Source organism: Pleurodeles waltl, chromosome 5 (assembly GCF_031143425.1).
Source record: "Pleurodeles waltl isolate 20211129_DDA chromosome 5, aPleWal1.hap1.20221129, whole genome shotgun sequence".
NCBI lineage: Eukaryota > Metazoa > Chordata > Amphibia > Caudata > Salamandridae > Pleurodeles > Pleurodeles waltl.
In genome coordinates, this window is record NC_090444.1 from 32,386,999 (window position 1) to 32,531,177 (window position 144,179).

Consider the following 144,179-nt stretch of genomic DNA (forward strand, 5'->3'; position numbering starts at 1 on the left):
AGGTATGGGGTCCATTCGTGATTCGCATTCCACTTTTGGAGTATATGGTTTGTGCTGCCCCTAGACCTCTGTTTGTCTATTGCATCCTATTGTAATTCTACACTGTTTGCATTACTTTTTTTACTATTACTTACCTGTTTTAGGTTTGTGTACATACAACTTTTGCATATTACTTACCTTCTTACTGAGGGTACTCACTGAGATACTTGTGGCATAGTGTCATAAAAATAAAGTACCTTTATTTTTAGCAACTCTGAGTATTGTGTTTTGTTATGATATTGTGCATATGAGATAAGTGGTGTATTAGGAGCTTTGCATGTCTCCTAGTTCAGCTTAAGCTGCTCTGCTATAGCTACCTTCTATCAGCCTAAGCTGCTAGAAACACCTCCATTCTACTAATAAGGGATAACTGGACCTGGCACTGGGTGTAAGTACCACATGGTACCCGCTATAAGCCAGGCCAGCCTCCTACATCGTTTGATACCACACTTGAAATATTTAGCTCCTTTTGAGACTAATAATCATAAATAAAGTCTCCCCATGTTAGCCTATGGAGCCCATTGACTACAATGAGGGAAAAACTAATGTGGCTGTTTTTCCATCACCAGGGGATATAAAACATCTTTTATGAAGTCCCTGCTTATAGTTACCTAGCACCCAGCCTTAGGGGTGACATATATGTGAAACTAAGGTAGTTTAAGAATTTGGATGTACTTTTAATTCCAAAGTTGAATTTGATGGTAACTTTAATTTAAAATCAGTCAGCAAGGCATGCCTGCTTTTAAAATTACACTGGGCACCTCAGCAGTGCACCCATTGGGCTACTATCTATGCTGAGGTCCCTAAACCTACGTGCCCTACCATATACTAGGGACTTGTAGGTAGATTGATGCAGCCAATTATAATAGCCTAATTTGTATATCCACCGACACAGAGCACGGGCCATGGGACTGGTTAGCAGTATCCGGGGCACAGCCAAGAGTCAGTAACCACCAGTATCTGTCCAAAACGTTTGGGGGTGTCCAGGCCAAAAGGAGGACTTTCCTACATATGGGCAACTGTAACAGAATTTAAATAGTGAACAGATGTCTCTTAGAACAAAACTCTTCTGTTGGGACATTAAATGGTTAACATTGTCAGCGTTAAAATGATCAAACAATGCACATGTATACAAAGCTATATGCGTTAGGCATTTAAACACAGTTTCTTCCTTTCAAAGCAATGCATTCTTACTGTAAATATGTGATAGAATTGAGTTCCCTTCCTCTGGTTTCCGCGTTTGTATCCACATTAGTAGAAACAGAGCTCTGAATGAGTCTGGGCATTGCCAGAAAGAGCGGTCTAAATAAATGGGGTCATTAGGATGAGCATAGCTCTGAAGGATTCAAGGCCCTGTCATAGCAGAGCCCTGAGTGAGCGGTCAGCTACCAGCAGAGCTCAGTGTGAGTCTGTATTTTGAGTACCAGGGCTCTCAGTGACTCTGCTGTGTAAGAAATAGAGCTCATACTTCATCTTCTTTGCAGGCAATTTATCAAATTTAATATCTTAATTTGTACATTCCTTCCAGGTCTTGGTTATCAGAAGTGTCTTTGTTGTAAAATCAGAGAAATGTAAAGCCAGACTTACCCCTCCACCACCACCGCCCTAGGAGGATGAAAAAGAGAACAGTATTGGGTTAAGTCTTTTCTATGGGATAAAAGCACAAAATGAACACAGGTGTCAGCTGGGCCTGCCGCAGAGACACAAGGACACTTGTATGACATACACGGTCTCTCATGCAGCTCCCACTCTGACCTGAGCCATTCAACCCTTGCAGTAGAAACAGTGAAATAGGAACATTTTGCATTTAATAAGATTAATTACTTTGCTGTTAGTACTTTTCATACAGAAGCGTGCTGTGCTGGTGTTTTGCGACAGGGGGCATCCACAGGGGGTATTGTGCGGCTTCTGATTTACCTTAGTGCCCTCCTCTGTTCCACCTGGAACTCACCCCACAGTGAGTGGTGGGAACTGCAGGGTGGTAGGATTGGAACTGTTGTGAGTTGAGTGTGTATTTGGGTGTCAGTGGTTTATCTTTGGGTGCTTGTTGGACCTGGCCCTTTTTGAGGGTTCCTCATTAGACTTTTTGCCTCCTCTCTCCTATTTTTTCTGACCTCTGCTGTTGGCTCTAGGACTCTGAGCACTGTATCACTGCTGATCAGTGCAGGTGCTCTCCCTTCTAAAGTTGGTATGATTGGCTTATACCTAATTGGCACATTTAATTTACCTGTAAGTCCCTAGTACAGTGGTATCTCTATACCCAGGGCCTGTAAATTAAATTCTACTAGTGGGCCTGCAGCACTGCTTGCGCCATCCACAGAAGTAGCTTTTCAAACCTATCTCATGCCTGCTAGCGCAGGGCCTGCGTGCCCAGTTTTCTGCCACAGGGTCCTGACATCTAAATGTACTTGCCAGGCCCAGAGCTCCCCTTTTACTACATGTAACTCACCCCTAAGGTAGGCCCTAGCTGGCCCCATGGGCAGGGTGCTGTGTATGTAGAAGGCAGGACATGTGCCTGGTTGCGTGGCCTGTCCTGGTAGTGACAAACAGCCTATTTGGTTTCTCACTGCTGTGAGTGCTGCCGTCTCATAGGATTGCATTGGAAATGCCCTGCCTTATGTCTAGGGGGTATTGTCTGATTTATGAGGGGTAGCATAGACATGTTTGGTATGGTTGTGATGATAGTGAGAAATGCTGCTTACTGGTGCAGGTGGATTTTTTATTACCATTATAGAAATGCCACTTCTAGAAAGTCAGCATTTCTCTGTGCTTATGACTCTGGTGTTTTGCACCTTGACTCCAATCCACGTCTGGGCAGGGTGACAGCTTGGCTTTGTGCATACTTTTCAGACGGCCTGTACACTGGGAGGGTGGAGGTGTTACTGAGGTGCATCTGCATATTGAATGGTCTTCCTGGGTAGAGAGAAGGGGAGGCGGTGCATACTTCCATCTGTAAAGGCTGTGCCCTGGCCTCACACAAAGGGCTCGTTTACCCCCAACTGATGTCTGGACCCTGTGCTGGAGGAGAGAGGGGACACTCCCGGAACCAGTTGGAACTGGTTGGAACCGCCTCTCTACCTCTTAGTTAAACCTTTGTAAAACTGAGTATAAGTACAGGGGATTTTCCCCATGAAAAAGAGACACTGAAGAGGCACTTTTATCATGCTTGTAACCGGACTGAATGCTGCTGGATGGACTCAGCAGGAACTGCCTTGGACTGCTGCTGCTGTGCTGACATATGACCTGCTTGGTCTCTTGGAGGAACTGCCACTGTCTGCATCCCCTTTGCCCTGGCCTGTTGCTGGGCCCTGCCATCCTGTGCTCCACTCTGGTGTCCCCTAGTGCTGGGTGCTGTGGCCCCTGACCTCTCTAGTTGTCTGTTTGAAGCCCATGAGGAGCGCTTCATTTTTTTTTACATAGCACCTTGAGAGCGCCTTCTTGCCATCTGCTGAAGCACCTGGAGAACGCTTTCCTTCTGTGAAATCTAGCGCCGTAAGAGTGCCTGTTGTTTCATCCTTTAAGCGCTTTGAATGAGCTTCCTCTACTCCACCGAGTGAGGAAATCACTCCCGCGACTTGGGCGTTCAGAAATCGACCAGCACGTCGGAAGGGCGCTGTCCAATGTGCCCCTGGGGCACGAGAAAAAGGAAGGTGGGAGCAGGAAGACTCCAGGTGATGTCCCCGGGCCTGGGAGCCCATCAAGAGGTGCCCCCAGGGCACAAGCAGGCATCCACTCCTGGTGCCTTTGGTTAATGCGGCCGGACTGTGAGAAAGGAGGCTTCCCGGGCTTGGGTGCCCTAGGTGAGGGAAGGAGCATCCAGGACACGCTTCTCAGGCAGATCGCAGCATGCCCGGAGGCCGCCTGCCAGTGAGACCTGGGCAGCTGCCACTGGAGTGCCCGCGTGTGGGCACCAGCCCAGGTCTCCCGCACTAGGACGGCAACGCCTCCTGGTGTCTGAGGAGGGCCCGAACTGCCCCCGGTGAACTCGTCTACGTAGGATGGGGGGGGACTCTTGGCAGCAAGACGTCCGAGTGGCATAGGGGCAGGATTGTGAGGTTGGCAGGATGGGGGGACCCTAGCCGAGGGTCCCATGCCTGCCCGACCTGTCTGGAACCTTCCACCTCCACTATAGGAAACTCGCTGAGGAGCTATAACCCTTTCTGCAGAAGGAGGTGCTTCGGGGGACTCCTACCCTCCCGGCATTAGTTTCTTTTGATCCCCATTTGTATCACCAGGAACCGTCAGGATACATGCTCCCAGGCTCTCGCATGGATATATGTGCTAATCTGTTGTGCGACATACACATACTGGGAAGGGTCATGATTCCTATGACTTGCCATGTATTTTATAATGTTCTCTATGGACATTTTTGTTGCTTTCATGACATTATGGTACGACCTTGCTGTTGCCCCTTATATTTTCTGATTTTTTTTATGGGCAGTTAGGATGATTTTATGATATGGGCATTATGTTTGATGTTTCCTGACTTGCCATATGTTTTCTAATGTTCCTGGTATGGGCATTTATGATTATGTCATGACAAGTGCATTATTGTAGTAATGTTTTTCCTAACTACTGCTTATCTTGCAGAATAATGAGTAACCTGTGTGTTATATGTGACTACTGCTGGTTTTTGCAGAGTAACAGTACTGTGTAATGTTCTGACTAATGCTTGGATAGCAGGCTATTAATGGCATGCTGTGTTTGGTCTAATAATGTTGTGTACAATACAGCTTATTTTTATATAACTTGGTGTTGTGTTTCCTTTGTCGTATGGATAGTGCATCACATGTGTTGTGTGTGTTGTACAAACACTTTACACTTTTCCTCTGGGGTAGGCCTGACTGCTCATGCCAAGCTACCAAGGGGGTGAACAGGGGTTATCTTGGGTGTGTAACTCCCTCACCCAGACTACAGTGGGTGAGTTCTGCCTGGCTTAGGTGCATACCATGGCCAACCAGAAACCCCATTTCTAACAGTGCTCAATTCATGTGACCCTGCCAGGGGGAGGTGCTCTTCCGACTGCGGCTCTGAAAGCTGACCAGGCCCATGTGATAAGTTTGCATTGTGGGTTTCAGCTGTGTGATGTGTTGTGAGTTGTAATGTGGAATGATATGCTATGGTGGGATGAGTTTGAAGAGAGGTTGAGTGCGCCCAGGTGGCACTGTCCTACCTGGGTGGGGCTAGGTGGTCATATGATGAAGGATGACATTAATTAGTGTGTGAGACCACCTAGTCCGTAAAGGAAATTCCCCTCCCAGACCCCACACAACACCACAGTCCACCCACATCTCGCCTCTAGCTGAGGATCACGAGGGGTTCAGTGTTACAATTGATACACCATTGACCCACCCCCGTTACAAGAACCCCGTACTCCCAGTTGTGATTTTGTATTGGGATGAGTTTGAAGTCATGTGTAGGGTGGTTCGTGAAGATTGTTGTGTACAATTGGGGATGTGTTGAGTAGGACAGCAGTTTATGTGGGTAGCTTGTGATGTAGGGGTGTTTGAGCCATGTTAGATGGTGTTGTGAGTCAAGTCTGGTGCTGTGGAAGGGAGCATAGATGAGATCAAGAGAGCTATATGGAGGAGCATGAGAAGTGGTGTGAATGGGAGAAAGAGATTGTGTATGAAAGGGAAATTGTCAGTAAGAACCTCAATAGACAGTGTTTGTAGATGTTACACAGTGTTAGTGTTAAATGGTTAGATGTTGCGTCAACTATTTGTGATGTGCTGAAGCAAGGAGGTGGGGGGTAGGGTGCCACCCCCTGGGAGTATCAAGAAAGAAACTAATTACTCTGTGCCCCTCCCAAAATGCATCCACTAACCACTCAAGGTGACTAGCCCTCCGTTGAGTCATTCAATGCACACCGTTGGGTCATTCAATGCACATCCCTGAGTCACTCAATGAACACTGTAGCATTCACTCAATGCACACTATCGTAGACACTCAATGCACACTGTCGCTGTCATACAATGCACACTGCAACAGTCACTCAATACACAGTGTTGTAGTCACTCAATGCACACTTCTACAGCCAACCAAGGCACACTGCAGCAGTCACTCAGTGCACAATGCAGCAGTCACGTAATGCACACTGCAGCAGCCACTCAAAACACACTGCTGCAGTCACTCAATGCACACTGCTGCAGTAACTCAGTGCACACTGTTGAGTTACTCAATGCACACTGTTGAGTCACTCAATACACTCTGCTGCAGTAGTCACTCAATGCACACTGTTGAGTCACTAAATGCACACTGTTGTAGTCACTAAATACACACTGCTGCAGTAACTCAATGCACATTGCTGCAGTCATTCCATGCACAACTTTGAGTCACTCAGTGCACACTGCTGCAGTCACTCAATGCACAACTTTGAGTCACTCAATGTGCACTAATAGTAAGGAAGGATAACTTCTGCCATAATGCAAAAAGTGACAGCTGTCCCGCCCCCAGAGGTGGCGTCACTTCAGTTTCTGGGACTTCCGGGCCGCTGGGGGTCCTCCCCCGGCAGAGATGTCATTTTTGGGAGGGTGGGAGGGGACATGACCGTATTGGGTCACTTGTTTTGTGAAATCACCCTGGTCACGTGCTAGTTACGTGCTCATGGTCCTAAAACATGGGTAGGATGTTGTCATAACACATAGGGGCCCCATTGCCCTGGGTCTAGGGTTTTGTCACAGGGATTATTATAACACTCTCTGCGGTGCACAACATATAAGTCTTTAACAAAGCAAGCCCGGGCATGTTCAGACAACCAGAGTCATGAAATATTGACGAGACAACAGGAGGGCTCCCCAATGGGAAGCTCGGGCAAATACACAGACAGAATCCCTCAGGGTCCCACTGCCTCCCTAAGCCCACCTGTCTTATTTTGGACGGTGCATCTTTGACTTTAAAAGGTCTTTTGTAAGAAATGTCCAGACAAATGCATAACAGAATAAAAAATACTATGAAATGCAAACCATACACAGAATGGCTGCTGTTAGAAATTAGGTCTCTGTAGGAAAGTACCATCTTGCCTGGCATGTTACCCCCATATTTCACTGTATATATGTTGTTTTAGTGTATGTGTCACTGGGACCCTGACAGCCAGGGCCCCAGTGGTCATAAGTGTGCCCTGTATGTGTTCCCTGTGTGATGACTAACTGTCTCACTGAGGCTCTGCTAACCAGAACCTCAGTGGTTATTGTAGGAAAGTACCATCTTGCCTGGCATGTTACCCCCATTTTTCAATGTATATATGTTGTTTTAGTGGTATGTGTCACTGGGACCCTGCCAGCCAGGGCCCCAGTGCTCACAAGTGTGCCCTGAATGTGTTACCTGTGTTATGACTAACTGTCTCACTGAGGCTCTGCTATCCAGAACCTCAGTGGTTATGCTCTCTCATTTCTTTCAAATTGTCACTAACAGGCTAGTGACCAATTTTACCAATTTACATTGGCTTACTGGAACACCCTTATAATTCCCTAGTATATGGTACTGAGGTACCCAGGGTATTGGGGTTCCAGGAGATCCCTATGGGCTGCAGCATTTCTTTTGCCACCCATAGGGAACTCTGACAATTCTTACACAGGCCTGCCACTGCAGCCTGAGTGAAATAACATCCACGTTATTTCACAGCCATTTACCACTGCACTTAAGTAACTTATAAGTCACCTATATGTCTAACCTTTACCTGGTAAAGGTTAGGTGCAAAGTTACTTAGTGTGAGGGCACCCTGGCACTAGCCACGGTGCCCCCACATTTTTAGGGCAAATTCCCCGGACTTTGTGAGTGCGGGGACACCATTACACGCGTGCACTACACATAGGTCACTACCTATGTGTAGCTTCATAATGGTAACTCCGAATATGGCCATGTAACATGTCTATGATCATGGAATTGCCCCCTCTATGCCATCCTGGCATAGTTGGCACAATCCCATGATCCCAGTGGTCTGTAGCACAGACCCTGGTACTGCCAAACTGACTTTTCAGGGGTTTCACTGCAGCTGCTGCTGCTGCCAACCCCTCAGACAGGTTTCTACCCTCCTGGGGTCCAGCCAGGCTTGGCCCAGGATGGCAGAACAAAGGAATTCCTCTGAGAGAGGGTGTTACACCCTCTCCCTTTGGAAAATGGTGTGAAGGCAGGGGAGGAGTAGCCTCCCCCAGCCTCTGGAAATGCTTTCATGGGCACAGATGGTGCCATTTCTGCATAAGCCAGTCTACACCGGTTCAGGGACCCCTCAGCCCTGCTCTGGCGCGAAACTGGACAAAGGAAAGGGGAGTGACCACTCCCCTGACCTGCACCTCCCCTGGGAGGTGCCCAGAGCTCCTCCAGTGTGCTCCAGACCTCTGCCATCTTGGAAACAGAGGTGCTGCTGGCACACTGGACTGCTCTGAGTGGCCAGGGCCAGCAGGTGACGTCAGAGACTCCTTCTGATAGGCTCCTTAAGGTGTTGCTAGCCTATCTTCTCTCCTAAGTAGCCAAACCCTCTTTTCTGGCTATTTAGGGTCTCTGCTTTGGGGATTTCCTTAGATAACGAATGCAAGAGCTCATCAGAGTTCCTCTGCATCTCTCTCTTCACCTTCTGCCAAGGAATCGACTGCTGACCGCGCTGGAAGCCTGCAAAACTGCAACAAAGTAGCGAAGACGACTACTACAACTCTGTAACGCTGATCCTGCCGCCTTCTCGACTGTTTTCCTGGTGGTGCATGCTGTGGGGGTAGTCTGCCTCCTCTCTGCACTAGAAGCTCAGAAGAAATCTCCCGTGGGCCAACGGAATCGTCCCCCTGCAACCGCAGGCACCAAAGAACTGCATTACCGGTACCCTGGGTCTCCTCTCAGCACAACGAGCGAGGTCCCTTGAATCCAGCAACTCTGTCCAAGTGACTCCCACAGTCCAGTGACTCTTCAGTCCAAGTTTGGTGGAGGTAAGTCCTTGCCTCACCACGCCAGACTGCATTGCTGGGAACGGTGACTTTTGCAGCTACCCCGGCCTCTGTGCACTTCCGGCGGAAATCCTTTGTGCACAGCCAAGCCTGGGTCCACGGCACTCTAACCTGCATTGCACGACTTCCTAAGTTGTCCTCCGGCGACGTTGGGACTCCTTTGTGCGACTTCGGGTGAGCACCGTTTCACTCCTCTTTGTAGTGCCTGTTCCGGCGCTTCTGCGGGTGCTGCCTGCTTCTGAGAGGGCTCCTTGACTTGCTCGACACCCCCTCTGTCCCCAGACGCAATTGGCGACATCCTGGTCCATCCTGGGCCTCAGCAGCATCCAAAAACCCTAACCACACGATTTGCCGCTAGCATGGCTTGTTGGCGGTTTTTCGGTGGGAAAAACTTCTGCACAACTGTCCACGGCATGGGGGATCCATCCTCCAAAGGGAAAGTCTCTAACCCTTGTCGTTCCTGCAGAATCCTCAGCTTCTACTGTCCAGTAGCAGCTTCTTTGCACCCACAGCTGGCATTTCCTGGGCATCTGCCCATCTCCGACTTGCTTGTGACTTTTGTACTTGGTCCCCTTGTTCCACAGGTACCCTCGACTGGAAATCCATAGTTGTTGCATTGCTGGTTTGTGTCTTTCCTGCAGAAATCCCCTATCACGACTCTTTGTCCTTTGGGGAACTTTAGTGCACTTTGCACTCACTTTTCAGGGTCTTGGGGTGGGCTATTTTTCTAACACTTACTATTTTCTAATAGTCCCAGCGACCCTCTACAAGGTCACATAGGTTTGGGGTCCATTCGTGGTTCGCATTCCACTTTTGGAGTATATGGTTTGTGTTGCCCCTATCCCTATGTGTCCCCATTGCATCCTATTGTAACTATACATTGTTTGCACTGTTTTCTAAGACTATACTGCATATTTTTGGTATTGTGTACATATATCTTGTGTATATTTGCCATCCTCATACTGAGGGTACACTCTGAGATACTTTGGCATATTATCATAAAAATAAAGTACCTTTATTTTTAGTATATCTGTGTATTGTGTTTTCTTATGATATTGTGCATATGACACTTGTGGTACTGTAGGAGCTTTACTCGTCTCCTAGTTCAGCCTAAGCTGCTCTGCTAAGCTACCATTATCTATCAGCCTAAGCTGCTAGACACCCTATACACTAATAAGGGATACCTGGGCCTGGTGCAAGGTGTAAGTACCCCTTGGTACTCACTACAAGCCAGTCCAGCCTCCTACATTGGTTGTGCAGTGGTGGGATAAGTGCTTTGAGACTACTTACCACTTTTCTCATTGTACTTTTCATAAGAGAAAAATATACAAAGCAAGTTCAGTGTATGTACACCTAACCAAAAAGTTTTGCATTTCCTCTTTTCACTCTTTTTTAAGTGCTGAAAAGTACCTCTAAACTTTCTAAAAAGTTCTTAAAAAGTTTTAAAAGTTTTTTTTTCTGTCTTTCCAAAAAGTTCTGAAAAACTTTTTCTCTCTTTTTCTCTCACTTAAACTCTTTCTAAAATGTCTGGCACAGGCCAAACTGTTGATCTGTCCAAACTTGCATATGATCACCTTAGCTGGAAAGGAGCAAGGAGTCTCTGCATAGAGAGAGGTTTGAGTGTAGGGAAGAATCCTTCTTTGGAATTATTGGTTAACATGCTTAAAGAACAAGATAAGGCCAGAAGGGCCCCATCTGTTGAAAAAGTAGCTAATGGTTCCCAATCTGATCCAGGGACTCCCCTAGAAAAAGATTCAGGAAAGAAACTTCCTAGCCTGCCCATTACTAGACAGCCTAGCATAGTTGGTACTGATGTAGAGTCACACCATACAGATAGTGTTGTCTCACATCATAGCAAGAGTATTCCTTCTCACCACAGTAGAAGTGATGTTTCTGTTAACCAAGCTGTTAGGATGCCTTCTGTAAGGGATAGGTCTCCTTCTGTTAATTCTCACCATACCTCTGTTTCAAGGCATGTCCCTCCCACCAACCCTGATGACAGATTGTTAGAAAGGGAGCTCAATAAATTGAGAGTGGAACAAACCAGACTGAAGCTCAAAAAGCAACAGCTGGATTTGGATAGACAGTCCCTAGAACTAGAGAAAGAAAGACAGAAGTTGGGTTTAGAAACCCATGGTGGCAGCAGCAGTATTCCCCATAGTCATCCTGCAAAAGAGCATGATTCCAGGAATCTGCACAAGATAGTTCCCCCTTATAAGGAGGGGGATGACATTAACAAGTGGTTTGCTGCACTTGAGAGGGCCTGTGTTGTACAGGATGTCCCTCAAAGGCAGTGGGCTGCTATCCTATGGCTATCATTTAGTGGAAAAGGTAGGGATAGGCTCCTTACTGTGAAAGAAAGTGATGCCAATAATTTTACAGTTCTTAAGAATGCACTCCTGGATGGTTATGGCTTAACCACTGAACAGTACAGGATAAAGTTCAGAGAGACCAAAAAGGAGTCTTCACAAGACTGGGTAGATTTTGTTGACTATTCAGTGAAGGCCTTGGAGGGGTGGTTACATGGCAGTAAAGTTACTGATTATGACAGCCTGTATAACTTGATCCTGAGAGAGCATATTCTTAATAATTGTGTGTCTGATTTGTTGCACCAGTACTTGGTGGACTCTGATCTGACCTCTCCCCAAGAATTGGGAAAGAAGGCAGACAAATGGGTCAAAACAAGGGTGAACAGAAAAGTTCATACAGGGGGTGACAAAGATGGCAATAAGAAGAAGGATGGTAAGTCTTCTGACAAGGGTGGGGACAAATCTAAAAATGAGTCTTCATCAGGCCCACAAAAACACTCTGCTGGGGGTGGTGGGTCCAAATCCTCTTCAAATCAAAACAAAGAAAAGAAACCATGGTGTTATTTATGTAAAATAAAAGGCCATTGGACAACAGATCCCAGTTGTCCAAAGAAAGGCACCACAGCTCCTACCACTACAACCCCTACTGCTACACCTAGTGTCCCTACTAATAGCAGTGGTGGTTGGAGCAAACCTACTAATAGCCAATCCAAGGGAGTAGCTGGGCTCACTTTTGGTAATTTAGTTGGGGTTGGTCTGATTAGGGAGACCACAGAGGCTGTGTTAGTCTCTGAGGGGGCTATTGATTTAGCCACCTTAGTTGCTTGTCCCCTTAACATGGATAAGTACAAGCGACTACCCCTAATAAATGGTGTTGAGGTTCAGGCCTACAGGGACACTGGAGCCAGTGTGAATATGGTAATAGAGAAACTGGTCCACCCTGAACAACACCTACTTGGTCACCAGTACCAAGTTACCGATGCTCACAACAACACCCTTAGCCACCCCATGGCTGTTGTGAATCTCAACTGGGGGGGTTACTGGCCCAATGAAAGTTGTGGTTGCCTCAGATTTACCTGTAGACTGTCTATTAGGGAATGATTTAGAGACATCAGCTTGGGTAGAAGTGGAGTTGGAGGCTCATGCAGCAATGCTGGGCATTCAAGGGCATATTTTTGCTTTGACCAGGGCTCAGGCCAAAAAGCAAAAAGGACAGGGTTACTTGGATCCTGGAACAATGGACCAAGTGCTCCCTAAAGCTAGGGCTAGTAGAAGTAAAGCACTACCTACTATCCCTCCCTCTACAGTGGATTCTACTTCTGAGGAAGAAGAATTTCCACCCTGTGCAGAACCTACACCAGAAGAGCTGGAAGCAGACACTGCTGAGCTTTTGGGTGAAGGGGGGCCTGCCAGGGAGGAGCTTATTGTGGCACAGCAGACCTGTCCCACACTAGAGGGTCTAAGGCAGCAAGCTGTCAAACAAGCTAATGGGGATGTCAGTGACTCTCACAGAGTTTACTGGGAAGACAATCTTCTGTACACTGAAGCAAGGGGTCCAAAACCTGGAGCTGCCAGGAGATTGGTGATTCCTCAGGAGTACAGAAAGTTCCTCCTAACTCGTGCTCACGACATTCCCTTAGCTGGACATTTGGGGCAAATGAAATCTTGGGACAGGCTTGTTCCCTTGTTTCATTGGCCTAGAATGTCTGAGGACACAAAAGATTTTTGTAAGTCCTGTGAAACCTGTCAAGCCAGTGGCAAGACAGGTGGCACTCCAAAGGCACCCCTTATTCCACTGCCTGTGGTTGGGGTTCCCTTTGAAAGGGTAGGGGTTGACATAGTTTGCCCCCTTGACCCTCCTACTGCTTCAGGCAATAGGTTTATCTTGGTGGTAGTGGACCATGCCACCAGATATCCTGAAGCAATTCCTCTAAGGACCGCTACAGCTCCTGCAGTGGCAAATGCCCTCCTGGGAATCTTTTCCAGGGTAGGCTTCCCAAAAGAGGTGGTATCTGACAGAGGAAGCAATTTAATGTCTGCATACTTAAAAGCCATGTGGAAGGAGTGTGGAGTGACATACAAGTTCACCACACCCTATCATCCACAAACAAATGGACTGGTGGAGAAATTTAACAAAACTCTCAAAGGCATGATTATGGGTCTCCCTGAAAAACTCCGCAGGAGATGGGATATCCTGTTACCATGCCTCCTTTTTGCCTGCAGGGAGGTACCCCAGAAAGGAGTGGGCTTCAGCCCCTTTGAACTCCTCTTTGGACACCCTGTTAGGGGTCCACTAACACTTGTCAAGGAGGGTTGGGAACAACCTTTAAAAGCTCCAAAGCAAGATATTGTGGATTATGTACTTGGCCTCAAATCAAGGATGGCTGAGTACATGAAAAAGGCCAGTAAAAACCTTCAGGCCAGCCAAGAGCTCCAAAAGCAATGGCATGACCAAAAGGCTGTTTTGGTTCAGTACCAACCAGGGCAGAAAGTGTGGGTATTGTAGCCTGTGGCCCCAAGAGCACTCCAAGATAAATGGAGTGGACCCCACACAATTGTTGAGATAAAGGGTGAAGTCACCTACTTAGTTGAATTAGGCACTGCCAGGAGTCCCCTTAGGGTTTCTCCATGTCAATCGCCTGAAACCCTACTATGACAGGGCTGATCTCACCCTGCTCATGGCAACTGATGAGGGACAGGAAGAAGACAGTGATCCTCTCCCTGATCTATTCTCTTCCACAGAACAAGATGCTCTAGTGGAAGGTGTAGTTTTGGCTGATTGTCTTACTGCTGAGCAGAAAGACCATTGCATAAATCTCCTGGGTCAGTTTTCTGAACTCTTCTCTACTGTGCCAGGTACCACTTCTTGGTGTGAGCACACTATAGATACTGGAGACAGCTTGCCTGTCAAAAGTAAGATCTATAGGCAGCCTGACCATGTCAGGGACTGCATAAAGCAAGAGGTGCAGAAAATGTTAGAACTGGGAGTGGTTGAGCACTCTGAAAGTCCATGGGCTTCTCCTGTGGTACTTGTACCAAAACCTCATTCAAAAGATGGAAAGAAGGAAATGCGGTTTTGTGTAGACTACAGAGGTCTCAAACAGGTAACCAAAACTTATGCTCACACTATACCCAGGGCAGATGAGCTCATAGATACACTCGCGTCTGCCAAGTATCTAAGCACTTTTGATTTGACTGCAGGGTATTGGCAGATCAAATTATCAGAAGATGCTAAAGCTAAAACTGCATTTTCAACCATTGGAGGCCATTACCAATTCACAGTAATGCCTTTTGGATTGAAAAATGCACCTGCCACTTTTCAGAGGTTGGTGAATACAGTCCTGCAAGGGCTGGAAGCTTTCAGTGCAGCATATTTGGACAATATAGCTGTCTTCAGCTCCAGCTGGAATGATCACCTGGTCCACCTATGGAAAGTTTTAGAGGCCCTGCAAAAGGCAGGCCTCACTATCAAGGCTTCAAAGTGCCAGATAGGGCAGGGAAAGGTGGTTTATCTGGGACACCTTGTTGGTGGGGAACAGATTGCACCACTTCAGGGGAAAATCCAAATTATTATAAATTGGATTCCCCCTACTACTCAGACTCAGGTGAGAGCCTTCCTAGGCCTCACTGGGTATTACAGGAGGTTCATTAAGAACTATGGGCCAGATGTAGGAAACGATTTGCGACTCGCAAACGGCAAAAATTGCCGTTTGCGAGTCGCAAATGTGAGTTTCCAATGCAGAAATGCATTTTGCGAGTCGGGACCAACTCGCAAAATGCATTTCCGACTCGCAAATAGGAAGGGGTGTTCCCTTCCTATTTGCGAGTCTGAGTGGGATGCAATACCATTTGTGACCGCTTACGCGGTCGCAAATCGTATCGCAGTTATCATCCACTTCAAGTGGATGGTAACCCACTCGCAAATTGAAAGGGGTCCCCATGGGACCCCTTCCAGTTTGTGAATGGACCCCAAACATTTTTTTCAGGGCAGGTAGTGGTCCAAGGGACCACTGCCTGCCCTGAAAAAAAACCGAAACTAAAGGTTTCGTTTTTTTTTTTAAGTGCAGCTCGTTTTCCTTTAAGGAAAACGGGCTACACTTAAAAATAAAAAAAACTGCTTTATTTAAAGCAGTCACGAACACGGAGGTCTGCTGACTACAGCAGGCCTCCATGTTTGCGAGTGCCTTGACTCGCTATGGGGCCGCAATTTGCGACCCACCTCATGAATATTAATGAGGTGGGTCATTGCGACCCCATAGCGAGTCGCAGTCGGTGTCTGAGACACCGTACTGCATAACATTTTGCGAGTTGCAAATAGCGAGTCGCTATGACTCGCTATTTGCAAGTCGCAAAATGTTTAGTTTCTACATCTGGCCCTATGGCTCCATTGCAGCCCCTCTTAATGACCTCACATACAAGAAAATGCCTAAAAAGGTATTATGGACAGCAAACTGTCAGAAAGCTTTTGAGGAGCTGAAGCAGGCCATGTGCTCTGCACCTGTCCTGAAAAGCCCTTGTTACTCTAAAAAATTCTATGTCCAAACTGATGCATCTGAATTAGGAGTAGGGGCAGTCCAATCACAACTCAATTCTGAGGGCCAGAATCAACCTGTTGCTTTTATTAGTAGAAGGTTGACCCCTAGAGAAAAGCGTTGGTCTGCCATAGAGAGGGAGGCCTTTGCTGTGGTCTGGGCACTGAAGAAGTTGAGGCCATACCTGTTTGGCACTCACTTCATTGTTCAGACAGACCACAAACCTCTACTTTGGCTAAAACAAATGAAAGGTGAAAATCCTAAATTGTTGAGGTGGTCCATATCCCTACAGGGAATTGACTATACAGTGGAACATAGACCTGGGAGTAACCACTCCAATGCAGATGGACTCTCCAGATATTTCCACTTAGACAATGAAGACCCATCAGGGAATGACTAGTCTTATTGTCCTTCATTTGGGGGGGGGGGGGGTTGTGTAGGAAAGTACCATCTTGCCTGGCATGTTACCCCCATTTTTCACTGTATATATGTTGTTTTAGTTGTATTTGTCACTGGGACCCTGCCAGCCAGGGCCCCAGTGCTCATAAGTGTGCCCTGAATGTGTTACCTGTGTTATGACTAACTGTCTCACTGAGGCTCTGCTATCCAGAACCTCAGTGGTTATGCTCTCTCATTTCTTTCAAATTGTCACTGACAGGCTAGTGACCAATTTTACCAATTTACATTGGCTTACTGGAACACCCTTATAATTCCCTAGTATATGGTACTGAGGTACCCAGGGTATTAGGGTTCCAGGAGATCCCTATGGGCTGCAGCATTTCTTTTGCCACCCATTGGGAGCTCTGACAATTCTTACAAAGGCCTGCCACTGCAGCCTGAGTGAAATAACGTCCACGTTATTTCACAGCCATTTACCACTGCACTTAAGTAACTTATAAGTCACCTATATGTCTAACCTTTACCTGGTAAAAGTTAGGTGCAAAGTTACTTAGTGTGAGGGCACCCTGACACTAGCCAAGGTGCCCCCACATTGTTCCGGGCAAATTCCCCGGACTTTGTGAGTGCGGGGACACCATTACACGCGTGCACTACACATAGGTCACTACCTATGTGTAGCTTCACAATGGTAACTCCGAATATGGCCATGTAACATGTCTATGATCATGGAATTGCCCCCTCTATGCCATCCTGGCATAGTTGGCACAATCCCATGATCCCAGTGGTCTGTAGCAAAGACCCTGGTACTGCCAAACTGCCTTTTCAAGGGTTTCACTGCAGCTGCTGCTGCTGCCAACCCCTCAGACAGGTTTCTGCCCTCCTGGGGTCCAGCCAGGCTTGGCCCAGGATGGCAGAACAAAGGACTTCCTCTGAGAGAGGGTGTTACACCCTCTCCCTTTGGAAAATGGTGTGAAGGCAGGGGAGGAGTAGCCTCCCCCAGCCTCTGGAAATGCTTTCATGGGCACAGATGGTGCCCATTTCTGCATAAGCCAGTCTACACCGGTTCAGGGACCCCTCAGCCCTGCTCTGGCGTGAAACTGGACAAAGGAAAGGGGAGTGACCACTCCCCTGACCTGCACCTCCCCTGGGAGGTGCCCAGAGCTCCTCCAGACCTCTGCCATCTTGGAAACAGAGGTGCTGCTGGCACACTAGACTGCTCTGAGTGGCCAGGGCCAGCAGGTGACGTCAGAGACTCCTTCTGATAGGCTCCTTCAGGTGTTGCTAGCCTATCTTCTCTCATAAGTAGCCAAACCCTCTTTTCTGGCTATTTAGGGTCTCTGCTTTGGGGATTTCCTTAGATAACGAATGCAAGAGCTCATCAGAGTTCCTCTGCATCTCTCTCTTCACCTTCTGCCAAGGAATCGACTGCTGACCGCGCTGGAAGCCTGCAAAACTGCAACAAAGTAGCGAAGACGACTACTGCAACTCTGTAACGCTGATCCTGCCGCCTTCTCGACTGTTTTGCTGGTGGTGCATGCTGTGGGGGTAGTCTGCCTCCTCTCTGCACTAGAAGCTCCGAAGAAATCTCCTGTGGGCCGACGGAATCGTCCCCCTGCAACCGCAGGCACCAAAGAACTGCATTACCGGTAACCTGGGTCTCCTCTCAGCCCGACGAGCGAGGTCCCTTGAATCCAGCAACTCTGTCCAAGTGACTCCCACAGTCCAGTGACTCTTCAGTCCAAGTTTGGTGGAGGTAAGTCCTTGCCTCCCCACGCCAGACTGCATTGCTTGGAACCGCGACTTTTCCAGCTACTCCGGCCTCTGTGCACTTCCAGCGGAAGTCCTTTGTGCACATCCAAGCCTGGGTCCACAGCACTCTAACCTGCATTGCACGACTTCCTAAGTTGTCCTCCGGCGACGTGGGACTCCTTTGTGCGACTTTGGGTGAGCACCATTTCACTCCTCTTCGTAGTGCCTGTTCCGGTGCTTCTGCAGGTGCTGCCTGCTTCTGAGAGGGCTCTTTGTCTTGCTCGACAACCCTCTGTCCCCAGACGCAAATGGCGATATCCTGGTCCATCCTGGGCCACAGCAGCATTCAAAAACCCTAACTGCACGATTTGCAGCTAGCAAGGCTTGTTGGCTGTCTTTCGGCGGGAAAACACTTCTGCACGACTCTCCACTGCATGAGGGATCAATCCTCCAAAGGGGAAGTCTCTAACCCTTGTCGTTCCTGCAGAATCCTCAGCTTCTACTGTCCTGTAGCAGCTTCCTTGCACCCACAGCTGGCATTTCCTGGGCATCTGCCCACCTCCGACTTGCTTGTGACTTTTGTACTTGGTCCCCTTGTTCCACAGGTACCCTCGACTGGAAATCCATTGTTGTTGCATTGCTGGTTTGTGTCTTTCCTGCAGAATTCCCCTATCACGACTCTTTGTCCTTTGGGGAACTTTAGTGCACTTTGCACTCACTTTTCAGGGTCTTGGGGTGGGCTATTTTTCTAACCCTTGCTATTTTCTAATAGTCCCAGCGACCCTCTACAAGGTCACATAGGTTTGGGGTCCATTCGTGTTTCGCATTCCACTTTTGGAGTAAATGGTTTGTGTTGCCCCTATCCCTATGTGTACCCATTGCATCCTATTGTAACTATACATTGTTTGCACTGTTTTCTAAGACTATACTGCATATTTTTGGTATTGTGTACATATATCTGGTGTATATTTGCTATCCTCATACTGAGGGTACACTCTGAGATACTTTGGCATATTGTCATAAAAATAAAGTACCTTTATTTTTAGTATATCTGTATATTGTGTTTTCTTATGATATTGTGCATATGACACTTGTGGTACTGTAGCAGCTTCACTCGTCTCCTAGTTCAGCCTAAGCTGCTCTGCTAAGCTACCCTTATCTATCAGCCTAAGATGCTAGACACCCTATAAACTAATAAGGGATACTTGGGCCTGGTGCAAGGTGTAAGTACCCCTTGGTACTCACTACAAGCCAGTCCAGCCTCATACAGTTATGCTCTCTCTCCTTTCTAAATTGTCACTAGCAGGCTAGTGACCAATTTCACCAATTCACATTGGCATACTGGAACACCATTATTATTCCCTAATGTATGGTACTGAGGTACCCAGGGTATTGGGGTTCCAGGAGATCCCTATGGCCTGCAGCATTTCTTTTGCCACCCATAGGGAGATCTGACAATTCTTACACAGGCCTGCCAGTGCAGCCAGAGTGAAATAACGTCCAAGTTATTTCACAGCCGTTTACCACTGCACTTAAGTAACTTACAAGTCACCTATATGCCTAACCTTCACCTGGCGAAGGTTGGGTGCAAAGTTACTTAGTGTGTGGGCACCCTGGCACTAGCCAAGGTGCCCCCACATCGTTCAGGTCAAATTCCCCGGACTTTGTGAGTGCGGGGACACCATTACACGCGTGCACTGTATATAGGTCTCTACCTATGTACAGCGTCACAATGGTAACTCCGAACATGGCCATGTAATATGTCTAGGATCATGGAATTGTCACCCCAATGCCATTCTGGCATTCGGGGGACAATTCCATGATCCCCCGGGTCTCTAGCACAGAACCTGGGTACTGCCAAACTGCCTATGTGTATATGTGCATAGTGACCTATGTGTAGTGCACGCGTGTAATGGTGTCCCCGCTCTCACAAAGTCCGCGGAATTTGCCCTGAACAATGTGGGGGCACCTTGGCTAGTGCCAGCGTGCCCTCACACTAAGTAACTTTGCACCTAACCTTTACCAGGTAAAGGTTAGACATATAGGTGACTTATAAGTTACTTAAGTGCAGTGGTAAATGGCTGTGAAATAACGTGGACGTTATTTCACTCAGGCTGCAGTGGCAGGCCTGTGTAAGATTTGTCAGAGCTCCCTATGGGTGGCAAAAGAAATGCTGCAGCCCATAGGGATCTCCTGGAACCCCAATACCCTGGGTACCTCAGTACCATATACTAAGGAATTATAAGGGTGTTCCAGTATGCCAATGTGAATTGGTGAAATTGGTCACTAGCATGTTAGTGACAATTTGAAAGAGATGAGAGAGCATAACCACTGAGGTTCTGGATAGCAGAGCCTCAGTGAGACAGTTAGTCATAACACAGGTACCACTTTCAGGCACGCTTATGAGCACTGGGGCCCTGGCTGGCAGGGTCCCAGTGACACATACAACTAAAACAACATATATACAGTGAAAAATGGGGGTAACATGCCAGACAAGATGGTACTTTTCTACACAACCCCCCCCCCAAACGAAGGACAATAAGACTAGTCATTACCTGATGGGTCTTCATTGTCTAAGTGGAAATATCTGGAGAGTCCATCTGCATTGGAGTGGGTACTCCCAGGTCTAGGTTCCACTGTATAGTCCATTCCCTGTAGGGATATGGACCACCTCAACAATTTAGGATTTTCACCTTTCATTTGTTTTAGCCAAAGTAGAGGTTTGTGGTCTGTCTGAACAATGAAGTGAGTGCTAAACAGGTATGGCCTCAACTTCTTCAGTGCCCAGACCACAGCAAAGGCCTCCCTCTTAATGGCAGACCAACGCTTTTTTCTAGGGGTCAACCTCCTACTAATAAAAGCAACAGGTTGATCCTGGCCCTCAGAATTAAGTTGTGATAGGACTGCCCCTACTCCTAATTCAGATGCATCAGTTTGGACATAGAATTTTTTAGAGTAACAAGGGCTTTTCAGGACAGGTGCAGAGCACATGGCCTGCTTCAGCTCCTCAAAAGCTTTCTGACAGTTTGCTGTCCATAATACCTTTTTAGGCATTTTCTTTGAAGTGAGGTCATTAAGAGGGGCTGCAATGGAGCCATAGTTCTTTATGAACCTCCTATAGTACCCAGTGAGGCCTAAAAAGGCTCTCACCTGAGTCTGAGTAGTAGGGGGAACCCAATCAATAATTGTTAGGATTTTCCCCTGAAGTGGTGCAATCTGTTCCCCACCAACAAGGTGTCCCAGATAAACCACCTTTCCCTGCCCTATCTGGCACTTTGAAGCCTTGATAGTGAGGCCTGCCTTTTGCAGGGCCTCCAAAACTTTCCATAGGTGGACCAGGTGATCATCCCAGCTGGAGCTAAAGACAGCTATATCGTCCAAATATGCTGCACTGAAAGCTTCCAGCCCTTGCCGGACTGTGTTCACCAACCTCTGAAAAGTGGCAGGTGCATTTTTCAATCCAAAAGGCATTACTGTGAACTGGTAATGGCCTCCAATGGTTGAAAATGCAGTTTTAGCTTTAGCATCTTCTGATAATTTGATCTGCCAATACCCTGCAGTCAAATCAAAAGTGCTTAGGTACTTGGCAGATGCCAGTGTATCTATGAGCTCATCTGCCCTGGGTATAGGGTGAGCATCAGTTTTGGTTACCTGGTTGAGACCTCTGTAGTCTACACAAAACCACATTTCGTTCTTTCCATCTTTGGAATGAGGTTTTGGTACAAGTACCACAGGAGAGGCCCATGGACTTTCTGAGTGCTCAACCACTCCTAGTTCTAACATTTTCTGCACCTCTTGCTTTATGCAGTCTCTGACATGGTCAGGCTGCCTATAGATCTTACTTTTGACAAGCAAGCTGTCTCCAGTATCTATACTGTGCTCACACCAAGAAGTGGTACCTGGCACAGTAGAGAAGAGTTCAGAAAACTGACCCAGGAGATTTATGCAGTGGTCTTTCTGCTCAGCAGTAAGACAATCTGCCAGTACAACACCTTCCACTAGAGCATCTTGTTCTGTGGAAGAGAAGAGATCAGGTAGAGGGTCACAGTCTTCTTCCTGTCCCTCATCAGTTGCCATGAGCAGGGTGAGATCAGCTCTGTCATAGTAGGGTTTCAGGTGATTGACATGGAGCACCCTAAGGGGACTCCTGGCAGTGCCTAATTCAACTAAGTAGGTGACTTCACCCTTTTTCTCAACAATTGTGTGGGTTCCACTCCATTTATCTTGGAGTGTTATTGGGGACACAGGCTCCAAGACCCATAATTTCTGCCCTGGTTGGTACTGAACCAAAACAGCCTTCTGGTCATGCCTTTGCTTTTGGAGCTCTTGGCTGGCCTGAAGGTTTTTACTGACCTTTTTCATGTACTCAGCCATCCTTGATCTGAGGCCAAGTACATAGTCCACTATGGCTTGCTTTGGAGCTTTTAAAGGTTGTTCCCAACCCTCCTTAACAAGTGTTAGGGGATCTCTCTCAGGGTGACCAAAAAGAAGTTCAAAGGGGCTGAAGCCCACTCCTTTCTGGGGTACCTCCCTGTAAGCAAAAAGGAGGCATGGTAGAAGGATATCCCATCTCCTGCGGAGTTTTTCAGGGAGTCCCATAATCATGCCTTTGAGAGTTTTGTTAAATCTCTCCACCAGTCCATTTGTTTGTGGATGATAGGGTGTGGTGAACTTGTATGTCACCCCACACTCCTTCCACATGGCCTTTAAGTAAGCAGACATTAAATTGCTTCCCCTGTCTGATACCACCTCTTTTGGGAAGCCCACCCTGGAAAAGATTCCCAGGAGGGCCTTTGCCACTGCAGGAGCTGTAGTGGTCCTTAGAGGAATTGCTTCAGGATATCTTGTGGCATGGTCCACTACCACCAAGATAAACCTATTGCCTGAAGCAGTAGGAGGGTCAAGGGGGCCAACTATGTCAACCCCTACCCTTTCAAAGGGAACCCCAACCACAGGCAGTGGAATAAGGGGTGCCTTTGGAGTGCCACCTGTCTTGCCACTGGCTTGACAGGTTTCACAGGACTTACAAAATTCCTTTGTGTCCTCAGACATTCTAGGCCAATGAAACAAGGGAACAAGCCAGTCAGAAGTTTTCAATTGCCCCAAATGTCCAGCTAAGGGAATGTCGTGAGCAAGAGTTAGGAGGAACTTTCTGTACTCCTGAGGAATCACCAACCTCCTGGCAGCTCCAGGTTTTGGATCCCTTGCTTCAGTGCACAAGAGGTTGTCCTCCCAGTAAACTCTGTGAGAGTCACTGACATCCCCATTTGCTTGTTTGACAGCTTGTTGTCTTAGACCCACTAGTGTGGGACAGGTATGCTGTGCCACACTCAGCTCCTCCCTGGCAGGCCCCCCTTCACCCAAAAGCTCAGCAGTGTCTGCTTCCAGCTCCTCTGGTGTAGGTTCTGCAGAGGGTGGAAATTCTTCTTCCTCAGAAGTAGAATTTACTGTAGAGGGAGGGATAGTAGGTAGTGCTTTACTTCTACTAGCCCTAGCTTTAGGGAGCACTTGGTCCATTGTTCCAGGATCCAAGTCACCCTGTCCTTTTTGCTTTTTGGCCTGAGCCCTGGTCAAAGCAAAAATATGCCCTGGAATGCCCAGCATTGCTGCATGAGCCTCCAACTCCACTTATGCTCAAGCTGATGTCTCTAAATCATTCCCTAATAGACAGTCTACAGGTAAATCTGAGGCAACCACAACTTTCTTTGGGCCAGTAACCCCCCCCCCCCAGTTGAGATTTACAACAGCCATGGGGTGGCTAAGGGTGTTGTTGTGAGCATCGGTTACTTGGTACTGGTGACCAAGTAGGTGTTGTTCAGGGTGGACCAGTTTCTCTATCACCATTGTGACACTGGCACCTGTGTCCCTGTAGGCCTGAACCTCAACACCATTTATTAGGGGAACTTGCTTGTACTTATCCATGTTAAGGGGACAAGCAACCAAGGTGGCTATATCAATAGCCCCCTCAGAGACTAACACAGCCTCTGTGGTCTCCCTAATCAGACCAACCCCAACTAAGTTACCAATAGTGAGCCCAGCTACTCCCTTAGATTGGCTATTAGTAGGTTTGCTCCCACCACCACTGCTATTAGTAGGGACACTAGGTGTAGCAGTAGGGGTTGTAGTGGTAGGAGGCTTGGTGCTTTTCTTTGGACAACTGGGATCTGTTGTCCAATGGCCTTTTATTTTACATAAATAGCACCATGGTTTCTTTTCTTTGTTTTGATTTGAAGGGGATTTGGGCCCACCACCCCCACCTGAGTGTTTCTGTGGGCCTGATGAAGACTCATTTTAAGATTTGTCCCCACCCTTGTCAGAAGACTTACCATCCTTCTTCTTATTGCCATCTTTGTCACCCCCTGTATGAACTTTTCTGTTCACCCTTGTTCTGACCCATTTGTCTGCCTTCTTTCCCAATTCTTGGGGAGAGATCAGATCAGAGTCCACCAAGTACTGGTGCAACAAATCAGACACACAATTATTAAGAATATGCTCTCTCAGGATCAAGTTATACAGGCTTTCATAATCAGTAACTTTACTGCCATGTAACCACCCTTCCAAGGATTCACTGAATGGTCAACAAAATCAACCCAGTCTTGTGAAGACTCCTTTTTGGTCTCTCTGAACTTCATCCTGTACTGTTCAGTGGTTAAGCCATAACCATCCAGGAGTGCATTCTTAAGAACTGTAAAATTATTGGCATCACTTTCTTTCACAGTAAGGAGCCTATCCCTACCCTTTCCACTAAATGATAGCCATAGGATAGCAGCCCACTGCCTTTGAGGGACATCCTGTACAACACAGGCCCTCTCAAGTGCAGCAAACCACTTGTTAATGTCATCCCCCTCCTTATAAGGGGGAACTATCTTGTGCAGATTCCTAGAATCATGCTCTTTTGCATGATGACTATTGGGAATACTGCTGCTGCCACCATGGGTTTCTAAACCCAATTTCTGTCTTTCCTTCTCTACTTCTAAAGACTGTCTATCCAAATCCAGCTGTTGCTTCTTGAGCTTCAGTCTGGTTTGTTCCACTCTCAATCTATTGAGCTCCCTTTCTAACAATCTGTCATCAGGGTGGGTGGGAGGGACATGTCTAGAAACAGAAGTATGATGAGAAAGGACAGAAGGAGACCCATCCCTTACAGAAGGCATCCTAACAGCTTCGTTAACAGAAACATCACTTCTACTATGGCGAGAAGGAATACTCTTGCTATGATGAGAGACAACACTATCAGTATGGTGTGACTCTACATCAGTACCAACTATGCTAGGCTCTCTAGTAATGGGCAGGCTAGGAAGTTTCTTTCCTGACTCTTTTTCTAGGGGAGTCCCTGGATCAGAGTGTGAACCTTTAGCTACTTTTTCAACAGAGTGGGCCCCTTTGGCATTATCCTGTTCTATAAGCATGTGAACCAACAATTCTCTGGGGGGATTCTTCCCTACACTCAAACCTCTCTCTATGCAGAGACTCCTTGCTCCTTTCCAGCTAAGGTGATCATATGCAAGTTTGGACAGATCAACAGTTTGGCCTGTGCCAGACATTTTAGACAGTGTTTAAGTGACAGAAAAGGAGAGAAAACGTTTTTCAGAACTTTTAGAAAGACAAAAAAAACTTTTAAAACTTTTTAAGAACTTTTAGAAAGTTTAGAGGTACTTTTCAGCACTTAGAAAAGAGTGAAAAGAGGAAATGCTAAACTTTTTAGTTAGGTGTACATACACTGAACTTGTTTTGTATATTTTTCTCTTATGAAAAGTACAATGACAAAAGTGGTAAGTAGTTACAAAGCACTTATCCCACCGCTGCACAACCAATGTATGAAGCTGGACTGGCTTGTAGTGAGTACCAAGGGTTACTTACACCTTGCACCAGGACCAGGTATCCCTTATTAGTGTATAGGGTGTCTAGCAGCTTAGGCTGATAGATAATGGTAGCTTAGCAGAGCAGCTTAGGCTGAACTAGGAGACGAGTGAAGCTCCTACAGTACCACTAGTGTCACTTGCACAATATCATAAGAAAACACAATACACAGATATACTAAAAATAAAGGTACTTTATTTTTATGACAATATGCCAAAGTATCTCAGAGTGTACCCTCAGTATGAGGATAGCAAATATACACAAGATATATGTACACAACACCACAAATATGCAGTATAGTCTTAGAAAACAGTGCAAACAATGTATAGTTACAATAGGATGCAATGGGGACACATAGGGATAGGGGCAACACAACCCATATACTCCAAAAGTGGAATGCGAACCACGAATGGACGCCAAACCTATGTGACCTTGTAGAGGGTCGCTGGGACTATTAGAAAATAGTAAGGGTTAGAAAAATAGCCCACCCCAAGACCCTGAAAAGTGAGTGCAAAGTGCACTAAAGTTCCCCAAAGTACAAAGAAGTTGTGATAGGGGAATTCTGCAGGAAAGACACAAACCAGCAATGCAACAACAATGGATTTCCAGTCGAGGGTACCTGTGGAACAAGGGGACCAAGTCCAAAAGTCACAAGCAAGTCGGAGATGGGCAGATGCCCAGAAAATGCCAGCTGTGGGTGCAAAGAAGCTGCTACTGCACAGTAGAAGCTGAGGATTCTGTAGGAACAACAAGTGCTAGAGACTTCCCCTTTGGAAGATGGATCCCCCACGCCGTGAAGAGTTGTGCAAAAGTGTTTTCCTGCCGAAAGACTGCCAACAAGCCTTGCTAGCTGCAAATCGTGCAGTTAGGGTTTTTGGATGCTGCTGTGGCCCAGGGGGGACCAGGATGTCGCCAATTACGTCTGGGGACAGAAGGGGTGTAGATCAAGACAAGGAGCCCTCTCAAAAGCAGGCAGCACCCGCAGAAGTGCTGGAACAGGCACTACGAAGAAGAGTAAAACGGTGCTCACCCGAAGTTGCCCAAAGGTGTCCCACGCCGCCGGAGGACAACTTAGAAAGTCGTGCAATGCAGGTTAGAGTGCCGTGGACCCAGGCTTGGATGTGCACAAAGGATTTCCACCGGAAGTGCACAGAGGCCGGAGTAGCTGCAAAAGTCGCGGTTCCCAGCAATGTAGTCTGGCGTGGGGAGGCAAGGACTTACCTCCACCAAACTTGGACTGAAGAGTCACTGGACTGTGGGAGTCACTTGGAGAGAGTTGCTGGATTCAAGAGACCTCGCTCGTCATGCTGAGAGGAGACCCAGGGAACCGGTAATGCAGTTCTTTGGTGCCTGCGGTTGCAGGGGGACGATTCCGTCGGCCCACGGGAGATTTCTTCGGAGCTTCTAGTGCAGAGAGGAGGCAGACTACCCCCACAGCATGCACCACCAGCAAAAACAGTCGAGAAGGCGGCAGGATCAGCGTTACAGAGTTGCAGTAGTCGTCTTCGCTACTTTGTTGCAGTTTTGCAGGCTTCCAGCGCGGTCAGCAGTCGATTCCTTGGCAGAAGGTGAAGAGAGAGATGCTCTGATGAGCTGTTGCATTCGTTATCTAAGGAATTCCCCAAAGCAGAGACCCAAAATAGCCAGAAAAGAGGGTTTGGCTACTTAGGAGAGAGGATAGGCTAGCAACACCTGAAGGAGCCTATCAGAAGGAGTCTCTGACGTTACCTGCTGGACCTGGCCACTCAGAGCAGTCCAGTGTGCCAGCAGCACCTCTGTTTCCAAGATGGCAGAGGTCTGGAGCACACTGGAGGAGCTCTGGGCACCTCCCAGGGGAGGTGCAGGTCAGGGGAGTGGTCACTCCCCTTTCCTTTGTCCAGTTTTGCGCCAGAGCAGGGGTGAGGGGTCCCTGAACTGGTGTAGACTGGCTTATGCAGAAATGGGCACCATCTGTGCCCATGAAAGCATTTCCAGAGGTTGGGGGAGGCTACTCCTCCCCTGCCTTAACACCTTTTTCCAAAGGGAGAGGGTGTAACACCCTCTTTCTGAGGAAGTCCTTTGTTCTGCCATCCTGGGCCAAGCCTGGCTGGACCCCAGGAGGGCAGAAACCTGTCTGAGGGGTTGGCAGCAGCAGCAGCTGCAGTGAAACCCCTGAAAAGGCAGTTTGGCAGTACCAGGGTCTGTGCTACAGACCACTGGGATCATGGGATTGTGCCAACTATGCCAGGATGGCATAGAGGGGGCAATTCCATGATCATAGACATATTACACGGCCATATTCGGAGTTACCATTGTTATGCTACACATAGGTAGTGACCTATGTGTAGTGCACGCGTGTAATGGTGTCCCCGCTCTCACAAAGTCCGGGGAATTTGCCCTGAACAATGTGGGGGCACCTTGGCTAGTGCCAGGGTGCCCTCACACTAAGTAACTTTGCACCTAACCTTTACCAGGTAAAGGTTAGACATACAGGTGACTTATAAGTTACTTAAGTGCAGTGGTAAATGGCTGTGAAATAACGTGGACGTTATTTCACTCAGGCTGCAGTGGCAGGCCTGTGTAAGATTTGTCAGAGCTCCCTATGGGTGGCAAAAGAAATGCTGCAGCCCATAGGGATCTCCTGGAACCCCAATACCCTGGGTACCTCAGTACCATATACTAGGGAATTATAAGGGTGTTCCAGTATGCCAATGTGAATTGGTGAAATTGGTCACTAGCCTGTTAGTGACAATTTGAAAGAGATGAGAGAGCATAACCACTGAGGTTCTGGATAGCAGAGCCTCAGTGAGACAGTTAGTCATAACACAGGTAACACTTTCAGGCACACTTATGAGCACTGGGGCCCTGGCTGGCAGTGTCCCAGTGACACATACAACTAAAACAACATATATACAGTGGAAAATGGGGGTAACATGCCAGGCAAGATGGTACTTTCCTACAATTTCTGCATAAGCCAGTCTACACCGGTTCAGGGATCCCCCAGGCCTGCTCTGGGACGAAACTAGACAAAGGAAAGGGGAGTGACCACTCCCCTGACCTGCACCTCCCCTGGGAGGTGCCCAGAGCTCCTCCAGTGTGCTCCAGACCTCTGCCATCTTGGAAACAGAGGTGCTGCTGGCACACTGGACTGCTCTGAGTGGCCAGGGCCAGCAGGGACCTCAGAGACTCCTTCTGATAGGCTCTTACCTGTGTTACTAGCCTATCCTCCTTCCTAGGTAGCCAAACCTCCTTTTCTGGCGGTTTAGGGTCTCTGCTTTGGGGAATTCTTCAGATACCGAATGCACGAGCTCACCAGAGTTCCTCCGCACTTCTCTTTTCACCTTCTGCCAAAGGATCGACCGCTGACTGCTCAGGATGCCTGCAAAACCGCAACAAAGTAGCAAAGACGACTACTGCAACCTTGTATCGCTTCATCCTGCCGGGTTTCTCGCCTGTTTCCTGGTGGTGCATGCTCTGGGGGTAGCTTGCCTCCTTCTTGCACCAGGAGCTCTGAAGAAATCTCCCGTGGGTCGACGGAATCTTCCCCCTGCAACCGCAGGCAACAAAAGACTGCATCACCGGTCCTCTGGGTCCCCTCTCAGCACAACGAGCGTGGTCCCTGGAACTCAGCAACTCTGTCCAAGTGACTCCCACAGTCCAGTCACTCTTCAGTCCAAGTTTGGTGGAGGTAAGTCCTTGCCTCCCCACGCTAGACTGCATTGCTGGGTACCGCGTGATTTGCAGCTACTCTGGCTCCTGTGAACTCTTCCAGGATTTCCTTCATGCACAGCCAAGCCTGCATCCCGACACTCTAACCTGCAGTGCTCAACCTTCTGAGTTGTCCTCCGGTGTCGTGGGACTCCCTTTTCTGACTTTGGGGGGACTCCGGTTCACTTCTCTTCCAAGTGCTTGTTCCGGTACTTCTGCGGAAGCTGCCAGCTTCTGTGAGGGCTCCTGCCTTACTGGTCGCCCCCTCTGTCTCCTCATCCAAGTGGCAACATCCTGGTCCCTCCTGGGCTACAGCAGCATCCAAAAACCCTAACGACAACCCTTGCAGCTAGCAAGGCTTGTTAATGGTCTTTCTGCATGGGAACACCTCTGCAAGCTTCTTCACGACATGGGACATCCATCCTTTAAAGGGGAAGTTCCTAGTCCTCTTTGTTCTTGTAGAACACCAAGCTTCTTCCATCCGGTGGCAGCTTCCTTGCATCCTCAGCTCACATTTCCTGGGCATCTGCCCACTCTCGATACTGTTGTGACTCTTCGACTTGGTCCCCTTGTCTTACAGGTACTCAGGTCCGGAAATCCACTGTTGTTGCTTTGCTGGTGTTGGTCTTCCTTGCAGAATCCCCCTATCATAACTTCTGTGCTCTTTGGGGGTTGTAGGTGCACTTTACACCTACCTTTCCAGGTGTTGGGGTGGGCTATTTTTCTAACCCTCACTGTTTTCTTACAGTCCCAGCGACCCTCTACAAGCTCACATAGGTTTGGGGTCCATTTGTGGTTCGCATTCCACTTTTGGAGTATATGGTTTGTGATGCCCCTATACCTATGTGCTCCTATTGCAATCTACTGTAACTGTACATTGCTTGCATTACTTCCTTTTGCTATTACATGCATATTTTTGGTATTGAGTGTAGGAGGCTGGACTGGCTTGTAGTGAGTACCAAGGGGTACTTGCACCTTGCACCAGGCCCAGTTATCCCTTATTAGTGTATAGGGTGTCTAGCAGCTTAGGCTGATAGATAATGGTAGCTTAGCAGAGCAGCTTAGGCTGAACTAGGAGACGTGTGAAGCTACTACAGTACCACCTAGTGTCATATGCACAATATCATAAGAAAACACAATACACAGTTATACTAAAAATAAAGGTACTTTATTTTTATGACAATATGCCAAAGTATCTTAGAGTGTACCCTCAGTGAGAGGATAGGAAATATACACAAGATATATATACACAATAGCAAAAATATGCAGTATAGTCTTAGAAAACAGTGCAAACAATGTATAGTTACAATAGGATGCAATGGGGAAACATAGGGATAGGGGCAACACAAACCATATACTCCAAAAGTGGAATGCGAACCACGAATGGACCCCAAACCTATGTGACCTTGTAGAGGGTCGCTGGGACTATTAGAAAATAGTGAGAGTTAAAAAAATAACCCTCCCCAAGACCCTGAAAAGTGAGTGCAAAGTGCACTAAAGTTCCCCTAAGGACAAAGAAGTCGTGTTAGAGGAATAATGCAGGAAAGAAACAAACCAGCAATGCAACAACTGTGGATTTCCAATCTAGGGTACCTGTGGAACAAGGGGACCAAGTCCAAAAGTCACAAGCAAGTCGGAGATGGGCAGATGCCCAGGAAATGCCAGCTGCGGGTGCAAAGAAGCTTCAACTGGACAGAAGAAGCTGAGGTTTTTGCAGGAACAAAAAGGGCTAGAGACTTCCCCTTTGGTGGACGGATTCCACTTGCCTTGGAGAGTCGTGCAAAAGTGTTTTCCCGCCTAAAAAACGCCAACAAGCCTTGATAGCTGCAAATCATGCGTTTGGCGTTTTTGGACGCTGCTGGGGCCCAGGAGGGACCAGGAGGTCGCAAATTGGAACTGAAGAGAGAGGACACGTCGATCAAGACAAAGAGCCCTCACTGAAGCAGGTAGCACCCGGAGAAGTGCCAGAAATAGGCACTACGAGGATGTGTGAAACGGTGCTCGCTGAAGTTGCACAAAGGAGTCCCACGTCGCCGGAGACCAACTTAGAAAGTCGTACAATGCAGGTTAGAGTGCCGTGGACTCAGGCTTGGCTGTGCACAAAGGATTTCGGCCGGAAGTGCACAGGGGCCGGAGTAGCTGCAAAGTCGCGGTTCCCAGCAATGCAGCCCAGCGAGGTGAGGCAAGGACTTACCTCCACCAAACTTGGGCTGAAGAGTCACCGGACTGTGGGGGTCACTTGGACAGAGTCGCTGGATTCGAGGGACCTCGCTCGTTGTGCTGAGAGGAGACCCAAGGGACCGGTAATGGAGCTTTTTGGTGCCTGCGGTTGCAGGGGGAAGATTCCGTCGACCCACGGGAGATTTCTTCGGAGCTTCTGGTGCAGAGAGGAGGCAGACTACCCCCACAGCATGCACAAGCAGGAAAACAGTCGAGAAGGCGGCAGGATCAGCGTTACAGAGTTGCAGTAGTCGTCTTTGCTACTATGTTGCAGGTTTGCAGGCTTCCTGCGCGGTCAGCAGTCGATTCCTTATCAGAAGTTGAAGAGAGAGATGCAGAGGAACTCGGATGAGCTCTTGCATTCGTTATCTAAAGTTTCCCCAGAGACAGAGACCCTAAATAGCCAGAAAAGAGGGTTTGGCTACCTAGGAGAGAGGATAGGCTACTAACACCTGAAGGAGCCTATCAGCAGGAGTCTCTGACGTCACCTGGTGGCACTGGCCACTCAGAGCAGTCCAGTGTGCCAGCAGCACCTCTGTTTCCAAGATGGCAGAGGTCTGGAGCACACTGGAGGAGCTCTGGACACCTCCCAGGGGAGGTGCAGGTCAGGGGAGTGGTCACTCCCCTTTCCTTTGTCCAGTTTCGCGCCAGAGCAGGGGCTAAGGGGTCCCTGAACCGGTGTAGACTGGCTTATGCAGAATTGGGCACATCTGTGCCCAAGAAAGCATTTCCAGAGGCTGGGGGAGGCTACTCCTCCCCTGCCTTCACACCATTTTCCAAAGGGAGAGGGTGTCACACCCTCTCTCAGAGGAAGTTCTTTGTTCTGCCATCCTGGGCCAGGCCTGGCTGGACCCCAGGAGGGCAGATGCCTGTCTGAGGGGTTGGCAGCAGCAGCAGCTGCAGTGAAACCCCAGGAAGGGCTGTTTGGCAGTACCAGGGTCTTTGCTACAGACCACTGGGATCATGGGATTGTGCCAACTATGCCAGGATGGCATAGAGGGGGCAATTCCATGATCATAGACATGTTAAATGGCCATATTCGGAGTTACCATTGTGAAGCTACATATAGGTAGTGACCTATATGTAGTGCACGCGTGTAATGGTGTCCCCGCACTCACAAAGTTCAGGGAATTGGCTCTGAACAATGTGGGGGCACCTTGGCTAGTGCCAGGGTGCCCTCACACTAAGTAACTTTGCACCTAACCTTTACCAGGTAAAGGTTAGACATATAGGTGACTTATAAGTTACTTAAGTGCAGTGTAAAATGGCTGTGAAATAACGTGGACGTTATTTCACTCAGGCTGCAGTGGCAGGCCTGTGTAAGAATTGTCAGAGCTCCCTATGGGTGGCAAAAGAAATGCTGCAGCCCATAGGGATCTCCTGGAACCCCAATACCCTGGGTACCTCAGTACCATATACTAGGGAATTATAAGGGTGTTCCAGTAAGCCAATGTAAATTGGTAAAAATGGTCACTAGCCTGTTAGTGACAATTTGGAAAGAAATGAGAGAGCATAACCACTGAGGTTCTGATTAGCAGAGCCTCAGTGAGACAGTTAGTCACTACACAGGTAACACATTCAGGCACACTTATGAGCACTGGGGCCCTGGGTTACCAGGGTCCCAGTGACACATACAACTAAAACAACATATATACAGTGAAAAATGGGGGTAACATGCCAGGCAAGATGGTACTTTCCTACACAACCCCCCCCCAAACGAAGGACAATAAGACTAGCCATGACCTGATGAGTCTTCATTGTCTAAGTGGAAATATCTGGAGAGTCCATCTGCATTGGAGTGGCTACTCCCAGGTCTATGTTCCACTGTATAGTTCATTCCCTGTAGGGATATGGACCACCTCAACAATTTAGGATTTTCACCTTTCATTTGTTTTAGCCAAAGTAGAGGTTTGTGGTCTGTCTGAACAATGAAGTGAGTGCCAAACAGGTATGGCCTCAAATTCTTCAGAGCCCAGACCACAGCAAAGGCCTCCCTCTCAATGGCAGACCAACGCTTTTCTCTAGGGGTCAACCTTCTACTAATAAAAGCAACAGGTTGATCCTGGCCCTCAGAATTAAGTTGTGATAGGACTGCCCCTACTCCTAATTCAGATGCATCAGTCTGGACATAGAATTTTTTAGAGTAACAAGGGCTTTTCAGGACAGGTGCAGAGCACATGGCCTGCTTCAGCTCCTCAAAAGCTTTCTGACAGTTTGCTGTCCATAATACCTTTTTAGGCATTTTCTTGGATGTGAGGTCATTAAGAGGGGCTGCAATGGAGCCATAGTTCTTAATGAACTTCCTGTAATACCCAGTGAGGCCTAGGAAGGCTCTCATCTGAGTCTGAGTGGTAGGGGAACCCAATCAATAATTGTTTGGATTTTCCCCTGAAGTGGTGCAATCTGTTCCCCACCAACCAGGTGTCCCAGATAAACCACCTTACCCTGCCCTATCTGGCACTTTGAAGCCTTGATAGTGAGGCCTGCCTTTTGCAGGGCCTCCAAAACTTTCCATAGGTGGACCAGGTGATCATCCCAGCTGGAGCTAAAGACAGCTATATCGTCCAAATATGCTGCACTGAAAGCTTCCAGCCCTTGCAGGACTGTGTTCACCAACCTTTGAAAAGTGGCAGGTGCATTTTTCAAACCAAAAGGCATTACAGTAAACTGGTAATGTCCTCCACTGGTAGAAAATGCAGTCTTAGGTTTAGCATCTTCTGATAATTTGATCTGCCAATACCCTGCAGTCAAATCAAAAGTGCTTAGATACTTGGCAGATGCCAGTGTATCTATAAGCTCATCTGCCCTGGGTATAGGGTGAGCATCAGTTTTGGTTACCAAGTTGAGACCTCTATAGTCTACACAAAACCGCATTTCCTTCTTTCCATCTTTAGAATTGGGTTTTGGTACCAGTACAACAGGAGAAGCCCATGGACTGTCAGAGTGCTCAACCACTCCTAGTTCCAACATTTTCTGAACTTCTTGCTTTATGCAGTCCCTGACATGGTCAGGCTGCCTATAGATCTTACTTTTGACAGGTAAACTGTCTCCAGTATCTATAGTGTGCTCACACCAAGAAGTGGTGCATGGCACAGTAGAGAAGAGTTCTGAAAATTGTCCTAGGAGATTTATGCAATGGTCTTTCTGCTCAGCAGTAAGACAATCTGCCAAAACTACACCTTCCACAAGAGCATCTTGTTCTGTGGAAGAGAAGAGATCAGGTAGAGGATCACTGTCTTCTTCCTGTCCCTCATCAGTTGCCATGAGCAGAGTGAGATCAGCCCTGTCATAGTAGGGTTTCAGGCGGTTGACATGGAGCACCCTAAGGGGACTCCTGGCAGTGCCTAAGTCAACCAAGTAGGTGACTTCACCCTTCTTTTCAACAATTGTGTGGGGTCCACTCCATTTATCTTGGAGTGCTCTTGGGGCCACAGGCTCCAAGACCCACACTTTCTGCCCTGGTTGGTACTGAACCAAAACAGCCTTCTGATCATGCCATTGCTTCTGGAGCTCTTGGCTGGCCTGAAGGTTTTTACTGGCCTTTTTCATGTACTCAGCCATCCTTGATCTGAGGCCAAGTACATAGTCCACAATATCCTGCTTAGGAGCTTTTAAAGGTTGTTCCCAACCCTCCTTTACAAGTGTGAGTGGATCCCTAACAGGGTGTCCAAAAAGAAGTTCAAAGGGGCTGAAGCCCACTCCTTTCTGGGGTACCTCCCTGTAGGCAAAAAGGAGGCATGGTAGAAGGATATCCCATCTCCTGCGGAGTTTTTCAGGGAGACCCATAATCATGCCTTTGAGAGTTTTATTAAATCTCTCCACCAGTCCATTTGTTTGTGGATGATAGGGTGTTGTGAACTTGTACGTTACACCACACTCCTTCCACATGGCCTTTAAGTATGCAGACATGAAATTGCTTCCTCTGTCTGATACTACTTCCTTTGGGAAGCCCACTCTGGAAAATATTCCCAGGAGGGCCTTTGCCACTGCAGGAGCTGTAGTGGTCCTTAAAGGAATAGCTTCAGGATATCTTGTGACATGGTCCACTACCACCAAGATAAACCTATTGCCTGAAGCAGTAGGAGGCTCAAGGGGGCCAACTATGTCAACCCCTACCCTTTCAAAGGGAACCCCAACCACAGGCAGTGGGATAAGGGGTGCCTTTGGGGTGCCACCTGTCTTGCCACTGGCTTGACAGGTTTCACAGGACTTACAAAATTCTTTTGTGTCCTCAGACATCCTAGGCCAATGAAACAGGGGAACAAGCCTGTCCCAAGTTTTCATTTGTCCTAGATGCCCAGCTAATGAATGTCATGTGCCAGTGTTAGGAGGAACTTTCTGTACTCCTGAGGAATCACTAATCTCCTGGCAGCTCCAGGTTTAGGATCCCAATGCTCAGTGTACAAGAGGTTGTCCTCCCAGTAAACTCTGTGAGAGTCACTGACATCCCCATTAGCCTGTTTGACAGCTTGCTGTCTGAGACCCTCTAATGTGGGACAGGTTTGCTGTGCCACACTCAGCTCCTCTCTGGCAGGCCCCCCTTCACCCAAAAGCTCAGCAGTGTCTGCTTCCAGCTCCTCTGGTGTAGGTTCTGCACAGGGAGGGAATTCTTCTTCCTCAGAAGTCAAATCCACTGTAGAGGGAGGGATAGTAGGAAGTGGTTTGCTTCTACTAGCCCTAGCTTTAGGGAGCACTTGTTCCATTGTTCCAGGATCCAAGCTTCCCTGTCCTTTTTGCTTTTTGGCCTGAGCCCTTGTCAAAGCAAAAATATGCCCTGGGATGCCCAGCATTGCTGCATGGGCCTCCAACTCCACATCTGACCAAGCTGATGTCTCCAAATCATTCCCTAATAGACAGTCTACAGGTAAATCTGAAGCTACCACAACTTTCTTTGGACCAGTTACCCCCCCCCAGTTGAGATTTACAACAGCCATGGGGTGGCTTTGTGTTATGTTGTGAGCATCGGTTACTTGGTACTGATGTCCAAGTATGTGTTGTTCAGGGTGCACCAGTTTCTCAATCACCATTGTGATACTGGCACCTGTGTCCCTGTAGGCCTGGACCTCAACACCATTTATTAGGGTTAGTTGCTTGTACTTCTCCAAGTTATGGGGGCAAGCAACCAAAGTGGCTAAATCAATAGCCCCTTCAGAGACTAAAGTAGCCTCTGTGGTCTCTCTAATCAGACCAACCCCAACTAAATTACCAAAAGTGAGCCCAGCTACTCCCTTGGATTGGCTATTAGTAGGTTTGCTCCCACCACCACTGCTATTAGTAGGGACACTAGGTGTAGCAGTAGGGGTTGTAGTGGTAGGAGCAGTGGTGCCTTTCTTTGGACAACTGGGATCTGTTGTCCAATGGCCTTTTATTTTACATAAATAGCACCATGGTTTCTTTTCCTTGTTCTGATTAAAAGAGGATTTGGGCCCACCACCCCCACCAGAGTGTTTTTGTGGGCCTGATGAAGACTCATTTTTAGATTTGTCCCCACCCTTGTCAGAAGACTTACCATCCTTCTTTTTGTTGCCATCTTTGTCACCCCCTGTATGAACTTTTCTGTTCACCCTTGTTCTGACCCATTTGTCTGCCTTCTTTCCCAATTCTTGGGGAGAGGTCAGATCAGAGTCCACCAAGTACTGGTGCAACAAATCAGACACACAATTATTAAGAATATGCTCTCTCAGGATCAAGTTATACAGGCTGTCATAATCAGTAACTTTACTGCCATGTAACCACCCCTCCAAGGCCTTCACTGAATGGTCAATGAAATCAACCCAGTCTTGTGAAGACTCCTTTTTGGTCTCTCTGAACTTTATCCTGTACTGTTCAGTGGTTAAGCCATAACCATCCAGGAGTGCATTCTTAAGAACTTGGAAATTATTAGCATCATTTTCTTTCACAGTAAGGAGCCTATCCCTACCTTTTCCACTAAATGATAGCCATAGGATAGCAGCCCACTGCCTTTGAGGGACATCCTGTACAACACAGGCCCTCTCAAGTGCAGCAAACCACTTGTTAATGTCATCCCCCTCCTTATAAGGGGGAACTATCTTGTGCAGATTCCTGGAATCATGCTCTTTTGCAGGATGACTATGGGGAATACTGCTGCTGCCACCATGGGTATCTAAACCCAACTATTGTCTTTCCTTCTCTAATTCAAAAGACTGTCTATCCAAATCCAGCTGTTGCTTTTTAAGCTTCAGTCTGGTTTGTTCCACCCTCAAATATTGAGTTCCCTCTCTAACATTCTGTCATCAGGGTTGGTGGGAGGGACATTCCTAGAAACAGAGCTATGATGGGAATGAACAGAAGGAGACCTGTCCCTTACAGAAGCCACCCTAACAGCTTGGTTAACAGAAACATTACTACCAGTATGGTGAGAATAAATGCTTTTGCTATGATGTGAGACAACACTATTTACATGGTGTGGCTCATCATCATTACCATCTATGCTAGATTGTCTAGTAATGAGCAGGCTAGGAAGTTTCTTTCCTGAATCTTTTCCTGGGGGAGTCCCTGAATCAGATTGAGAACTATTAGGTACTTTTTCAACAGATGAGGCACCTATGGCCTTATCCTGTTCTCTAAGCATGTTAAGTAACAGTTCCAAGGAAGGATTCTTCCCTACACTCAAACCTCTCTCTATACAGAGACTCCTTGCTCTTTTCCAGCTAAGGTTGTCATATGCAAGTTTGGACAGATCAACATTTTGGCCTGTGCCAGACATTTTTAGAGAGAGTTAAAGTGATAGAAAAAGAGAAAAAAGTTTTCAGAACTTTTTGGAAAGACAGAAAAAAACTTTTTAAACTTTTAAGAACTTTTTGAAAGTTTAGAGGTACTTTTCAGCACTTAGAAAAGAGTGAAAAGAGGAAATGCAAAACTTTTTGGCTATGTGTATATACACTGACCTTGTTTTGTATATTTTTCTCTTATGAAAAGTACAATGACAAGAGTGGTAAGTAGTCTTAAGCACTTATCCCACCACTGCACAACCAATGTAGGAGGCTGGACTGGCTTGTAGTGAGTACCAAGGGGTACTTGCACCTTGCACCAGGCCCAGTTATCCCTTATTAGTGTGTAGGGTGTCTAGCAGCTTAGGCTGATAGATAATGGTAGCTTAGCAGAGCAGCTTAGGCTGAACTAGGAGACGTGTGAAGCTACTACAGTACCACCTAGTGTCATATGCACAATATCATAAGAAAACACAATACACAGTTATACTAAAAATAAAGGTACTTTATTTTTATGACAATATGCCAAAGTATCTTAGAGTGTACCCTCAGTGAGAGGATAGGAAATATACACAAGATATATATACACAATAGCAAAAATATGCAGTATAGTCTTAGAAAACAGTGCAAACAATGTATAGTTACAATAGGATGCAATGGGGAAACAGAGGGATAGGGGCAACACAAACCATATACTCCAAAAGTGGAATGCGAACCACGAATGGACCCCAAACCTATGTGACCTTGTAGAGGGTCGCTGGGACTATTAGAAAATAGTGAGAGTTAGAAAAATAACCCTCCCCAAGACCCTGAAAAGTGAGTGCAAAGTGCACTAAAGTTCCCCTAAGGACAAAGAAGTCGTGTTAGAGGAATAATGCAGGAAAGACACAAACCAGCAATGCAACAACTGTGGATTTCCAATCTAGGGTACCTGTGGAACAAGGGGACCAAGTCCAAAAGTCACAAGCAAGTCGGAGATGGGCAGATGCCCAGGAAATGCCAGCTGCGGGTGCAAAGAAGCTTCTACTGGACAGAAGAAGCTGAGGTTTCTGCAGGAACGAAAAGGGCTAGAGACTTCCCCTTTGGTGGACGGATCCCTCTCGCCTTCTAGAGTCGTGCAGAAGTGTTTTCCTGCCGAAAGGAGGCCAACAAGCCTTGCTAGCTGCAAATCGTGTGTTTGGCGTTTTTGGACGCTGCTGGGGCCCAGAAGGAATCAGGAGGTCGCAAATTAGACCTGAAGAGAGAGGGGACATCGTGCAAGACAAAGAGCCCTCACTGAAGCAGGTAGCACCCGGAGAAGTGCCAGAAACAGGCACTACGATGATGCGTGAAATGGTGCTCGCCGAAGTTGCACAAAGGAGTCCCACGTCGCCGGAGACCAACTTAGAAAGTCGTGCAATGCAGGTTAGAGTGCCGTGGACCCAGGCTTGGCTGTGCACAAAGGATTTCCGCCGGAAGTGCACAGGGGCCGGAGTAGCTGCAAAGTCGCGGTTCCCAGCAATGCAGCCCAGCGAGGTGAGGCAAGGACTTACCTCCACCAAACTTGGGCTGAAGAGTCACCGGACTGGGGGTCACTTGGACAGAGTCGCTGAATTTGAGGGACCTCGCTCGTCGTGCTGAGAGGAGACCCAAGGGACCGGTAATGCAGCTTTTTGGTGCCTGCGGTTGCAGGGGGAAGATTCCGTCGACCCACGGGAGATTTCTTCGGAGCTTCTGGTGCAGAGAGGAGGCAGACTACCCCCACAGCATGCACAAGCAGGAAAACAGTCGAGAAGGCGGCAGGATCAGTGTTACAGAGTTGCAGTAGTCGTCTTTGCTACTATGTTGCAGGTTTGCAGGCTTCCTGCGCGGTCAGCAGTCGATTCCTTATCAGAAGGTGAAGAGAGAGATGCAGAGGAACTCGGATGAGCTCTTGCATTCGTTATCTAAAGTTTCCCCAGAGACAGAGACCCTAAATAGCCAGAAAAGAGGGTTTGGCTACCTAGGAGAGAGGATAGGCTACTAACACCTGAAGGAGCCTATCAGCAGGAGTCTCTGACGTCACCTGGTGGCACTGGCCACTCAGAGCAGTCCAGTGTGCCAGCAGCACCTCTGTTTCCAAGATGGCAGAGGTCTGGAGCACACTGGAGGAGCTCTGGACACCTCCCAGGGGAGGTGCAGGTCAGGGGAGTGGTCACTCCCCTTTCCTTTGTCCAGTTTCACGCCAGAGCAGGGGCTAAGGGGTCCCTGAACCGGTGTAGACTGGCTTATGCAGAATTGGGCACATCTGTGCCCAAGAAAGCATTTCCAGAGGCTGGGGGAGGCTACTCCTCCCCTGCCTTCACACCATTTTCCAAAGGGAGAGGGTGTCACACCCTCTCTCAGAGGAAGTTCTTTGTTCTGCCATCCTGGGCCAGGCCTGGCTGGACCCCAGGAGGGCAGATGCCTGTCTGAGGGGTTGGCAGCAGCAGAAGCTGCAGTGAAACCCCAGGAAGGGCAGTCTGGCAGTACCAGGGTCTGTGCTACAGACCACTGGGATCATGGGATTGTGCCAACTATGCCAGGATGGCATAGAGGGGGCAATTCCATGATCATAGACATGTTACATGGCCATATTTGGAGTTACCATTGTGAAGCTACATATAGGTAGTGACCTATATGTAGTGCACGCGTGTAATGGTGTCCCCGCACTCACAAAGTTCAGGGAATTGGCTCTGAACAATGTGGGGGCACCTTGGCTAGTGCCAGGGTGCCCTCACACTAAGTAACTTTTTTTCACCTAACCTTTACCAGGTAAAGGTTAGACATATAGGTGACTTATAAGTTACTTAAGTGCAGTGTAAAATGGCTGTGAAATAACGTGGACGTTATTTCACTCAGGCTGCAGTGGCAGGCCTGTGTAAGAATTGTCAGAGCTCCCTATGGGTGGCAAAAGAAATGCTGCAGCCCATAGGGACCTCCTGAACCCCAATACCCTGGGTACCTCAGTACCATATACTAGGGAATTATAAGGGTGTTCCAGTAAGCCAATGTAAATTGGTAAAAATGGTCACTAGCCTGTTAGTGACAATTTGGAAAGAAATGAGAGAGCATAACCACTGAGGTTCTGATTAGCAGAGCCTCAGTGAGACAGTTAGTCACTACACAGGTAACACATTCAGGCACACTTATGAGCACTGGGGCCCTGGGTTACCAGGGTCCCAGTGACACATACAACTAAAACAACATATATACAGTGAAAAATGGGGGTAACATGCCAGGCAAGATGGTACTTTCCTACATTGAGTACATATATCTTGTGTATATTTGGCATCCTCATACTGAGGGAACTCACTGAGATACTTTTGGCATATTGTCATAAAAATAAAGTACCTTTATTTTTAGTATATCTGTGTATTGTGTTTTCTTATGATATTGTGCATATGACACCAGTGGTATAGTAGGAGCTTTGCATGTCTCGTAGTTCAGCCTAAGCTGCTCTGTAATAGCTACCTTCTATCAGCCTAAGCTGCTAGAAACACCTCTTCTACACTAATAAGGGATAACTGGACTTGGCACAGAGTGTAAGTACCCCTTGGTACCCACTACAAGCCAAGCCAGCTTCCTACAGTCTCTCATTGGCATAGGTATACACCCTTGTCCAAGTAGGGACCACAGTCCTAGTTGGGGTAAGTCACAACACAATCCAAATTATCCTGTGCCCCCCTCCTGTAGCTTGGCACTGAGCAGTCAGGCTTAACTTAGAAGGCAATGTGTGTGAAGTATTTGTGCAATAACTCATACAGTAACACAGTGAAAACACCGCTTAAATTTATCACAGAGGTTTAGAAAAATAGCTAATATTTAACTAAATGAAATAAGCTAAAAACTAAAAAGATCCAATAAGCACAAGTTTAAATATCACTTTTAAGAGGTTTAAAAGAGTCTTAGGCCCTCATTACGAACCCTGCAGGAAATTCCGCCGAGTTCGGTGCTGGCGGTCGGAACATCGACTGCCAACACGTTGAAGAACCCTCTGGCCCAATAAACAACATTCCGCTGGGCCGGCAGTCGGAAACAGTGTTTCCGCCAGCCGGCCCAGCGGGAAGCTGGGCCTGTACATTGCCGACGGCTCCACATCAATGTAGCAGTGTGGCGGGTGCAGCAGCACCCATCGCACATATTACTGCCTGTAAATCGGGCAGTGACATGCGCAACGGGGCTGTGCACGGGGGCCCTGGGGCACCCATTCTGTCAGCCTTTCCCTGGCGGCAAAAACCGCCAGGGAAAGGCTGGGGGAACACAGGTTCATTATCCGGCGGCCAGCGCTCCTTGCAGTGCTGCCCTGTTGGATAAGGAACTCTGCCATTGTCAGGCTGCCTGGCGGCAGTAGCCTGGCAGTGGCAGAGATCCGCCTGTGGCTGTCTCGCCATGTACATTATATGGTGGTCCAGACCGCCATGCCAGTGGCGGTAATTTCAGCCACTGCCGGCACGGCGGTCCGGACTGCCATGTTCATAATGAAGGCTTTAGTCTTTAGAAATAAACAGTTGTCTCTTTGTTACACACAATACCTGGTATGCGTCAAAAGAATGACGCATGGAGATTGCAGAGGAGGAGATGCATGGAAAAATAAGCTGTTGCATCAGATTTTCTGATGCGGCACAGACGATGCGTTGTTTCTTTCAAAGCTGCAAGGGGTTTGCATGGTTTATCGGCACACAGTCTTCGTTCTTCACTGATATGCACGGATATTTTGATGCCCGGGGACGATGCATGGAAATCCTTGACGTGCCGGACGAAGGCACTACGTCGATCCAGTAGGCGATGCATCAAATTTCTCTGTCACAAGGTAGGCACTATGTCAAATTTCCAGTCGTGAAGTCAGACTGCGTCGTTCCGGTCGGCTGTTTGGCGATTTCTCGGTCTCAATACAGGCTTTGCGTCAATTTCGGCAGACGTTGCGTCAATTTTTGATGCACAAGGAGTTTCTTGAAGAGAGGAAGGGGGTCATTATGACCCTGGCAGACGGTGGTATTTTGGGGAAAGGTACTGCCAACAGGCTGGTGGTATCTTTCCCCAAAATATGAATATGAAGCCAAAACGCCAATGTACCACTCCGTTCACCAGGGCGGTAACAGCCGCCGGGCTGGAGACTTCAGTCTCCAGCCAGACAGCCGTCACAATCCCACCCATGGGATTATGAGCCCGCCTAACACCATGGTTTTCATGGCAATCTTTCCGCTACAAAAACCATGGCGGTAGGCATTATCAGTGCCAGGGCATTCCTTCCCTGGCACTGATAGGGGTCTCCCCTGCCCCCCCCCAAGTTTCCTTCACCCTCTCCCCCTTTCTGCCCCTCACATACACACACCTACACGCGCAAAAATAAGCACGCATACCCACATCCACTCATGCCTGCATACATATACACACACAAAGCAACACACACTAACATACATTGAAGTACACACACATTCACAACACACAACATACACGTACACTCACATCCATTTATTCACACATGCATTCCACACGACTCACACCCACATGCACTCATACAAAAACAGATACACACCCCCACACACACACACACAACACCCCCCACCCTCCTCCCCTGTTGGAAAACTCGACTTACCTGCTTGCAGGGGGTCCTCCGGCAGGAGACGGGATGCGGCGCTGCTCCCAGCAGCAGCGTCCGCCAGCGGAACACTGCCAGGCCGTATCACGGGTCATTATATGGTCGGTGGCGTTCTCGTGGCGTGGCGCTGCTGCTGGCAGAAGCGCCCCCCTTACCGGCGTCCGCCGCCATGACCACAGCCGGAATTCTGCCAGTCTTCTGGGGGAATTCCGGCTACGATCATATTATGGTGGACGGTAGGTAACTGCGACAACGGTCTTTTGGAGGCCGCCATCGTGGCGGTAGGCAGAATTTTCTGCCAATGTTAAAATGAGGGCTGAAGTCTTTGTTGGCCCTGAGACTTCAGAAACAGGAGGCAAGCTCAATCCAAGCCCTTGGAGGCCACTTTTGGGGAAGGCAGGGTCCTTTTCAGCAAAGTCAGAGGCCAGCAGGTCCACAGGATAGCAGGGCAAAAGCACAGAAGAAGTCCTTCTCAGCAAAGCAGTCCAGATGAGTCCTTTGGGAAGCCAGGCAGCTCCTTTGACATGGTGCAGGTGTAGGTCCAGAAGTGTCTGAGTTGGTGGGGTCAGAGACCCAGTTTATATACTCAAAAATGCCTTTGAGGTGGGAGAAACTTCAAAGAGCAGTTTGAAGTGCACAAGTTCCCCTTTCAGTCCAGTCCTGTCTGCCAGGGTCCCAGTAGGGGGTTATGAGTCTATTGAGTGAGGGCAGGCCACTGGCCTTTGAAATGTAAGTGCCAAGCCCTCCACCCTTCCAGCCCAAGAAGACCCATTCAGTATGCAAATGAATGTAGATGTGACTGAGTGTCCCGTGTTTGTGGTTTTCTGGGTGAAATGCACAAGGGAGCTGTCAGCCAGCACAGACCAGATGTTGATTGGAGACAGGCTGCAAGACAAAGATGGCTTTAAGTGCAGAAAAATGTTCACTTTCTAAAAGTGGTATTTCTAAAATAGTATTATTAAATCCAACCTCACCAATGAGCAGGATGTTCACTTTGGCCATACTAAATATGACCTGGTTACCCCTTTCAGATCAGAATCTACCACTCAAAAAGAATATGAGGGTAGTCCTAATGATAGTCTATGAAAGGAGCAGGCCTCACATTAGTGGAAATGAATTCAGGAGTATTCCACTACCAGGACATATAAAACACATATGTACATGTCCTGGGTTTTACCTATATAGCACCCTGCTCTATGTTTACCTAGGGTCTATCTATAGGAGGCGGGCCTGGTTTGTAGTGGGTACCTTGGGTACTTACACCTTATACCAGGTCCAGTTATCCCTTATTAGTGAAGTAGTAGTGTTCTAGCAGCTTAGGCTGATAGAGGTAGCTATAGCAGAGCAGCTTAGGCAGAACTAGGAGACATGCAAAGCTCATGCAATACCACTTATAGTTACACAGTACTTGTACACAAGTAAAGACAATACTCAGTGTTACCAAAAATAAAGGTATTTTTTTGGGTGACACAGTACCAAAAATTTCTTAGAGACAATACTCATTCTGGAGGTAAATATTATACACGATATATACACTAGACACCACAATTAGAAGGGTAAATAGTCATAGAACAATGCAAACAGAAGGAAATCCTATAGAATGCAATGGGAGAAAATAGATCTAGGGGCAACACAAACCATATACTAAAAAAATTGAATGTGAATCACGAATACCCCCATAGACAGGTGTAGTGTGTGCAGAATCACTAAGAGAGTAAGAATGCAGTAAAGGTAAGTAAATTACCCCACCCCAGAACCCAGAAAAGCAGGAGTAAAGTGCTGCAAGTTTCCTTAAGACACACTAGACCTCATTTTTGGGATTTTGCAGCAGCCAACCAAGTCTGCAAACAACAACTGCTGGATTCCTGGACCTGAAGACCTTCAAAGGAAGGGGCCCAAGTCCAGAAGTCCAAAGAAGTTCCAGGAAGGACAGGAGCCCCTGCTAACCCAGAAGAGGGTGCAAAAGAAGAGTCCCTGGTTAGTCGAAGACTGCAGAAATGCACACTAGGAAGATGCCAGCGGGTTCCTGCATGATGCAAAAAATGTATCACAGCGTGAAGATTGTTGCAGATGAGATTTCGTGTTGGAAGGCGCCAACAAGCCTTGGCTACGACAAAAGTGAATATTTTGGCGAAATGGTGCTGAATGGACCCAGGGGGGACCTGGGGACCTCGACTCTATGTGAGGGGGAAGAGGGGGCTATAAGTACTTTAGAGAGCCCTCAGGATGCCAGCCAGCACCCCCAGAAGCCGCAGGATCTGGGTTCAAAGAAGGTGCAAAATGCAGTTGATGCAGCACAACAAGTGAAGGTCCCACGCCGCCGGAGAACAACTCAGCGAGTTGAGCGTCGCAGGATGGAGTGCTGGGGACCTGGGCCACGCTGTGCATGAAGACATTTTGCAAAGGGCGCACAGAGGCCTCAGAAGGTGAAGAAGACACAGGACACAGAGGTACCATTGTTCTCGGGGAAGGCAAAGTCTTACCTTCTCCAAATAGTCTATGTTGAAGATGTCCACCTTCTGTGTCCTTAGGAGCACGCTCGTCATTGTGATAGGAGTCCCAGGGTACAAGGTCTTTGTCTTAGAAGGTGGCTGCTTGGAGAAGAGGAGTGACTCCATCACTCCACATGAGATTTCTTCAGTCCTACTGGCGCAGGATGAAGACACGGAGTCCCCTGAGCATGCACACTGTGGAAACTGTTGCAGTTGCTGGCTGGAGCTGAGGTTGCTGAAAAAAGTGTCTCTTGTAGACACTTTGCTGCAGTTACAGTGTTTCTAGGAGCAGGCTGCGGATGATCCCGAGGTCAGAGGGGTCTGAAGTTGTTGCAGAGGATTCATGAAGGAAACGTGCCAGCAGAATCTGAAGAGAACCCACAGGAGAGACTCTAAATAGCCCTGAAAGGGGGATTAGCTACCTTATCAGCTATGGACCTATCAGGAGGGGTCTCTGACGTCACCTGCTGGCACTGGAAACTCAGAGACATCCAGAGGGCCCCCACACCTTGCAAAGCAAGATGGCTGAAGTCTGGGACACACTGGAGGAGCTCTGGGCACCACCCCTGGGGTGGTGATGGACAGAGGAGTGGTCAATCCCCCTTCCTTTGTCCAGTTTCCCACCAGAGCAGGGGAGAAGGGGTCCCTGAACTGGTTTAGACTGGTTTATGCAAGGAGGGCACCATCTGTGCCCTTCAAAGCATTTCCAGAGGCTGGGGAGGCTACCCCTCCCCAACCTGTAACACCTATTTCCAAAGGGATAGGGTGTAACACCCTGTTCTTAGAGGAAATGCTTTGTTCTGCCTTCCTGGGACTGAGCTGCCCAGACCCCAGGAGGGCAGAACCACGTCTGTGAGGTGGCAGCGCCTGTAGCTGCAGTACAAGCCTCAAAGAGCTGGTTTGGCAGTCCTGGGGGTCCATGGTTGTAGGAGGCTGGCCTGGCTTATAGTGGGTACCTTGGGGTACTTACACTCTGTGCCAGGTCCAGTTATCCCTTACTAGTAGAATAGAGGTGTTTCTAGCAGCTTAGCCTGATAGAACGTAGCTATGGCAAAGCAGCTTAGGCTGAACTAGGAGACAAGTAAAGCTCCTAATATACCACTAATATCATATAACACAATATCATAAGAAAACACAATACTCAGAGTTACTAAAAATAAAGGTACTTTCTTTTTTATGACAATATGCCAAAAGTATCTCAGTGAGAAGGTAAGTAATATACACAAGTCGTATGTACACAAACCCAAAACAGGTGAGTAATAGTAAGAAAAGTAATGCAAACAGTGTAGAATTACAATAGGATGCAATAGGTGAACTTAGGTCTAGGGGCAAAACAAACCATATAATCCAAAAGTGGTATGCGAATCACGACTGGACCCCAGACCTATGGGAGCTTGTAGAGGGTCGCTGGGACTGTAAGAAAACAGTAAGGGTGTCCAAAATACCCCACCCCAAGACCCTGAAAAGTAGGAGTAAAGTTACCCTACTACCCCAGAAAGACACAATAGTCGTGATGGGGGATTCTGCAAGAACCACAAACACCAGCAAAGCACTGAAGACGGTTTCCTGGACCTGAGGACCTGCAAGTCGCAATAGTGTCAAGGGGGGCAGGAGCCCAGCAAACCCCGGATGAAGGTGCAAGGAAGCTGCCTCCGGATGGAAGAAGCTTAGGATTCTGCAACAAAGAAGAGGACGAGAAACTTTTCCTTTGGATTGAAGATGTCCCACGTCGTGCTGAAGGTTGCAGAAGTATTCCCATGCAGAAATACCGCAAACAAGCCTTGCTAGCTGCAAGGGTCGGGGTAGAGATGTTTGGGTGCTGCTGGGGACAAGGAAGGACCAGGATGTCGCCCCTTGGAGGAGGAGACAGAGGGGGCACTCAGCAACTCATAGAGCCCCCACAGAAGCAGGCAGCACCCGCAGAAGTATCGGAGCAGGCACTTAGAGGATTTGTGAACCGGAGCTGGCTCAGAGTCACAAAGGAGGGTCCCACAATGTCGGAGGCCAACTCAGAGGCTTGAGCACTGCAGGACGGAGTGCTGGGGACCCAGGCTGGGCTGTGCATGAAGGAATCTGTGGAGGAGTGCACAGGAGCCGGAGCAGCTGCAAATCACGCAGTAAACAGGTTTGAAGTCTAGCGTGGGGAGGCAAGGACTTACCTCCACCAAACTTGGACTGAAGGATCACTGGAATGTGGGAGTCCCTTGGATAGAGTTCCTGTGTTCCAGGGACCAGGCTCGTCAGGATGAGAGGGGACCCAGAGGACCGGTGATACAGTCTTTTGGTGCCTGCATTAACAGGGGGAAGATTCCGTCGACCTACGAGAGATTTCTTCTTGGCTTCCAGTGCAGGGTGAAGGCAGATGACACTCAGAGCATGCACCACCAGGAAACAGTTGAGAAAGCCGGCAGGATGAGGCGCTACAATGTTGCTGGTAGTCGTCTTGCTACTTTGTTGCGGTTTTGCAGGCGTCCTGGAGCAGTCAGCGGTCGATCCTTGGCAGAAGTCGAAGAGGGAGATGCAGAGGAACTCTGGTGAGCTCTTGCATTCGTTATCTGAAGAATTCCCCAGAGGAGAGACCCTAAATAGCCAGAAAAGGAGGTTTGGCTACCAAGAAAGGAGGTTTGGGTACCAAGAGAGGTAAGAGCCTATCGGAGGGGGTCGCTGACGTCACCTGCTGGCACTGACCTCTCAGAGCAGTCCAGTGTGCCCCCAACACCTCTGTTTCCAAGATGGCAGGGGTCTGGGACAACCTGGAGGAGCCCTGGGCACCTCCCCTGGGAGGTGCAGGTCAGGGGAGTGGTCACTCTCCTTTCCTTTGTCCAGTTTTGCGCCAGAGCAGGGCTGGGGGATCCCTGAACCGGTGTAGACTGGCTTATGCAGAGATGGGCACCATCTGTGCCAATCAAAGCATTTCCAGAGGATGGGAGAGGCTACTCCTCCCCAACCCTTCACACCTATTTCCAAAGGGAGAGGTTGTAACAACCTCTCTCAGATGAAATCCTTTGTTCTGCCTTCCTGGGCTGGGGCTGCCCAGACCCCAGGAGGGCACAATCCTGTCTGAGGGGTTGGCAGCAGCAGCAGCTGCAGTGAAAACCCTGAAAATGCAGTTTGGCAGGACCCGGGTTCTGTGCTAGAGACCAAGGGGAATCATGGAAATGTCCCCCCAATACCAGAATGGTATTGGGGTGACAATTCCATGATCTTAGACATGTTACTTAGCTATGTTCGGAGTTACCATTGTGACGCTATACATAGGTAGTGACCTATGTGTAGTGCATGCGTGTAAGGGTGTCCCCGCACTCACAAAGTCTGGGGAATTTGCCCTGAACGTTGTGGGGGCACCTTGGCTAGTGCCAGGGTGCCCACACACTAAGCAACTTGGCACCCAACCTTCACTAAGTGAAGGTTAGACTTATAGGTGACTTATAAGTTACTTATGAGCAGTGAAAAATGGCTGTGAAATAACGTGGACGTTATTCCACTCAGGTTGCAGTGGCAGGCCTGTGTAAGAATTGTCTGAGCTCCTTATGGGTGGCAAAATAAATGCTGCAGCCCATAGGGATCTCCTGGAACCCCAATACCCACGGTACCTCAGTACCATATACAAGGGAATTATATGGGTGTACCAGTGTGCCAATGAGAATTGGTAAATTTAGTCACTAGCCTGCAGTGACAAATTTGGAAAGCAGAGAGAGCATAAACACTGATGTTCTGGTTAGCAGAGCCTCAGTGATACAGTTAGGCACCACACAGGGAGCACATACAGGGCACATACTATGAGCACTGGGGTCCAGCCTAGCAGGATCCCAGTGACACAAGGGCTAAAACATACATACAGTGAAAAATGGGGGTAACATGCCAGGCAAGATGGTACTTTCCTACAATGATGGAGGCCCCAGGATGCATGGGATTGCCCCCCCCCCGTAGCAGATTTGGAATGGGGGACAATTCCATGATCTTAGACATGTTACATGGCCATATTCAGAGTTACCATTGTGAAACCACATATAGGTAGTGATCTAAATGTAGTGCACACGTGTAATGGGATCCCGGCACTCACAAAGTCAGGGGAATTGGCCCTGGACAGCATGGGGGCACCTTTGCTAGTGCAAGGGTGCCCTCACACTATGAAACTTTACATCTAGCCTTCAGTACATGAAGGTTAGACATATAGGTGACTTATAAGTTGCTTAAGTGCAGTGAAAATGGCTGTGAAATAGTGTGGTCACTATTTCACTCAGGCTACAGTGGCAGTCCTGAAGAAAGGTTTGTCTGAGCTCCTTATGGGTGGCAAAAGAAATGCTGCAGCCCATAAGGATGTCCTGGAACCCCAATGCCCTGGGTACCTTAGTACCATATACTAGGGACTTATAAGAGGGGTCCAGTGTGCCAATTGGAAATGGAATATGAAGTCACTAAACTATAGTGACTAATTTGGAAGTAGAGAGAGCATAAGCACTGGAGTTCTGGTTAGCAGAACTTCAGTGACACAGTTAAACACTACTGACAACATACACATAGGCCACAAACTATGAGCACTGAGGTCCTGGCTAGCAGGATTCTAGTGAGACAGGCAAAACGCACTGACACACACTCACAAACAGGCCAAAAGTGGGGATTACCATGCTAGAAAGAGGCTGCTTTCTCACAGTAGATCTTGTTAATTATAAGAGGGGAGCACTTTGTGGAGTTGTGGAGTACCAGCCATCTGTGTATGGGTTGCATTTCATAGCAGGCTTCATTCAGTTTTTAATTTGTCTGGACATTTGTAAAAAAATACGTTTTTAAGTCAAATATGCATTGTCCAAGTTTATGCAAATGGGCTTAGAGAGACAGTGGGAGGCAGAAAGTTTCCGTCTGTGTATGTGCTCGAGTTTCTCATTCGGGAACCCTCCAGTTGTCTCATCAAGATTTTATGACTCCGGCTGTCTGGACATGCCCGGGCTTGCTTTGTTAAAGACTCACATATTGTGCACCCCAGAGAGTGTCAAGAAGCACCGGTAACAGAGGTGACGTCACTTCTGGTGGCGGACAACTGTCACTTTTTGCATGATGGCAGAAATATCCCTCCTTACTACTCACACCATTGCAGTCACTCAGTGCACACTGTTGTACTTACTCCTAAAAGCAGAGGAAATCCAGCCGCCAGTTCTGAAAAGAGAGGAGAGAAGAAACACAGAGGTGCTTAGAAGAAACCAAGAACATCACACCATAGGGATTAAATGCTGTATTTCACTGAATCTTCAAACATATTTAAGAGCAGACATCCTGAATGTATGGCCATGGAAATAAATCTACTCCAGACATGAGTGTCACGTTCTGGAGGCCGGAAGTGAAATAACAGAAATGTAAACCTTGAATTCAAGACAAAGCAGAGACATTTAATCTATTTTACATTTCATGTTTATATGTCCTGCTTATTTGATTGCGCGTCGGAAGTGGTTACGATCTGTGTGCAGTAATATGGGGATAAGACACTGTATTGTTGCCTTAAGGATCATGATGAGGGAAACTTCTCTCCCTCTATCTTGTGCGGTCAGCAAGTATATTGTAGCTGCTTGGCATATACGTACAACATTTTTGGGGAAACAATGATGATGAGGACCAAATGCTTAAAGTGTTTTAGCTGCCAAATTTTAAATACACACCTAGACTGAAAGAAAACCCCATGTTTAATTTAAATGTTAGGTATTAGGGGGTTAGGTGTCTTTTTTAAGCAAAATAATTTTATGTGTTTTAAGGCTGACATATTTGTTTTTATCTCTTTTTTATCTTTTTTAATGTAATTCCTATTTGCTCTTTTATTTAAACGTTGGTTGTTTTGCTTTTATGGTTGAAAGTAACCGAATAAAGCTATGTGTTGATGATGATGAAGCCAAAGCAGAGACATTTAATCCTTCCCCCACCACCCCTGAGATGAGGAGTCTGCTTGCAAAGTTCAGGTTCCAGTAAACAAGCACTACAGGAAAGGGGTCCCGAGGGGTAGGAGTTGCAAGTTTGTAACCCTCAAGAACCCAAATGGGGGAGTGGTTCGCCCGGTTCTCAAACCCGCTGAATAATCCATTGATTAGAGCCAGCCCTACTAAGGATCGTGGTCAGTGGGATCAGAGAAGCCATGCCACTACAAACTCACCCACAGATCACCAGTTGTGAAGTCAGTGAAACAAGGAATCACCGGCTGTGGCCTCAGTGGCCCAGGAACCACCAGCTGTGACGTCTGTGACACAGGGAACCACCAGCTGTGACGTCAGTGACACATGGAACCACCAGCTGTGACATCAGTGACACAGGGATCACCGGTTGTGACGTCTGTGACACAGGGAATCACCAGCTGTGACGTCAGTGACACAGGGAATCACCAGCTGTGACCTCAGTGACCAAGGGACTCACCAGCTGTGACATCAGTGGCATGGAGATCACTCGTTGTGAAGTCAGTGACACAGGGATAACCAGTTGTGACGCCAGAAACACAACGAATCTCCAGCTATGACCTCAGTGACCAAGGGAATCACCAGCTATAACCTCAGTGACCAAGGGAATCACCAGCTGTGACCTGGGTGACACAGGAATCACCAGTTGTGACGTCAGTGACACAGGGAATCACCAGCTGTGACGTCTGTGACACAGGGATCACCAGTTGTGACGTCAATGACACAGGGAATCACCAGCTGTGACCTCAGTGACACAGGGATCACCAGTTGTGACATCAGTGACACAACGAATCTCCAGCTATGATCTCAGTGACCAAGGGACTCACCAGCTGTGACGTCAGTGACACATGGAATCACCAGCTGTGACCTCAGTGACACAGGGATCACCGGTTGTGAAGTTAGTGACACATGGAATCACCAGCTGTGACCTCAGTGACCAAGGGAATCCCCAGCTGTGACCTGGGTGACACAGGAATCACCAGTTGTGACGTCAGTGACACAGGGAATCACCAGCTGTGACGTCTGTGACACATGGATCACCAGTTGTGACGTCAATGACACAGGGAATCACCAGCTGTGACCTCAGTGACACAGGGATCACCAGTTGTGACGTCAGTGACACAACGAATCTCCAGCTATGATCTCAGTGACCAATGGACTCACCAGCTGTGACGTCAGTGACACATGGAATCACCAGCTGTGACCTCAGTGACACAGGGATCACCGGTTGTGAAGTCAGTGACACATGGAATCACCAGCTGTGACGTCAGTGACACAGGGAATCACCAGCTGTGACCTCAGTGACACAGGAATCACCAGCTGTGACCTCAGTGACACAGGGAATCACCAGCTGTGACGTCTGTCAAACAGGGAATCACCAGCTGTGACCTCAGTGACACAGGGAATCACCAGCTGTGACCTCAGTGACACAGGGATCACCGGTTGTGAAGTCAGTGACACATGGAATCACCAGCTGTGACCTCAGTGACACAGGGAATCACCAGCTCTGACGTCAGTGACACAGGGAATCACCAGCTGTGACCTCAGTGACACAGGGATCACCAGTTGTGACGTCAATGACACAACGAATCTCCAGCTATGATCTCAGTGACCAAGGGACTCACCAGCTGTGACATCAGTGACATGGAGATCACCCGTTGTGAAGTCAGTGACACAGGGATAACCAGTTGTGACGCCAGAAACACAACGAATCTCCAGCTATGACCTCAGTGACACAGGGAATCACCAGCTGTGACGTCAGTGACACAGTGAATCACCAGCTGTGACCTCGGTGACACAGGGATCACCAGCTGTGACCTCAGTGACACAGGGAATCACCAGCTGTGACATCAGTGACATGGGGATCACCCGTTGTGAAGTCACAGGCTCACTGGATGGTAAAGGTCACCAGAAACAGTAGATACCCAGAGGACTCATCGCCCCCAACCCCGTGAGTGGGGGCTTTGCTGGCACAACACCATGATAGTGAATTTGTGTCTTGAACAAGGGACTCAGGGACTGAAGTGATCAAAGAGGCTATGGGGATCCTTGCGGCAAAGAGTAATGTTTCCAACTAATGTCCCTCAGCCAGGGCTAGGGCCCCTTAGCACTGAATTTCAACTCGACAGCAATTGTTTTTGTGTGTTTTATATGCTTAAAGTTGTTCATAACCAGGTGCTCACATTATCTCTTATGTCAAGCTCCTAGATGTTGTTTCCAGGGGCCTATGTTAGCTCTTATTTCTAGCTGCTAGATGCTGTATCCAGGTGCCCAGGTTAGCTCTTATTTCTAGCTCCTAGATGCTGTTTCCAGGTGCTCTTGTTATCTATTATTTCTAGCTCTTATTTTTTTTCCTAATGAGCAGTACAACTAATCACTCCAGTGATGGCTCCTTGCGGTCTGGTGTGTATCTCTCCTTAGGGGACCTGTCGCTGTAGCTGCAACAAGAGAGTGGAGGGTTACCCTGATCTCTTGTGAGTGTGCTGGGGAGGGCTGGTACAAGTAAAGAGTGCCCCACCTGGCTGGGGCGGTTTAACGTCTCTGTCCTTCAAAGCATTCATTGTAAATATACCAATCCTCGGAGCCCAAGTCACCTAATCAACAGTCCAACTCTCCGTTTCAGGCCCCTTTAAAGGGGCACATTAAAGCATGAAAGGTGCACATTAAAGCATCAAGAGCGCCATATCTCATGTCCAGGCGGCTCTGACCCACGGATGGAGCTGGGTGGGTTCATACAAATGGAACCGTGGTCCGGACGCAAACTGGAATGTAGGTGCAGGGTGGGTTCCCACAGATGGAGATGTGGACTGGATGTGGACTGGAAGGTAGGAGCAGGGTGGGTTCCCACAGATGGAGATGTGGACTGGATGTGGACTAGAAGGTAGGAGCAGGGTGGGTTCCCACAGATGGAGATGTGGACTGGATGTGGACTGGAAGGTAGGAGCAGGGGGGGTTCCCACAGATGGAGATGTGGACTGGATGTGGACTGGAAGGTAGGAGCAGGGTGGGTTCCCACAGATGGAGATGTGGACTGGATGTGGACTGGGAGTTCGGAGCAGGGTGGGTTCCCACAGATGGAGATGTGGACTGGATGTGGACTGGAAGGTAGGAGCAGGGTGGGATCCCACAGATACAGATGTGGACTGGATGTGGACTGGGAAGTAGGAGCAGGGTGGGTCCCCACAGATGGAGATGTGGACTGGATGTGGACTGGAAGGTAGGAGCAGGGTGGGTTCCCACAGATGGAGCCATGGACACTGACTGGAAGGTAGGAGCAGGGTGGGTTCCCACAGATGGATCCGTCTACCGGATACAAGCTGGAAGGTAGGAGCAGTTGGGTTCCCACAGATGGAGCCATGGACTAGAAGCTAGGAACAGGGTGGGTTCCCACAAATGGAGCCATGGACTAGAAGTGGACTTGAAGTAGGACACGGGTGGGTTCATACAGATGAAGCTGTGGACTGGACATGGACTGGACGGTAGGAGCAGGGTGGGTTTCCACAGATGGAGTCATGGACTTGAAGGGGATCTGAAGGTAAGATTAGTGTGGGTTCATACAGATGGAGCCGCAGACCGTACACAGACTGGAAGGTAGGAGCATAGTGGGTTCCCACAGGTGGAGCCGTGGACTGCATTGGAAGGTAGGTGCAGGGTGTGTTCCCACAGATGGAGCCGTGGACTCAAATAAAGGAGCAGGGTGGGTTCCTACAGCTGGATCTGTGGATTGGATGAGGACTAGAAGGTAGGAGAAGGGTGGGTTCCCACAGATGGAGATGTGGACTGGATGCGGACTGGAAGGTAGGAGCAGGGTGGGTTCCCACAGATGGAGATGTGGACTGGATGTGGACTGGAAGGTAGGAGCAGGGTGGGTTCCCACAGATGGAGATGTGGACTGGATGTGGACTAGAAGGTAGGAGCAGGGTGGGTTCCCACAGATGGAGATGTGGACTGGATGTGGACTGGAAGGTCGGAGCAGGGTGGGTTCTCACAGATGGAGATGTGGACTGGTTGTGGACTGGGAGGTAGGAGCAGGGTGGGTTCCCACAGATGGAGATGTGGACTGGATGTGGACTGGAAGGTAGGAGCAGGGTGGGTTCCCACAGATGGAGCCATGGACACTGACTGGAAGGTAGGAGCAGGGTGGGTTCCCACAGATGGAGCCGTCGACCGGATACAAGCTGGAAGGTAGGAGCAGTTGGGTTCCCACAGATGGAGCCGTGGACTAGAAGCTAGGAACAGGGTGGGTTCCCACAAATGGAGAAGTGGACTAGAAGTGGACTGGGAGGTAGGAGCAGGGTGGGGTCATACAGATGAAGCTGTGGACTGGACATGGACTGGAAGGTAGGAGCAGGGTGGGTTTCCACAGAAGGAGATGTGGACTGGATGTGGACTGGGAGGTAGGAGCAGGGTGGGTTCCCACAGATGGAGATGTGGACTGGATGCGGAATGGAAGGTAGGAGCAGGGTGGGTTCCCACAGATGGAGATGTGGACTGGATGTGGACTGGAAGGTAGGAGCAGGGTGGGTTCCCACAGATGGAGCCGTGGACTAGAAGTGGACTTGAAGTAGGACAAGGGTGGGTTCATACAGGTGAAGCTGTGGACTGGACATGGACTGGAAGGTAGGAGCAGGGTGGGTTTCCACGGATGGAGTCATGGACTTGATGTGGACTTGAAGGTAGGATTAGGGTAGGTTCATACAGATGGAGCCGCAGACCGTACACAGACTGGAAGGTAGGAGCATAGTGGGTTCCTACAGGTGGAGCCGTGGACTGCATTGGAAGGTAGGAGCAGGAAGTGTTCCCACAGGTGGAGTTGTGGACTGGATGTGGACTGGGAGATAGGAGAAGGGTGGGTTCCTATAGATGTGCCAGCGAAAGGGGCATCCGGGGAGGTTGTGCTGCTAGTGATCTGGCACCAAACCAGGGCCATAGCCGTCCTCATACATCAGGTGCAGCAGTCTCTATGCTTACAGGTGGGAGGGGACCACAGATTGTGCCAAGGGATGTCAGAGCCCTGCATGCCCACCAGGAGTCCTGCACCGCTTCCTGCACCACGTCTGTTCCAGGGCATGGTGATAGCAATGGACTCTGATGTGAGGTGCACCAAGCTCTGGTGTTCTCTATATATTCCTCTGAAGGGACAAACTATGGGCTTCATTCAGGAGTTCATAGGAAAGTGACAACGCCATGAATCCAGGAACCTCCCCTTCCTAATCATACAAACAAGGCACCCATTTTGTAGTGGAAGAGCCTTTTGGCAGTGGCTGAGCTTCCACTGACCCAAAGGGCATCTGGCTTCGGTGCATCGTACGGCTGTCACTGTGGCTGAGCCTCCACTGACACAAAGGGCCCCTGGCTTCAGTGCATCATACGGCTGTCACAGTGGCTGAGCCTCCACTGACCCAAAGGGCCCCTAGTTTCAGTGATTCATACGGCTGTCACAGTGGCTGAGCCTCCACTGACCCAAAGGGCCCCTGGCTTCGGTGCATCGTACGGCTGTCACCATGGCTGAGCCTCCACTGACCCAAAGGGCCCCTGGCTTCTGTGCATCAAACGGCTGTCACAGTGGCTGAGCCTCCACTGACCCAAAGGGCCCCTGGCTTCAGTGCATCGTACGGCTGTTACCGTGGCTGAGCCTCCACTGACCCAAAGGGCCCCTGGTTTTGGTGCATCGTACGGCTGTCACCGTGGCTGAGCCTCCACTGACCCAAAGGACCCTTGGCTTCGGTGCATCGTACGGCTGTCACAGTGGCTGAGCCTCCACTGACCCAAAGGACCCCTGGCTTCGGTGCATCGTGCGGCTGTCACAGTGGCTGAGCCTCCACTGACCCAAAGGGCCCCTGGCTTCAGTGCATCATACGGCTGTCACAGTGGCTGAGCCTTCACTGACCCAAAGGGCCCCTAGTTTCAGTGAGTCATACGGCTGTCACTGTGGCTGAGCCTCCACTGACACAAAGGGCCCCTGGCTTCAGTGCATCGTGCGGCTGTCACAGTGGCTGAACCTCCACTGACCCAAAGGGCATCTGGCTTCGGTGCATCGTACGGCTGTTACAATGGCTGAGCCTCCACTGACCCAAAGGGCATCTGGCTTCAGTGCATCGTACGGCTGTCACCGTGGCTGAGCCTCCACTGACCCAAAGGGCCCCTGGCTTCAGTGCATCGTACGGCTGTCACCGTGGCTGAGCCTCCACTGACCCAAAGGACCCCTGGCTTCAGTGCATCGTGCGGCTGTCACAGTGGCTGAGCCTCCACTGACCCAAAGGGGCCCTGGCTTTGGTGCATCGTACGGCTAGCACAGTGGCTGAGCCTCCACTGACACAAAGGGGCCCTTGATTGGTGCATCGTGCGGCTGTCACCGTGGCTGAGCCTCCACTGACCCAAAGGGCCCCTGGCTTCAGTGCATCGTACGGCTGTCACCGTGGCTCACGCCTCCACTTACCCAAGGGCCCCTGGCTTCAGTGCATTATACGGCTGTCACAGTGGCTGAGCCTCCACTGACCCAAAGGGCCCCTGGCTTCGGTGCATCGTGCGGCTGTCACCGTGGCTGAGCCTCCACTGACCCAAAGGGCCCCTGGCTTCGGTGCATCGTGCGGCTGTCACTGTGGCTGAGCCTCCACTGACCCAAAGGGGCCCTGGCTTCGGTGCATCGTACGGCTGTCACAGAGGCTGAGCCTCCACTGACCCAAAGGACCCCTGGCTTCGGTGCATCGTACGGCTGTCACCGTGGCTCAGCCTCCACTTACTCAAGGGCTCCTGGCGTTAGAGCATCGCATGGACCATTATATTTAGGTTTGCCCTTTTAGAGCTCATTATTTCAGTACTCATCCCCCATGTGAACCAGGTACCTTCCTGGCTTCAGAGGATAAACCCAGCTTTATATATACTCATTCATAATCCATCCAAAGCATGAAGTGTGTGCACTTGCATGTCTAGAGCGCCTGCTGATGTTGATGCACACTACACTAAAGATTTAAACTGACTCCTAACTAATAACTCTTTCTCCAGTGCTTCCTCAGCTTCATCATTTCCAGTAAAAGGTTTAGCTCCTTACAGGCTGTTTTACACAAAGTACCCCCGGGGGAACAATGGGCATGCGCACCCACTTTGTGTGCACCGGGGGCACTGTGGTATTACAGAAGGGGTTGCAGTAGCGCCGGCACTATCGAGACAGGTGCCCTATCACAGATGCGGGAATAGAGGCAAAGAGGCCCTTAAGAAGTACACCGACAATGTGTCAGAACAATGTGTCCCACTGCTAGTGAGCCCCAGAGAGAAGGCCTCAGGAGGGGGCCAGCGGGGCCAATGGACCCCCAGAGACATCCCCACACGGGTGGATGTACTCACTTACTGCACCTGCTTTCAGGGGATTCTCTGTCACCTCTTTAAAGTGCAGGTGGCTTGTAGTCTTCACTGTGATACCGTGAGCAGCTTGGAAGCTGTCACAGAAGGGGCACCTGTTCAAAGGTGTGCCACTGCACCTTTATGGGCACTAGTTTTTGATAAATTCTCATATTCACCAGTGAAATCCCAACACTAGATCAATATTGGCAACTCCTTAATTAACTAAGCCTTTAGAAAGGAAATGCTTGTACATCCCTCATATTCCTGTGTCCATCTGGGAAGAACAACAGCCAAGGATTCATTCAAACACTTTTTGTGCCAAGTGTAAGTATTGGTAAGAGCTAAGGACCTCCAGCATAAGGGGTCCTGCAACCACTGATACCTGTCAGGTGTTTGCCGAAAGCTAAGTCTTTGCTGGTTCTAGACTGACCCTGAGGTTGTTGACCTGCAGACAGTGCATGAGGAAGTTCAGACTTCGCTTCAGGCCCTCTCAGGTTCTGTTCATGATTGTGAAGTCATCGAGCTGGGACACTCAGCCCATGGAGGCACCTACCAAGTATAGGGGAATCTTAAGTGTCCCTCCTCTGTTGACAAGTGTAGGAGGCTGGCCTGGCTTATATTGGGTACCTGATGGTACTTACACCTTGTGCCAGGTCAAGGTGTCCCTTATTAGTAGATTAGTGGTGTTCTAGCAGCTTAGGCTGATAGAGCGTGGTGAAGGTGCAGAGGCCAGGCTCACCCAGGGTAGGGGACTCTGTGCTGGTGAATCTCCAGTCTACCAAACACTACAGCACTACTAGAAAGCTCGCTGACAACTGTCAGAGCTGTGACCCTGCAACCCCATGCTTCACCGCGGTGACCCCGCAACCCTCTGTGTCAGAGCGGTGACCCCGCAGCCCTCTATGTCAGAGCGGTGACCCTGCAGCCCTCTGTGTCAGAGCGGTGGCCCTGCAGCCCTCTGTGTCAGAGCGGTGACCCTGCAGCCTCTGTGTAACAGTGGGGACCCTGCAGCCCCATGTGTGAGAGCGGTGACCCCGCAGACCTCTCAGCGGTGACCTTGCAGCCCTCAGTGTAACAACAGGGACCCTGCAGCCCCATGTGTGAGAGTGGGGACCACGCAGACCTCTGAGCGGTGACCCTGCAGCCCTCTGTGTAACACCGGGGACCCTGCAGCCCTCTGTGTCAGAGCGGTGGCCCCCGCAGTCCATTGTGTCAGACCAGTGACCCTGCAGCCCCATGTGTGAGAGTGGGGACCACGCAGACCTCTCAGCGGTGACCCTGCAGCTCTCTGTGTAACACCGGGGACCCTGCAGCCCTCTGTGTCAGAGCGGTGGCCCCCACAGTCCACTGTGTCAGACCAGTGACCCTGCAGCTATCTATGTCAGAGCGGTGGCCCTGTGAGAGCGGCGACCCCGCAGCCCTCTCGGAGCAGTGACCCCACAGCGCTCTGTGTCTGAGCGGTGACCCCGCAGCCCTCTGTGTCTGAGCGGTGACCCTGCAGCCCTCTGTGTCAGAGCGGTGACCCCGCAGCCCTCTGTGTCTGAGCGGTGACCCTGCAGCCCTCTGTGTCTGAGCGGTGACCCCGCAGCCCTCTGTGTCTGAGCGGTGACCCCGCAGCCCTCTGTGTCAGAGCGGTGACCCTGCAGCCCCTGCAGACCTTTGTGTCGGAGTGGTAACAGCGCAGCCCGCTGTGTAAGTGGAGTAACCCTGCAGTCTTCTCTGTCAGACCGGTGACCCTGTGGCCCTCTGTGTCAGAACAGTGACCCTGCAGCCCTCTCAGAACAGTGTCCCTGCAGCCTCATGTGTCAGAGCAGTGACCCCGCAGCCCCTGCAGTCCTCAGTGTCAGAGCAGTTACCCTGCAGCCCTTCATGTCAGATCAGTGACCCTGTAATTCCGTGTGTCACAGTGCTGACCCCACAGCCATCTGTGCCAGAATGGTTACCCTGCAGCCCTCGGTGGCAGAGTGGTGACCTTGAAGCCCTCTCAGACCAGTGACCCTGCAGCCCTCTGTGTCAGAGCAGTGACCCCGCAGCCCTCTGTGCCAGAACGGAGACCCCGCAGCCCTCTGTGTCAGAGGGGTGATCCTGAAGCCCCCGATGTCAGAGCAGTGACCCCAGAGACCTCTGTGTCTGAGCAGTGACTGTTGGAAGCTGGCCTAGGGTGTGGTGAGCACCTATGGTGTTATCACCTTGTACCAGGTCCAGGTATCCACTACTAGTGAAGTGTAGGCAGTGTCTAGAAGCCAGGCTAGAGGTAGCTGTGGATGAGCAGCCAAGACTTATCTAGGAGACATGCAAAGCTAAGGCAATGCTACTATAGGCACACAGCACTATCACATGTGAAAGAACCACATGGTGTTACCACAATAAAGGTACATTAATATGATAACACAAATACTAGAATACTTATAGGCAATCCCCCCAACTGGAGGTAAGTACACACTTAGGATGAACACAACAGCAATCAGTAAGGAGCATATGAACAACAAGCATTGGCAAAAGTATTAGAAAATAGTGAGGGCATTGGGGGAGGGCCAAACCATTTACTAAGAAAGTGAATTGCGAAATACAGTCCCCCACCGAAGCCATTTGAGGGGAGCTGGAGGGACTAGCAACCCCAAAAGGTGAATACCAGAGTGATCCCCAGCGACCATGAGAGCAGAGGCAAGTACCTGGTTTCCCCAAAACCAACAGGAGGATTTAGTAAAAGGATTGTGCAAGACCCAAACCAGACGGGAAGAACCCAAAGTGGATTCTGCAGAAGGGAACCTGCAAAGGAAGGGGACCAAGTCCAGTTCGTGATGCAGTGTCCGGTCGCAGCAGTAGACACTACCCACCCTTCTGTGAATGTAGGACCAGATCGACGGGGGACGACCAGCTGTGCAGCAAAGGAGATGATGAGGAGTCCCTGAAGTGATGAAAATAGTGTCCCACTTTGACTGTCGGGCTGCAGTTGGTCAGAGGTACAGGAAAACCACCAACAAGACTTGGCAAATGAAGGAGAAGTAAAATAAGAGTTGCAAGGCTAGACAGGACCAGCAAGGTCCAGGGGACTCGAATCTTGGAGGGGAGTCCACAGTGACCCTCAGAAGAGTGGAGAGTGAACAGAAGTGAATACAGCCCCCACAAGCAACTCACTGGCAGTGAGGCCCATGCAGCACACTAGAAGGAGAGTCCCACGTCGCTGGAGCAGCAGAGAGGAGACTGCTTTGCAGGAAGAGGCGCAGGGGGCTGGGGCTACAAGGAGCCTGAAGATCCCTTGAAGCAGGAGCAAACAAGCCTTGGTAGCTGCAAGAGTCACTGTGCACAGGGGCACTGTCCTGCAAGTAGAGGCAAGGGCTTACAATCTCACAATACTAGGGGGTCCTCTGAGGAGCCCCCAGGGTGCATGGAATCATATAACCAATACTGGGAACAGTATTGGGGTATGATTCTGACATGTTTGATACCAAACATGCCCAAGATCAGAGTTACCATTATGTAGCAGGTAGTGACCCGTGTCCAGTACAGGGTTAAAATGGCTTTACACACTTACTAAGTTCGATGCAATGGAGCTGAAGTTTGTAGGGACAACTTGTAGGAAAGTACCATCTTGCCTCGCCTGTTACTCCCATTTTTAATTGTGTGTCAGTTTGTTTTTGCCTGTGTCACTGGGATCCTGCTAGCCAGTACCCCAATGCTCATAGTTTGTTGCCTGAATGTGTTCCCTGTGTGGTGCCTGACTGTGTCACCTAGGCTCTGCTAACCAGAACCTCAGTGCTTGTGCTCTCTCTGCTTTTAAAATTGTCACTGCAGGCTCATGACAATTTTTACCAATTCTGATTGGCACACTAGAACACCCTTATAATTCCCTAGTGTATGGCACCTAGGTACCCAGGGTATTGGGGTTTCAGGAGGTCCCTATGGGCTGCAGCATTTCTTTTGCCACCGATAGGGAGCTCAGACAATTCTTACACAGGACTGCCACTGCAGCCTGCGTGAAATAACACCCACGTAATTTCACATTCAATTTACACTGCACTTAAGTAACTTATAGGTCACCTATATGTCTAACCTTCACTTGCTGAAGGTTAGTTGTAAAGTTACTAAGTATGAGGGCACCCTTGCACTAGCAAAGGTGCTCCCACATTGTTCAGGGCAATTTCCCCGGACTTGGTGAGTGCGGGGACACCATTACACGCGTGCACAACAGATAGGTCAATCCCTTTATGTAGCTTCACAATGGTAACTCCGAATATGGCCATGTAACATGTCTAAGATCGTGGAATTGTCCCCCTATTCCAAATCTGGTATAAGGGTGCCAATCCCATGCATCCCCTGGGCTCCATTATGGAACCCGGGTACTGCCAAACCAGCTCTCTGGGTTTTTCTCTGCAGCTACCGCTGCTGCCAACCCACAGACAGGGTTCTGCCCTCTTGGGTCGGGGAAGCCCAGTCCTAGGAAGGCAGAACAAAGGATTTCCTCTGAGAGAGGGTGTAACACCCTCTCCGTTTGGAAATAGGTGTTAAGGGCCTGAGAGGAGTAGCCTCTCCTGGCCTCTGGGAATGCTTTGAAGAGCACAGATGGTGCCCTCTCTGCATAAGCCAGTCTACACTGGTTCAGGGATCCTCCAGCCCCTGCTCTGGCGGGAAACTGGACAAAGGAAAGTGGAGTGACCACTCCTCTGTCCATCACCACCCCAGGGGTGGTGCCCAGAGCTACTCCAGTGTGTCCCAGACCTCAGCCATCTTGGATCCAGAGGTTTGAGGGCACTCTGGAGGTCTCTGAGTGGCCAGTGCCAGCAGGTGACATCAGAGAACCCTCCTTATAGGTGCTTACCTAACTGGGTGGCCAATCCTCCTCTGAGGGCTATTTAGGGACTCTCCTGTGGGCTTTTCCTCAGATAAAAACTTGCAAGAATTCACCAGAGTTCCTCTGAACTGCTCTCTTCGACTTCTGCCAAGGATCGACTGCTGACTGCTCCAGGACGCCTGCAAAACTGCAACAAAGTAGCAAGAAGACTACCAGTGACATTGTAGCGCTTAATCCTGCCGGCTTTCTTGACTGTTTCCTGGTGGTGCATGCTTTGGGGGCTTCCTGCCTTTATCCTGCACTGGAAGCCACAAAGAAATCTCCTGTGGGTTGAAGGAATCTTCCCCCTGCTTCAGCAGGCACCCAACTTCAGCATCACAGGTACTCTGGGACCCCTCTCATCCTGACGAGCATGGCCCCTGGAACACAGGTGGTAGACCCAAGTGACCCTGACTGTCAAGTGGTCCAACTGTCCAAATTTGGAGGAGGCAAGTCCTTGCATCCCCTCTCCACACAGTAATCCTGTGCTCCGTGTGAACGGCAGCTGCTAGGGCTTCTGTGCACATTGCCACAAAATCCTTTGTGCACAGCCAAGCCCAGGTCCCCAGCACTTTGTCCTGCAATGCTCAGCTCCCTGAGTTGATCTCCGGCTTCGTGGGACTCTCTTTTGCAGTGTTGAGACGACCACCATGTTCAGACTTCTTGAAGCTGTGTTCAAGTACGTCTGCGGGTGCTACCTTCTTGTGCGCAGGCTCTTTTTATTGCTGAGGGACTCCTCTGTCTCCTCTCCCAAGTGGCGACATCCTGGTCCTTCCTGGGCCTGTGCAGTACCCTTTTTCTTCAACTACAACTCTTGCAGCTAGCAAGGCTTGTTTGCAGTCTTTCTGCATGGAAACAACTCTGCATCCTCTAGCACGCCGTGGTACATCTTCTGACCAAAGGAGAAGTTCCTGGCACCTTTTGTTGTTGCAGAATCTTTGGCTTCTTCCACCCAGAGGCAGCCCTTTTGCACCTTTATCCGGGGTTTAGTGGGCTCCTGCCCCCCCTGGACACTTGTGTGACTCTTGGACTTGATCCCCTTCCTTTACAGGTCCTCAGGTCCAGGAATCCGTCTTCAGTGTTTCCCAGTCAGTTGTTGACCTTGCAGAATCCCCTATCTCGACTATACTGTCTTTCTAGGGTAGTAGGGTAACTTTACTCCTACTTTTCAGGGTCTTGGGGTGGTGTATCTTGGACACCCTTAGTGTTTTCTTACACTCCCAGCGACCCTCTACACAATCCACTAGCCTAGGGGTCCATTCGTGGTTCGTATTCCGCTTTCTTAGTGTAAGGAAATGCCTCCTTTGCATGGTTACCCCCTGACTTTTTGCCTTTGCTGATGCCAAGTTATGATTTGAAAGTGTGCTGAGGCCTGCTAACCAGGCCCCGGCACCAGTGTTCTTTCCCTAAAAGTGTACCTTTGTCTCCACAATTGGCACACCCTGGCATCCAGGTAAGTCCCTTGTAACTGATACCCCTTGTACCAAGGGCCCTGATGCCAGGGAAGGTCTCTAAGGGCTGCAGAATGTCTTATGCTGCCCTGGGGACCCCTCATTCAGCACAGACACACTGCTTGCCAGCTTGTGTGTGCTGGTGGGGATAAAATGACTAAGTCGACATGGCACTCCCCTCAGGGTGCCATGCCAACCTCACACTGCCTATAGGTATAGATAAGTCACCCCTCTAGCAGGCCTTACAGCCCTAAGGCAGGGTGCACTATACCATAGGTGAGGGCATAGGTGCATGAGCATTATACCCCTACAGTGTCTAAGCAAAACCTTAGACATTGTAAGTGCAGGGTAGCCATAAGAGTATATGGTCTGGGAGTCTGTTATACACAAACTTCACAGCACCATAATGGCTACACTGAAAACTAGGAAGTTTGGTATCAAACTTCTCAGCACAATAAATGCACACTGATGCCATTGTACATTTTATTGTGAAATACACCCAGAGGGCATCTTAGAGATGCCCCCTGAAAACATACCCAAATTCCAGTGTGGGCTGACTAGTTTTGCCAGCCTGCCACACACCAGACATGTTGCTGGCCACATGGGGAGAGTGCCTTTGTCACTCTGTGGCTAGTAACAAAGCTTGTACTGGGTGGAGGTGCTTCTCACCTCCCCCTGCAGGAACTGTAAAAAGTCAAAGGCTCACCCCCTTTGTTACAGCGCCACAGGGCACTCCAGCTAGTGGAGATGCCCGCACCCTCCGGCCACGGCCCCACTTTTGGCGGCAAGGCCAGAGGAGATAATGAGAAAAACAAGGAGGCGTCAGTGGCCAGTCAGGACAACCCCAAAGGTGTCCTGAGTTGAGGTGACTCTGACTTTTAGAAATCCTCCTTCTTGCAGATGGAGGATTCCCCCAATAGGATTAGGGATGTGCCCCCCTCCCCTCAGGGAGGAGGCACAAAGAGGGTGTAGCCACCCTCAGGGCTAGTAGACATTGGCTACTAACGCCCCAGACCGAAACACACCCCTAAATTGAGAACTTAGGGGCCCCCAGAACCTAGGAAAACAGATTCCTGCAACCTGAAGACGAAGAAGGACTGCTGATCTGAAGCCCTGCAGAGAAGACGGAGACACCAACTGCTTTGGCCTCAGCCCTACCGGCCTGTCTCCCCACTTCAAGAAAAACTGCAACAGCGATGCGTCCCCCAGGGTCCAGCGACCTCTGAAGCCTCAGAGGACTACCCTGCATCTACAAGGACCAAGAACTCTCGAGGACAGCGGCCCTGTTCCACAAAGACTGCAACTTCTCAACAAAGAAGCAACTTTTAAAGATCACACGTTTCCCGCCGCAAGCGTGAGACTTTCCACTCTGCACCCGACGCCCCCGGCTCGACCTGCGGGGAACCAACACTACAGGGATGACTCCCCGGTGACTGCGACCCTGTGAGTAGCCTGAGTTGACCCCCCTGAGTCCCCACAGCGACGCCTGCAGAGGGAATCCAGAGGCTCCCCCTGACCGCGACTGCCTGCTTCAAAGAACCCGACGCCTGGTAAAGACACTGCTTCCGCAGCCCCCAGGACCTGAAGGATCCGACCTTCAGTGCAGAAGCGACCCCCAGGTGGCTCTCTCCCTTGCCCAGGTGGTGGCTACCCCGAGGAGCCCCCCCCTTGCCTGCCTGCATCGTTGAAGAGACCCCTGGGTCTCCCTTTGAAACCTATTGCAAACCTGATGCCTGTTTGCACACTGCACCCGGCCGCCCCCGCGCCGCTGACAGTGTACTTTCTGTGCTGACTTGTGTCCCCCCCGGTGCCCTACAAAACCCCCCTGGTCTGCCCTCCAAAGACGCGGGTACTTACCTGCTGCCAGACTGGAACCGGAGCACCCCCTTCTCCATTGAAGCCTATGCGTTTTGGGCACCAATTTGACCTCTGCACCTGACCGGCCCTGAGCTTCTGGTGTGGTAACTTTGGGGTTGCCCTGAACCCCCAACGGTGGGCTACCTTGGACCCAACTTTGAACCCTGTAGGTGTTTTACTTACCTGCAAAATCTAACCAAAACTTTCCTCCCCCAGGAACTGTTGAAATTTGCAGTGTCTAGTTTTAAAATAGCTTATTGCAATTTTTGCCAAAACTGTACATGCTATTTTGCTGATTTAAAGTTCCTATGATACCTGAGTGAAGCACCTTTCATTTAAAGGATTGCTTGTAAATCTTGAACCTGTGGTTGTTAAAATAAACTAAGAAAAAATATTTTTCTATATAAAAACCTATTGCCCTGGAATTGTCTTTGAGTGTGTGTTCCTCATTAATTGCCTGTGTGTGTACAACAAATGCTTAACACTACCCTCTGATAAGCCTACTGCTCGACCACACTACCACAAAATAGAGCATTAGAATTATCTCTTTTTGCCACTATCTTACCTCTAAGGGGAACCCTTGGACTCTGTGCATGCTATCTCTTACTTTGAAATAGTACATACAGAGCCAACTTCCTACACTCAGGGGCATATTTATACTCCGTTTGCGCCAAATTTGCGTCGTTTTTTTCGACGCAAATTCGGCGCAAAACTAACGCCATATTTATACTTTGGCGTTAGACGCGTCTAGCGCCAAAGTATGAGTAAAGAGCGTAATTTTTTTGCGTGAACGCCTTCCTTGCGTTAATGAGATGCAAGGTAGGCGTTCCCGTCCAAAAAAATGACTGCGACGCAAATGCGTCGTATTTATACTCCCGGGCAAAAATCACGCCCGGGAGTGGGCGGGGCAAAAAAACCCGCATTTGCGCCTCTTTTTAACGCCTGGGTCAGGGCAGCGTTAAGGGACCTGTGGGCTCAAAATGAGCCCACAGCTGCCCTCCCATGCCCCCAGGGACCCCCCCTGCCACCCTTGCCCACCCCAGGAGGACACCCAAGGATGGAGGGACCCACCCCAGGGACATTCAGGTAAGTTCAGGTAAGTATAACATTTTTTTTTTTTAATATTTTTTTTTGGCATAGGGGGGCCTGATTTGTGCCCCCCTACATGCCACAATGCCCAATGACCATGCCCAGGGGACATAAGTCCCCTGGGCATGGCCATTGGGCAAGGGGGCATGACTCCTGTCTTTACTAAGACAGGAGTCATGTAAATGGCGTCTGGGCATCGTTAAAAATGGCGCAAATCGGGTGGAGGCGATTTTTTTGCGTCAACCTGACTTGCACCATTTTTAAGATGCCCTAAAGCCATTTTTCCCTACGCAGGCGCTGCCTGGTGTACGTGGTTTTTTTCCACGCACACCAGGCAGCGCCGGTCTGCTTGCGCCGGCTAACGCCATTCAATAAATACGGCGCCCGCATGGCGCTTCAGAATGGCGTTAGCCGGCGCAAAAATTTTTGACGCTAAACTGCGTTAGCGCAGTTTAGCGTCAAAAAGTATAAATACGGGCCTTAGTATATAGTTTGTGTTGCCCCTAGGCCTATTGCATCCTATTGTATTCTACTGTGTTTGCACTACTTTTCTAACTGTTTTATTTACCTGATTTTGGTGTGTGTGTATATTTTGTGTATTTTACTTACCTTCTAAGTGAGGGTATTCTCTGAGATACTTTTGGCATATTGTCATAAAAATAAAGTACCTTTATTTTTAGTAACTCTGAGTATTGTGATTCTTATGATATAGTGCTCTATGATATAAGTGGTATAGTAGGAGTTTTACATGTCTCCTAGTTCAGCCTAAGCTGCTCTGCTATAGCTACCTCTATCAGCCTAAGCTGCTAGAACACTACTAATCTACTAATAAGAGATAACTGGACCTGGCACAAGGTGTAAGTACCACAAGGTACCCACTATAAGCCAGGCCAGCCTCCTACACACCTCTGCTCATGCAAGGGTGCCCTCACACTCAGGGACCTACACCCTGCCCTCTGGGCTAGGAGGGCCTACCATAGGGATGATTTACAGTGACCTGGTGTAGTGACCTGTAGTGAAAGGGTGCATGCACCTTTTCACGCACGGTGGAATGGGAGGCCTGCAGACACATTTTGCATGGGCTACCGTGGGTGTCAAAATACATGCTGCAGCACATGAGGAACCCCTGGTGCCATATACTGCCATATACTAGGGACTTACATGGGGCACCAGTATTCCAATTGTCGCGTGTGCAAAGTCCTATGCAACCAAGAGAGCACAATCACTGGGGTCCTGGTTAACAGGACCCTAGTGAAATCAGTCAAAACGTAGTAATAGCAGGAAAAAAGTGGAGGTGACCATGCCAAACAAAGTGACTTTCCTACAGTGATCATGCAGCCCCACGAGTCACAGCAGTCAGCAGTCAGAGCGGTGACCCCGCAGCCTTGGTGTCAGAGCAGTGAGCCCTACAGCCCTCTGTGTCAGAGCGGTGACCCCGCAGCCCTCTCAGGGCGGTGACCCCACTGCCCACAGAGCGGTGACCGCACAGTCCTCTGTGTCAGAGCAATGACCCCCCCGGCCCTCTCAGAGCAGTGACCCCGCAGCCCTCTGTGTCAGAGCGGTGACCCCGCAGCCCTCTGTGTCAGAGCGGTGACCCCACAGCCTTCTGTGTCAGATCGGTGACCCCGCAGCCCTCACAGAGCGTTGACCCCGCAACCCTCTGTGTCTGAGCGGTGACCCCGCAGCCCTCTGTGTCTGAGCGGTGACCCCGCAGCCCTCTGTGTCAGATCGGTGACCCCGCAGCCCTCTGTGTCAGAGCGGTGACCCCGCAGCCCTCTGTGTCTGAGCGGTGGCCCCGCAGCCCTCTGTGTCTGAGCGGTGGCCCCGCAGCCCTCTGTGTCAGAGCAGTGACCCCGCAACCCTCTGTGTCTGAGCGGTGACCCCGCAGCCCTCTGTGTCTGAGCGGTGACCCCGCAGCCCTCTGTGTCTGAGCGGTGACCCCGCAGCCCTCTGTGTCTGAGCGGTGGCCCCCCGGCCCTCTCAGAGCAGTGACCCCACAGCCTTCTGTGTCAGAGCGTTGACCCCGCAACCCTCTGTGTCTGAGCGGTGACCCCGCAGCCCTCTGTGTCAGAGCGGTGACCCCGCAGCCATCTGTGTCAGAGCGGTGACCCCGCAGCCCTCACAGAGCGGTGACCCCGCAACCCTCTGTGTCTGAGCGGTGACCCCGCAGCCCTCTGTGTCTGAGCGGTGACCCCGCAGCCCTCTGTGTCAGAGCGGTGACCCCGCAGCCCTCTGTGTCAGAGCAATGACCCCCCCGGCCCTCTCAGAGCAGTGACCCCACAGCCCTCTGTGTCAGATCGGTGACCCCGCAGCCCTCCAACATACATTGAACACATAAGATAGATATCAACGCCTCCTGAGTATTCCTCAATCACTTACCGAAGGCACATATGAGAGTCAGAGCCCGCAGGGGGCCGCTGCCGCTGCTGAACATGGATGCGCTGAGTGTTGCCTGGGATGCACAGAATGCTGCTGAGTGCAGGGAGTGCTGCTGAGTACAGTGAGTGCTGCTCAGGGCTCAGTACTCACCACAGGAAGGAAGGAGATGAGCACTGCAGGTGCCATGAGTGCTATATGTACCATCTAGGGTGACCCCTCCCACTGGGAGCTGATCAAACACAGATCCCAGGACCAGGAACCAGAGCTAATGCTGGATGATAACCTAACGTGTGCCAAAGGTATGTCCATGTCTACACTCAGTGGCACTGCAAATATTGGCATAACGAAGGGACTGCCAGGGATTTGTGTACATGAATGGAAATTAAAAAGATGCCTCAGAGGAGCAGCTGCGGAGATTCTGGACTGAAGAGTTTCCTCAAAGTCCTGTGGGTGGGAAGTAAAACTGAGGGAGACTAACCTCAGCAGAGCCCAGCTCAGGGAGACATTTAAGCTGCATTTGTTGTTTTTTGGATCATTCTTGTCTGCAAAAGTCAGGTGTAGCAAGGTGAAGGTATTATATGGTATGACTAGGTCATCTCACCATGGAATACCAACACAAATTTCTTGAGGCTCAGTTGCTCAGAGGGTTACAGATTCTCGTTCTCAGCCCTTCTTTACTCCTGCAATTTGCACCTGACAGAGGTGCCCGTCTGGTTGGGACCAATGCGTTTTCACCACTGGCACACGCCGGGCTCACGGTTCCAGAACTGCTGTCCGTAGGTCGCTCTTCTTCACACTGGGGCTGGTGTCCAGGTCCCGTCGTTGATGCAGGCATCTCTTTCTACTTCTTTGTTCTTGTGCAGGTGAGAGCTCAGTTCTGGTGCCAGGGGAGCCCCTACAAATCCTGGTTTAGGAGGCGTTTGAAGGTGTGAGGTACTGTGGTCAAAGGGCTACTGTCCCTGTGGCTAGTCCGCCCCTGAATTGACAACTTACAGTACATCACTGTTTCTACCCATTACCCACTGTGCTGAGGGTCTGCCAAGATGACAGAACCCTTTGTTGGTCGTGCAGACCTCTAAGCCCACCCTGAAAGGTGTGGCTAGTCTGAGAGAGTACACGTCTCCTGAGTGTTTAATTTCCCTCTTGCCTGGCTGGGCAGGGCAAGAAGGCTTTGACCTCCACTGGGATGACAACCATTTGCACATCAAGGGCGGGTGAAGTCTTTGAGGCTCACCGCCCAGATGCTTTTCTCATTAGCCATCCTGGGAGGGAGGAAGTGTGACCTCCTTCCTGCCCAAGGCCCTCTGTCTTACATCCTGCCAAGGTGCTAGCAACACCAGCAGGAGGTCAGACTTCTGTCTGTGGCGGCAGCAGCTCGGGAGAGTCTGCCAAAACAGTACAGGACTGGTAAACTTGGTGGGCACCCTCTAAAGATGCCACCTGGGCATCTGCTTTTTTATCCTAATCATAGGCATCATGGTCAGGATTGAAAAGTGCACTGTTTGAGGCCAAACACGACAGGATTTGGCTGAGCCATTGCAGAGCTGGACATCTGAGCAGTGGTCAGATGCCAGCCAATGTTATCCAATGGGCACCCGGTTACTCAGGCTGGCATCGTGTTTTAGATGCCAGCCCAGGGGCATATATGCTTCTGCACATATGCCCTCACTCAGTGCACCCTGCCCCATGGGCTAGAGAGGGCCTACCTTAGGGGTGATTGACCTGTCCCTGAACTGTAACAGGGACTCTGCCTGCACTTGGTGTGGGCATTCTCACTTGAGCAGAAGGCTACTTGTGCAGGCTGACATGGCACGTCTGCAGTTTCTATTTTACTTGGGGTACCCAGGGTGGCACAATCAGTGCTGCAGCCCTGGTAGCCCCTTTACCACTCTTGCATTGGGTACTGTGGGTACCAATTACTAGGGATTTACAGGGGTGGTACAGTACTTGCAATTCAACATAAATTTAAGGGAAAGTGCATTGATACTGGGGCCTGGTTAGCAGGCCCAGTACCCTAAGAGGTCAAAAACCACAGCATCTGATAAAAAAAGTGGGGGGTGACCATCTAAAAAGGGGCCCGGACTGCAGAAAGGAAGATATAATATGTGGCTAGCCTCTTGCTACACTTCTGAAACTACAACATAGTTATAGATCTAGGGCAGTGGTTTCCAACCTATTGGCTTCTGTGGACCCCCACTTTATCAATACTGGAACTCAGGGACCCTCACCGAATCATTATTGGAATCCAGGGACCCCTCACTGAGTCATTATTGAAAGCTGGGGACCTAATCTGTTAAAATTATTACATTTTCTAAGCAGTTGAGGACCCCCTAGGGAGGCTTTGCAGACCCCCAGGGGTCCCCAGACCACAGGTTGGGAATCACTGATCTAGGTCACTCTGAGCAAAGTTTAATTTGTTGAAGAATAAATGTAGGGTCCAGTGGTGCTGTCAAATGTCAGAGGTGCGGGTGACCACGACTGCCAAGTCTTGATTTCACCTCATGCCTCTACCATCAACAGTCTCTCTCCCTGCCCCTCCTCCTTACTCCTGCAGGTTCTTTTTATTGCTTGGTTTCTCTCTTTGTCACAGTTTCCTGCCTTTCTCTTCCTCCTTCTTCCCCGTTTTCTGCCTTTCTCTTGGTTTAATGATAAAATCTGGTGATAAAAATAAGTCCCAATCCAAAACAATTAATACTGGTGCCCCCACCTTCAATCACTGGCTCAAATGAAGCTGTACCTCAGCAGTGCAGACGTGGGTTAAAACGAGAAGGATCAGAGGCCCACCTGGATCTTATTCACCTTCACATAACCTTCAGAGACGTGTCCTCACCCTCTGAGGCACATCACTCTCTATCCATTGGTCTTCAACACCCCATGGCACTTAGGCTCAGAGGCCCTTGGCATGGATTCTCACAAGATCTTCAGAGATTGTCAATGCACCCTCAATGCTGCTGGAAGCCTCTAATAGGCCTTCAGACACCATTCTGACAATAAAACGATTAATACAGGCCCACAGTCGACTCTCAGAGACTCTCAGTACATCATCAGATATCTTCATGTTGTCCTCAGTACTCACCCTTAGCCTCCTTTCACAGATTCTCAGTGCACCCCAGAAGTCTCTACCATGTCTTAAGGGACCCTCAAAGTTCCACCAGTCACTCTCATCTGATCCTTGCACAAAGTTTGAGACCCTGAGTTGGACTGTCTGCATCTCCTGCAAGTTTTAAAAACTCTAAGAATGTCTCAGAGACCCACGGTTGACCTTCAGACTTCCCCTGCCGACTAACAGTAATCCTGAAATTACCTTGAACCACCCATAGCCGTCCTATGACACCTTCAGTCTGCCCTCAAAGATTTTCACAGACCCACAGGTGGCCCCCTGCTCACCTGCAGAAGGCCCTGTAAGAGTATTGGCTTTTTCTGAGTTCCCTACAGCGGTCTATCAGACATCTTCAACTAGTCCTTGTAAACCCCAGATGTCCCTCAGAGACCCTTTCCATGCTCTCAGAAAAAACAACAGGCCCTTACAGACCCTCAGACAGGCCAATCTCAAAATCTGACTAGAAATCCCCTGAAATGTCCATCAGTCATCCACCATGTACCTTCATAGACTGTAAGGCATACTTCAGAAAACCTTATTTTGCCATGACTTGCTGAAACCAGCCATTGGGCTATCTGCAGGCATCCACAGCACATCATTTGGTCCCACCATATGCACATGAGAGACCCTGAGATTCCCATCAGACACACCCAGCAGATCTTCGGAGACCATGAGACAGTGACTAGACACTCTGACTCTGGCTTTATACATCTCCACAGCTCTCTCTGAAACCCAGCACCAGTCATTAGCGATGCTTACCAGGCTTTTAGGTTTAGCATTTAGACACCGCTAGCTGTTCCTCAACCCACATTCAGACACCACCAGCTGGTCTGTAACCCATGTTTACACCTGGATACCCTTGGTGTTCTCTCGGACCCCATTAGTGTGCCACAAGACTCCACTACAGCGTCTCAGAGATCCTTAGACTGTCATTTCGTTCATCTGGTCCTTAAACATTCCCAGTCGGATGAGCCTGTCTGTGGACACCCTTAGATGAGCCCAGTGTTTCTCCAGCCAGCCCTTAGAGACCCTCAGTGCCTCCAGGCACCTCTAGCAGTCACTTGTCAGGATCCCTTGGTTTATTTCTGAGATGCTCAGTCAAGCCTTAGAGTTCACCTCCAGGACCACCTGCTGCTTCAGAAAGTGTCATCCATCCTCTAGACAGCCCCTCTTGGCCTCTGCTAGGCCTCAGTGGAGTTTGCAGAGTTCTGCTAGGCAGGGCTCCACGAAGAACTGAAAACACTCTGGCGCAATGCAGAGTTGCAAGTGGCGGAGTTTAGGTAAGTCGCACAGTTCGCGCTGATTTTCAGCAGCAGGAGTTTCTCCCACGCTGTAAAACCCACAGGAACCCATCACATGGAGCGCCAGAGGGCACTAACTTCTCTCTGCTGCTCCAGCGGCAGCTTCCTCAAGGTGAGAGGCAGCGTTCTCAATGCAAGCGGTTGCGACCTGCCACGACCGTCTGCGTTCAGAAATCTCACTCGCGATCGGCAAGTTAGCAATTTCTCTTGCTTGCACTAGCCAAGTTACTGTTGTTGAGCTGCTCAAGAGTGAAAACTCCACTCTGCGTCACTTCTCAGGGTCTTTTAGAACTCTGCGCATAGCACGGAGTGGGGAAAACTCTTCCAACTCTGCCTGCGGAGCCGAGTTCTTCGCCCACCCCTAGTCTTTGCACTGATTCCACTGGACTTGCATCTAAAGTACATCTGGTCCTTTGTTGGCCAGATATGATCTGGCCTTCAGTGACTGTGAGGACGGGAGCTGGAAGCTGAAAGTGGACATTGAACATTTCAGAGACAGTGGCCGAGGAGCCATCGTCCGCACTATTGAGCTACAAGAACCGGTGGCCAGGGATTGACTGATGGAAGAACTGAGATACCCAAGTACAACACTGGCAAAGGCAAAGGTCTGGCTGTGAAAGCTGCTGGCTTAGCAATGCATTCTCATACTTTTCTTAAGGAAATAACAGAAGTACAGCTGTGACTGGGGCCCCTGATTTTCTAAATTGAGAATCTCTCCCAAAATGAAAACCTACGCATCTATTTTCCAGGAAAAGATCACAATTTCCATGAATGTCCACCCGCAGAATTTATTTGGTTTCTTTTTAGGTAAATATTGAGTGCCTAAGCTCCAAAACATACATGTGAAACACTACAGGGGGATATTTCCGTGGATCACTTGTCTCTCTATTTTCTGCATCATTTGCTTCCTTAAACCTATGTTAACAGGAATTTATGATTTAATATTGACCTATATATATGGACTCAGGCGCTCCCAAAGATTACAGGAAGGTTATAGTTAGGTTCAGATTTCACACACACAAAACTACGGAAATTCACCTGTTATGGTAGAGTTATCTCAAGTAACTATAGCTCGTGCCCTAAGGGAACTATAACTCGTGCCCTCGCCATACACAGTTTTAATTTTATTGCAAATATTCCAATGATATAATGAATAATGTCATAGCAGATGTCATGAGTGATGTCATGAGTGGGATTATTATCAGAGCACAGCGAGGGCGCAAGTTATAGTTACTTTAGGGCACGAGTTGAAGTTTCTAGAGGTAACTATAACTGCTGAATTTCTATGGTTTTATGTGTGCAAAACGTCCCAGTAACCTTTGGTTTTTCAGTGAATATCTACAGTTTTTTAAATACTATTTACTAACTATAACATCTATGTAACCTTTGTTTTTTTCTGTGAACTTCTAGGGGTTTTAAAAGTAAATTGATATTTAAATACCATATGTGTAATCACTGCCATGCACAGCAGAAGGCCATGCATGGAACGGGGTAGGCCTCAGGGCGTTCCCCCGCATGCAGCCAACCCAACGTTGCTCACGGCCTTTGGCCCTGCTGCCAATCCCCATATGTGGTCAACCCCACACCAGCCATGCACAGCAGCAGGTTGACCACAGGGCCAGGACACGGTCAAGCCCTGCGCCCAACCCCCCACATACAGTCCTCCCCATGCTGCGCCTGCCTTCGGCTGCCCATAGGAGGGGGTTGGCCCCCCCGGCCTACACCCCAAAGGCAGTTAACCCATGGGCTTCCTCCCCATGCCACGTTTGGCCCAAGGGACCCCATCCCCTCGGACCCAGCAGCATATTTGATTTAATGGGGATGGGGAAAGCACACCTCCTACCCGGGCTGATTTCAGCCTCAGGGTCCCCATCCACTGGGGCCCAGCCATACTGCTGAAAGGGGGAGAGGGCACGCAGCCTCCTCTCAGGGCCAATATTAGGGCCTTATTTTGATATTGGTGGACAGGTTACTTCATCCCAACGGTGACAGATATCATGTCGGCGACATCTAAACCCTATTATTTCCTATGGAGTAACCGGCCTGCCAGTATCTAAAGAACGGCATTAGTGATTGCTCCCGCTTGACGGGTGTTCCGGAATTGCTCCCACTAAGTGACAGCAAACATAGGTTTCCTGGCTCTGGGGGATAGAGTCCCCATCGACATTAGTGGCTCAGGGAGGGGGGCCGCTGAGGTCGCCAGTAGGTTGTTATAGTTAGGACATAGTTTCGTTAGGAAAAGCATTTTTGTTTTGCTAATATCTTTGGCGCCGTTTGATGAATCTTTAAAAAAATTTCAAAACTAGTTTGGCAGTCACTTCAGCAGCTGCTGTCTGGAATGATTCAGGGTGATCCATCAAGAGGGGGCCAAGAAAAAGGGGGGTTGGCAAATTGCATTTTACGGCATGCAATTTCCCATAGGGATTTCAGACACAACTCCAGCCAGAACCGCTAAATGGAATTAGATCAAATTTGTCAGAACGCTAGATCTTGGTCCAGAAAGGGTGCTTTTTGTATTTGGTGAAAATCTGTACAGTAGTTTTGCAGTTACTAAAGTAAAAAGATTTATGTATATCTAGAGATGCTGGTCAACCATAGATCCACCACAGCGGCTCTGTGGAGCCACGCACCAACAGCAATGCTGTGATTGGCTGTTCACAATCTGAGAGGAAAGTTGCAGCTCCACTCATACTCACATACAGCCACTCACACACCCACAGAGCCACTCACACACCCACTTACAAAACCACCCATACACCCACTCACAGATCCATACAGCCACTCACACACCCACAGAGCCACTCACACACCCACTTACAAAACCACCCATACACCCACTCACAGATCCATACAGTCACTTGCACACCCACACAACCACAAACCCACCTACTCACACACCCATACGCCCTCTCACTGGCCCACAAAACCACTCTCACATCCACACAGTCGCTCACAGAGACATTTACACACCCACACACAGGCAATGATACGCTTATAGAAATTGCAACAGAATATGTTTGTATCAAATGTCTTGTAGTTTTAGCATTGAATGTGAGCTTTTGGTTGGGAATGGTGCATTGTATTGATAGACATGTTACCTTACCTTAATTTTTTTATTTTTATTTTTAAAATATATATTAAGAATTAATGCATGAATAAAATGTACTTATACTCTTGTGAACATGTATTTTAGTACATTAGACTTATGGGTCAAGTTATAGCTCAATTTACATTAAAAATTGAGAAATTCACAAAAAAACAAGGCCTAGATTTAAAAGAAAATGACAAAGCGTGACGCTGTGCCACATGTGGTAGCACCGTGCTCCATCATTTTCAAAACTCAGGGATGCGCCATATTTAATTGAGTACCATGCACCCCTATGTTGCCCCCTGTGCCGGCGCTAATTTTGCTGACGAGCGCACACGCAGCCCCCCTTGCATCATGGTGCAAGGACAGCTGCGTGGGAGATTGTTTTTGTGCAGGAAGGGACAAGCATTTCTACTTGTTGCGCCATGCTAATGCCACCCATGGGGTGGCATTAGATTTTGGCACTGCCTCAGGTTTAAGAAAACTCTTAAATTTGGGGCAGCGTCAAAAGCAATGGCCACAGCAACACCCTTTGCCTCCCCCTTCCACGCAAAGTGATGCGTGTGAAGGGGCCATATTTACAAGGTGGCATTAAGTCACCTTGTAAATACTGCACAGTGCATTGCACCACCGGAGCGTCACTGAAAGTGGCTTAACGTCACCTTGTAAATACGGCGCAGTGCACAGCGCCATGTGAGCGTCACTAAAAGTGACTTAACGTCACCTTGTAAATACGGCGCAGTGCACAGCGCCACGTGAGCGTCACTAAAAGTGATTTAACGTCACCTTGTAAATACGGCGCAGTGCACAGCGCCACCGGAGCGTCACTAAAAGTGACTTAACGTCAGTGCACAGCGCCACATGAGCGTCACTAAAAGTGGCTTAACGTCACCTTTTAAATACGGCGCAGTGCACAGCGCCACCGGAGCATCACCAAAAGTGACTTAACGTCACCTTGTAAATACGGCGCAGTGCACAGCGCCACCGGAGAGTCACTAAAAGTGGCTTAACGTCACCTTGTAAATACGGCGCAGTGCACAGCGCCACGTGAGCGTCACCAAAAGTGACTTAACGTCACCTTGTAAATACGGCGCAGTTCACAGCGCCACCGGAGCGTCACCAAAAGTGGCTTAACGTCACCTTGTAAATACGGCGCAGTGCACAGCGCCACCGGAGCGTCACCAAAAGTGGCTTAACGTCACCAAAAGTGACTTAACGTCACCTTGTAAATACGGCGCAGTGCACAGCGCCACCGGAGAGTCACCAAAAGTGGCTTTACTTCACCTTGTAAATACGGCGCAGTGCACAGCGCCACCGGAGCGTCACTAAAAGTGACTTAACGTCAGTGGCTTAACTTCACCTTGTAAATACGGCGCAGTGCATAGCGCCACGTGAGCGTCACTAAAAGTGACGCTCTGGTGGTGATAGGGCCTTTTAAATCTCCCCTTAAGGGTTACAGGGACGTCATAGTTAGAAACTAGCATTAAAAAAAAAGGTATCAATTCACCGAAAAAAACCACAAAGGTTACAGAGACCTTATAGTAAGGTTCAGATTTTACACACAAAACCATAGTAATGCAGCTGTTATAGTGACCTGGGCTAACTATAACTTACCAGCTATAACTAGTGAGCAATGCCCTCAACTGTAGACACACAGAAAAAAAATAACAGGTTGCACAATTAAGGGGGTGATTCTAACCCTGGCGGTCAGTGATAAAGCGGCGGCCAACCCGCCAACAGGCTGGCGGTCCAAAAAATGGAATTCTGACCCAGGCGGGAACCGCCAACACAGCCCGCCACCTTAACACTCCGACCGCCACGGCGGTACAAACAAACAGCGCGGCGGTCACCGCCAACAGGCAGGCGGCAGACAATGTACCGCCCACACTATCATAACTCACCAATCCGCCACCTTTTCCGGGGCGGGAGCCCCGCCGATAAAAACACGGCGGAAACAGACTACGAACGGGAAAACGCTCACCGAAACACACTCCACGAGGAATCGGAACAGCATGGAACCCGAATTAAACATCCTATCTGCTCTCGTCTACCTGCTCATCTACCACGAGTACGAACGCCGGCGCAGACGACAACGGTGAGTACTGCACCTACGACACACGGGAGGGGGAGGATGAAAGGTCACGGAAACACACATATGCGACCCCCACCCCCCCAAATATGTACACACCAATGCAGAGCAACAAGTCACAGTGACACCACCCAAACCCCCGTGAAAAATGCAATGACAAAATAAAATTGTGAATATAAATTTATGTACAAAATAGCCTATGATAAGTATTGGTCAACTTGCAAGAATAATAATAATCATTTTTTTTTATATACATTGCAATGGAAATCCGAGGCAATTAGTCCTGCACATCTTACGAAAATCGAATTGTCCGTGGGCCAAAGTGTAGCAACACAAGGGCAAAGCCCACACAGGAGACCTGAGTCCTTTGGAAAGAACACTGCAGGGGCATCTGATGACAAAACTACAGGCACCTCAGGGGGAAGGGAAGAGGGGGGGCGCCACAGCCACATGAGTCCACGACGCCAGATCCACGGAGGGGCCACCATGCCTACTGTGCCATCCTGGGGAGTGCAAAGGCACAGTCTCACAAGTCTCTACAGTGGGTGGCTTGCCCACTGTGCCATCCTAGGGAGTGCAAAGACACAGTCCATCAGGTGGATTGCAGTCTCCACTGGTCAAGGAGGAGGCATGGTGGGCACAGTGAACCGTGATCAGTGCTTGCAGGAAGGGCCCAGCGGAGCGGTGCTTGAGACGGCGGGGCCCAGCGGAGGGGTGCTTGAGATGAAGGGCCCAGCGGAGCGGTGCTTGAGACGGCGGGGCCCAGCGGAGCGTTGCTTGAGACGGCGGGGCCCAGCGGAGCGGTGCTTGAGAGGAAGGGCCCAGCAGAGCGGTGCTCGAGATGAAGGGCCCAGCGGAGCGGTGCTTGAGACGGCGGGGCCCAGAGGAGCGGTGCTTGAGATGAAGGGCCCAGCGGAGCGGTGCTTGAGATGAAGGGCCCAGCGGAGCAGTGCTTGAGATGGCGGGGCCCAGCGGAGCGGTGCTTGAGATGAAGGGCCCAGCGGAGTGGTGCTTGAGATGAAGGGCCCAGCGGAGCGGTGCTTGAGAAGGCGGGGCCCAGCGGAGCGGTGCTTGAGATGAAGGGCCCAGCGGAGCGGTGCTTGAGATGAAGGGCCCAGCGGAACGGTGCTTGAGATGAAGGGCCCAGCGGAGCGGTGCTTGAGACGGCGGGGCCCAGCGGAGCGGTGCTTGAGATGAAGGGCCCAGCGGAGCGGTGCTTGAGATGAAGGGCCCAGCGGAGCGGTGCTTGAGATGAAGGGCCCAGCGGAGCGGTGCTTGAGATGAAGGGCCCAGCGGAGCGGTGCTTGAGACGGCGGGGCCCAGCGGAGCGGTGCTTGAGATGAAGGGCCCAGCGGAGCGGTGCTTGAGATGAAGGGCCCAGCGGAGCGGTGCTTGAGATGAAGCGCCCAGTGGAGCGGTGCTTGAGATGAAGGGCCCAGCGGAGCGGTGCTTGAGATGAAGGGCCCAGTGGAGCGGTGCTTGAGATGAAGGGCCCAGCGGAGCGGTGCTTGAGACGGCGGGGCCCAGCGGAGCGGTGCTTGAGATGAAGGGCCCAGCGGAGCGGTGCTTGAGATGAAGGGCCCAGCGGAGCGGTGCTTGAGATGAAGGGCCCAGTGGAGCGGTGCTTGAGACGGCGGGGCCCTGTTCAGCGGTGCCTGTCTTCACGGCGGGGCCCTGTTCAGCGGTGCTCTTCTGCACGGCGGGGCCCTGTTCAGCGGTGCCTGTCTTCACGGCAGGGCCCTGTTCAGCGGTGCTCTTCTGCCCGGCGGGGCCCTGTTCAGCGGTGCCTGTCTTCACGGCGGGGCCCTGTTCAGCGGTGCTCTTCTGCACGGCGGGGCCCTGTTCAGCGGTGCCTGTCTTCACGGCGGGGCCCTGTTCAGCGGTGCCTGTCTTCACGGCGGGGCCCTGTTCAGCGGTGCTCTTCTGCACGGCGGGGCCCTGTTCAGCGGTGCCTGTCTTCACGGCGGGGCCCTGTTCAGCGGTGCCTGTCTTCACGGCGGGGCCCTGTTCAGCGGTGCTCTTCTGCACGGCGGGGCCCTGTTCAGCGGTGCTCGTCCAGTAAGTCAAGGGAGCCAGACCTGGCCTGGACTCCATGCTCAGTCGCCCTCCGACCGTGCTGTTGCTGGACCCTTCGGTGACGGAGTCCTTGGCCCTTTGGTGTCCTGCGTAACACCCGGGATGGGGCTTGTGGGGCCCACCTGCTCCGCGCTCCTGCTGGCTGACTTCTCCGCCCTTCTGCCCTTTCGCTCCTTAGATGGTGCTCTCGGGCCCTTGCCTCCCCTGGATGTTGTGGCAGGTGAAGTGGCCGAACTTTGCTCCTTGGGGGCAGCCGTGTCAGTCCTCTCACGGCGGCCCTTTAGTTTCCGGGTCCTCTTGCCAGGGGGGGGGCTGGCTGTCCCCTTGCTGCTGATAGAAGTGTCACTGCTGCCAAAGGGTGGACTCCAGAACCCATGCACCACAGTGACACTCGAAGCTGGGCTGGTGGTGGCTGAGGTGCTCTTGGGACTCTTAGCAGTTGGAGGGGGTGGGTCAGGGGTGGGAAAGAGGTTAAGATTAGAGAGGAAAACTTTTTTAGGACCAAGGTAAAGGGTAGGAGTAGTGGTGATGGGAGTGGAGGAAGAGGATGTGGTTGTAGGAGAGTCAGGTGTGCTGTCTTTGGGTGCAGGTGATTGTGACGTAGGCTGTGGTGAGGTGGATGGCTGTTGGGTGGGTGGCTGCCTGCGTTTGTGTGTCTTGGAAGAGGGGGTGACAGACACAGTGGGAGAGGACACAGGAGACGTGTAAATGGTAGTGGGGGTGGTGACTGCACGTGTGCGGACTGTACTGGAGGGTGTGCTGGTGTTGGAAGTACTGGCTGATGGTGGTGTGCATGCAGGTGTGAGTGTAGACGTCACAGGGAGGGAGGAGGGAGACGAGGAGGAGGGGGACACAGAGGTGGTAGTGACTGTTGGAATGTCTGCATCTGGGTGTTGCTTGGGTGAGTGTTTGTGGGATCTGTGGTGCTTGTGTCTGGATGAGCTGCCCTTGGGTGTTGAGGTGTGTGCAGGCTGGTCTGATGGTGTGGATGGGATAGGCTGAGGAACAGGAGACAGAGACAGGCTGGAGGCAGTTAGAAGAGGGAGGCTGGAAACAGGGATAATGGCTGCCGTCAGTGCTGAGGCCAGAGCATTGAACGATCGTTGATGGGCAGCCTGACCCGAATGAATGCCCTCCAGGTAGGCATTGCTCCGATGCACCTCCCTTTCTACCCCCTGGATGGCATTCAAAAGGGTAGTCTGCCCAACAATGATGGTCTGAAGGAGGTCAATGACCTCCTCACTGAGGGCAGCAGGGGTAACAGGGGCAGGGGCTGAGGTGCCTGGGGCGAAGGAGACGCCCGCCTTCTTGGGTGAGCGGGCACGGAGCGTAGGCTGAGGGGCTGCTGGGAGGGCGGTGCTGGTGCGCTGGGTGGTGGCTGTACCTGTAGAGGTGGGGGGCCCGGATGTTGCCGCCACCGCTAGGGAGCTCCCATCCGAGGACGTGTCGGTGTCGCTGGTGTCACCACCGGTCCCCGTTGTGGTGCTCCCCTCGCCCTCCGTCTCACCGGTGCCCTAGGTTTCTCTTCCAGGGCCCACCGGGGCCTTGTGACTTGCAGCTCCCTCGTGCTCCGATGCCAATTCTCCTCCGCCTGATGATGCTAATGCACACATGCACAAGAAGATGAAGAAAAAGGGTGGGGGGAGATAAAAAACAGGTTGAGTGCATGCATTGTCAACACCGTTGACGGAGAGGACAGACACAGGAGCCTCATGCACTAAGCCGCGCAATCGGGGTACACTACTCAGTACTTCTGACTAGGACAACAGGTCTAGGGACAACAAACGCGCACATGTGTGATGCAGGACCATGGATAGCTGTACTTGGCACCCTACAGAGGTTGGGGGCGGGGGCACAGGGCCATGCCTAAAGGAGGGGACTACACTACAGAAAGCGCCCTGGCCTAATGTCACCCACAGCCCTCCTCCCCCACCCAGATGCCTCCACTGCGCGTAAAGATAGCAGAATGTGCTGATACTCACCCCCTTGTGTCTGCTGTGATGTCTTCAAGCGCCCATCCAAATCAGGGTAGGCCACTGCCAGGATCCGGGACATCAGGGGGGTCAGGGTACGACTGGCACCCCTCCTAGGTTGGGAGGCCATCCCCAGCAGTGACTCGGCGGTCTTCCTGGTTCCGCGGCGGATGTCCTCCCACCTCTTGCGGCAGTGGGTGCCCCGCCTGATGTGGACCCCCAGGGCCCGGACTTCCTTGGCGATTGCACGCCAAATGTCCACTTTCTGAAGGGTGCTGACCTAGTTGACAAGTACAGGGTGGGAAAGAAAAATTCATCAATTTTGTGCATGTTAGATGTGAATGCCCCCCCCCCCAACTTTGCCATATGGCACATGCTCTCATCTGTCGTGCGTTGCACTCCTCATTCGCCCCCCACCCCAACAACTTACATCCACCCCACTCCACACAGGCATAGCCCATTCAATGTGCACCCAGTGTACTTACCTGTTGGTCTGGAGGACCGTAGAGTAGCGCATACTGGGGGAGGACCGCATCAACAAGTTTCTCCAACTCTTCAGACGTGAAGGCAGGGGCCCTTTTCCCAGTCGCAGCAGCCATTGTCACTTCCAGACCGAGGTCACAGCAGCACTTGCAGTATAGGTCCTCTCCTGTGGATGATCAGGTCTCGAGTGATTAATCATGTAGAAAATGGCGGTCACGCCCGCGGCGATGCGTACCGCGGCGGTGCGTACCGCGACCGCCGGCGCACCTCGTCATTGGCTCCTGAAACCCATAGGCTTCAATGTTAACCAATGCGCCTTCGTACAGCGGTCTTCGACCGCCTACCGCCACGGTGTGCCACACCAGCGCATTGACCTCACATCCCCTTGTCCCACTTCACAGGTCAGGCAGCCGCCATTTCAAGGGCCCACATGGCTTATTTTGAACTGCGTCACACAGGCCTAGGCCTTGCATTGCCACACATACAAGCCTTTCAATGCATTGCGATTCTTTTACTGTGCAAGCTGTGTGAACGAACCTGTGGTTTGCCTGACTCTGTGCTCCATGTTGTCCTTCATAGGCACCGTCCGGTGGGACTTGCGAGGAGAAGGATGAATCCTTGCGTGTACCGACCGCTGGTGGACCTGTCGACAATGGAAGAACGCCATATTATACTACGATACCGACTTGACCGAGCCACTATACATGAACTGTGTGCCCAGCTGGAGCCAGCCCTGATGTCCCCCATCCGCCAACCCACAGGAATCCCCCCTCTAGTGCAGGTTCTGTCAGTCCTCCATTTTTTGGCAAGTGGCTCATTCAAGACAACAGTGGCCATGTCATCAGGGATGTCTCAGCCTATGTTTTGTAAGATTTTGTCCAGAGTGTTGTCTGCCCTGATGAAACACATGCGTAGCTACATTGTATTCCCTGAGGAGGCTGATTTGGCCACTGTGAAGGGTGATTTCTATGCCCTTGGACATATCCCCAACATCATTGGTGCCATTGATGGGACCCATGTGGCTTTAGTACCCCCAAAAGACGATGAGCAGGTGTACAGAAACAGGAAAAATTACCATTCTATGAATGTGCAGGTGGTCTGTTTGGTTGACCAGTACATCTCCCATGTAAATGCCAAGTTCCCAGGGTCAGTGCATGACGCGTATGTTATGCGTAATAGCAGCATCCCTTATGTGATGGAACAGCTACAGAGCCACCGTGTGTGGCTAATAGGTGACTCTGGTTACCCCAACCTGCCTTGGCTACTGACCCCAGTGAGGAATCCCCGGACCAGGGCAGAGGAACGGTACAATGAGGCCCATGGGCGAACTAGGAGGATCATTGAAAGAACCTTTGGGCTCCTGAAGGCCAGGTTTAGGTGCCTGCATATGACAGGTGGATCCCTGATGTACTCACCGAAGAAGGTGTGCCAGATCATCGTGGCCTGCTGTATGCTGCACAATCTTGCATTGCGACGCCAGGTGCCTTTCCTGCAGGAGGATGGTCCAGATGGTGGTGTTGTAGCAGCTGTGGAGCCTGTGGAGAGTGAAGAGGAGGAAGACGACGGGGACGACACAGACAACAGGGACACAGTCATCCAACAGTATTTTTAGTAGCACATAGGTAAGAATCAACCATGCATTTAACATTTACTTAAAGGCTCCTGCATCTCTACTTTGTGTATTTCCCCCCAGTTCTTTACTATTGATTTTTTATTTTCCCCTCCCTTTTCAGTGCTGTATGACCCACTGCGTGACTTCTGCTTGGTTAGCCCATGGACTAATGGTTATTGACATTGGTATGTTGTCTTCATAAATTGACTGACCATTATTGAACATTAATGTGTACTACATTTGTAAATAATACAGGCTGACTCCTGAATTATTTCAGTGCAATGAGTGTTTTATTTTTAGTGCTAGAAATTGGTACATGATATTAAAACGGTGATGGGTGGGGGTGGAGTAATGTCCATGGCAGAGTCCAGTTCTCAGTTTCACAGGTGCATTGTCCATATGCCTGGGGAAGGTGGAGCAGGGGCAGTTCAAGGTTGGACAGGGTGACAATGTGGGACAGTGGGATGACATCAGGGGGGATCTTATGCTGGCGGCGGTCTTGGCATCCTACTCTGTCTTCCTTTGAGATCTCAGGTTCCGCTTGCGGGGTAGTTGTTCTTCAGCAGGAGGTAGGGTTCTGGTGGCCTGACGTTGTGGTGGGGCCTCCTGTCCACTAGCGCCGGCGGAGGTGGTAGGCTGTTCCTGGTCCTGGCTAGTGACAGGGGCCCTTTGTGGTGCCACATGGTCCCGCAATGTGTTTTCTATCCGGTTGAGGGCCTGGACTATGGTCCCCATGGCGGTAGCGATGTTCCTGAGTTCATTGCTGAACCCCATGTGGCGTTCCTCCTGCTGTGCCTGGATCTCGGTGAACCTGGCCAGTACCGTCGCCATCGTCTCTTGGGAGTGGTGGTATGCTCCCATGATGGTGGTGAGGGCCTCTTGGAGAGTGGGTTCCATGGGCTTGTCCTCCCCCCCCCTGTCGCACAGCAGCCCTCCCAGTTGCCCTGTTTCCCCGGGCCTCTGTCCCCTGGACGGTGTGCCCACTACCACTTCCCCCAGGTCCCTGTTGTTGTTGGGGTGTTGGGTCAGCCTGGGTGCCCTGTAGTGGTGGACACACCGCTGATTGACGCGTCCTGGAGACTGAGGCATGGGCCCGCTGGGTGGGAGCTGTGCTGGTGTTCCCAGAGGGGGTTGGGTCTTGTGTGGCCTGTGTCTGTGTGTGGGGAACCGACTGTCCAGAGGTCCCCGATGGTCCGGGCTGGTCATCAGGTTCTTGTTCGACAGAGCTGCTGTCCTCACTGCGGGGCTGTTCTGGGGGTGGGATGGACAAATCAGGACACTCCGTGGCGGTGTGTTGGCGTTCGGGCCCTGCAGGGGTAAAATAGTGTGGTTATTGTCTTTGTGTGTGCCATGGCGTGCATATTGTCAGTGCCCTTGTCCCCCAGTGCTGACATTCCCTTGTGGGAGGTGTTGTGAGGGTGGTTGGGGGGTGGGGGATGGGTCTGTGCAGTGGTCATGCATTGGTGATGGCTGTCTATGGTTTGTGTTGGCATTCAGGGGTTGGTGTTGTTTAGGGTGGGTTGTGCTGGTGGGACACTGGCAGGGAGGATGTGTGCTGGGGGGTATGAGATTGGGGGTGAGGGTGGGGTTGTTGGTTGGCATGCTGGTGATTGGGGGGGGGGGAGTAGTTGACAATCGACTTACCAGAGTCCATTCCTCCGTGTACTCCAGCGAGGCCGTGAGGATGCAGGATGTTTACTACCTCTTGCTCCCATTCTGTAAATTGGGGTGGAATGGGTGGGGGTCCGCCGCCAGTCTTCTGCACAGCGATGTTGTGCCTTGACACCATCGAGCGCACCTTCCCCCGTAGGTCGTTCCATCGCTTTCTGATGTCTTCCCGATTTCTGGGATGCTGTCCCACAGCGTTGACCCTGTCTACGATCCTTTGCCATAGCTCAGCCTTCCTTGCAATAGTGGTGTGCTGCACCTGTGTGCCGAAGAGCTAGGGCTCTACCCTTATTATTTCCTCCACCATGACCCTGAGTTCTTGGTCCGAGAACCTGGGGTGTCTTTGGGGTGCCATGGGGTGGTGTGGATGAGGTGTGGGGTGGTGTTTGTGGTGATGTGCGTGGTGATGTGTGGTGATGTGTGCGTAGATGTGGTGTGGGTGATGATGTTGTGTTCCTGTGTGTGTTGTGCTTTGCGTTCCCTGTGCTCTCTCTCAGTGTATAGCACCTTCTCTCAGATATTTTTGGTTGTAGGGGCTTGTGGGTGATGTGGGTGTGTGTTTTATAGGTGCTTGGATGTGTGGGAGTGTTGTTTGTATGTGTCTCAGGTGTGTGTATTTCAAATTGTCCAATGTGGCTGTGTTTTGTATGGGTGTGTGTATTTTGACCGCGGCGGTGTGTACCGCCAATGGAATACCGCGGTTGAAAGACCGCCCCGAGGATTCGTGGGTCAGAATGGCATGGGCGTGTTTGTGTTGGCGTGGCGGTGGAGGTTTGGTTTTCTCCAGTTTATCGCTGCCCGCTGAGGAGGCGGCCTTCCGTGGATGTCGGATTTTTGGCGGTTTAACAGTTGGTGGTCAGAATGACCGTGGCGGTTTACCGCGGCCACAGCGGTAGAATGGCGGACTTCTGGCCGGCGGTAAGGGACTTTTACCGCCGAGGTCAGAATGACCCCCTAAGTCTGTAAAAACACAGTTAGTTTCAGGTTAGTGCCGTGAAACTCACATTGCAACTTTTAAACAAGACAAGGGCAAATATCTTGGAATGTGAATCACTTGTCATATTTCCTAATAGACCCAATGCAATAATATGAAATAAAATAAATTAAGTGAGGATAAATTTAGGACATTTAAAAATAGATTGAAATTTGAGGGCACTCTTCATTGGTGGCAGTGCGTAATTTGTAAATAAAAACGTGCAGTGCCCGAAGATCTCCTCGGAAACACGCGGCTGCTTTGTTTAAATGTGCGAGCACGGAATACTGAGGCAGCGTAATCCTGAAGCCATCTTGGGCCTATTCAATCCATTTACGGCCACTCCCTGCGCCTTCAACTCACTCTTGCAGCTTTTTGCTTTCTACCTTTGTGATGCTTTTTCGTTTTTCTCTTCCTCCGTGTTTCCCATTAGTCTTTTGCTCACTTTAAATGCCTGATACAGAAAACTAAGGCCCATATTTATAAAATACAATCATATTTTGTAAGTTTGCACCGCTTTTGCATCAAAAAATGATGCAAATGCAGCAGTAAAAAAGTAGAAATATGGGTCTAAGTGCCGGCCCTCAAAAATAAGTGCCGAAAACCACCAGCCCAAATTAAGCACTGACTGGTGGCATCATTATGTTAAAATGTCAGAGCTCTCAAAATGGCTTTTTTATGTTCATTTCTGAGAGCGCTTCCAAGCGGTTGCTTTGCTCCATTGCTGAGGGTCAGAGGATGTCACTGGAGTTGGGGTCAGTGCTGCCACTCTTGGGGGACCACGAGAGAGTGCACAAACCCCTGTGTGCTGCCCCCAGCAGCCGACTCGCAGGCTGCGTGCACACATTTCAGGCTGGGTTATTTCAAGGTACAACAAGCAACTAAGAAGTGTGGAGACCTCAGTAACTGGCATCAAGGCATCTACAGCTTTAATCACAACTAGCCTTGTTGTTGTTTACACAATGCTGGGAGAGTCCCACAACCCCAGGAAGCCACAGTGGACATCACACTGAGCTTGAAAGGGGGACAGTCCATAGAAACCTGGGAGTAGCTCAGATTAATGATGGCTGATTCTCTTCCCCAGTGAACCCCACTCTTGACTGTGAGTATTATCTGTGCCTTTGCAGCTTATGTGTGACACTTAACTCTGCACAGAGATGAAAAGTATTGTTTCTTTTCAAGTAAAATCACTGGCTTGACAATCATTCCTCAGTGGTTGTTCTACGCATTACTGAGTTGTGAGTCTGTACCCCAAAGCACCTCTCTGCCTCGCTGCCCTGGGTACAAAAGGGGTATACTGCCGTGGTTCTTAGTGGAACACTAGGGTACGTCCAAGTGCATTAGAGGTCAGAGGCTGTAGTCTTTGCATTCTGATTTAGCCTGTATGAAACTGTAATTAGGGGTCATTTAGCATACCCACATGGGTGATGGAAAGTGTACCAGACCATCGTCACTGCTGAGGTTTTGTACTTAAAATAAATAAACAAAACACATTATTTCCTTTATGTGCCTCAGTGTTCAGGATTTCAAGCTGTCCTGGATGTCCAGGAAGACAGACACATTCGCTCCTCTCAGTCACTCATAGATTTTCGTGTGCATGGATTACAAGAAGGAGTAGTGCTCTGGCGGACCAAGGACAAGGAACGCATGACTTGGGGTCTGTGCACTGGCTCGAGGAGTTGTAAAGTGTCTAGTATGGGGTTCCGCAAGCCTGGGGAGGGTTCCCTTTCTTCTCTGGGTGAAGAAACTCTGACCATGCCCCAGCTTTAAGCCCTGACTGACCCAGGGTGAAAGTCCCCATCCTGAACTGCATTCCCAGGCCTCTGGGCCGCAAAGTGCCCAGGACAGGGTCCTGCAGGGTTCAGTGGATCACTCTACTTGGCCAAGTGAAGAAGCTTTCAGTGGGCCCCAGATCAGAGCTTCAGGTGGCCCAGAGCTGAAAGGCTGTGCGCCTGGGCTCCATTCTCCAGCCCGCTGTGTCACATTGGGACCATGAAAGGGTTCTGCAGGCTTGGCAGGTGTTCAATGTTTGGTTGGGTGACTAAGCTGTGACTGGGCCCTGGGTCAGAGGTCCAGCAGGCCTGGGGTGGACCTAGGCTCCCTCCCTGGCCCATCGTTTTACTTGGAACCCAGGACAGGGTCCAGCTGGCCTGGGAAGACGTGCACTGCTTGCCTGAGTTCAGAAGCTCAGACCGCGCCCCATGCCCCAGGCCAGAGCTCCGGCTAGTCTGGGAGTGGAAACCCCTGCCCTATTCTAACAAGGTGAAATCCTACGTTTGAAAGATGCTAAAGGTAAATCCAGTACGTTTCTTTTGCAAGTTTATTGTTTCAGGGGAAACTGTCTCAGATACCCAACTAATGGCAGCTCCCAGCTCTTCCCTAATTCTAACCCATCAGATTGCTCACCTATACATTTTAAATTCCTGCAGCTATAGATATTTCACCTGGGTGTCTTCCTCTAGACCGCCATGTTCAAGGTTCCTGGGGCGGGTCCCACAGACTCGGACAAATCACAGGTTAAGAAGCTCTGATTGGTCCATGGGTCAGATCTCCAGCTGGTCTGGGGTTAGACCAACAAGATTCCTCAATGCTAACTAGTTATGCAACCCCCAGGGGTCCTCGTTAAACTTCTGTAGGAAAGTACCCTCTTTCGTAGCATGGTTACCCCCTTTTTCTGCCAGATGTCAGTGTGTTCGACTGTGTTCACTGGGATCCTGCTAACCCGGACTCCAGTGACTATTCTCTCTTTCCCAAAACTCTGTATTTCACCCCACATTTGGCATACTGGTGCCCCCATGTAAGCCCCTAGTATATGATCCCCAGGTACTCAGGGCATTGGAGTTCCAGGGGATCCCTATGGGCTGCAGCAGTTACTCTGCCACCCATAGGGAGCCCATGTAAAGGGTTATGCAGGCCGCCTTTGCAGTCTGCGTGAATTGGCTGCATGCACCCGTTTTCACAACAGGTCACTGCACCAGGTCACTGTAAGTCACCCATATGGGAGGCCTTCTCATGCCAGAGGGCAGGGTGCAGGTACCTGTGTGTGAGGGCAACCCTGTACTAGCAGAGGTGCCCCCACAAACTCCATATCCGTTTTCCTGGACTTTGTGAGTGCGGGGCACCATTTTACACGTGTACTGGACATAGGTCACTACCTATGCCCAGCTACATAATGGTAACTCCGAACCTAGGCATGTTTGATATCAAACATGTCAGAATCATACCCCAATACTTTTGCAAGTATTGGTTGTATGATTCCAGGCACTCTGGGGAACCCTAGCATTGCTTCCACAGCCCTCTGAGGTTTTCCAGGCAGCCCCACCTGCTTCCACCTCATGGACAGGTTTCTGCCCTCCAGTTGCTCGAGCAGCTCAAGCCCAGGAAGAGAGAACAAAGGATTTCCTTTGGGAGAAGGATGTTACACCCTCTCCCTTTGTAAACAGGTGTTACAGACTTGGGAGGGGTAGCCTCCCAGGCCACTGGTAATGCTTTGAAGGGCACATTTGGTGCAGAAACCACTTGTCCCTGCTCTGGGGTGAAACTGGACAAAGGAAAGGGGAGTGACCACTCCCCTGTCCATCATAACCCCAAGGGTGGTGCTCAGAGTTCCTCTAGAGAGTCCCTGGGTTTCGCCATCTTGTTTTCCAAGGTTGGCAGGGAACTCTGGGAGCATCTGGGTGGCCAGGCAGGTGACGTCAGAGCCCCCTCCTGGTAGGTGGTCACCCAGCTAGGTGACCAATCCCCTTTACAGGGCTATTTAGGGTCTCTTCTTTCAAAGGTTCCTCAAATTTGGATTGCAAGACTCCAGCAGGATTCCTATACAACCTCAACTTCGACTTCTGAGCGAAGAAACTGCACCTGGACACTCCATAACCCGACAAGCTGCAGCAAGAAAGCAAGACGCCTCCTGAAACAATGTATCCACGGCTCCTTCCAGCAAATGCAACATTTCCAGGGTCATGCATTCTCTGAGGACAGCGTGTCTTCAGCCTGCACTAGAAAGAAGAAGGAATCTTCCTTGGGGTGAAGGAGTCACTCCCATACATCTGCAGGCACCAACTACAATGATAACTGGCTGTGTGGATCCCCTCTCCTACTGAGCTGCATGGATCCTGCATCATGTGTGGTAAACTGAAGTGGTCCCAACAGTCCTCTCTTCCAGCTATCTAACTTGGGTAGAGGTAAGCCCTTGCCTGCCCACACAGGACAGTACCCCCGTGCACTGCGTCCAGTGCAGCTGCAAATGCTTGTTGGCATCTTTTCCTAGGGATCTTCAGGCATCTTAAAACTCCAGCCCCCAGCACTCCATCCTGCAACACACAGCTTGCTGAGTCGATTTTCAGCGGTTTAATACCCCTTTTCGTAGTGCTGCATGTGCGTCTTCTTTGATTTTCATGTCCCTGTCCTGTGGGACTCCTGTGGGTGCTCCTGTTACTTCTGTGGGCTCTCTGTGTTGCTAAAGGCCCCCTCTGCCTCCCCCTGCTGGGTAGAATCCACCTGGTCCTTCCTAGTCCAGGGCAGCTCCACTTTCCGCTATCCGCGAGTTTTGGGTATGCTAAGGTTTGTTGGCGGAATCTAAAGACGCAAACCCGACGGCAATCCTCCTTTTGGCATGGGACATCACCTGCATCCTCCATTGAACTTGACTTCATCTTCTTGGGTGTAGTGCTGACTCTCATTCTACACCATCGACTCACCTCTTGCACCTTCAGTCTGGTGGGTAGGGGCTCCTGCCCTTCCTGGACTCTGCTGTGCTTCTTGGACTTGGTCCCTGTGAGAAAGTAGCCTCTTTCTAGCCTTGTTACCCCCACTTTTGGCCTGTTTGTGAGTGTATGTCAGGGTGTTTTCACTGTCTCACTGGCATCCTGCTAGCCAGGGCCCAGTGCTCATAGTGAAAACCCTATGTTTTCAGTATGTTTGTTATGTGTCACTGGGACCCTGCTAGTCAGGACCCCAGTGCTCATAAGTTTGTGGCCTATATGTATGTGTTCCCTGTGTGGTGCCTAACTGTCTCACTGAGGCTCTGCTAACCAGAACCTCAGTGGTTATGCTCTCTCATTTCTTTCAAAATTGTCACTAACAGGCTAGTGACCAATTTTACCAATTTACATTGGCTTACTGGAACACCCTTATAATTCCCTAGTATATGGTACTGAGGTACCCAGGGTATTGGGGTTCCAGGAGATCCCTATGGGCTGCAGCAATTCTTTTGCCACCCATAGGGAGATCTGAAAATTCTTACACAGGCCTGCCACTGCATCCTGAGTGAAATAACGTCCACGTTATTTCACAGCCATTTTACACTGCACTTAAGTAACTTATAAGTCACCTATATGTCTAACCTTCACCTGGTGAAGGTTGGGTGCAAAGTTACTTAGTGTGTGGGCACCCTGGCACTAGCCAAGGTGCCCCCACATTGTTCAGAGCCAATTCCCTGAACTTTGTGAGTGCGGGGACACCATTACACGCGTGCTCTACATATAGGTCACTACCTATATGTAGCTTCACAATGGTAACTCTGAATATGGCCATGTAACATGTCTATGATCATGGAATTGCCCCCTCTATGCCATCCTGGCATAGTTGGCACAATCCCATGATCCCAGTGGTCTGTAGCACAGACCCTGGTACTGCCAAACTGCCCTTCCTGGGGTTTTACTGCAGCTGCTGCTGCTGCCAACCCCTCAGACAGGCAGCTGCCCTCCTGGGGTCCAGCCAGGCCTGGCCCAGGATGGCAGAACAAAGAACTTCCTCTGAGAGAGGGTGTGACACCCTCTCCCTTTGGAAAATGGTGTGAAGGCAGGGGAGGAGTAGCCTTCCCCAGCCTCTGGAAATGCTTTGTTGGGCAGAGATGTGCCCAATTCTGCATAAGCCAGTCTACACCGGTTCAGGGACCCCTTAGCCCCTGCTCTGGCGCGAAACTGGACAAAGGAAAGAGGAGTGACCACTCCCCTGACCTGCACCTCCCCTGGGAGGTGTCCAGAGCTCCTCCAGTGTGCTCCAGACCTCTGCCATCTTGGAAACAGAGGTGCTGCTGGCACACTGGACTGCTCTGAGTGGCCAGTGCCACCAGCTGACGTCAGAGACTCCTGCTGATAGGCTCCTTCAGGTGTTAGTAGCCTATCCTCTCTCCTAGGTAGCCAAACCCTCTTTTCTGGCTATTTAGGGTCTCTGTCTCTGGGGAAACGTTAGATAACGAATGCAAGAGCTCATCCGAGTTCCTCTGCATCTCCCTCTTCACCTTCTGATAAGGAATCGACTGCTGACCGCGCTGGAAGCCTGCAAACCTGCAACATAGTAGCAAAGACGACTACTGCAACTCTGTAACACTGATCCTGCCGCCTTCTCGACTGTTTTCCTGCTTGTGCATGCTGTGGGGGTAGCCTGCCTCCTCTCTGCACCAGAAGCTCCGAAGAAATCTCCAGTGGGTCGACGGAATCTTCCCCCTGCAACCGCAGGCACCAAAAAGCTGCATTACCGGTCCCTTGGGTCTCCTCTCAGCACGACGAGCGAGGTCCCTCGAATCCAGCGACTCTGTCCAAGTGACCCCCACAGTCCAGTGACTCTTCAGACCAAGTTTGGTGGAGGTAAGTCCTTGCCTCACCTCGCTGGGCTGCATTGCTGGGAACCGCGACTTTGCAGCTACTCCGGCCCCTGTGCACTTCCGGCGGAAATCCTTTGTGCACAGCCAAGCCTGGGTCCACGGCACTCTAACCTGCATTGCACGACTTTCTAAGTTGGTCTCCGGCGACGTGGGACTCCTTTGTGCAACTTCGGCAAGCACCGTTTCACGCATCCTCGTAGTGCCTGTTTCTGGCACTTCTCCGGGTGCTACCTGCTTCAGTGAGGGCTCTTTGTCTTGCTCGATGTCCCCTCTCTCTTCAGGTCCAATTTGCGACCTCCTGGTCCCTCCCGCGCCCCAGCAGCGTCCAAAAACGCCAAACGCACAATTTGCGACTAGCAAGGCTTGTTGGCGTCCTTCCGGCGGGAAAACACTTTTGCACGACTCTCCAAGGCAAGTGGAATCCGCCCACCAAAGGGGATGTCTCTAGCCCTTTTCGTTCCTGCAGAAACCTCAGCTTCTTCTGTCCAGTCGAAGCTTCTTTGCACCCACAGCTGGCATTTCCTGGGCATCTGCCCATCTCCGACTTGCTTGTGACTTTTGGACTTGGTCCCCTTGTTCCACAGGTACCCTAGATTGGAAATCCACAGTTGTTGCATTGCTGGTTTGTGTCTTTCCTGCATTATTCCTCTAACACAACTACTTTGTCCTTAGGGGAACTTTAGTGCACTTTGCACTCACTTTTCAGGGTCTTGGGGAGGGTTATTTTTCTAACTCTCACTATTTTCTAATAGTCCCAGCGACCCTCTACAAGGTCACATAGGTTTGGGGTCCATTCGTGGTTCGCATTCCACTTTTGGAGTATATGGTTTGTGTTGCCCCTATCCCTATGTTTCCCCATTGCATCCTATTGTAACTATACATTGTTTGCACTGTTTTCTAAGACTATACTGCATATTTTTGCTATTGTGTATATATATCTTGTGTATATTTCCTATCCTCTCACTGAGGGTACACTCTAAGATACTTTGGCATATTGTCATAAAAATAAAGTACCTTTATTTTTAGTATAACTGTGTATTGTGTTTTCTTATGATATTGTGCATATGACACTAAGTGGTACTGTAGTAGCTTCACACGTCTCCTAGTTCAGCCTAAGCTGCTCTGCTAAGCTACCATTATCTATCAGCCTAAGCTGCTAGACACCCTATACACTAATAAGGGATAACTGGGCCTGGTGCAAGGTGCAGTACCCCTTGGTACTCACTTCAAGCCAGTCCAGCCTCCTACACCTGGTTTCGCAGGTTCTCAGGTCTGGAAATCCACTGTTGTTGCTTTGGTGGTGTTGGTCTTCCTTGCAGAATCCCCCTATCACGACTTCTGTGCTCTCTGGGGAACTTAGGTGCACTTTACACCTACTTTTCAGGGTCTTGGGGTGGGCTATTTTTCTAACGCTCACTGTTTCTCACATCCCCAGCGATCCTCTACAAGCTCACATAGGTTTGGGGTCCATTTGTGGTTCGCATTCCACTTTTGGAGTATATGGTTTGTGTTGCCCCTATACCTATGTGCCCCTATTGCAATCTACTGTAACTTTACACTGCTTGCATTTCTTCCTTTTGCTATTACTGCATAATTTTGGTATTGTGTACATATATCTTGTATACATTTGGCATCCTCAAACTGAGGGTACTCACTGAGATACTTTAGCATATTGACATAAAAATAAAGTACCTTTATTTTTAGTAACTCTGTGTATTGTGTTTTCTTATGATATTGTGCATATGACACCAGTGGTATAGTGGAAGCTTTGCATGTCTCCTAGTTCAGCCTAAGCTGCTCTGCTATAGCAACCTTCTATCAGCCTAAGCTGCTAAAAACACCTCTTCTACACTAATAAGGGATAACTGGTCCTGGTACCGAGTGTAAGTATCCCTTGGTACCCACTACAAGCCAGGCCAGCCTCCTACAGATGGATTCCTGGACCTGAGAAGCTGTAAAGGAAGGGGACCAAGTCCAGTAGTCGTGACAGTGTCAGGGAGGCAGGAGCCCAGGAAACCCAGGATGAAGGTGCAAGGAAGCTGCCTCCGGATGGAAGAAGCTTGGAATTCTACAACAACGAAGAGGACTAGGAACTTCTCCTTTGAATGGAAGATGTGCCACGCAGAAATACCGCAAACAAGCCTTGCTAGCTGCAAGAGTCGTGGTTGAGGATTTTGGGTGCTGCTTTGGATCAGGAAGGAGCAAGATGTCGCCCCTTGGTGGAGAAGACAGAGGGGGCACTCAGCAACTCAGAGAGCCCCCACTGAAGCAGGCAGCACCCGCAGAAGTACCGGAGCAGGCACTTAGAAGATCTGTGAACCGGAGCTGGCTCAGAGTCACAAAGGAGGGTCCCACGACGTCGGAGGCCAACTCAGAGGGTTGAGCACTGTAGGACGGAGTGCTGGGGTCCCAGGCTAGGATGTTCACGAAGGAAATCCTGGAAGAGTGCACAGGAGCCGGAGCAGCTGCAAATCATGCAGTTCACAGGTTTGCAGTCTAGCGTGGGGAGGCAAGGACTTACCTCCACCAAACTTGGACTGAAGGATCACTGGATTGTGGGAGTCACTCCTCCCCAGCCCTGACACCTTTTTCCAAAGGGAGAGGGTGTAACACCCTCTCTCTGAGGAAGTCCTTTGTTCTGCCTTCCTGGGCCAAGCCTGGCTTTACCCCAGGAGGGCAGAAACCTGTCTGAAGGGTTGGCAGCACCACCAGCTGCAGTAGAAACCCGGGAAAGGCAGCTTGGCAGTACGCGGGTTCTGTGTTAGAGACCCGGGGGATCATGGAAATGTCTCCGCAATACCAGAATGGTATTGGGGTGACAATTCCATGATCTTAGACATGTTACATGGCCATTTTTGGAGTTACCATTGTGACGCTATACATAGGTAGTGACCTATGTATAGTGCACACATGTAATGGTGTCCCTGCACTCACAAAGTCTGGGGAATTTGCCCTGAACGATGTGGGGATACCTTGGCTAGTGCCAGGGTGCCCACACACTAAGTAGCTTGGCACCCAACCTTCACCACGTGAAGATTAGACATATAGGTGACTTATAAGTTACTCATGTGCAGTGAAAATGGCTGTGAAATAACATGGATGTTATTTCACTCATGCTGCAGTGGCAGGCCTGTGTAAAAATTGTCTGAGCTCCCTATGGGTGGCAAAAGAAATGCTGCAGCCCATAGGGATCTCCTGGAACCCCAATATCCTGGGTACCTAAGTACCATATATATATATGGGTGTACCAGTGTGCCAATGAGAATTGGTAAATTTAGTCACTAGCCTGCAGTGACAAATTTGGAAAGCAGAGAGAGCATGAACACTGAGGCTCTGGTTAGCAGAGCCTCAGTGATACAGTTAGGCACCACACAGGGAACACATACAGGGTACATACTATGAGCACTGGGGTCCTGCCTAGCAGGATCCCAGTTACACAGGGGCTGAAACATACATACATAAAGTGAAAATGGGGGTAACATGCTAGGCAAGATGGTACTTTCCTACAGCAGTACAAGATGTAAATAGAAGAAATAAGGCAAATGAGGTATAGGTTTGGGACCGTAAAAACCTATTAGCAGCAGAGCCTTTCAGCAGGGGGTGATGTGATGCTTTCAGCAGGGGTGGTGTGATGCTTTCAGCTGGGAATGATGTGATTCTGAAGCGGTGATGTGATCCTTCCAGCAGGGGTGATGTGATGCTTCCAGCAGGGGTGATGTGATCCTTTCCGCAGGGAGTGATGTGATGCTTTCAGCAGGGGGTGATGTGATGGCAGAAGGTGATGTGATGGCAGGGGGTGATGTGATTCAGCAGAGGGTGATGTGATGCTTTCAGCAGGGGTGATGTGATACTTTCAGCAGAGGTGATGTGATGCTTCCAGCAGGGGTAATGTGATTGTTTCAGCAGGGGGGTGATGTGATGCTTTCAGAGGGGGGTGATGTGATGCTTTCAGCAGGGGTGTTGTGATTCAGCAGGGGTGATGTGATGCTTCCAGCAGGGGTGATGTGATGGTTTCAGAGGAGGTGATGTGATGCTTTCAGCAGGGGTGATGTGATGCTTCCAGCAGGGGTGATGTGATGGTTTCAGCAGGGGGGTGATGTGATGCTTTCAGAGGGGGTGATGTGATGCTTCCAGCAGGGGTGATGTGATTCAGCAGGGGTGATGTGATGCTTCCAGCAGGGGTGATGTGATGGTTTCAGAGGAGGTGATGTGATGCTTTCAGCAGGGGTTATGTGATGCTTCCAGCAGGGGTGATGTGATCCTTTACGCAAGGGGTGATGTGATACTTTCAAGCGGGGGTGATGTGATGCTTTCAGCAGGGGGTGATGATTTCAGCAGAGGGTGATGTGATGCTTCCAGCAGGGGTGATGTGATGCTTTCAGCAGGGGTGATGTGATACTTCCAGCAGGGGGTGATGTGATGGTTTCAGCAGGGGGGTGATGTGATGCTTTCAGAGGGGGGTGATGTGATGCTTTCAGCCGGGGTGATGTGATTCAGCAGGGGTGATGTGATACTTCCAGCAGGGGTGATGTGATGGTTTCAGCAGGGGGTGATGTGATGCTTTCAGAGGGGGTGATGTGATGCTTCCAGCAGGGGTGATGTGATTCAGCAGGGGTGATGTGATGCTTCCAGCAGGGTTGATGTGATGCTTTCAGAGGGGGTGATATGCTTTCAGCAGGGGTGATGTGATGCTTCCAGCAGGGGTGATGTGATTCTTTCCGCAAGGGTGATGTGATACTTTCAGGCGGGGGTGATGTGATGCTTTCAGCAGAGGGTGATGGTTTCAGCAGGGGGTGATGTGATGCTTTCAGAGGGGGTGATGTGATGCTTTCAGCTGGGGATGATGTGATTCAGCAGGGGTGATGTGATGCTTCCAGCAGGGGTGATGTGATCCTTTCCGCAGGGGGTGATTTGATGCTTTCAGCAGGTGTGATGTGGTGCTTCCAGCAGGGGTGATGTGATACTTTCCGCAGGGGGTGATGTGATGCTTTCAGCAGGGGTGATGTGATGCTTCCAGCAGGGGGTGATGTGATGTTTTCAGCAGAGGGGGTGATGTGATGCTTTCGGAGGGGGGTGATATGATGCTTTCAGCAGGGGTGATGTGATTCAGCAGTGGTGATGTGATGCTTCCAGCAGGAGTGATGTGATGTTTTCAGCAGGGGTGATGTGATGCTTTCAGCAGGGGTGATGTGGGTGATATGGTTCAGCAGGGGTGATGTGATGCTTTCAGCAGTGGTGATGTGATGCTTCCAGCAGGGGTGATGTGATCCTTTCCGCAGGGGGTGATGTGATGCTTTCAGCTGGGGGTGATGTGATGCTTTCCACAGGGGTTGATGTGATACTTTCATCCGGGGGGTGATGTGGTGCTTTCAGCAGGGGCGATGTGATGCTTTCCGCAGGGGATGATGTGATACTTTCAGCAGGGGGGTGATGTGATGCTTTCAGAGGGAGTGATGGGATGCTTCCAGCAGGGGTGATGTGATGCTTTCAACAGGGGGGTGATGTGATGCTTTCAGAGGGCGTGATGTGATGCTTTCAGTTGGGGGTGATGTGATGCTTTCCGCGGGGGATGAGGTGATACTTTCAGCAGGGGGGGTGATGTGATGCTTTCAACAGGGGGTGATGTGATGCTTTCAGGTGGGGGTGAAGTGATGCTTTCCGCAGGGGATGATGTGATACTTTCAGCATGGAAGGTGATGTGACGCTTTCAGCTGGGGGTGATGTGATGCTTTCAGCAGGGGTGATGTGGGTGATATGATTCAGCAGGGGTGATCTGATGCTTTCAGCAGTGGTGATGTGATCCTTCCAGCAGGGGTGATGTGATCCTTTCCGCAGGGGGTGATGTGATGCTTTCAGCTGGGGGTGATGTGATGCTTTCCGCAGGGGATGATGTGATACTTTCATCCGGGGGGTGATGTGGTGCTTTCAGCAGGGGCGATGTGATGCTTTCCGCAGTGGATGATGTGATACTTTCAGCAGGGGGTGATGTGATGCTTTCAACAGGGGGTGATGTGATGCTTTCAGGTGGGGGTGATGTGATGCTTTCCGCAGGGGATGATGTGATACTTTCAGCATGGAAGGTGATGTGACGCTTTCAGCTGGGGTGATGTGATGCTTTCAGCAGGGGTGATGTGGGTGATATGATTCAGCAGGGGTGATGTGATGCTTTCAGCAGTGGTGATGTGATCCTTCCAGCAGGGGTGATGTGATCCTTTCCGCAGGGGGTGATGTGATGCTTTCAGCTGGGGGTGATGTGATGCTTTCCGCAGGGGATGATGTGATACTTTCATCCGGGGAGTGATGTGGTGCTTTCAGCAGGGGCGATGTGATGCTTTCCGCAGGGGATGATGTGATACTTTCAGCAAGGGTGATGTGATGCTTTCAGAGGGGGTGATGTGATGCTTTCAGCAAGGGTGATGTGATGCTTTCAGCAGAGGCTGATGTGATGCTTTCAGCAGGGGGTGATGTGATTCAGCAGGGGTGATGTGATGCTTTCAGAAGGGGTGATGTGATGGCAGGGGGTGATTTGATGCTTTCAGATGGGATGATGTGATGCTTTCAGCATTGGTTATGTGAGATGCTTTCAGCAGGGAATGATGTGAGGGCAGGGGTTGATGTGATGCTTTCAGCAGGGGTGATGTGATGCATTCAGCTGGGGATAATGTGATTCAGCAGGGGTGATGTGATCCTTCCAGCAGGGGTTGTGATGCTTCCAGCAGAGGTGATGTGATCCTTTCCACAGGGGGTGATGTGATGCCTTCAGCAGGGGGTGATGTAATGCTTTCAGCAGAGGGTGATGTGATGCTTTCAGCAGGGGGGTGAAGTGACACTTTCAGCAGAGGGTGATGTGATACTTTCAGCAGGGGGTGATGTGATGCTTTCAGAGGGGGTGATGTGATGCTTTCAGCAAGGGTGATGTGATGCTTTCAGCAGAGGCTGATGTGATGCTTTCAGCAGGGGGTGATGTGATTCAGCCGGGGTGATGTGATACTTTCAGCAGGGGGTGATGTGATGGCATGGGGTGATGTGATGCTTTCAGAGGGGATGATGTGATGCTTTCAGCATTGGTCATGTGAGATGCTTTCAGCAGGGGGTGATGTGATGGCAGGGGTTGATGTGATGCTTTCAGCAGGGGTGATGTGATGCTTTCAGCTGGGGATAATGTGATTCACCAGGGGTGATGTGATCCTTCCAGCAGGGGTTGTGATGCTTTCAGAGGAGGTGATGTGATGCTTTCAGCAGGGGTTATGTGATGCTTCCAGCAGGGGTGATGTGATCCTTCCCACAAGGGGTGATGTGATACTTTCAAGCAGGGGTGATGTGATGCTTTCAGCAGGGGGTGATGCTTTCAGCAGAGGGTGATGTAATGCTTCCAGCAGGGATGATATGATGCTTTCAGCAGGGGTGATGTGATGCTTCCAGCAGGGGGTGATGTGATGGTTTCAGCAGGGGGGTCATGTGATGCTTTCAGAGGGGGGTGATGTGATGCTTTCAGCAGGGGTGATGTGATTCAGCAGGGGTGATGTGATAGTTGCAGCAGGGGTGATGTGATGCTTTCAGCAGGGGATGATGTGATTCAGCAGGGGTGATGTGATGCTTCCAGCAGGGTTGATGTGATGCTTTCAGAGGGGGTGATATGCTTTCAGCAGGGGTGATGTGATGCTTCCAGCAGGGGTGATGTTATCCTTTCCGCAAGGGGTGATGTGATACTTTCAGGCGGGGGTGATGTGATGCTTTCAGAAGAGGGTGATGTGATGGTTTCAGCAGGGGTGATGTGATGCTTCCAGCAGGGTGTGATGTGATGGTTTCAGCAGGGGGTGATGTGATGCTTTCAGAGGGGGTGATGTGATGCTTTCAGCTGGGGATGATGTGATTCAGCAGGGGTGATGTGATGCTTCCAGCAGGGGTGATGTGATCCTTTCCTCAGGGGGTGATGTGATGCTTTCAGCAGGTGTGATGTGGTGCTTCCAGCTGGGGTGATGTGATACTTTCCGCAGGGAGTGATTTGATGCTTTCAGCAGGTGTGATGTGGTGCTTCCAGCAGGGGTGATGTGATGCTTTCAGCAGGGGTGATGTGATGCTTCCAGCAGGGGGTGATGTGATGGTTTCAGCAGGGGGGGTGATGTGATGCTTTCAGAGGGGGGTGATATGATGCTTTCAGCAGGGGTGATGTGATTCAGCAGGGGAGATGTGATGCTTCCAGCAGGATTGATGTGATGCTTTCAGCAGGGGTGATGTGATGCTTCCAGCAGGGGTGAGGTGATCCTTTCCGCAGGGGGTGATGTGATGCTCTCAGCTGGGGGTGATGTGATGCTTTCAGCAGGGGTGATGTGGGTGATATGGTTCAGCAGGGGTGATGTGATGCTTTCAGCAGTGGTGATGTGATGCTTCCAGCAGGGATGATGTGATCCTTTCCGCAGGGGGTGATGTGATCCTTTCCGCAGGGGGTGATGTGATGCTTTCAGCTGGGGTTGATGTTATGCTTTCCACAGCAGATGATGTGATACTTTCATCAGGGGGTGATGTGGTGGTTTCAGCAGGGGTGATGTGATGCTTTCCGCAGGGGATGATGTGATACTTTCAGCAGGGGGGTGATGTGATGCTTTCAGAGGGGCTGATGTAATGCTTCCAGCAGGGGTGATGTGATGCTTTCAACAGGGGGGTGATGTGATGCTTTCGGAGGGGGTGATGTGATGCTTTCAGTTGGGGGTGATGTGATGCTTTCCGCGGGGGATGAGGTGATACTTTCAGCAGGAGGGGTGATGTGATGCTTTCAGAGGGGGTGATGTGATGCTTTCAGTTGGGGGTGATGTGATGCTTTCCGCAGGGATGATGTGATACTTTCAGCATGGAAGGTGATGTGATGCTTTCAGCTGGGGGTGATGTGATGCTTTCAGCAGGGGTGATGTGGGTGATATGATTCAGCATGGGTGATGTGATGCTTTCAGCAGTGGTGATGTGATTCTTCCAGTAGGGGTAATGTGATCCTTTCCGCAGGGGGTGATGTGATGCTTTCAGCTGGGGGTGATGTGATGCTTTCCGCAGGGGCGATGTGATGCTTTCCGCAGGGGATGATGTGATACTTTCAGCAGGGGCGTGATGTGATGCTTTCAGAGGGGGTGATGTGATGCTTCCAGCAGGGGTGATGTGATGCTTTCAACAGGGGGTGATGTGATGGCAGGGGGTGATGTGATGCTTTCAGCAGAGGGTGATGTGATGCTTTCAGCAGGGGGGTGATGTGATGCTTTCAGAGGGGGTGATGTGATGCTTTCAGTTGGGGGTGATGTGATGCTTTCCGCAGGGGATGATGTGATACGTTCAGCATGGGGGGTGATGTGATGCTTTCAGAGGGGGTGATGTGATGCTTCCAGCAGAGATGATGTGATCCTTTCCACAGGGGGTGATGTGATGCTTTCAGCAGGGAGGGATGTGATGCTTCCAGCAGGGGGTGATGTGATGGTTTCAGCACGGGGGTGATGTGATGCTTTCAGAGGGGAGTGATATGATGCTTTCAGCAGGGGTGATGTGATTCAGCAGGGGTGATGTGATGCTTCCAGCAGGAGTGATGTGATGCTTTCAGCAGGGGTGATGTGATGCTTCCAGCAGAGGTGGTGTGATCCTTACCGCAGGGGGTGATTTGATGCCTTCATAGGGGGTGTTGTGATGCTTCCAGCAGGAGAGATTTGATGCTTTCAACAGGGGGTGATGTGATGGCAGAGGGTGATGTGATGCTTTCAGCAGAGGGTGATGTGATGCTTACAGCAGGGGGCTGATGTGATGCTTTCAGCAGAGGCTGATGTCATGCTTTCAGTAGGGGGTGATGTGATTCAACAGGGGTGATGTGATGCTTTCAGCAGGGCGTGATGTGATGGCTTGGGGTGATGTGATGCTTTCAGAGGGGATGTTGTGATGCTTTCAGCATTGGTTATGTGAGATGCTTTCAGCAGGGGGTGATGTGATGGCAGGGGGTGATGTGATGCTTTCAGCAGGGGTGATGCGATGCTTTCAGCAGGGGGTGATGTGATTCAGCGGGGGTGATATGATGCTTTCAGCAAGGGTGATGTGGGTGATATGATTCAGCATGGGTGATGTGATGCTTTCAGCAGTGGTGATGTGATTCTTCCAGTAGGGGTAATGTGATCCTTTCCGCAGGGGGTGATGTGATGCTTTCAGCTGGGGGTGATGTGATGCTTTCCGCAGGGGCGATGTGATGCTTTCCGCAGGGGATGATGTGATACTTTCAGCAGGGGCGTGATGTGATGCTTTCAGAGGGGGTGATGTGATGCTTCCAGCAGGGGTGATGTGATGCTTTCAACAGGGGGTGATGTGATGGCAGGGGGTGATGTGATGCTTTCAGCAGAGGGTGATGTGATGCTTTCAGCAGGGGGGTGATGTGATGCTTTCAGAGGGGGTGATGTGATGCTTTCAGTTGGGGGTGATGTGATGCTTTCCGCAGGGGATGATGTGATACGTTCAGCATGGGGGGTGATGTGATGCTTTCAGAGGGGGTGATGTGATGCTTCCAGCAGAGATGATGTGATCCTTTCCACAGGGGGTGATGTGATGCTTTCAGCAGGGAGGGATGTGATGCTTCCAGCAGGGGGTGATGTGATGGTTTCAGCACGGGGGTGATGTGATGCTTTCAGAGGGGAGTGATATGATGCTTTCAGCAGGGGTGATGTGATTCAGCAGGGGTGATGTGATGCTTCCAGCAGGAGTGATGTGATGCTTTCAGCAGGGGTGATGTGATGCTTCCAGCAGAGGTGGTGTGATCCTTACCGCAGGGGGTGATTTGATGCCTTCATAGGGGGTGTTGTGATGCTTCCAGCAGGAGAGATTTGATGCTTTCAACAGGGGGTGATGTGATGGCAGAGGGTGATGTGATGCTTTCAGCAGAGGGTGATGTGATGCTTACAGCAGGGGGCTGATGTGATGCTTTCAGCAGAGGCTGATGTCATGCTTTCAGTAGGGGGTGATGTGATTCAACAGGGGTGATGTGATGCTTTCAGCAGGGCGTGATGTGATGGCTTGGGGTGATGTGATGCTTTCAGAGGGGATGTTGTGATGCTTTCAGCATTGGTTATGTGAGATGCTTTCAGCAGGGGGTGATGTGATGGCAGGGGGTGATGTGATGCTTTCAGCAGGGGTGATGCGATGCTTTCAGCAGGGGGTGATGTGATTCAGCGGGGGTGATATGATGCTTTCAGCAAGGGTGATGTGATTCAGCAGGGGTGATGTGATACTTTGAGCAGGGGGTGATGTGATGCTTCCAGCAGGGGTGATGTGATGGTTTCAGCAGGGGTGATGTGATGCTTTCAGCAGGGGTGATGTGATGGCAGGTGGTGATGTGATGCTTTCAGCAGGGGGTGATATGATGGCAGAGGGTGATGTGATTCAGCAAGGGTGATGTGATGCTTTCAGCAGGGGGTGATGTGATGCTTCTTCGACGCAGCCTCACGTGGAAGCCTGGCGCTGGTCTGCAGTACAGGCTTTGCTTCATTTCTGCACAACTCTGCTGCCCTTTTAGCTCTCAGCAAAAGATTTCAAATACAAATGGGAAAGGTCCCTGCATTTGAACTCAGATTTATTTTGCTGTATCCGGTTGGATAATTTTTACCGTAGTGATGCCTTTCAATTATTACTGCGCACTGCTCAGGACCCTTTCTCGTGCACTAATCTGGAAATGACCAGTTAACACTGGGAGGGTCATTATGAACACAGCGGTGTTTACCGCCGTGTTCATGCCGGCGGTCATTTCACTGACCGGCAGCCCCGCTGGGAGCCCGACGTCCGCATAATGAACATTTGTAGGAGGCTGGCCTGGCTTGTAGTGAGTACCAGAGGTACTTACACTCTATACCAGGCCCAGTTATCCCTTATTAGTGTAGAAGAGGTGTTTCTAGCAGCTTAGGCTGATAGATAAAGGTAGCTTAGCAGAGCAGCTTAGGCTGAACTAGGAGACGAGTGAAGCTCCTACAGTACCACAAGTGTCACTTGGACAATATCATAAGAAAACACAATACACAAATATACTAAAAATAAAGGTACTTTATTTTTATGACAATATGCCAAAAGTATCTCAGTGAGTACCCTCAGTATGAGGATGCCAAATATACACAAGATGTATGTACACAATACCAAAAATATGCAGTAATAGCAATAGAAAACAGTGCAAACAATGTATAGTCACAATAGAATGCAATGGGGGCACATAGGGATAGGGGCAACACAAACCATATACTCCAAAAGTGGAATGCGAACCACGAATGGACCCCAAACCTATGTGAACTTGTAGAGGGTCGCTGGGACTGTAAGAAAACAGTGAGGGTTAGAAAAATACCCCACCCCAAGACCCTGAAAAGTGATTGCAAAGTGCACCTATAACCCCCAGAGAGCACAGAAGTCGTGATAGGGGGATTCTGCAAGGAAGACCAACACCAGCAAAGCAACAACAGTGGATTTCCAGACCTGAGTACCTGTGGAACAAGGGGACCAAGTCCAAGAGTCGCAACAATGTTGAGATTGGGCAGATGCCCAGGAAATGCCAGCTGAGGGTGCAAAGAAGCTGCCACCGGATGGTAGAAGGTGTGGATTCTGCAAGAACGAAGAGGTCTAGGAACTACGTCGTGAAGAAGCTTGTAGAGGTGTTCTCACGCAGAAAGACCGCAAACAAGCCATGCTAGCTGCAAGGGTCGCGGTTAGGGTTTTTGGATGCTGCTGTGGCCCACGAGGGACCAGGATGTCGCCACTTGGATGAGGAGACAGAGGGGGCGTCCAGCAAGTCAGGGAGCCCTCACAGAAGCAGGCAGCACCCGCAGAAGTACCGGAACAGGCACTTGGAAGAGGAGTGAACCGGAGTCCACCCAAAGACACAAAAGGGAGTCCCACGATGCCGGAGGACAACTCAGGAGGTTGTGCACTGCAGGTTAGAGTGTCGGGGACCCAGGCTTGGCTGTGCACGAAGGAAATGCTGGAAGAGTGCACAGGAGCCGGAGCAGCTGCAAATCACGCGTTCCCAGCAATGCAGTCTAGCGTGGGGAGGCAAGGACTTACCTCCACCAAACTTGGACTGAAGAGTCACTGGACTGTGGGAGTCACTTGGACAGAGTTGCTGAGTTACAGGGACTACGCTCGTCATGCTGAGAGGGGACCCAGAGGACCGGTGATGCAGTCTTTTGGTGCCTGCGGTTGCAGGGGGAGGATTCCGTCGACCCACAGGAGATTTCTTCAGAGCTCCTCGTGCAAGAAGGAGGCAGGCTACCCCCACAGCATGCACCACCAGGAAACAGTCGAGAAGGCGGCAGGAGAAGCGATACAAGGTTGCAGTAGTCGTCTTTGCTACTTTGTTGCGGTTTTGCAGGCGTCCTGAGCAGTCAGCGGTCGATCCTTTGGCAGAAGGTGAAGAGAGAGATGCAGAGGAACTCTGATGAGCTCTTGCATTCGTTATCCAAAGAATTCCCCAAAGCAGAGACCCTAAATAGCCAGAAAAAGAGGTTTGGCTACCTAGGAAGGAGGATAGGCTAGTAACACAGGTAAGAGCCTATCAGAAGGAGTCTCTGACGTCACCTGGTGGCACTGGCCACTCAGAGCAGTCCAGTGTGCCAGCAGCAAGTCTGTTTCCAAGATGGCAGAGGTCTGGAGCACACTGGAGGAGCTCTGGGCAGCTCCACTGGGAGGTGCAGGTCAGGGGAGTGGTCACTCCCCTTTCCTTTGTCCAGTTTCGCGCCAGAGCAGGGCTGGGGGATCCCTGAACCGGTGTAGACTGGCTTATGCAGAGATGGGCACCATCTGTGCCCATCAAAGCATTTCCAGAGGCTGGGGGAGGCTACTCCTCCCCAGCCCTGACACCTTTTGCCTCTCTGAGGAAATCCTTTGTTCTGCCTTCCTGGGCCAAGCCTGGCTGGACCCCAGGAAGGCAGAAACCTGTCTGAGGAGTTTGCAGCAGCAGCAGCAGCAGCTGCAGTGAAACCCCAGGAAAGGCAGTTTGGCAGTACCCTGGTCTGTGCTAGAGACTCGGGGGATCATGGAATTGTCTCCCCAATGCCAGAATGGGCTTGGGGTGACAATTCCATGATCTTAGACATGTTACGTGGCCATGTTCGGAGTTACCATTGTGACGCTATACATAGGTAGTGACCTATATGTAGTGCACGCGTGAAATGGTGTCCCCGCACTCACAAAGTCCGGGGAATTTGCCCTGAATGATGTGGGGGCACCTTGGCTAGTGCCAGGGTGCCCTCACACTAAGTAACTTTGCACCCAATGTTCACCAGGTGAAGGTTAGACATATAGGTGACTTATAAGTTACTTAAGTGCAGTGGTAAATGGCTGTGAAATAACGTGGACGTTATTTCACTCAGGCTGCAGTGGCAGGCCTGTGTAAGAATTGTCAGAGCTCCCTATGGGTGGCAAAAGAAATGCTGCAGCCCATAGGGATCTCCTGGAACCCCAATACCCTGGGTACCTCAGTACCATATACTAGGGAATCATAAGGGTGTTCCAGTATGCCAATGTGAAATGGTGAAATTGGTCACTAGCCTATTAGTGACAATTTGGAAAGCAGAGAGAGCATAACCACTGAGGTTCTGGATAGCAGAGCCTCAGTGAGACAGTTAGTCATCACACAGGGAACACACACAGGGCACACTTATGAGCACTGGGGTCCTGGCTGGCAGAGTCCCAGTGACACATACACTAAAACATCATATATACAGTGAAGCTTGTCTCCCCCACTCAGCACAGCTTTCAAGAGAAGGACTTGTTTCATTCGAGGTTTTATCTTCAGATCCATGTTACTGATGCCCACACCAGGTCACTTGGCGATGCCGGAGAAGAGTGGACTTCTTGTGAAGTTAGTTTATGTGATGTCACTTCTTGTGATGTCACATTATGTGATGTGACTTCTTGAGATGTAACTTCTTGTGAGGTTACTTTATGTGATGTCACTTCTTGTGATGTCACTTCTTGTGATGTCACTTTATGTGATGTCACTTCTTGTGATGCCACTTCTTGTGAGGTTACTTTATGTGATGTCCCTCCTTTCGATGTCCCTTCTTGTGATGTCACTTCTTGTGATGTCACTTTATGTTGATGTCCCTCCTTTCGATGTCCCTTCTTGCGATGTCACTTCTTGTGATGTCACTTTATGTGATGTCACTTTATGTGATGTCACTTCATGTGATGCCACTTCTTGTGAGGTTACTTTATGTGATGTCCCTCCTTTCGATGTCCCTTCTTGTGATGTCACTTCTTGTGATGTCCCTTTATGTGATGTCACTTCTTGTGATGTCCCCCCTTGTGATGTCAATTCTTGTGATGTCACTTTTTGTGAGGTTACTTTATGTGATGTCACGTCTTGTGATGTCACTTCGTGTGATGTCACGTCTTGTGAGCTCACTTCTTGTGATGTCACCTCTTGTGAGGTTACTTGATGTGATGTCCCTTCTTGTGATGTCCTTCCTTGTGATGTCCCTCCTTGTGATGTTACTTCTTGTGATGTCACTTCTTGTGAGGTTACTTTATATGATCTTACTTCTTGTGATGTCACTTCTTGTGAGGTTACTTTATGTGATGTCACGTCTTGTGATGTCACTTTTTATGTGATGTCACGTCTTGTGATGTCACTTCTTGTGAGGTTACTTTATGTGATGTCACGTCTTGTGATCTCACTTCTTTTGAAGTCCCTCTTTGTGATGTCACTTTGTGTGATGTCACTTCTTGTTATGTCCCTCCTTGTGATGTTACTTCCTGTGAGGTTACTTTATGTGATGTTACTTCTTGTGATGTCAATTCTTGTGATGTCACTTTATGTGATGTCAGTTCTTGTGAGGTTACTTTATGTGATGTCCCTCCTTGTGATGTCCCTCCTTGTGATGTCACTTCTTGTGATGTCACTTTATGTGATGTCAGTTCTTGTGAGGTTACTTTATGTGATGTCCCTCCTTGTGATGTCCCTCCTTGTGATGTCACTTCTTGTGATGTCACTTTATGTGATGTCAGTTCTTGTGAGGTTACTTTATGTGATGTCACGTCTTGTGATCTCACTTCTTGTGATGTCCCTCCTTGTGATGTCCTTCCTGGTGATGTCACTTCTTGTGATGTCCCTCCTTTTGATGTCCTTCCTTGTGATGTCACTTCTTGTGATGTCCCTCCTTTTGATGTCTTTCCTTGTGACGTCACTTCTTGTGATGTCCCTCCTTGTGATGTCACTTTGTGTGACGTCACATGCACATCAGAGGGGCCTCCATCTTCCCTTTGCAGGGCCCCAGCACCCCTCGGAGGGCCCTGTCTGCTGTTTCCGGTTCCGGAGGCGGGTCATGTGGTCACTGTAACAAAGTACCCGTGACTGAGCACACAGAGGGAGAGGGCTGGGGCTGTCACTGTGACAAACTGCATTATCCGAGCAAATCTTTCTGCAAACAAGAGACTCGAAAGGCGCTGTGAAGCCGGAAACAGAGCTCTGGAAGAGAGCGGAGCAAACAGACAGAGTGAACCCATGACACGGTGCTCCTGGCACAGTATGGGCCTTCTTGGATGAAATGTACAAGATGGGGATAGCTCATTTAGGGGAGTATCACAGGCATTGCCTGAAACTACCCCAGCATTAGGTGTGTGTGCACAGGGGTGTCCCAGCGGAGAGGTGTGTGGGCACAGGGGTGTCCCTGCGGAGAGGTGTGTGGGCACAGGGGTGTCCCTGCGGAGAGGTGTGTGGACACAGGGGCTGTCCCTGTGGAGATGTGTGTGGGCACAGGGGGTGTCCCTGCGGAGAGGTGTGTGTGCACAGGGGTGTCCCAGCGGAGAGGTGTGTGGGCACAGGGGTGTCCCTGTGGAGAGGTGTGTGGGCACAGGGGGTGTCCCTGTGGAGAGGTGTGTGGGCACAGGGGGTGTCCCTGCGGAGAGGTGTGTGTGCACAGGGGTGTCCCAGCGGAGAGGTGTGTGGGCACAGGGGTGTCCCTGTGGAGAGGTGTGTGGGCACAGGGGGTGTCCCTGCGGAGAGGTGTGTGTGCACAGGGGTGTCCCAGCGGAGAGGTGTGTGGGCACAGGGGTGTCCCTGCGGAGAGGTGTGTGGGCACAGGGGTGTCCCAGCGGAGAGGTGTGTGGGCACAGGGGTGTCCCTGCGGAGAGGTGTGTGGGCACAGGGGTGTCCCAGCGGAGAGGTGTGTGGGCACAGGGGTGTCCCTGCGGAGATGTGTGTGGGCACAGGGGGTGTCCCTGTGGAGAGGTGTGTGTGCACAGGGGTGTCCCAGCGGAGAGGTGTGTGGGCACAGGGGTGTCCCAGCGGAGAGGTGTGTGGGCACAGGGGTGTCCCTGTGGAGAGGTGTGTGGGCACAGGGGGTGTCCCTGCGGAGAGGTGTGTGTGCACAGGGGTGTCCCAGCGGAGAGGTGTGTGGGCACAGGGGTGTCCCTGCGGAGAGGTGTGTGGGCACAGGGGTGTCCCAGCGGAGAGGTGTGTGGGCACAGGGGTGTCCCTGCGGAGAGGTGTGTGGGCACAGGGGTGTCCCAGCGGAGAGGTGTGTGGGCACAGGGGTGTCCCTGCGGAGATGTGTGTGGGCACAGGGGGTGTCCCTGCGGAGAGGTGTGTGGGCACAGGGGTGTCCCTGCGGAGAGGTGTGTGGGCACAGGGGTGTCCCAGCGGAGAGGTGTGTGGGCACAGGGGTGTCCCTGCGGAGAGGTGTGTGGGCACAGGGGTGTCCCTGCGGAGAGGTGTGTGGGCACAGGGGTGTCCCAGCGGAGAGGTGTGTGGGCACCGGGGTGTCCCTGCGGAGAGGTGTGTGGGCACAGGGGTGTCCCTGCGGAGAGGTGTGTGGGCACAGGGGTGTCCCAGCGGAGAGGTGTGTGGGCACAGGGGTGTCCCTGCGGAGAGGTGTGTGGGCACAGGGGTGTCCCTGCGGAGAGGTGTGTGGACACAGGGGCTGTCCCTGTGGAGATGTGTGTGGGCACAGGGGGTGTCCCTGCGGAGAGGTGTGTGGGCACAGGGGTGTCCCTGCGGAGAGGTGTGTGGGCACAGGGGTGTCCCAGCGGAGAGGTGTGTGGGCACAGGGGTGTCCCAGCGGAGAGGTGTGTGGGCACAGGGGTGTCCCTGCGGAGAGGTGTGTGGGCACAGGGGTGTCCCAGCGGAGAGGTGTGTGGGCACAGGGGTGTCCCTGCGGAGAGGTGTGTGGGCACAGGGGTGTCCCTGCGGAGAGGTGTGTGGACACAGGGGCTGTCCCTGTGGAGATGTGTGTGGGCACAGGGGGTGTCCCTGCGGAGAGGTGTGTGGGCACAGGGGTGTCCCTGCGGAGAGGTGTGTGGGCACAGGGGTGTCCCTGCGGAGAGGTGTGTGGGCACAGGGGTGTCCCAGCGGAGAGGTGTGTGGGCACAGGGGTGTCCCTGCGGAGAGGTGTGTGGGCACAGGGGTGTCCCTGCGGAGAGGTGTGTGGACACAGGGGCTGTCCCTGTGGAGATGTGTGTGGGCACAGGGGGTGTCCCTGCGGAGAGGTGTGTGGGCACAGGGGTGTCCCTGCGGAGAGGTGTGTGGGCACAGGGGTGTCCCTGCGGAGAGGTGTGTGGCACAGGGGTGTCCCTGCAGAGAGGTGTGTGGGCACAGGGGGTGTCCCTGCGGAAAGGTGTGTGGGCACAGGGGCTGTCCCTGCGGAGAGGTGTGTGGGCACAGGGGTGTCCCTGCAGAGAGGTGTGTGGGCACAGGGGGTGTCCCTGCGGAGAGGTGTGTGGCACAGGGGTGTCCCTGCGGAGAGGTGTGTGGGCACAGGGGCTGTCCCTGCGGAGATGTGTGTGGGTACAGGGGGTGTCCCTGCGGAGAGGTGTGTGGGCACAGGGGGTGTCCCTGCGGAGAGGTATGTGGGCACAGGGGGTGTCCCTCCGGGGAGGTGTGTGGGCACAATGGGTCTCCCTGTGGAGAGGTGTGTGGGCACAGGGGGTGTCCCTGCAGAGAGGTGTGTGGGCACACGGGTGTCCCTGCTGAGAGGTGTGTGGGCACAGGGGTGTCCCTGCGGAGAGGTGTGTGGGCACAGGGGGTGTCCCTCCGGAGAGGTGTGTGACACAGGGGTGTCCCTGCGGAGAGGTGTGTGGGCACAGGGGTGTCCCTGCGGAGAGGTGTGTGGGCACAGGGGCTGTCCCTGCGGAGAGGTGTATGGGCACAGGGGGTGTCCCTGCGGAGTGCTCCTGGTCTGGACTAAACCATACAGGAGATAGATACATATTACAATAGGTAAATTAATTAGATATGAAAAAATAAATGCTCCTGTCAGAACCCTCCTGTCAGAGCCCTCCTGTTAGAGCCCTCCTATCAGAGCCCACCTGTCAGAGCTCTCCTGTCAGAGCCCTCCTGTCAGAGACCACCTGTCAGAGCCCTCCTGTCAAAGCCCACCTGTCAGAGCCCTCCTGTGAGGGCCCACCTGTCAGAGCCCTCCTATCAGAGCCCACCTGTCAGAGCCCTCCTGTCAGAGCCCACCTGTCAGAGCTCTCCTATCAGAGCCCACCTGTCAGAGCCTTCCTGTCAGAGCCCACCTGTCCGAGCCCTCCTGTCGCTGCCCTCCTGTCAGCGCTCACCTGTCAGGGCCGTCCTGTCAGACTCCTCCTATCTCTGTCCTCCTGTCAGAACCCACCTGTCAGAGCCCTCCTGTCGCTGCCCTCCTGTCGGAGCCCACCTGTCAGAGCCCTCCTGTCAGAACCCACCTGTCAGAGCCCTCCTGTCGCTGCCCTCCTGTCGGAGCCCACCTGTCAGAGCCCACATGTCAGAACCCTCCTGTCGCTGGCCTCCTGTCAGAGCCCTCCTGTCATATCCCACCTTACAGAGCCCTCCTGTCGCTGCCCTCCTGTCGCTGCCCTCCTGTCGCTGCCCTCATGTCAGAGCCATCCTGGTAAAGCCCACCTGTCACAGCCCTCCTGTCACAGTCCTCCTGTCAGAGCCCTCCTGTCGCTGCCCTGCTGCCAGAGCCCACCTGTCAAAACCCTCCTGTCAGAACCCACCTGTCAGAGCCCACCTGTCGCTGTCCTCCTGTCAGAGCCCACCTGTCAGAGCCCTCCTGTCGCTGCCCTCCGGTCAGAGCCATCCTGTTAAAGCCCACCTGCCAGAGCCCAACTGTCAGAGCCCTCCTATCGCTGTCCTTCTGTCAGAGTCTTCCTGTCAGAGCTCTCCTGTCAGAGGTCAACTGTCAGAGCCCTCCTGTTGCCGTCCTCCTGTCAGATCCCACCTGTCAGAGCCCACCTGTCAGAACCAACCTGTCAGAGCCCTCCTGTCACTGTCCTCATATCAGAGCCCTCCTGTCAGAGCCCACCTGTCAGAGCCCTCCTGTCGCTGCCCTCCTGTCGCTGCCCTCATGTCAGAGCCATCCTGTTAAAGCCCACCTGTCACAGCCCTCCTGTCACAGTCCTCCTGTCACAGTCCTCCTGTCAGAGCCCTCCTGTCGCTGCCCTGCTGTCAGAGCCCACCTGTCAGAGTCCTACTTTCAGAGCCCTCCTGTCACTGTCCTCCTGTCAGATCCCACTTGTCAAAGCCCTCCTATCAGAGCCCACCTGTCAGAGCCCTCCTGTCATATCCCACCTTACAGAGCCCTCCTGTCGCTGCCCCCCTGTCGCTGCCCTCATGCCAGAGCCATCCTGTTGAAGCCCTCCTGTCGCTGCCCTCCTGTCGCTCCCCTGCTGTCAGAGCCCACCTTTCAGAGCCCTCCTGTCACAGCCCACCTGTCAGAGCCCTCCTGTCATAGCCCACCTGTCGAAGCCCTCCTGTCGCTGTCCTCCTGTCAGAGTCCTCCTGTCAGAGCCCTTCTGTCACTGTCCTCCTGTCAGAGCCCTCCTCTCAGAGGTCAACTGTCAGAGCCCTCCTGTCAGAGCCCTCCTGTCGCTGTCCTCCTGTCAGATCCCACCTGTCAGAGCCCTCCTGTCAGAACCCTCCTGTCGCTGCCCTCCTGTCAGAGCCCTCCTGTCATATCCCACCTTACAGAGCCCTCCTGTCGCTGCCCTCCTGTCGCTGGCCTCCTGTCAGAGCCCTCCTGTCAGAGCCCACCTGTCAGAGCCCTCCTGTCACAGTCCTCCTGTCAGAGCCCTCCTGTCGCTGCCCTCCAGTCGCTGCCCTGCTGTCAGAGCCCACCTCCCGGAGCCCGCCTGTCAAAACCCTCCTGTCAGAACCAACCTGTCAGAGTCCTACTTTCAGAACCCATCTGTCGATGCCCTCCTGTCGCTGTCCTCCTCTCAGAACCCTCTCCTGTCAGAGCCGTCCTGTCGCTGTCCTCCTGTCAGAGCCCTCCTGTCAGAACCCTCCTGTCGCTGCCCTCCTGTCAGATCCCTCCTGTGATATCCCACCTTACAGAGCCCTCCTGTCGCTGCCCTCCTGTCGCTGCCCTCCTGTCAGAGCCCACCTGTCAGAGCCCTCCTGTCAGAGCCCTTCTGTCAGAACCCCCCTGTTGCTGCCCTCCTGTCAGAGCCCTCCTGTCAGAGCAAACTTATCAGAGCCCACCTGACAGAGCCCTCCTGTCAGAGCCCTCCTGTCAGACCCCTCCTGTCAGAACCGACCTGTCAGAGCCCTCCTGTCAGACCCCTCCTGTCAGAACCGACCTGTCAGAGCCCTCCTGTCGTTGTCCTCCTGTCAGAGCCCTCCTGTCAGAGCCCTCCTGTCTGAGCCCACCTGTCAGAGCCCTCCTGTCGCTGCCCTCCTGTCGCTGCCCTGCCGCCAAAGCCCTCCTGTCAGAGCCCACCTGTCCGAGCCCTCCTGTCAGAGCCCACCTGTCAGAGCCCTCCTGTCGCTGTCGTCCTGTCAGAGTACTCCTGTCAGTGCCCACCTGTCAGACCCCTCCTTTCAGAGCCAGCTTGTCGCTGCCCTCCTGTCAGAGCCCTTCTGTCAGAACCCACCTGTCAGAGCCCTCCTGAGACTGCCTTCCTGTCAGAGCCGTCCTGTCAGAGCCCTCCTTTCAGAACCCTCCTGTCAGAACCCTACTGTCGCTGCCCTCCTGTCAGAGCCCACCTGTCAGAACCCACCTGTCAGAGCCCTCCTGTCGCTGTCCTCCTCTCAGAACCCTCTCCTGTCAGAGCCGTCCTGTCAGAACCCTCCTGTCGCTGCCCTCCTGTCAGAGCCCTCCTGTGATATCCCACCTTACAGAGCCCCCCTGTCGCTGCCCTCCTGTCAGAGCCATCCTGTTAGAGCCCACCTGTCAGAGCCCTCCTGTCAGAGCAAACTTGTCAGAGCCCACCTGACAGAGCCCTCCTGTCAGAGCCCTCCTGTCAGAGCAAACTTGTCAGAGCCCACCTGACAGAGCCCTCCTGTCAGAGCCCTCCTGTCAGATCCCTTCTGTCAGACCCCTCCTGTCAAAACCGACCTGTCAGAGCCCACCTGTCAGAGCCCTCCTGTCTGAGCCCACCTGTCAGAGCCCTCCTGTCGCTGCCCTCCTGTCGCTGCCCTGCTGTCGCTGCCCTCCTGTCAGAGCCGACCTGTCAGAGCCCTCCTGTCAGACCCCTCCTGTCAGAGCCCACCTGTCCGAGCCCTCCTGTCAGAGCCTACCTGTCAGAGCCCTCCTGTCAGAGTACTCCTGTCAGAGCCCACCTGTCAGAGCCCTCCTGTTCGAGCCCACCTGTCAGAGCCCTCCTGTCGCTGTCCTCCTGTCAGAGCCCACCTGTCAGAGCCCTCCTGTCAGAGCCCACCTGTCAGAGCCCTCCAGTCAGAACCCTCCTGTCAGAGCCCACCTGTCAGAGCCCACCTGTCCGAGCCCTCCTGTCAGAGCCCTCCTGTCAGAGCCCTCCTGTCGCTCTCCTCCTGTCAGAATACTCCTGTCAGTGCCCACCTGTCAGACACCTCCTGTTCTTGCGCACCTGTCAGAGCCTACTTGTCAGAGCCCTCCTGTCAGAGCCCTCCTGTCAGAGCCCTCCTTTCAGAGCCGGCTTGTCGCTGCCCTCCTGTCAGAGCCCACATATCAGAGCCTTTCTGTCAGAACCCACCTGTCAGAGCCCTCCTGACACTGCCCTCTTGTCAGAGCCCACCTGTCAGAGACCTCCTATCAGATCCCTCCTGTCAGAGCCCTCCTGAGACTGCCCTCCTGTCAGAGCCGTCCTGTCAGAGCCTCCTTTCAGAACCAACCTGTCAGAGCCCACCTGTCAAAGCCCTCATGTCAGAGCCCTCCTGTCAGAACCCTCCTGTCATCGCCCACCTGTCAGAGCCCACCTATCAGAGCCCTCCTGTCACTGCCCTCCTGTCAGAGCCCAACTGTCAGAACCCTCCTGTCAGAGCCCACCTGTCACTGCCCTCCTGTCAGAGCCCACCTGTCAGAGCCCACCTGTCGGAACCCTCCTGTCGCTGTCCTCTTGTCAGAGGTCAACTGTCAGAGCCCTCCTGTCAGAGACCTCCTGTCAGAGCCCACCTATCAGAGCCCTCCTGTCACTGCCCTCCTGTCAGAGCCCACCTGTCAGAGCCCACCTGTCGGAACCCTCCTGTCGCTGTCCTCTTGTCAGAGGTCAACTGTCAGAGCCCTCCTGTCAGAGCCCACCTGTCAGAGCCCTCCTGTCACTGCCCTCCTGTCAGAGCCCACCTGTCAGAGCCCACCTGTCAGAGCCCTCCTGTCACTGTCCTCCTGTCAGAGGTCAACTGTCAGAGCCCTCCTGTCAGAGCCCACCTGTCAGAACCCACCTGTCAGAGCCCTCCTGTCAGAACCCTCCTGTCGCTGCCCTCCTGTCAGAGCCCTCCTGTGATATCCCACCTTACAGAGCCCTCCTGTCGCTGCCCTCCTGTCGCTGCCCTCTTGTCAGAGCCCACCTGTCAGAGCCCTCCTGTCAGAGCCATTCTGTCAGAACCCCCCTGTCGCTGCCCTCCTGTCAGAGCCATGCTGTTAGAGCCCACCTGTCAGAGCCCTCCTGTCAGAGCAAACTTGTCAGAGCCCACCTGACAGAGCCCTCCTGTCAGAGCCCTCATGTCAGATCCCTTCTGTCAGAGCCCAACTGTCAGAGCCCTCCTGTCAGACCCCTCCTGTCAGAACCGACCTGTCAGAGCCCACCTGTCAGAGCCCTCCTGTCTGAGCCCATCTGTCAGAGCCCTCCTGTCGCTGCCCTCCTGTCGCTGCCCTGCTGTCGCTGCCCTCCTGTCAGAGCCGACCTGTCAGAGCCCTCCTGTCAGACCCCTCCTGTCAGAGCCCACCTGTCCGAGCCCTCCTGTCAGAGCCTACCTGTCAGAGCCCTCCTGTCAGAGTACTCCTGTCAGAGCCCACCTGTCAGAGCCCTCCTGTCGCTGTCCTCCTGTCAGAGAGTTCTCCTGTCAGTGCCCACCTGTCAGAGCCCTTCTGTCACTGTCCTCCTGTCAGAGCCCTTCTGTCACTGTCCTCCTGTCAGAGCCCTCCAGTCAGAACCCTCCTGTCAGAGCCCTCCTGTCAGAGCCCACCTGTCAGACCCCTCCTGTCAGAGCCCACCTGTCCGAGCCCTTCTGTCAGAGCCCTCCTGTCGCTGTCCTCCTGTCAGAATACTCCTGTCAGTGCCCACCTGTCAGACACCTCCTGTTCGAGCCCACCTGTCAGAGCCCTCCTGTCAGAGTACTCCTTTCAGAGCCCACCTGTCAGAGCCCTCCTGTTGCTGTCCTCCTGTCAGAGACCACCTGACAGAACCCTCCTGTCAGAGCCCACCTGTCAGAGCCCTCCTGTCAGACCCCTCCTGTCAGACCCCACCTGTCCGAGCCCTCCTGTCAGAGCCCTCCTGTCAGAGTACTTCTGTCAGAGCCCACCTGTCAGAGCCCTCCTGAGACTGCCCTCCTGTCAGAGCCGTCCTGTCAGAGCCTCCTGTCAGAACCAACCTGTCAGAGCCCACCTGTCAAAGCCCTCATGTCAGAGCCCTCCTTTCAGAACCCTCCTGTCATCGCCCACCTGTCAGAGCCCACCTATCAGAGCCCTCCTGTCGCTGCTCACCTGTTAGAGCCCACCTGTCAGAACCCTCCTGTTGCTCTTCTCCTGTCAGAGTCTTCCTGTCAGAGCTCTCCTGTCAGAGCCCACCTGTCAGAGCCCTCCTGTCACTGTCCTCCTGTCAGAGGTCAACTGTCAGAGCCCTCCTGTCAGAGCCCACCTGTCAGAACCCACCTGTCAGAGCCCTCCTGTTGCTGTCCTCCTGTCAGATCCCACCTGTCAGAGCCCTCCTGTCAGAACCCTCCTGTCGCTGCCCTCCTGTCAGAGCCCTCCTGTGATATCCCACCTTACAGAGCCCTCCTGTCATCGCCCACCTTACAGAGCCCTCCTGTCGCTGCCCTCCTGTCGCTGCCCTCCTGTCAGAGCCCACCTGTCAGAGCCCTCCTGTCAGAGCCCTTCTGTCAGAACCCCCCTGTTGCTGTCCTCCTGTCAGAGTACTCCTGTCAGTGCCCACCTGTCAGACCCCTCCTTTCAGAGCCCTCCTGTTAGAGCCCTCCTTTCAGAGCCAGCTTGTCGCTGCCCTCCTGTCAGAGCCCACCTGTCAGAGCCCTCCTGTCAGAGCCCTTCTGTCAGAACCCCCCTGTTGCTGCCCTCCTGTCAGAGCCATCCTGTTAGAGCCCACCTGTCAGAGCCCTCCTGTCAGACCCCTCCTGTCAGAACCGACCCGTCAGAGCCCACCTGTCAGAGCCCTCCTGTCTGAGCCCACCTGTCAGAGCCCTCCTGTCGCTGCCCTCCTGTTGCTGTCCTCCTGTCAGAGTACTCCTGTCAGTGCCCACCTGTCAGACCCCTCCTTTCAGAGCCCTCCTGTCAGTGCCCTCCTTTCAGAGCCAGCTTGTCACTGCCCTCCTGTCAGAGCCCTCCTGTCAGAGCCCGCATATCAGAGCCTTTCTGTCAGAACCCACCTGTCAGAGCCCTCCTGACACTGCCCTCTTGTCAGAGCCCACCTGTCAGAGACCTCCTATCAGATCCCTCCTGTCAGAGCCCTCCTGAGACTGCCCTCATGTCAGAGCCGTCCTGTCAGAGCCTCCTTTCAGAACCAACCTGTCAGAGCCCACCTGTCAAAGCCCTCATGTCAGAGCCCTCCTGTCAGAACCCTCCTGTCATCGCCCACCTGTCAGAGCCCACCTATCAGAGCCCTCCTGTTGCTGCCCTCCTGTCAGAGCCCACCTGTCAGAGCCCACCTGTCGGAGTCCTCCTGTCAGAGCCCTCCTGAGACTGCCCTCCTGTCAGAGCCGTCCTGTCAGAGCCCACCTGTCAGAGCCCACCTGTCGGAACCCTCCTGTCGCTGTCCTCCTGTCAGAGTCTTCCTGTCTGAGCTCTCCTGTCAGAGCCCACCTGTCAGATCCCTCCTGTCACTGTCCTCCTGTCAGAGGTCAACTGTCAGAGCCCTCCTGTCAGAGCCCACCTGTCAGAACCCACCTGTCAGAGCCCTCCTGTTGCTGTCCTCCTGTCAGATCCCACCTGTCAGAGCCCTCCTGTCAGAACCCTCCTGTCGCTGCCCTCCTATCAGAGCCCTCCTGTGATATCCCACCTTACAGAGCCCTCCTGTCGCTGCCCTCCTGTCGCTGCCCTCCTGTCAGAGCCCACCTGTCAGAGCCCTCCTGTCAGAGCCCTTCTGTCAGAACCCCCCTGTCGCTGCCCTCCTGTCAGAGCCATCCTGTTAGAGCCCACCTGTCAGAGCCCTCCTGTCAGAGCAAACTTGTCAGAAACCCACCTGACAGAGCCCTCCTGTCAGATCCCTCCTGTCAGATCCCTTCTGTCAGAGCCCAACTGTCAGAGCCCTCCTGTCAGACCCCTCCTGTCAGAACCGACCTGTCAGAGCCCACCTGTCAGAGCCCTCCTGTCTGAGCCCATCTGTCAGAGCCCTCCTGTCGCTACCCTCCTGTCGCTGCCCTGCTGTCGCTGCCCTCCTGTCAGAGCCGACCTGTCAGTGCCCTCCTGTCAGACTCCTCCTGTCAGAGCCCACCTGTCTGAGCCCTCCTGTCAGAGCCTACCTGTCAGAGCCCTCCTGTCAGAGTACTCCTGTCAGATCCCACCTGTCAGAGCCCTCGTGTCGCTGTCCTCCTGTCAGAGTACTCCTGTCAGTGCCCACCTGTCAGACCCCTCCTGTTCGAGCCCACCTGTCAGAGCCCTTCTGTCACTGTCCTCCTGTCAGAGCCCTTCTGTCACTGTCCTCCTGTCAGAGCCCTCCTGTCAGAACCCTCCTGTCAGACCCCTCCTGTCAGAGCCCACCTGTCAGAGCCCTCCTGTCAGAGCCCACCTGTCAGAGCCCTCCTGTCAGACCCCTCCTGTCAGACCCCTCCTGTCAGAGCCCACCTGTCCGAGCCCTCCTGTCAGAGCCTACCAGTCAGAGCCCTCCTGTCAGAGTACTTCTGTCAGAGCCCACCTGTCAGAGCCCTCCTGTCGCTGTCCTCCTGTCAGAATACTCCTGTCAGTGCCCACCTGTCAGACACCTCCTGTTCGAGCGCACCTGTCAGAGCCTACCTGTCAGAGCCCTCCTGTCACAGATCACCTCTCAGTGCCCCCCTGTCGCTGTCCTCCTGTCAGAGCCCACCTGTCAGAGCCCTCCTGTCCGAGTACTCCTTTCAGAGCCCACCTGTCAGAGCCCTCCTGTTGCTGTCCTCCTGTCAGAGTACTCCTGTCAGTGCCCACCTGTCAGACCCCTCCTTTCAGAGCCCTCCTGTCAGAGCCCTCCTTTCAGAGCCAGCTTGTCGCTGCCCTCCTGTCAGAGCCCACCTATCAGAGCCCTTCTGTCAGAACCCACCCGTCAGAGCCCTCCTGACACTGCCCTCCTGTCAGACCCCACCTGTCAGAGCCCTCCTGTCAGAACCCTCCTGTCAGAGCCCACCTGTAAGAGCCCACCTGTCAGAGCCCTCCTGTCGCTCTCCTCCTGTCAAAGCCCACCTGTCAGAGCCCTCCTGTCAGAGCCCACTTGTCAGAGCCCTCCTGTCAGAGCCGTCCTGTCACAGACCTCCTATCAGAGCCCTCCTGTCGGAGCCCACCTGTTAGAGTTCACCTGTGAGAGCCCTCCTGTCACTGTCCTCCTGTCAGAGCCCACCTGTCAGATCCCACCTGTCAGAGCCCTCCTGTCAGAGCCCGCCTGTCAGAGCCATCTGTCGCTGTCCTCCTGTCACAGATCACCTCTCAGTGCCCTCCTGTCGCTGTCCTCCTGTCAGAGCCCACCTGTCCGAGCCCTCCTGTCAGAGCCCACCTGACAGAACCCTCCTGTCAGAGCCCACCTGTCAGACCCCTCCTGTGAGAGCCCACCTGTCCGAGCCCTCATGTCAGAGCCCTCCTGTCTGAGCCCACCTGTCAGAGACCACCTGTCAGAGCCCACTGATCACAGCCCACCTGTCGCTGCCTTCCTGTCAGAGCCCACCTGTCAGAGCCCGCCTGTCAGAGCCCACCTGTGAGAGCCCACCTGTCAGAGCCCTCCTATCAGAGCCCACCTGTCAGAGCCCACATGTCAGAGCCCACCTGTCAGAGTCCGTCTGTCAGAGCCCACCTGTCGGACCCCGCCTGTCAGAGCCCACCTGTCAGAGCCCTCCTGTCAGAGCCCTCCTGTCAGAGCCCACCAATCAGAGCCCTCCTATCAGATCCCTCCTGTCAGAGCCCTCCTGACACTGCCCTCCTGTCAGAACCCACCTGTCAGAGCCCTCCTGACACTGCCCTCCTGTCAGAGCCCACCTGTCAGAGACCTCCTATCAGATCCCTCCTGTCAGAGCCCTCCTGACAATGCCCTCCTGTCAGAGCCCTCCTGTCAGAGCCGTCCTGTCAGAGCCTCCTGTCAGAACCAACCTGTCAGAGCCCACCTGTCAAATCCCTCATGTCAGAGCCCTCCTGTCAGAACCCTCCTGTCAGAGCCCACCTGTCAGAGCCCACCTATCAGAGCCCTCCTGTCGCTGCCCTCCTGTCGAAGCCCACCTGTCAGAGCCCACCTGTCGGGACCCTCCTGTCGCTGTCCTCCTGTCAGAGCTTTCCTGTCAGAGCCCACCTGTCAAAGCCCTCCTGTCGCTGTCCTCCTGTCAGAACCCACCTGTCAGAGCCCTCCTGTCAGATCCCACCTGTCAGAGTCTTCCTGTCAGAGTCCTCCTGTCAGAGCTCCCCTGTCAGAGCCTTCCTGTCGCTGTCCTCCTGTCAGAGCCCTCCTGTCAGAGCCCACCTGACAGAGCCCTTCTGTCAGAGCCCACCTGTCAGAGCCCACTGTCAGAGCCCTCCTGTCAGACCCCTCCTGTCTGAGCCCACCTGTCAGAGCCCTCCTGTCAGAACCTACCTGTCAGATCCCACCTGTCAGAGTCCTCCTGTCAGAGCCCTCCTGTCAGAGCCAATCTGTCGCTGTCCTCCTGTCAGAGCCCACCTCTCAGAGCCCTCCTGTCGTTGTCCTCCTGTCAGAGCCCTCCTGTCAGAGCCCACCTGTAAGAGCCCACCTGTCAGAGCCCTCCTGTCGCTGTCCTCCTGTCAGAGCTTTCCTGTCAGAGCCCACCTGTCAGAGCCCTCCTGTCGCTGTCCTCCTGTCAGAGCCCTCCTGTCAGAGCCCACCTGTCAGGGGCCTCCTGTCGCTCTCCTCCTGTCAAAGCCCACCTGTCAGAGCCCACCTGTCAGAGCCCTCCTGTCAGAGCCCTCCTGTCAGAGCCCACCTGACAGAGCCCTCCTGTCAGACCCCTCCTGTCAGACCCCTCCTGTCAGAGCCCACCTGTCCGAGCCCTCCTGTCAGAGCCTACCAGTCAGAGCCCTCCTGTCAGAGTACTTCTGTCAGAATCCACCTGTCAGAGCCCTCCTGTCGCTGTCCTCCTGTCAGAATACTCCTGTCAGTGCCCACCTGTCAGACACCTCCTGTTCGAGCGCACCTGTCAGAGCCTACCTGTCAGAGCCCTCCTGTCCGAGTACTCCTTTCAGAGCCCACCTGTCAGAGCCCTCCTGTTGCTGTCCTCCTGTCAGAGTACTCCTGTCAGTGCCCACCTGTCAGACCCCTCCTTTCAGAGCCCTCCTGTCAGAGCCCTCCTTTCAGAGCCAGCTTGTTGCTGCCCTCCTGTCAGAGCCCACCTATCAGAGCCCTTCTGTCAGAACCCACCCGTCAGAGCCCTCCTGACACTGCCCTCCTGTCAGACCCCACCTGTCAGAGCCCTCCTGTCAGAACCCTCCTGTCAGAGCCCACCTGTAAGAGCCCACCTGTCAGAGCCCTCCTGTCGCTCTCCTCCTGTCAAAGCCCACCTGTCAGAGCCCTCCTGTCAGAGCCCACCTGACAGAGCCCTCCTGTCAGAGCCCACCTGTCAGAGCCCTCCTGTCAGAGCCCCCCTATCAGAGCCCACCTGTCAGAGCTCACCTGTCAGAGCCCTCCTGTCAGAGCCCACCTGTCAGAGCCGTCCTGTCACAGACCTCCTATCAGAGCCCTCCTGTCGGAGCCCACCTGTTAGAGTTCACCTGTGAGAGCCCTCCTGTCACTGTCCTCCTGTCAGAGCCCACCTGTCAGATCCCACCTGTCAGAGCCCTCCTGTCAGAGCCCACCTGTCAGAGCCATCTGTCGCTGTCCTCCTGTCACAGATCACCTCTCAGTGCCCTCCTGTCGCTGTCCTCCAGTCAGAGCCCACCTGTCCGAGCCCTCCTGTCAGAGCCCACCTGACAGAACCCTCCTGTCAGAGCCCACCTGTCAGACCCCTCCTGTGAGAGCCCACCTGTCCGAGCCCTCATGTCAGAGCCCTACTGTCTGAGCCCACCTGTCAGAGACCACCTGTCAGAGCCCACTGATCACAGCCCACCTGTCGCTGCCTTCCTGTCAGAGCCCACCTGTCAGAGCCCGCCTGTCAGAGCCCACCTGTGAGAGCCCACCTGTCAGAGCCCTCCTATCAGAGCCCACCTGTCAGAGCCCACATGTCAGAGCCCACCTGTCAGAGTCCGTCTGTCAGAGCCCACCTGTCGGACCCCGCCTGTCAGAGCCCACCTGTCAGAGCCCTCCTGTCAGAGCCCTCCTGTCAGAGCCCACCAATCAGAGCCCTCCTATCAGATCCCTCCTGTCAGAGCCCTCCTGACACTGCCCTCCTATCAGAACCCACCTGTCAGAGCCCTCCTGACACTGCCCTCCTGTCAGAGCCCACCTGTCAGAGCCCTCCTATCAGATCCCTCCTGTCAGAGCCCTCCTGACAATGCCCTCCTGTCAGAGCCCTCCTGTCAGAGCCGTCCTGTCAGAGCCTCCTGTCAGAACCAACCTGTCAGAGCCCACCTGTCAAATCCCTCATGTCAGAGACCTCCTGTCAGAACCCTCCTGTCAGAGCCCACCTGTCAGAGCCCACCTATCAGAGCCCTCCTGTCGCTGCCCTCCTGTCGAAGCCCACCTGTCAGAGCCCACCTGTCGGAACCCTCCTGTCGCTGTCCACCTGTCAGAGCTTTCCTGTCAGAGCCCACCTGTCAAAGCCCTCCTGTCGCTGTCCTCCTGTCAGAACCCACCTGTCAGAGCCCTCCTGTCAGATCCCACCTGTCAGAGTCTTCCTGTCAGAGCCCTCCTGTCAGAGCTCCCCTGTCAGAGCCCTCCTGTCAGAGCCCTTCTGTCAGAGCCCACCTGTCAGAGCCCACTGTCAGAGCCCTCCTGTCAGACCCCTCCTGTCAGAGCCCTCCTGTCAGAGCCAATCTGTCGCTGTCCTCCTGTCAGAGCCCACCTCTCAGAGCCCTCCTGTCAGAGCCCTCCTGTCAGAGCCCTCCTGTCTGAGCCCACCTGTCAGAGCCCTCCTGTCAGAGCCCACCTGTAAGAGCCCACCTGTCGCTGTCCTCCTGTCAGAGCCCTCCTGTCAGAGCCCACCTGTCAGACCCCTCCTGTCAGACCCCTCCTGTCAGAGCTCACCTGTCAGAGCCTGTAGGAGGCTGGCCTGGCTTGTAGTGGGTACCAGAGGTACTTACCCCTGTGCCAGGTCCAGTTATCCCTTATTAGTAGAAGAGGTGTTTCTAGCAGCTTAGGCTGATTGAAGGTAGCTATAGCAAAGCAGCTTAGGCTGAACTAGAAGACATGTAAAGCTCCTACTATACCACTGGAGTCATATGCACAATATCATAGGAAAACACAATAGACAGATATACTAAAAATAAAGGTACTTTATTTTAGTGACAATATGCCAAAAGTATCTCAGAGGATAGACTCCCTTAGGAGGTAAGTAAAATACACAAAATACACACACAAACCAAAATCAGGTAAGTAAACAGTTAGGCCCTTCACACCTATTTCCAAAGGGAGAGGGTGTTACACCCTCTCTCAGAGGAAATCCTTTGTTCTGTCTTCCTGGGACTGGGCTGCCCAGACCCCAGGAGGGTAGAAGCCTGTGTGTGGGGTGGCAGCAGCAGTAGCTGCAGTGAAAACTGCAGAGAGGTGGTTTGGCAGTACCCGGGTCCATGCTGGAGCCCCAGGGTTGCATGGGATTGGCTCCCCAATACCAGCTTTGGCATGGGGTACAATTCCATGATCTTAGACATGTTACACGGCCATATTCGGAGTTACCATTGTGAAGCTACATATAGGTATTTACCTATATGTAGTGCACGCGTGTAGTGGTGTCCCTGCACTCACAAAGTCCGGGGAATTGGCCCTGAACAATGTGGGAGCACCTTGGGTAGTGCCAGGGTGCCCTCACACTAAGTAACTTTGCACCCAACGTTCACCAGGTGAAGGTTAGACATATAGGTGACTTATAAGTTACTTAAGTGCAGTGGTAAATGGCTGTGAAATAACGTGGACGTTATTTCACTCAGGCTGCAGTGGCAGGCCTGTGTAAGAATTGTCAGAGCTCCATATGGGTGGCAAAAGAAATGCTGCAGTCCATAGGGATCTCCTGGAACCGCAATACCCTGGGTACCTCAGTACCATATACTAGGGAATTATAAGGGTGTTCCAGTATGCCAATCAGAATTGGTGAAAATGGTCACTACCCTGTTAGTGACAGTTTTAAAAAGCATAACCACTGAGGTTCTGGTTAGCAGAGCCTCAGTGATACAGTTAGGCACCACACAGGGAACACATACAGGGCACATACTATGAGCACTGGGGCCCTGGCTAGCAGGATCCCAGTGACACAAGGGCAAAAACAAACTTACATACATGTGAAAAATGGGGGTAACATGCCAGGCAAGATGTTGCTTTCCTACAATCATTACTCCTGGAGGTGACAGTATCCTCACTCTTGGAGGTGGAAATATCGTTACCTACGAAGGTGAAAGTGTCATTACAACGGCAACCCGGTCAAGCACCTTAGGAGAGAGGGATAAACAGCCAGAGCGGTCGGGGCGGACAGACCACGAGACTATACCTCACCGACCTAAGATGGGGACTAGCTTTCTGCCCCTGGACGGAGGTCTCGTAGGATTGTGATGCTGCCAGGAACACCTCTGTCAAAGGATGAGCAGCCATAAATACAAGAAAAGATTAAACACCTCTCTTGTGAGCGAAGTTCATTATGTCATACAATATCCTTGTTACATCTCTTGAAGTTACAACTACCAAAGTTCAACTGAAGTACTTTGGGGCATATTTATAAAAATATTTGACGCTAGTTTGATGCGTTACAGGATTAGTGTCCAAAGATTTGACATTAATCCTGCAAAGCACCCAGAGGCACATTGACACCAAAGGAAGCCTCCTTGTAACGCCTGCTCTGAGCAGGCCTTAAAAATCCCAGAAAAATTATGCAAAGAATTCTGTTCGATTTTTACGGCACCCCTAACCCCTACCAGGGGAGTGCCTCCTTTGCATACATTATACCTGACCCAGGCATAAAGCAGCACAAAGGGTTACAAAGTGGTGCAATGCATGCATTGCGCCATTTTGTAAATATGGCGCGGGGATTTTAGCCTCATTGGGCCACACTAGTATAAAAAAAATTACGCTAAGGTGGAACTAGGAGGTGCTAGGGGCATTTAAATTTGTAACATTGTGTAAATGTGCTGCCACTTGCAGCAAAACTATAGAGCAAGATTGCCTGAACAGCACCAACAGCCAGAAAACACATTGCTGATGTTTGCATCAAAAACTGACATGAGGATGCATTTTGTACTAAAATATAACATGATAAATGACTTGCAACTCACATAATTACACACAATGTCACATAATTTTCCGAACACTTAGCAAAGAAACAAGTTATACAAATTTCACACTCCCCTAATCCTAATTTCATATTTTCTCGAGGGACTCTTGCCAAATTGCTGAGTGTCCCATGTCTGTGCATTACCAAGTACAATTTCCAACACTAGTTTTGCATTCTTTTAAACTTAAAAAATTACATTTATCTTCATAAGGAACTTTAGCCCTAAGAATTATTTCAGTGTAAACTGAATTTGGCATATTTCCAGGTGAAGAGTTTATAATATTGGTTTAGGTCAGGTCAGCCATAGAGACCTTGTGATCGCGGCAGCTGCACCCATCTAGACCTTAAATCTGATTCCTGACTGATAGTTTTCAAAGACTTAGGGACTTAGGGATAAAATTTACAAGGCCCTAGTGCCACCGGCACATCAATTTTTAAGACACTACTGTGGCGCTAACCACTTCTCCTTGTTTACAAGGAGGTGTAACGCCACTTTTTGTTTCTTTATGCTTCCTTGCAAATGTGGGCCCCTCCGATGCAGTTTTCTGTGTCAGAGGGGCTTGCGATTGGTGTCGCTGTGGGCGTTCCCTGAAGCACCGCTAAAAACGAACACCACCCCTGGTGTGGCATTAGCATGGCGCAACGAGGCGGAATGCTTTTATTCCTCCTCGTTTTTTACTTTTTCTATGTGTGCTGCAAATCGCCATGAATGATTGTTTGCGTGCAGGAAGGGGCACCTTCCTGCACATAAACAATCATACCCCACAACGCAGACACTCTTGGAATATCATGCAAGGATGCCTGTGCTGGTGCATGCTGCTTCATTTAGTGCCAGCGCAGTCTTGTAAATACGGCGCATCTCTGCATTTCAAAACTGGAGCAGCGTAGCGCTGCTAATTTTGGCGCAGAACCGCTCTGCTCCAGTTTCATGTAAAACTGGCCATTAGGTTTACGCACAGCTAACAAAGCACATAGCAGCCAACCTTCCAGATCATCACTAAAGACACAGAACCAGAGAGAGAAGCAAAATGTGACAGAGAGGAAAAGGGGGCGCCAGGAAGATATCAATAAAGAGGGGGAGAGACAAAAAGAGGTATTGACAGAGAGGGGGAGGGGGACAGAGTGAGGGCGAAGGAGACACTGTGAGGACAAGAGTGACAGGGAACAATGGGTGATGGTAGGAGACTGTCCAGTGCGTGTAAATAGGCATGAATTTCTGCCCTAAGGGACTGGATATATGTGAAAGTGGTACCCTTACATTTGTTGTGGCCCTGGGGGGTGCTAACTTAGCATGGGCGTGGAGGCCTAGGCATGTCCTTGGCAATGCCACATCTATGACCTGTGAAGTGCATGGAAGCACCAAGCACGCTCTCATACTAGGCAGTGGGATAGTGCCCTTTCTCGGAGTACGTCACACAAAGCAGCGATGGCATTACAAGTTTGGAGGTCTCATGACGGCTGTGTTGGTGGTGGCGGTCGTAGCGGCAACAGGCTGGCAGAGAAGACTGCCAAATTATGACCATGGCGGTATTCCCAATACAATCCAGCCAATCCACCGCTGCCACGCCAGTGTGGTCAGGCCACCACGGACGATGGTAGCTACCTTCAGGCCGGCGGAGAGCATGTTCTCCCATGACCTATTACGAGGCTGCACACTGCCAAGATTTCTGCCGCTGTCACACCACTACGGAAACCCAGACGGAAACCAACTCTATAAAGGGATACACTCACCTTCAGGAACACGTACCTGTCTTGAGCCACTATGGAACCTGAGCTACACATCTTCCCGCTGCTCCTGCTCGCCCAGCGACTCTGGAACCAGCGGTGACAACAGCAACCATGAGTACGTGCACGTACCTGTCACTGCTGCACAAATGAGTGGCGATGGCAACACACACACGTACCCTCACACTGACATGCATACCCACACACCGCCACATATACAAACACATATACATAGTACACACACTACGGCCAACACACACACTTCTAAAACATACACCAACCCGCAGATACACAGCACCGGCACAGTCGAACACAACAACACACAACAGTACCAAATGACACAACAACACCACAACTGCAACACCTCAAAGCCCTGTTTAGCATCCACAATACACACCTCCACTTGACAAATACATACAACACTACGCCCCTCATTACAACCCTGGCAGTAAATCCCGCTTACCGATGTGCAGAAGGCCGCCAACATGCCGCTGCGGCCGCGGAATTCGGCTACAGGTATTACGACCCACAGCTCGGAATCCGCCACAATACAGACACCCACACATGTCTGCCACACCAAAGGTCAGTGATAAACTGGCGATAACAAAACTAACACCGCCACGCCAACAAGAATAAACCCACACTATCACGACCCACGAATTAACGAGGCGGACTTCCAACCGCGGTAAACCATTGGCGGTACACACTGCTGTGCTCAAAATACACACACATATACAAAACACCACCACATTGGACAATTCGAAATACACACACCTGATACACATACACACACCACACCCACACACCCAATCCAATATAAAACACACACACACATTACCCACAAACCCTTACAACCAGAAATTTGAAAGCAGGCCAGAGAGAGACACTACCTTAAACAACACCAGCATCCACAGGTACACAACACCATCACTCATACAACATCGACGCACCTCACACAAGACACCCCAACACATCCCCTCACACATCACAACATACACCACCTCACACATCACCCACACCACATCATGGCACCTCAATAGCACCACAGGTTCTCTGAGGAGGAGCTCAGGGTCATGGTGGAGGAAATCGTCCGGGTAGAGCCACAACTATTCCGATCACAGGTGCAGCAGACATCCATTGCAAGGAAGATGGAGCTATGGCGCAGAATTATCGACAGGGTCAATGCAGTGGGACAGCATCCAAGAACACAGGATGACATAAGGAAGAGGTGGAACGACCTACGGGGGAAGGTGCTTTATGTGGTATCCAGACACCAGATAGCAGTACAGAGGACTGGAAGTGGACCCCCACCTCCTCTCCCACAACTAACAACATGGGAGGAGCAAGTCTTGGCAATACTGCATCCTGAGGACCTCGCAGGAGTAGCAGGAGGAGTGGACTCTGGTAAGGCAAATCTTGACTACTTTATCCCCCACCCACCTGCATGCCATCACATACCCCATGCTTACCCTCACACCCATCACCCCAACAACCCACAGATAACCCACCAACACAACCCACACATCCCAAAAACAAGCCCTGCATGTAACACCAATGCATGGACTCCCATCTCCAAAGCATGTCCACTACAGATACCCACACAGACCCTCAAACCAACTATCACACAAGGACCAAGCCAAGAATGCAAGCACTGGAGTAGAGGGTCACCCACCCATTACACACAATGGTACACACAGATGCAATAAATATGCTTTCACACTCCTACAGGACCCCTACCCAACGTCACCAGACAGGAGCTGCCAGACATATACAGTCAACCCACTGAAGAGACCCACTGTGATGACAGCAGCTCTGCACAACTGGATCAAGATGACCAGCCCGGCCCATCAGGGACCTCAGGACAGTCGGTTCCCCTGACACTGTCACAAGCCACCACAGAGCCACCACCCTCAGGAAACACCAGCACAGCACCCACCCAGTGGACCCATCCCTCTGTCCCCAGGACACGTCAATCAGCAGTGAGTCCACCACTACAGGGAACCCAGGCAACCCCACTAACACAGGACGATCAGGGACCTGGGCGCAGTGGGCACACGGTTCAGGGGACAAAGGCACAGGACAACAGGGAAGCTGGGAGGACTGCTGTGTGACAGGGGGAGGAGAGGCCCAGGGAACCCACTCTCCAAGAGGCCCTCTCCAACATCATGGGAGCTTACCATCATTCCCAGGAGACGATGGCAACACTACCTTAGGATGAGGGAGAACTTGAAGTCCATAACACCCTGGTCACCATTGCAGGGGCGCTGCAAGACCTTGTCAACACCAGGAGGGACACAGTGGCACAAAAAGGGGCCCCTGACACTAGCCTGGACGATGAACAGCCCTCCACCTCCGCCGGCGCTAGTGGACAGGAGGCACTGCCACAGGAACACGACACCACCACCCCACCCCCTGCAGATGGAGAGCCACCCCGCAAATGGTCCCTGAGATCCAGGAACAAGACAGAGAGCATTGCCAAGACCCCCGCCAGGAAATGCGACCCCCCTGAATGTCACCCTTCTGTCCCACTTTGTCACCCTGTCTATCCTTAAACTGCCATTGCTCCACTTCCTATGCCCCTTTAGACAATGCCTCTGTGAAACAAATAGATTAGACTCTGCCATGGACATTCCTCCAACATCCGCCCAGCCCGTTTTGCAACCCCTCCACTTATTAACACTTCAATCACAAAACAATCTGGAGTCAGGCTGTGCTTTCACAAATGTGTAATTGTAATAACCATGGAAGATAGCAATTTACTTGTGCACATATCGATGTAACACAGCTGTAGGCCAGGAGGAAATATAGCAGAGGGTACAAAGTGGGACCCAGATCTGTGAAATGGAAAGGCCAAGTGACAAGTCAGGGTCCATAAACTGAGTGAAAATGGCAGACTTATGCTAGCTCCAACAATAGTATGAGATGGGGGAGGCAGTGACATCTTCTTACCTGTGTCTCACTGGAAGTATTGCATGATTATGTTGTTTCCGTTGTCGAAATCTTCTTCTTCTGCCTCCTCTTCTTCACTCTCCACAGGCTCCACAGCTGCCAGAAGACCACCAGCTGGCTCATCCTCCTGCAGAAAAGGCACCTGGCGTCTCAAATTCAGGTTGTGCAGCATACAGCAGGCTACAATGATCTGGCACACCTTCTTGGGTGAGTAGTATAGGGAACCACCTGTCATATGGAGGCACCGGAATCTGGCCTTCAGGAGGCCGAAGGTGCGTTCGATCACCCTCCTAGTATGCCCATGGGCCTCATTGTAGCGTTCCTCTGCCCTGGTCCTGGGATTCCTCTCTGGGGTCAGTAGCCATGACAGGTTGGGGAACTAGAGTCACCTGCAAATATCGAGAGACAACTTTTAGACACACACAAACCCTTAGGGACAACCCCAGACACCTATTCATACTGTATTGGGTCCTTGGCCTCACCTATTAGCCACACATGGTGCCTCTGGAGTTGCCCCATCACATAAGAGATGCTGCTATTCCTCAAAATGTAAGCGTCATGCACAGATCCTGGGTATTTGGCATTGACATGGGAGATGTACTGGTCTGCCAAACACACCATTTGCACATTCATTAAATGGTAGCTCTTCCAGTTTCTGTACACCTGTTCACTCCTGCGTGGGGGTACTAATGCCACATGTGTCCCATCAATGGCACCAATGATGTTGGGGATATGTCCCAGGGCATAGAAGTCACATTTCACTGTGGGCAAATCCTCCACCGAGGGAACACGATGTAGCTGCGCATGTGTTTCAGCAGGGCAGACAACACTCTGGACAACACGTTAGAGAACATTGGCTGGGACATCCCTGATGCCATGGCCACTCTTGTTTGAAAAGACCCACTGGCCAGGAAATGGAGTACAGGCAGGACCTGCACTAGAGGGGGGATTCCTGTGAGATGGCGGATAGATGAAATCAGGTCTGCCTCCAAATGGGTACACAGTTCCTGGATTGTTGCACGATCAAGTCTGTATGTGACTAGGTTGTGTCTCTCTTCCATTGTCGACAGGTACACCGGAGGATGCCGCCGTCTCATCACCTGCCCCAGCAGACGTGCCCTATGGAGGAGAACAGCGAGCAGAGAGTCAGCCAACACTGAGGTATCTCAAAATGTTATTTGCAGAAAGTTATTCATCCGCAATGTGCCTGTAACTATGTGTATTCCAGGCTTAGATAGGTGTGACGCAGTTGTTATTAGTGCCATGTGGCCCCCTGAAATGGAGGCTGCCTGACCTGACCAAGGGGATATGAGGTAACTGCTCTGGCATTGTACACCGTCTCAGTGGGCGGTCGAAGACCGCGGTGCAATTCAGCATTGATTAACATTGGGCCCTATGGGTCAGAGGAGCCAATGACGATGTATGCCAGCGGTGACGGTACGCACCGCCGCAGACGTGATCGCCATTTTCTGTCTGTTCACTCACTTGATACCTGACCTTCAACAGGAGAGGACCTACACTGCAAGTGCTGCTGTGACTTCAGTTTGGAAGCGACGATGGCTACAGTGTCTGGGGAAAGGACCCCAGCCTTCACTTCAGAGGAGTTGGAGAAATTAGTAGATGAGGTCCTCCCCAAGTACATGCAACTGTACGGTCCTCCACACAAACAGGTGAGTACACTGTGAGCACGCTGCATGGGCAATACCTGCTTTGAGTGGTGTGGCTGGAAGAAACATGGGAGGGGGTGAGGCCTACATGTGCGGATGGTGAGTGTATGTGTGTCATGGCATGGGTGGGAACTGGTGGGCAATGAGTATGACGGTCCGGCCGGGTGAGTAATGTCCTTTCCCCCTGTACCATTCTTCTAGGTCAGCGCCGACCAGAAGAATGCTATTTGACGTGCCATCGCAAAGGACGTGCGGATCCTGGGGGTCTACCACAGACGGAGCACCCACTGCCGTAAGAGATGGGAGGACCTGCGCTGCTGGAGCAAGAAGACGGCGGAGGCCCAGCTAGGGATGGCCTCCCAACGTGGGAGGGGTGCCCGTCTCACCATGACCCCCCTGATGTTCCGGATCCTGGCGGTGGCCTATCCGAAGTTGGATGGGCACTTGAGGGCATCAAACCAGCCACAAGGGGGTGAGTACACTCTCATTCAGCTGACTCTGCACGCATTATGAGGTGTCTGGGCGGGGAAGGTGGGCAGTGGGTTCATCCTAGGCCAGGGCGATCTTGGTAGGCAAGGTCCCTTGTGAGGCAGGATATGTGGAACCCCAACCCCACTAGTGGTAAGAGCCATCTACACCTAGTCAGGCTCCTGTGACTTCCAGCTATGCAGCAATTGGGCTTAGGCCTCAAACCCCATGGGCATGTGAAAAATCTAGGAACTGTCAGTGCATGGCGTAGTGCAGAGGGCTGCTCACTGGCTGTTGTGTCCGCCAACGATAGTGGTGTTGCATGCACTGAACAAGTCTTTCTTCTGTCTCCCGCCCCCCTTTTTGTGGTCTCCCGGTTCTTGTGTGTAATAGCATCATCAGGCGGAGGAGCGTTGGCACAGGAGCAGGAGGGAGCTGCATCCCACTTGGCTACGGAGGGTAAAGCTACGGAGTCTGAAGCCACCAGTGGGACGGAGGGCGAGGGGAGCTCCACGGCGGGGACAGGAGCAGAGACCAGCAACAGCGACTCCTCCTCTGATGGGAGCTCCCTTGCGGTGGCGGGCCCCTCTGTGCCCATCGCATCAACAGGTACAGCCGCCACCCCCCTACCAGCACCACCCTCCCAGCAGCCCCTCAGCGTCTGTCCCATGCCCGCTCACCCAGGAGGGTGGGCATCTCCTTGGCCCCAGGCACCTCAGGCCCTGCCCCAGTCAGCCCTGCTGCCCTCAGTGAGGAGGCTATTAACCTCCTGAGATCCCTCACTGTTGGGCATTCTACCATTCTGAATGCCATCCAGGGTGTTGAGAGGCATTTGCAACAAACAAATGCATACCTGGAGGGCATTCATTCTGGCCAGGCAGCCCAACAGATAGCATTTCAGGCTCTGGCCTCAGCACTGATGGCAGCCATTGTCCCTGTGTCCAGCTTCCCCCTCCAACCTCCTCCACCCAGACCCAATCCCCTGTACCTCTGCCTAGCCCAAGCCCACCATCAGGCCAGCATGCACACACATCAACACACAAGAGTGGCTCAGGCAAACAGAAGCACCACACATCCCACAGGCACTCACACAAGCAACATACCCATGCACACATACCAACATCCTCTTCCTCCACTGTGTCCCCCTCCTCCACGTCTCCCTCCTCCATCCCATTCTCGTCTCCACTCACACCTGCACGCACTACATCCTCAGACACTACCTCCATCACCAGCACGCCCATCACCACACACCGCTCACGTGCAATCACCAGCCCCTCTATCATTCACACATCCCCAATGTCCTCTACCAGTGTGTCTGTGAGCCCTCCTCCCAAAGTACACAAACACAGGCACACACCCACCCAACACCCATCCACCTCAGAACAGCCTCCAGCCCATGCACCTTCACCCAAATTCAGCAGACGTACACCTCCTACAACCACTACCTCTTCCTCCACTCCCAAACCCCCTTCATCTACCCATCCCAGTGTGTCTAAAAAACGTTTCCTGGCTAACATTTATCTCTTCCCTATACCTCCCTCCCCAGTCCTTCCCCTAGGGCCAGGCTTTCCAGGTCCCAGCCCAGCACCTCAGCCACCACATCCCCAGGGCCGCCACTTTAGCACCGACTGCCAGGGTTGTAATGAGGGCCTATGTAACAACACCAGAGAACCAACACACACAATCTCACATCCGTACAATGAGGCATACATCATACCCCGCAAACATACTTCAACATACTTCACAATGGATCTGACATAGCAATCACCACACACACTCACACACACAATACAACCACACAATGGCACACAACACTCCAAATAACACGCCACTGTCAACAGAATCACTACACACAATATCAACATAAATCCATGTCCCAAACTCATACATGTCCATCAGACAATACACAGCCATCACTGCAGGACAAATGTAATGCACACACCCATACATGCTGTGCATACACAACTGGTAGCGCAACCACCACACACACTAAACATTCTCACACACAAACTAAAGCAGCCGAGACCAAAACAGCCATAAGGAATGAAAGGCACGACAAAAATGTCACCTTGGAACCAACAACTGGATGGCCCAGATGTATGTCAATAAAAAATATATATTTATACAGAAGTATGTACAAAAGAAGAAAGTCATAGGCCAGTCCAAACACATATGTGCATCATGCACAAATGGCACTTCCAGGTGCCCCTGCGTGACTCCTGACTGCCATTTAACCTCCACAGCTAGGGGCATGAAAGGGGCAGGCAGGCACCTCAGGAATGAGAAGAGGGTGTTGGGGGGTTTGGGCTTAGGTTTGGGAGGGGGATCTTTGGGCCTGGGCGTGAGAGGGGGGCTTAGGTCAAGCTATAGGGGTGGGCTGGGAACTCTTGGGAGGGGTCGACTTCTTGGCAGGGGGAGGGGCATGGCTAACTGCAGGGGGGCCAGGGAAGGACTTAGAGGTGGAAGGGCTGTATTTGAGGAGGGATACAGATCATTTAGGGGTCACACGCGGTGGGAGAGGAGTAGGGAAAGGGACAACTCCGAGAGGAAAAATGTCTTCAACACGGATACGGTCGTGGCAAAAGGGTTTTAGGGTGGAGGGAGAGGGAGTGGTTGTAAGAGGTATTTTGGTGGATGTCTTGGGTGCATGTGTGTGTGCGAGATATGCTTGTGTATGCTGAGTGTCTGTTGGGTGGGTGAGTGTGGGTGTTTATGTGTCTTGAGAGGAGGGGGTGAAGGTGCTGGGAGATGCTGTGGTGGATGGGTGACTCTGTTGTGGTGGTGATTGCAGGTATGGTGGATGTGCTGCATGTAGGCATGTCTGTGGTTGTAGTGTCTGTAGATGTGGTGACTGGGGTGGATGTCTGCAGGTCTGCTATCGTGGCTGGATCAGTGAATGTTGGTGTGGTGTCTGCAGGTGTGTCTATGAAGGTTTGGGTGGTGTAGAAGTCAGTGCAGGTAGTGAGTTTTGGTGTGTGTACAGGTGGGTGTTGTTTGCGTGCATGCCGGTGGTGGGTCTTGTGGTGCTTGTGTATGTCAGCGGTACCCTTGGATGTTAAGGTGGATGCATGCTTGTCTGTCTGTGTGCTGTGCTGTGTTGGGATGGTGAAGAGAAGTTTGGGATTGGGAAGAGGAAGGTGGAGGGGGGACAGAAGACAAAGGGTGACTGTCTGCCTTCAATGTGGAGGCCAGAGCCTGAAAGGATCTCTGTAGGACAGCCAGTGCACTCTGAATGCCCTCCAGGAACGCATTGTTGGACTTGAGTTGCTAGTCCCTGAATGGCATTCACTGTGGTTGACTGACCCACAGAGATCAACCTCAAGAGGTCTATAGCCTCCTCACTGAGGGCAGCAGCTCTGACAGGGGCAGGGGCAGAGGTACCTGTGGCAAAGGAGACGTCCACCCTCCTGGGTGAGCAGACACAGACAACTGGTCCACCACCACCAGGGAGTGTCTACTGGAGGAGGATTATGAAGGTGATGATGTGGATCCTGTCTCCACCATGGCACTCCCCTTGGCATCCAGGCCACTGGATCCCTTGGTGTCATTGGCATCAGCACTCTGGGTCCTGTGGCCAGAAGCATCCCCACTCACCTGTGCCCAGTCTCCTTTGCCTGCCGAAGCTGATGCACACAAATAGAGAGAGATGAAGGGCGAGATAAAGGAGGAGAGAGAGGGTCATCATATTCTTCACGTACACACATTACAACATGGACAACTGTAGGTATACATCTCCTGACAAGGCTATCTCATATAGAAACCCACACATCCTACCTCATGTCACAACATGTTACTTCTATCCACATCCCTCTCACCCACATCATAATCCAAGGAAGGTAGCATGACTGGAACATTCCAAATAATCACCTGTAAAGCTATGTCAGCATGCTCATCATGCCCTGGCTGAAATTCTGTCCTAATCCTGATCATAACTATCCGTAGTCCTATCACCTTTAGGAAAAGCAGTTTACTGGTCACAAAATATCATGCATGTTCTGATTCTACACCTGACCAGTCCATGTCCATAAGTAATGTCCCATGATAGTTAAAACAACTCTATTCACAGACCACAAAGCACCTGCCATTCAAATCACATGCCTGGTTGAACCCTCTGTACGGTTATGCCATATCGGATACAATCACTGATGTTGCCACAAGAAATGGCACTTTCAAACAGGTGACATCTGATGTGTTCCCTACATGTCTGGAGATCAGTCATTTCACTCTATATACCAAATCCCAGAGGAATATCTGAAGACACTAAACACAGATACACCATATCACTTCATACATGCATGTGAAACTACAGTGGCCTACATAGCGCACATGAGACATCTGCTGACAATCACTGGGTGCAGTCTAAGAACAACTAAACATTAGCCGGCAAAAATACATTATAGGGCACAAAACATTCCACATGGCATGTTACAGTTCCACTACATTACAACATGAGTAAATCAACATCACTCACACCATTCCTGATATGTGATTGCAGGTACCTAAATCCAGACAACAAACATATCCCACAGAAAAGACATGTACACACGTTGAACACATGGACCTACACGACTGCCATTGCACTGACAACATGTCCCACAACAACAACACCTGTATGAGAAATAGTTGTATAACTAAATCATTGCATCTTGAATTAAGAAGTCAATCAATACCAATTACTGTTTAAACTGCCCACATCAGCTAGGCTAAGGGTAGCAATGATTGTCCAACTCTATAAAATATGACCTCAAGTAACCATGATGTAGGCAGCTAATAACAGATGTTGTACAGTTGTTGGTAGGGCATTGGCACATCTAGCATGGACATTGCATATTGTCAAAGAGTAGCTCTGCCTAGCCACTTACCGCCTCGACAACAAAGCCATTGAGATAAAAGTGATTTGCACACATGTCAGTGGCATGGAAATGCATGAAAAGGTCAAATAGACAAATTCAGACACCGAAAGTTGAACTGCCTTCCGTTAGAACCTTCACATAACCCATCGCATGAAGATGAAGGGACAATGGGGATACATCTGCAAACCCACACGTACAGGCCTGTACTGGCCATATCTGAGAAGTGATTGGTAGGAGCCACTGATGGCACCCATGAAGCCATGGTCCCTCCGAGTGCCAATGAACAGGTGTACCGGAACAGGAAGAACTACCACTCAATCAACGTACAGGTGGTGTGTCTGGCATACCAGTACACCTCAAAAGTCACAGCCAAATATCCAGGATCAGTGCATGATTCCTACATGATGTGAAACAGCAATGTCCCACATCTGATGGCACTACTACAAACAGAGAGGGCCTGGCTGCTTGGTACGTAGGCATCGTAGTGTGTGTTTCTGTGTTATGTCACCTGTCATCACAATATAGCCAGTTGCAGCACCTATTTATGAATTGTTCTACCATTGTGTTCACAGGTGACTCTGGCTATCCAAACCTTCCTTGGCTGTTGACACCAGACAGGTACGCAGTGACGCCAGGGGAACTCCGCTTCCATGAGGCCCATGGGAGGACAAGGCGTGTAATCGAGCCAACATTTGGGCTCCTGAAGGCAAGATTCAGATGTCTGTACCTATCTGGAGGTGCCCTCCTCTACTTACCCCACAAGGTATGCCAAATAATCCTTGCCTGCTGCATGCTCCACAATTTAGCCCTGAGATGTCAGATACAAGTGATTGTGGATGAGGGTGAGGCAGCAGGACCAGTGGCTGGTGATGCTGATATGGCAAGTGATGAAGAGCCAGAGGAAGAAGGAGCACCTGACTCCAGGACAGAGCTCATGAGTCAGTACTTCTACTGACATACCAGGTATGTAAATTGGACCTTTACAAGTGTGGCATGCACCCATTGTGATGTGGATGGCTGCCATTACACCTCCTGACTTGAATCAGTGGGGATGTAATGAACTCCAATGCCTGTGTGTGAGTTGTGGAAGCAGACTGATAGATTGTAAGGTGTAGAGTAATAGAGGGTCAGCTCAAACATGTATTGTCACATCTGATCCTAACATACACTTCTGTAATGGGCTCAACAGTACTGAGGTTTGTTTCTTGCATTCCCCTGTTCGCTTCAGGTATTCATTGTCAGTAGCCAATGGTAGCAGATGACAGACATGGGAGGTGTTAATAATAGATAGCTGGTAAAACGGATTTAGCTGCAGTGGAATGGAATCGTGTTTGTGCTCCCTTCATACAAGTAGGATTGTGACTGCTCAGTCCTTTCCTATTGCCATTGGGGTGGGTGAAATGGTATATTATATGTCAGTTGAAGTTTGTTTGCCATGTGTGAAGATAGGATCATGGCCTCTGGCTACACCGAGTGTGGAGTAGTTTGTGATGACTCTGGCACCTGGCTGTGTTTGTATTCTGAGGTTGCTGTTCAAGGTGCAGATAACTGTATAGTGACAAATGTGAGTACAAATCCTACAGGTATGGGGCCTATGTCAGTGTATGCTTAAAGTACTATGTGCCTCAGTGATGTTCTATGTGCATACCATGGGATATGTAATCATGTAGTTAGGGTGTGTGTATGTGAAGTCTGTACCTACTGATATATAGGTCCAATCTGGGAGCCCCTGTTTTGTAGGTGGGCTACCAAGGGCATGACTTCTGTTACCTGTATTTGTGCATTGTATAACACCATTCCTTTAATCCTAATAGTACTCTCCGTCCGGCTCTATTTCCAGATTGGAATACAGACTATGCTATAGTATTGGCCTGGATTGCAACCTCACTGACATCTGTCCTGTCATGGATAGGAAATATACACAAGATATATGTACACAATACCAAAAATATGCAGTATAGTCTTAGAAAACAGTAAAAACAATGTATAGTTACAATAGGATGCAATGGGGACACATAGGGATAGGGGCAACACAAACCATATACTCCAAAAGTGGAATGCGAACCACGAATGGACCCCAAACCTACGTGACCTTGTAGAGGGTCGCTGGGACTATTAGAAAATAATGAGGGTTAGAAAAATAGCCCACCCCAAGACCCTGAAAAGTGAGTGCAAAGTGCACTAAAGTTCC